The sequence below is a fragment of the Oryx dammah genome, unplaced genomic scaffold (genome assembly GCF_014754425.2).
Source record: "Oryx dammah isolate SB20612 unplaced genomic scaffold, SCBI_Odam_1.1 HiC_scaffold_13, whole genome shotgun sequence".
NCBI lineage: Eukaryota > Metazoa > Chordata > Mammalia > Artiodactyla > Bovidae > Oryx > Oryx dammah.
In genome coordinates, this window is record NW_024070197.1 from 18,606,232 (window position 1) to 18,735,797 (window position 129,566).

At 51.3% G+C, this 129,566-nt stretch overlaps 8 protein-coding genes, 2 long non-coding RNA genes, 2 other non-coding genes and 1 pseudogene across 20 annotated transcripts; 7 read left to right on the forward strand and 6 right to left on the reverse strand.

Moving 5' to 3' along the window:
• Nucleotides 1–1,097: 1,097 nt before the first annotated feature.
• LOC120873298 lies at nt 1,098–1,554 on the reverse strand (annotated as a pseudogene).
• A 2,276-nt stretch (nt 1,555–3,830) lies between these two features.
• On the reverse strand, nt 3,831–3,903 carry TRNAG-CCC. The gene has a single exon. It is a non-coding gene; the product is annotated as a tRNA-Gly (tRNA).
• Nucleotides 3,904–18,839: 14,936 nt separating this feature from the next.
• LOC120872573 (transmembrane immune signaling adaptor TYROBP) lies at nt 18,840–21,739 on the forward strand. 2 transcript variants are annotated; one of them, XM_040253075.1, is made up of 5 exons: nt 18,840–18,976; nt 19,356–19,382; nt 19,543–19,677; nt 19,832–19,878; nt 21,508–21,739. In XM_040253075.1, the coding sequence occupies exons 1-5, from the start codon at nt 18,922–18,924 to the stop codon at nt 21,571–21,573; spliced, it is 330 nt and encodes a 109-aa protein (XP_040109009.1). In that variant the 5' UTR covers nt 18,840–18,921; the 3' UTR covers nt 21,574–21,739. The 2 variants fall into 2 exon arrangements, with proteins under 2 accessions (XP_040109009.1, XP_040109010.1); XM_040253076.1 differs by having other exon boundaries at nt 19,835–19,878.
• A 113-nt stretch (nt 21,740–21,852) lies between these two features.
• Nucleotides 21,853–24,573, reverse strand: HCST (hematopoietic cell signal transducer). 4 transcript variants are annotated; one of them, XM_040253092.1, is made up of 6 exons: nt 24,490–24,573; nt 23,203–23,298; nt 22,789–22,812; nt 22,578–22,685; nt 22,242–22,373; nt 21,853–22,013 (listed from the first exon to the last, which is right to left on the reverse strand). In XM_040253092.1, exons 2-6 carry the CDS (start codon nt 23,243–23,245, stop codon nt 21,973–21,975), a joined length of 348 nt encoding a protein of 115 aa, XP_040109026.1. In that variant the 5' UTR covers nt 23,246–23,298; nt 24,490–24,573; the 3' UTR covers nt 21,853–21,972. The 4 variants fall into 4 exon arrangements, with proteins under 4 accessions (XP_040109026.1, XP_040109029.1, XP_040109027.1 ...); XM_040253095.1 differs by lacking the exon at nt 22,578–22,685 and having other exon boundaries at nt 24,273–24,572; XM_040253093.1 differs by lacking the exon at nt 24,490–24,573 and having other exon boundaries at nt 21,853–22,010; nt 23,203–23,907.
• On the forward strand, nt 23,653–33,050 carry NFKBID (NFKB inhibitor delta). Its single transcript, XM_040254110.1, has 13 exons — nt 23,653–23,669; nt 24,697–24,797; nt 26,170–26,270; nt 26,432–26,492; nt 26,862–27,079; nt 27,334–27,524; nt 27,606–27,711; nt 27,830–27,976; nt 28,091–28,142; nt 28,235–28,383; nt 31,094–31,210; nt 31,505–31,669; nt 32,389–33,050. Exons 1-13 carry the CDS (start codon nt 23,653–23,655, stop codon nt 32,440–32,442), a joined length of 1,479 nt encoding a protein of 492 aa, XP_040110044.1. The 3' UTR covers nt 32,443–33,050.
• Nucleotides 33,051–36,616: 3,566 nt separating this feature from the next.
• On the reverse strand, nt 36,617–46,378 carry APLP1 (amyloid beta precursor like protein 1). Of its 2 annotated transcripts, none has more exons than XM_040252925.1 (17): nt 46,118–46,378; nt 45,135–45,278; nt 44,188–44,320; nt 43,847–43,959; nt 43,481–43,614; nt 43,184–43,368; nt 42,598–42,728; nt 42,149–42,223; nt 41,112–41,270; nt 40,900–41,028; nt 39,297–39,396; nt 38,290–38,397; nt 38,005–38,031; nt 37,745–37,815; nt 37,451–37,513; nt 37,175–37,318; nt 36,617–37,073 (listed from the first exon to the last, which is right to left on the reverse strand). In XM_040252925.1, the coding sequence occupies exons 1-17, from the start codon at nt 46,244–46,246 to the stop codon at nt 36,975–36,977; spliced, it is 1,944 nt and encodes a 647-aa protein (XP_040108859.1). In that variant the 5' UTR covers nt 46,247–46,378; the 3' UTR covers nt 36,617–36,974. The 2 variants fall into 2 exon arrangements, with proteins under 2 accessions (XP_040108859.1, XP_040108860.1); XM_040252926.1 differs by having other exon boundaries at nt 36,619–37,073; nt 38,005–38,028.
• A 1,126-nt stretch (nt 46,379–47,504) lies between these two features.
• KIRREL2 (kirre like nephrin family adhesion molecule 2) lies at nt 47,505–57,148 on the reverse strand. The gene is made up of 19 exons (XM_040254111.1): nt 57,025–57,148; nt 56,776–56,834; nt 56,612–56,675; nt 56,166–56,267; nt 55,791–55,940; nt 55,053–55,202; nt 54,722–54,882; nt 53,954–54,104; nt 53,578–53,683; nt 53,309–53,457; nt 52,854–52,981; nt 52,628–52,760; nt 52,239–52,339; nt 51,861–52,080; nt 51,269–51,379; nt 50,855–50,955; nt 50,448–50,513; nt 48,473–48,511; nt 47,505–48,203 (listed from the first exon to the last, which is right to left on the reverse strand). Exons 1-19 carry the CDS (start codon nt 57,146–57,148, stop codon nt 48,120–48,122), a joined length of 2,199 nt encoding a protein of 732 aa, XP_040110045.1. The 3' UTR covers nt 47,505–48,119.
• Nucleotides 57,149–59,666: 2,518 nt separating this feature from the next.
• Nucleotides 59,667–79,295, forward strand: NPHS1 (NPHS1 adhesion molecule, nephrin). The gene is made up of 29 exons (XM_040253114.1): nt 59,667–60,401; nt 60,509–60,724; nt 60,801–60,923; nt 61,093–61,221; nt 61,718–61,799; nt 62,181–62,284; nt 62,459–62,586; nt 62,674–62,845; nt 63,033–63,190; nt 63,440–63,584; nt 63,685–63,809; nt 65,352–65,538; nt 65,817–65,946; nt 66,098–66,270; nt 66,720–66,860; nt 66,958–67,098; nt 67,589–67,710; nt 68,681–68,852; nt 68,948–69,104; nt 69,200–69,351; nt 70,865–70,976; nt 71,060–71,241; nt 73,009–73,065; nt 75,284–75,403; nt 75,543–75,567; nt 75,676–75,751; nt 75,913–76,006; nt 76,115–76,230; nt 78,657–79,295. Exons 1-29 carry the CDS (start codon nt 60,344–60,346, stop codon nt 78,786–78,788), a joined length of 3,729 nt encoding a protein of 1,242 aa, XP_040109048.1. The 5' UTR covers nt 59,667–60,343; the 3' UTR covers nt 78,789–79,295.
• Nucleotides 78,203–78,305, forward strand: LOC120873381. Its single transcript, XR_005723454.1, has one exon. It is a non-coding gene; the product is annotated as a U6 spliceosomal RNA (small nuclear RNA).
• A 7,920-nt stretch (nt 79,296–87,215) lies between the features above and the next one.
• On the forward strand, nt 87,216–103,940 carry PRODH2 (proline dehydrogenase 2). The gene is made up of 10 exons (XM_040252995.1): nt 87,216–87,490; nt 87,569–87,765; nt 87,857–87,995; nt 88,077–88,163; nt 96,611–96,691; nt 96,777–96,932; nt 97,035–97,201; nt 101,157–101,267; nt 101,784–101,869; nt 103,702–103,940. Exons 1-10 carry the CDS (start codon nt 87,317–87,319, stop codon nt 103,887–103,889), a joined length of 1,386 nt encoding a protein of 461 aa, XP_040108929.1. The 5' UTR covers nt 87,216–87,316; the 3' UTR covers nt 103,890–103,940.
• LOC120872622 lies at nt 89,145–94,711 on the forward strand. Its single transcript, XR_005723292.1, has 2 exons — nt 89,145–89,180; nt 94,580–94,711. It is a non-coding gene; the product is annotated as an uncharacterized LOC120872622 (long non-coding RNA).
• Nucleotides 103,941–110,446: 6,506 nt separating the features above from the next.
• LOC120872617 lies at nt 110,447–112,303 on the forward strand. Its single transcript, XR_005723287.1, has 3 exons — nt 110,447–111,864; nt 111,969–112,018; nt 112,109–112,303. It is a non-coding gene; the product is annotated as an uncharacterized LOC120872617 (long non-coding RNA).
• Nucleotides 112,304–112,360: 57 nt separating this feature from the next.
• ARHGAP33 (Rho GTPase activating protein 33) lies at nt 112,361–125,334 on the reverse strand. 4 transcript variants are annotated; one of them, XM_040252903.1, is made up of 22 exons: nt 125,279–125,334; nt 123,266–123,363; nt 123,103–123,187; nt 122,669–122,749; nt 122,423–122,560; nt 121,913–122,005; nt 121,206–121,328; nt 121,041–121,118; nt 120,889–120,955; nt 120,747–120,806; nt 120,501–120,653; nt 120,314–120,416; nt 119,244–119,388; nt 119,084–119,166; nt 118,891–118,998; nt 116,968–117,113; nt 116,180–116,333; nt 115,951–116,123; nt 115,799–115,873; nt 114,099–114,773; nt 113,609–114,000; nt 112,361–113,524 (listed from the first exon to the last, which is right to left on the reverse strand). In XM_040252903.1, the coding sequence occupies exons 1-22, from the start codon at nt 125,282–125,284 to the stop codon at nt 112,748–112,750; spliced, it is 3,813 nt and encodes a 1,270-aa protein (XP_040108837.1). In that variant the 5' UTR covers nt 125,285–125,334; the 3' UTR covers nt 112,361–112,747. The 4 variants fall into 4 exon arrangements, with proteins under 4 accessions (XP_040108837.1, XP_040108836.1, XP_040108835.1 ...); XM_040252904.1 differs by having other exon boundaries at nt 112,362–113,524; nt 115,951–116,096; XM_040252902.1 differs by having other exon boundaries at nt 112,361–114,000; nt 115,951–116,096.
• Nucleotides 125,335–129,566: the final 4,232 nt, after the last annotated feature.

A 129,566-nucleotide genomic window follows, 5' to 3' on the forward strand; every position in this document is an offset into this window, starting at 1 on the left:
AACTTCCCTAATGGTCCAGTGGTTAAGAATCAAGGGATGCAGTTTTGATCCCTGGTCAGGGAACTAAGATCCCACATGTCACAGGGCAAATAAGACCTGATGCAGCCAAATAAATAATAAATAAATATTTACAAAGATGAATGTTAGATTTCTTACAGTGATACCCAGGGCCTCCATCATCTCCCGTTACATAGGTTCTGATTTGGCCCCAGCCTCATCTTTCTGCCTTTAGACTTTAAGGATTCACCAAGACAGTCTTTAAGTGGTTTATCACCTATGTACCCTAAGTGACCTCCTCACTTTTAAGGCACATCCCTGGGGTTATGGCCAATGGAGCCCACTCCCTCTCTCCGACTGGGAGGGGTACCTGCCTCAGGGCCCAGTAATGGCCTGGGCCCCCACATTCACTGCATTTCAGGAGCCTGTGTCTGTGAGGCCTGCCAATAGCACCTGCTTCCAGCCTGGCCCTTGTGAATGGTCAAGGGAGCCATTTACTGAATAGTGGAAGGCAGTTTTATACTAAGATTCCCAAAGAGCTATACCTCCCTATTCATACTCGTGTAATCCTCTCTCCTTGAATCTGCCTTGGATGTGTAACTCGCTTTAACTAATAGAGTATGAAAGAAGTCACTGCCCCCTGCAGCCAGTTCTGGCCTAAACGTTAAGATTGGGAGCTTTTGCTTTTGTGTACTCAGGAGCTCTGAGTTCCACACTGGGGAGACCACATGGAAAGGCCATGTGGAGACCTAAGGAAGCCAGGTGACAGTGAGAATAGATGCCCCTGATGTATGACCCCAGTGCAGCTGTTCAAGTTATCCCTTAGCCATTTGAGCTTTTCCCAAAGCACCAGGCTCACAAGTGAAGAAGCCCCTTGGATGTTCTTTTCCTCTTGGGTGTCCTAGCCAGAGCTGACATCATGTGGAACAGAGACAAACTATCTCTGCTGCGTCCTTTTCAAATTCTTGAAATGCAGGACAGTGAGCAAATAAAGTTGCTGTTCTTCTTTTTTTTTTTAATTGGGAAAATCAGGGTGTTTTATTGATAATGGTAACATACATGACTTCATGGTTAGGTAGGTGGGCCTATAAGGCCTAAGCCTAGGCTTTGTGCTTCTCCTTGGGCTTCCTGGGGACAAACTTCTGCAGTTTCTTCCACATGCCTTTATTCATCTCCTTAAACTCATCCAACATATCTATGGACAGGATCAGTTTGTACTCTTCCAAGGACAGGCCACCGAAGCTTGTGTCTCTGGGATGAGGGTACTTGTGTTTGCAGTAGTTTGAATGGAGCCAGGCTAAGCTCTTGTACACCTGACTATAGGCCTCAGGCTCTGCAATCTGGGTGTTCTCTCCCTCCTGAAAGGCCTGTGCTACCCACTGCCACAAATAAGTGCCCAAGTTCCTGTCTGTTTGGTCTCGTCCCCGGCCATTCCTCACAGAGCTTAAGAAAAAGCCCTTAGCGGCTGGCTGCCGATTTAGGCCCCGCTTGACTCTGCTCCTGAGGGAAGAGGTGGCCCTTGTGTGGTTTTAAGCCATTAGTTGTGAGGAATTTCATTATGCAGCAATGGCTACCTGATATAGGCTGAGTTAACTGTTTCCTGTTTCTCCTTGGGCCTCACAGAGGAACGAGCAGAATGTTGTAACCAACATAAATACACTCACTGCCCAGATCAGGGCTAGTGTATTGTATATGTGCATTTATTTGCTCACTCATTCATTCATTCACTCATTTATTCTTTCACTAGATATGGAGATCCTGCCATATGCCAAGCTCTGCTCTGGGCACTGCGGATACACTGGTGACAAGATAGACAAAATCATGGAACTCATATAATATGAAGTGTGATATCAGTGTAAGAGCAATCATCCTGTGTAATATACCAGAATGACTGGCTAAAGACAGAGTAAAGAAAGCAAGACTATTATTGAACAGAAGCATAATGTCACACCAGTTGGGTTTATGTCTCAGCCATTTGGGGGAAAATATCAATTTGGAGCCTCATCTTGCATGATAAATGAAAATAAATTCCAGATGGACTAGAGTAAAATGTGGGAAGAAAATTACACAATAAAAATCTTGAAGATGAAATAAATATTTAATAACCTCTGGGTTGAGAAAGACTTCCTGAACTTTAAGAGAGCAAATCACAGGGACTTCCCTGGTGGTCCTCTGGTTAAGACTCCATGCTCCTACTGCAGGAGGCGTGTGAGTTCGATCCCTGGAGATCCTGCATGCCTACCCCTGGGTGTGGCTGAGAAGAAATCCTGTTTAAAAAAGAGAGAGAGAATAAATCATAAAGGAAAAGATTGACAGATTTGACTGTATAAAAAGTTGAGTATCCCATATGTTTGAAAAGGGCATGACTAGGGACTTCCCTGGTATTCCAAAGGTAAAGGCTCCTTGCTCCCTAATGCAGTGGGTGCTGGTTCAATCCCTGGTTGGGGAACTAAGACCCCACATACCGGCTAAAACAAACAAAAATAATTATTTTAAAAAAGACATGACTAAAATTGAAGTGAACTAGTAGAGAAAAATATTTGCAACAGGTAAAATAGAAAAGTGAAAAACATAATAAACATATTAATAAATTAACGTGGAATTAACAGGAAAAGCCAGTACCCAAAAGAAAGATGGGCAATTAATATGAAAGGGCAATTCAAAGAAGAAACACAAAGAGTCAAAAAAGATAAAAGCCAAGTTTATCCCTGGTAATATTCAAATAATTTACCCTTTGAAATACTGAGAGGGAGCCCTTTGCCTGTCAAATCAGCAGTGATGTTTGAAATGTGGTTCCCTTTGGTGAGGAGAGTTCAGGGAAATGGGAGACCCTGTTCACATTCATCACAATCAGAATGTGAAGGGGAGTGAATTTTTATAGAGAAGGATTGGGCCCCAAGTCTAAAACTTGAAAATGCTCGTATCTGTTAATTCATCATTTACACTACTGGAAAGAATCTGGCAAGTGGAAAGGATTTCACCCCAAGGATTTTTATGGCATCATTAAATTTTTTTAAAAAATTTATTTATATATTTATTTTTGGCTGTGCTGGATCTTTGACTTCTCCTGGCGGTGGCTTCTCTTGTTGTGGAACATGGGTTCTAGGGTGCATGGGCTTGAGTCATTGTGGTGCAGGGGGCTCAGTTCCCCTGTGGCATGTGGGATCTTAGTTCCCAGACCAGAAATTGAACCCACATTTGCTGCATTACAAGGTGGATTCTTAACCACTGGACCATCAGGAAAGTCTCTATGGCACCATTTTTTAATAAAGCAAAACAAACGAAACCAAATTGGAAATAATTTGACTATGACCTACTAACATTTGACAAAGGTCCATGGGATATTAATTGGTATTTGAGAATAAAAGCCTCCTTAATAAAATGAATGTGGGAAATGCTGACTCGAATGAAGCTAAGTGAGATGCAGGAGCTTTAATTAACGTGCTAGTGTCCATGATAACTGTAATAAGAAGGGCCCTCCTAAGTATTTTCTTCTAAACAAATTTATGTATCACTTTATTTTCAGTTTTTCAGCAATTGTTGTCAACTATCAAGTCATTTCTTCCACCTCATTCTATTGGCCACCTCATGGCCCAAGACCTACTCAGATCAAGGGGTGGGGAAATAGATTCCTCCCTTTGATGGAAGTTGCTGTGAAATCAGATGGCAAAGGGCAAGGAGACAGGAAGGGGTGAAAAACTGGAGCCATTTTTGCAGTCTGCCAGAGCCCTTTCTTCATGTGTATGAGGAAAGGTAAATTACTAGCAGTTTAAAATTTTATTTATTTATTTATTTGAGTGTACCAGGTCTTAGTTTCGGCGTGTGGAATATAGTTCCCTGACCAGGAATCAAACCTGGGCCCCCTGCATTGGGAGCACAGAGTCTTAGCCACTGGACCACCAGGGAAATCCCAAATTAATAGCAGTTGTTACTTGAAGAAGTAAGTCTCCTTCCCCAAGTCTCAGTGGCTTGATACAACCTTTTTTATTTTATTTTTTCCACAGGATAGCATGATGCAGTCAGTGGGGTAGAGCGACCCCATCTGGCAGCTCTGGGCTCCTTTAGCTCCCCTGCTCCCGCCCCTCATCCTCTCCATCAGTGAATGTTGAAAGAGAGGAGGGGCATACTTGAGAGGTTTTGGGGATCACACCTGAATCTGCTCACTAGCTCTTTGGTTCACATATCCAATTGCAAGGGAGGATGGGAAATGTAGTCTAGTCCCGAAGGGGCAAAGGAGAGTAGTGTTAGTGAGCCATTAGTCTCTACAACATGTTTGGGAACGTGCTGTATCTGAAAGTAAAGAAAGGTTGTTGTGTTTATTTATTTGTTTTCTTGTATATCACTTGTCTTCCTTCTGTAGGTTGTAAGCTCCAGGAAGGCAGTTTTGTTCACCATTTCACCAACTAGGGGCCCGGTAAGCACTCAACAAATATATGTGGAATAAATGAATGAATGCATGAGTGAATGAAAAATTCAGCAGTTTCACAGGATACAATACTATGAACCAATTAAGACTGATATGTCTAAGATTCTGGGAACACGAAAAATTGTTTACATGTGAACATTTAGATAGGGTCTTTGTTAAGTACGATAGATCCCCTGGAGGAGGAAACGGCAACCCATTCCAGTAGGTTTGCTTGGAGAACTCCATGGACAGAGGAGCCTGGAGGGCTACAGTCCAGGGGGTCACAAAGAGTCTGACATGACTGAGGGACTCACACTTTCACTTTCAGGCTAGGTACGATAGGAATCCATAACAGAACACAATATAACAGTAGCTTAAACAAAGGAAAACTTTATTTCTCTCTAACCAACAGAAGTATCAATAACCTCAGATATGCAGATGACACCACCCTTATGGCAGAAAGTGAAGAACTAAAGAGCCTCTTGATGAAAGTGAAAGAGGAGAGTGAAAAAGTTGGCTTAAAGCTCAACATTCAGAAAACAAAGATCATGGCATCCAGTCCCATCAGTTCAGTTCAGTTCAGTTCAGTTGCTCAGTCGTGTCTGACTCTTTGCGACCCCATGAATCGCAGCACGCCAGGCCTCCCTGTCCATCACCAACTCCCAGAGTTCACTCAGACTCACGTCAGTCAAGTCAGTTATGCCATCCAGCCATCTCATCCTCGGTCGTCCCCTTCTCCTCCTGCCCCCAATCCCTCCCAGCATCAGAGTCTTTTCCAATGAGTCAACTCTTCACATGAGGTGGCCAAAGTACTGGAGTTTCAGCTTTAGCATCATTCCTTCCAAAGAAATCCCAGGGCTGATCTCCTTCAGAATGGACTGGTTGGATCTCCTTGCAGTCCAAGGGACCCTCAAGAGTCTTTTCCAACACCACAGTTCAAAAGTATCAATTCTTTGGCACTCAGCCTTCTTCACAATCCGACTATAACATCCATACATGACCACAGGAAAAACCATATCCTTGACTAGACGGACCCATCACTTCATGGCAAATAGATGGGGAAACAGTGGCTGACATTATTTTGGGGGGCTCCAAAATCACTGAAGATGGTGACTGCAGCCATGAAATCAAAAGATGCATACTCCTTGGAACAAAAGTTATGACCAACCTAGACAGCATATTAAAAAGCAGAGACATTACTTTGCCAAAAAGGGTCCATCTAGTCAAAGCTATGTTTTTTCCAGCAGTCAAGTATGGATGTGAGAGTTGGACTATAAAGAAAGCTGAGCGCTGAAGAATTGATGCTTTTGAACTGTGGTGTTGGAGAAGAGTCTTGAGAGTCCCTTGGACTACAAGGAGGTCCAACCAGTCCATCCTAAAGGAGATCAGTCTTGAGTGTTCATTGGAAGGACTGATGTTGAAGCTGAAACTCTAGTACTTTGGCCACCTGATGCGAAGAGCTGACTCACTTAAAAAGACCCTGTTGCTGGGAAAGATTGAGGGCAGGAGGAGAAGGGGATGACAGAGGATCAGATGGTTGAATGGCATCACCGACTCGATGGACATGAGTTTGGGTAAACTTCAGGAGTTGGTGATGGACAGGGAGGCCTGGTGTGCTGCAGTCCACGGGGTCGCAAAGAGTCAGACATGACTGAGCAACTGAACTGAACTGAACCAATAGACCAAGCATAAACAGTCCAAGGCATCATGGTGTCAGTATGGAGGCTTCATGGCATCAGAGAGGTAAGCTGCTTTGACCTCTGGCTCTCCCATTCCTAGGGGAGTGCCCTGGCCTGAGTGGTCCAAGGGCATTCCATTCTGTTTTTCATGTGGGAAGGGGAAAAGGAAAATGGTGACTCATCCTACAGTTCTTCTTAAGCATAGGTGAATTGAGAAATAAAATCTTATGTCTAATTTATTCTGAAGGTCAACTCTTTGCTCTTTTCCCAGGGCAAAGAGCAGATGTGTAACAGTGAGGTCAGGTCCCGAATGAGCAGTCAAAGAGAATATAGCTCCTTGTTTCAGGTAAATACAAGCGGTTTGCAAAGATGGGCAGGATGCAGATTTGCATATATGATATGGTCAGAAATATATAAAAATATATTCAGTAAAATGACAGGAAGGAAATACAACAAAATACTGTAATGAGATTGTCTCTCAGATGTAGGTGAAGTGTTTTTTTTTTTATTTTTCCTTTTGTATCTTGCTGTATTTTTCAAAAGTTTCATAATGAGCAAGCATTAAGATCTTTTAAATTGTATTTATTGTGACATATCAAACACTTATCCAAAAAAAGCCCACAAAACCCCCAAACAAAAAGCAAAAACACAGGATAATGAATCATTGAGTGAACACTCAGGCACACACATTCACAGGAAAAAAAAAAGATGTCATTGATGCATTATAGAAAATGTTTTGTCCTATTTTATTCATAAAACTTCCTCCTTTCTGACAGGTTACCACCATTTAGACTTGATGGAATCCTTTCTTTGGTTTTCTTAGTAGTCTTGCCACCTACGTATCCTTCTTAAACACTATAGTCTTATCTGGACTACTTTAAAACTCTATGTAAATGGGAACCATATTGCATATACTCTTTCATATATGTTTTTCTCCTTTCACTCAACATTCTGTTTGTGAGATAAACCCATGTTGTGACAAGTATTAGTACCTACTGTGTTTATTCTATGCAGTCAAGATATTTATTCTCATTATCACATAATGTCCCATGGTGTGAATCTACTACAAAGTATGTATCCATCTTCCTCTGATGAACATTTGTGTAGATTCCCTTGAAGGCTTTGCAAATAGGGCAGCTATGAAGAGATTTACACAGGCTTCCTGGTGTCCATCCACCAGTCTCTTTAGGATATAGATAGAGAGGCAGAAGTTCTGAGTCACTGGGAATACCAATGCCAAATTGTTCCCAAAGTGGTTAAACCACTGCCGCTCACTCCTTCTGCAGCGTGTGGGAGTCTTGGTTGCTCCCTATCTTTTAGCAGCCACACCTGGTATTGTCAGATTTTGCCATTTTTGTCATTTCTAGGTATAGAGGGCAAGGTGTCCTTTTTTGGCCTCACCACATGGTATGTGGGATCTTAGTTCCCCCACCAGGGATCAAACCTTTGTCCCCTGCTTTGAAAGTGTGGAATCTTAACCTCCGGACCGCTCAGAAAGTCCTGAGGAGTAGGTGTTTTAATTCACATTTCCCACTGAACTTCAGAACCTATTGATACCTTTACTGCCATATGGATTTCCTCCTATGTAAAGGGTCTGCTTAAGAGTTTTGCTCATTTTTCTTTTGGGGTTGGCTGTTTGTTTTTGAAGGAGTTACTTCTATATGCCCTACTCAAATCCTTAGTCTACATTATATGTTGGAAATATCTTCTCCCACTCTGACCATTTGGTAATGGTATCTTTTTAATGGAAAATCTCAAAACATACACAAAAGTGGAGAGAACAGTGTAATGAATTCCCATAGGCTTATCACCAGCTTCAACAATTGTCAGTGTATTTGTTGTTGTTTAGTCGCTGAGTCATGTCTGACTTTTTTGTGACCCCATGAACTGTAGCCTGCCAAGCTCCTCTGTCCATGGGATTTCCCAGACAAGAATGCTGGACTGAGTTGCCATTTCCTTCTTCCAAGGATCTTTCCCATCCAGGGATCGAACTTACATCTCTGTATTGGCAAGCAGATTCTTTCCAACTGAGCCACCAGAGAAGCCTGTGAGTATATGCTGCTAAGTCGTTTCAGTCGTATCCGACTCTGAGCGACCCCAGAGATGGCAGCCCACCAGGCTCCCCCGTCCCTGGGATTCTCCAGGCAAGAATACTGGAGTGGGTTGCCATTTCTTTCTCTAATGCATGAAAGTGAAAAGTCAAAGTGAAGTCGCTCAGTCGTGTCCGACTCTTAGCGACCTCATGGACTGCAGCCTACCAGGCTCCTCCGTCCATGGGATTTTTTCCAGGCAAGAGTACTGGAGTGGGGTGCCATTGCCTTCTCCGCTGTCAGTATATAGCCAATCTCATTTCTTCTCTACTTGCACTTCTTCCCCCTTTGGTTATTTTACGCAAATTCTAAAAGTCTTTTTATTTTATAAAAAAAAATTTAGTAAGTATCTCTAAGCAATAAAGACCTTTTAAAATATAAATATATAACCATATCACTCTAAGACATCTTTTGATGAATACAAATTATTAACATTGATTAGCCAAATGTAACAATCTTGTCTTTTGTAGTTAGTGCTTTTTGAGTCTTGATTAAGAAATCTTAGCAGATGTTAGCTATTATATATAGAATGGATAAACAACAAGCTCCTACTGTATAGCATGGGGAACTGTATTCAATATCTTGTGATAAACCATAATGGAAAAGAATATTTTAAAAGTATATATATAATATGTCTATGTATAACTGAATCACTTAGCTGTGCAGCAGAAATTAACACATTTCAAAACAACTATACTTCAGTTTTTAAAAATTAAAAAAGGAGAAATCTTTTCTCTTCCTTGCAGTTATGCTACATTATCTTTTAAAATTTTTTGTTTAATTTTTCAATCTGGGTCTGTGATCTACCTAAAGTTGATTATTGTGCTTAGTATGAGGTGGGAGTCTAATGTAATTTTCATCCAATTAGATAGCAAACTCAGTATATTTATTGAAAAGATCATCTTTTTCTTTTTTTTGCAGTAAAAACCGCTATCACAAGTCAGGGGGCCATATGTACATAGGTATACTTCTAGAATCTCTGCTCTAGTTCACCAATCGTTGAATTAATTTCCATTGCTTTACAAGTCTTTTAAAAAATATTTATTTTTATTTATTCATTTGATTGCACTGAGTCTCAGTTGCAGCAGTGGGATCTTTAGTTGTAGCATTTGGGATCTTGTTCCCTGGCCAAGGATCAAACCCTGGCCCCTGCATTGGGAGCATGGAGTCTTAGCCACTGGACCACCAGAGAAGTCTGGCTTTATAAAAAGTCTTGATATCAGCTAGGGTGGAAACTATCACCTTGTTTTTCACTAAGAGAATCTTTGTTATAATTGGCTGTATTTTAGTATAAAATTTAGAATCCACCTGCAAGTTCCACAGAAAAAAGCTTTTAAAATCTAGATTATGAATGGATGGACATACAGGTAAACCCAGGGATCGAACCCCGGTCTCCCACATCGGAAGCAGACGCCTTAACCTCTGAGCCACCAGGGAAGCCCAATTCAAGGGAAACTGCTATCCAAATCCAATAACATGGTATATCAAAGCATTATCTTCCCTGGTAGCTTGGATGGTAAAGCATCTGCCTGCAATGCGGGAGACCCAGGTTCGATCCCTGGGTCGGGAAGATCCCCTGGAGAAGGAAATGGCAACCCACTCCAGTATTCATGCCTGGAAAATCCCATGGACCGAGGAGCCAGGTGGGCTACAGTCCATGGGGTCGCAAAGAGTCGGACACGACTGAGCGACTTCTCTTCTCCTTACAAAGTTCCCTTATACAGGCTTTCCATACAGTTTGTTAGATTTATTACCAGTCACTTGATCATTTACGCTAATATAGATGGTTACTTTTCTCCACCTTTGTTTGGTATATGACTGGTATGTGGCAATAAAATTGATTTTTATACATTGATTTTATATCCAGTTACCTAGCTAAGTTCTGTTTTGAATTCTAATAAATTAGTCTGTAGAGTCTTTAGCCAGAATCATATAATGATTAATAATGATGCCAATAACTTTTTACTTATTTTCCTGCTTTACTTCAGAGTTAAGGTTTCCAGGACAACATTGAACAGAAGCAATAACAGCAGGCATCTTTCTTTGTCTTATTCCACACTTAGAAGGAAAACTTTTAATATTTAACCATTAAATATTTAAATGCATGTGTGCTGAGTCGCTTCAGTCATGTCTGACTCTTTGGGACCCTATGGACTATAGCCCGCCAGGCTCCTCAGTCCATGGGATTCTCCAGGCAAAAATATTGGAGTGGGTTACCGTGCCCTCAGCCAGAGGATCTTCCCGACCCAGGAATCAAACCCGCATCTCTTAAGTCTCGAACCCGTGTCTCTTAAGTCTCTTGCATTGGCAGGCAGGTTCTTACCACTGTGCCACCTGGGAAGCCCAAATATTTTAATACTTAACCATAAATAATGTTAGCTGTAGGTTTTTGGTAATGCTCTTCATCAAAAGACTTTTTGAAATATTTATTTGGCTGCACCAGGTCTTGGTTTTGACACCTGGGCTCATCAGTCTTAGTTTTGTCACGTAGGATCTTTAGCTGCAGAATACGAACTCTTAGTTGTGGCACGTAGGATCTAGTTTCCTGACCAGGAATTGAATCTGGGCCCTGGGCATTAGGAGTGCAGAGTCTTAGCCACTGGACCACCAGGGAAGTCCCTCCTGGTGCATTCTTACCTTGATGACCTCCAGGTCTCAGCTTAAAATGAAGAGCTGAGGTTCAGACTCTCCAGTCTGGGTGGATCTGGGCCTTTACTTTTGCTCAAACCATCTTTTGCATGGAAGAAGGCATTTGTCCCAAAGGCATTTGAGTTTTGAACTCTTTTGTTTTATTCAGAGTTTTCAATACTATTTCCTTACCCTTTTATTAGTGTGTGTGCTCAGTCATGTCTGACTCTTTGTGACCCCATGGACTGTAACCCGCCAGGCTCCTCTGTCCGTGGGATTTCCCAGAAGAATACTGGAGTGAGTTGCCATCTCCTTCTCCAGGGGGTCTTCCCAACACAGGTGTCAAACCCGCATCTCTGCGTCTCCTGTATCGGCAGATGGATTCTTTACCCCTGCACCACCTGGGAAGCCCTCCCTCTAATTAGTGCTTTGCTGCTTTTAATAATTTTTTACCCCATAGATTTCATCCTGCATTTTTATCTGTTCTCCAGTGGAGATGGTTTTTGGTTTCTTTAGAACACCATTCCTGGCAGAAAAAGTCATATTATTTTTTCTTCTGCAAAATTGAATTTATTTGTATGCTTTCTGAAATTAAAATATCTTTCCCCCCAATTATATATACTTTAAAAATCCCCTGTAAAAAAAAAGACAACCAGGTTTTAAAAAATAAGAAAATAAAAATGATCTAAATCCCATTGCCCAGAGATATCACTGTTGACATTCATTTGACTACACATTCATACTTCTTTCGATTCAGATATACACAGTTTTATATATATCACTTTATATAAACAGCATCATGTTATACACACTGTTGTTTTCATATAGTTCCTTTACATTCAACCTTATTTTGTTGTTTACCTTTCCCCATCTCCTATCCTGACCGAGGTCACCAGTGTTGCCAACGTTAACAGCCTGAGTGTATCCTTAGGTAGTTTTCTCCACCGTCACTCAAATATGCAAATATATATATACACATACATATTTATAAGGGATTCATTTTAATCATTGTTTGCACTCATACCACCAATAGAATCACTTCTCTGCATCTTGCTTTTCTCAGTTAAAATCCCTTCAAATCAGCTTGTAGAGTTTTAATTCATTTGTAATGACTGCATTGATGATATGGGTGAACAACAATTGATAAATCCATCAAGCATTACCTTAATTATATTTAAAAGACCTACATTTTATGAATGAAAACTCAACCACTGTGTTCTAAGATGCATGCCTACTGCCAGCGTCAGGGCCACATTCCAGCCAAGAGGAAGGGCAGAGACAGGGAGATTCTCACTTTTGCCTTTAGAAACACAACCTGAAGTTGCCTGCTTTGTTTCTTCCCTTATTCCATTATCCAGAAGACAGTTAGGAGGCTTCACCTGGCTCCAAAGAGACTGAGAAACATAGTCTTGGCCAGGGGACCAGATGTCTGATTCCAAATGCTATTCCAGTAGAAGGGGAAAGAACAACGTCTGCTGATGAGGGGCATTCAACCTTGCTTCCCTGGTGGCTCAGTAGTAAACAATCCGCCTGCCAATGCAGGAGACTCAGATTCGATCCCTTGGTCGGGAAGATCCCCTGGAGGAGGGAATGGTAACTCACTCCAGTATTCTTGCCTGGGAAATCCCATGGACAGCGGAGCCAGGTGGGGCTACAGTCCAAGAGGTCTCAAAGAGTCAGACACGACTGAGCAATCAAGCAGGAATGCACATAGAACCTATATAGAGTAAAATTCATCCTTTTTAGTGTATTGCTCTATGGGTTTGACAAATAAACTGTTATTGTTCAGTTGCTAAGTTGTGTCCAACTCACAAAGAGTCAGACATGACTGAAGCAATTTAGCACGCATCCCAAATAGTATTCCATTGTATGGATGTACCACAGGTTGTCCATTCATCTGCTGAAGAACACTTGGGTTGTTTCTAGTTTGGACGTTATGACTAAAGCCACTATTCATATGGCAAACTGCTTTTTATGTGAATTTAAGTTTTCATTTCTCTTGGGTAAATACCTAGGAATGGTATTGTTGGATCATACAGTAAGAATATGTTTAACTTTATAAGAAACAAATAAACTGTTATCTAAAGTATCTGTACTATTTTGCACTCCTATCAACAATGCATGAGAGTTCCAACTGTTTACATCCTTGGCAGCTCTAGATATTGTCAATTTTTTGTTGTTGTTTGCCATTCTAATAGATGTGTGGTGGTATCTCACTGTGGTTTTTCTTTTTGTTTTAACCAAAGAATCAAACTATTATCCTACCTAGGAAGGGTGAGGCAGGCTGGATGGATTGGTTCCCCTGGTATTTTGGACAATTCTCATGCTTTCTATTCCAGACGTCCAGAGCCCTCTGAACATCATCTCTATTTTTGGGGGGCGGGGGGCTGTCTTCTACTTTTTAGGAATTTCTTACCTTATGAATTCAATCTCCTCAGAAATCCATTTTCCCACTTTTCCTTGCAGGTGTGGTACGGGTGTGTGTCCATGCAGATTCATCCAAAATTCCATCACTTCCTTCCCTCTGATATTTGGGTGCTCATCTTTCCTCTTCGATCATGTGTGCACTAATCTCCAAATCTTCACAAACTCCACCCTGTAAACTCAGCTAGTTCAAGCAGGGCATTTGAAACTACAGAGTTGGTTGCAGTTGCAAGGTCCCCTGCCCCCTAGGGCTTCCTAGGTGGCTCTAGTGGTAAAGAACTCGCCTGCCAATGCCAGAGACATAAGAGACGCGGGTTCGATCCCTGGGTAGGGAAGATTCCCTGGAGGAAGGCATGGCAACCCACTCCCGTATTCTTGCCTGGAGAATCCCATGGACCGAGGAGCCTGGCAGGCTACACAGTCTGTGGGGTCACAGAGTCGGACGCAACTGAAGGGACTTAATGCACACACATGCATAAGGTCCCCCAAAGTACCAGGGCTGTTTCCATTGTCTGCTTTGTAACAGACCATCCCAACATGTAGTGGCTTAAAACAACATTGTTTCTCGTGATTCTATACTGTGAGCTGACGGGATGATTCTTCTGCTTCATGTGGTATTGCCTGGGGGTCATTCAAGGGGCTCTGCATTTAGCTGGTGGCTGGAAGGGCACAGAAGATCCAAGATGACTGGATCTTTTGGGGCCCTGGGCACTTCCTGTCTGCCAGGGTGCCTTGGATCTTATCCTTGTGGCCTCTCTCTCCTCACGGTATCTCATCCTCTAGGGCCTCTTTGTATGACTTCAATCTCCAGGAAGGGAGCTTGGACTTCCTTACAGCATGGCAGCTGGATTCCAGGAGAGTAAGAGCAAAAGCTGTAAGGTTTCTTACAGCCCAGGCTCAGAACTGGCACAGCATCACTTTCACTGTGTTCTAAGTCAAAGCAAGTCATGAATTTGGGTCAGATTCAAGGGGAGGGAAAGTGGACTCTGTAACTTACATATATATAGATTTGGCTGTGATTGGTCTTAGTTGTGGCCCAAAGGATCTTTCAGTTGTGTCATGTGGGATGTAGTTCCCTGGCCAGGGATCAAACCTGGTCCCCCTATGTTGGAAGCATGGAAACTTAGTCACTAGACCACCATGGCAGGTTTTTTAAAAAAATTTATTTATTTTTAATTGAATAATAATTGCCTTACAATATTATGTTGATTTCTGCCATACATCAACATGAATCAGCCATAGGTGTACATATGTCCCTTCTCTCTTGAACCTTCCTGCTGCCTCCCTCCCCATCCCACCCCTCTAGATTGTCACAGAACCCTGGTTTGAGTTCCCCACCAGGGAAGTTTTTAAAAGTGTATTTGTTTTTGGCCATGCCACATGAGATCTTAGTTCCCTGACCAGGGATCAAACCTGTGCCCCTCACTATCCCTGCCGTGGAAGTGTGTGGAATCCCAACCACTGGACCATCAGAGAAGTTCCCCCTCTGTAATTCTTGATGAGAGGGACAGTATGTGCATATTGAGATGAAGAAAATCTTGGTGACTGTGTTTGGAGACTACCTACCATGGGTGGCTTAAATGAGGTAGAAGTCTCTCTCTCTCATGAGTCCAGGGCTCCTCCAATGTGACGGGTACAGAGGTTCCTTCTATCCTGTTGCTCTTTTGTCCTTATCATGTTGTCCTCATCCACTTGTTTTAATGTGATCACTCCCTTATTGAAATTCCAGCAAATGAGAAAGTTGAAGAAGGATAGAGTATACCCTTCCATGAAAGCCATGGCCTATACATTGCTCATTCACTTCCAACATGGCCCACCAGCCAGAGTGAAGTCATATGGCCTTTTAAATGCAAGTGAAGCCAGGAGACACAGTCTTTAGTCTAGTGGCCAGAGGCCCAGAGGAAAATTCTGCATGAGGGACAGCAGGTATAAAGGCCCTGAGGTGAGAATGAGCTTGACTTACTGGAGAAACAGCAAGAAGGCCCGTATAGCTCCAATAGGGGAAGTAAGGGGAAGAGAGGAAAGAGGACAGAGAGATGGACAGGTCTTTATATAAACGTATGTTTTCTTTTTTTAATTTAAAAATTTTTATTATTTATTTTGGCTGCACTAGGTGCCCTCCGAGGCATGTGGGCCCTTAGTTGGTGCATGCAGGGTTCTTTAGTTGACGCTTGTAGGCTTAGTTGCGGTATCTGGGAGTTCAATCCCTGGGTTCCCCGACCAGGGGTTGAACCCGGATGCCCGATCCCTACCAGCCTGGTTGCGTTGAGAGTGCCGAGTGCTATCTGCTGGACCACCAGGCAAGTCCCTGAATATGTGTCTGCAGTTCTCTGCAGTAAATGCCTTCCTTTGTGGAACTGCTGGACCTATGTGTGGGTGACTATTTAAAATGTAAAAACATATGTATTTATTTGGGGGGCAGTGTCAGGTCTTAGTTGCAACACTCAGGATATGCCATTGCAGGGTTGCAGCAGCTTAGTTGCTCCAAGGCGTGTGGACTCCTAGTTCCCCAATCAGGGGTTGAACACGTGCCCCTTGCAACTGCAAGGCAGATTCTTAACCACTGGACCACCACAGACGTCCCTGTGACTATTTAAATTTATCAGAAACTACCAAGCTCTTTTCCAAGGTGATGGTTCTATTCCACATCTCCAATTGCTCCTCATCTCTGCTGACACTTGGCAGGGGCTGTCTTTTTAATTTTCGTCACTCTAGTGGGCGTGTAGTGGTGTTTCACTGTGGTTTTAGCTTGTGTTTCCCTCATGACTAATGATGTTGAACGCTTTCTCACATGTTATTCGGCTAGTCACATCTCTTCTTTGGTGACGTGTCTGTTCAAATCCTTCGGCCATTTAAAAAAGTGAGCGATTTGCCTCACTTTTCAGAAAGCTTCCCCTGGCTGCTGGGGGGAGGGTGGACGCTGGTGGGGGTGGGAGGAATGGAGGCAGGGAGTGGGGGAAGGGACTGGAGCTTCCACAGAGGCACGCTTGTCACAGACTCAACCCATGGCTTGTTTTTTGGGAAAGTCAACTTTGACCTTCCCCAACGCTTGGGCTGCTGCCAAGAGAGTCTGAGACACTTTACAGATCTCATGGGGTTCGGGGCAGCCCTTCTTCCTGGGGTTGGGCACTGCAGGGAGGGGTCTGCCCTCCATCTCTGTCTCTTCCTTCCCCCAGTGGGATGGAGACCCTGGACAGGAGACCAGCTAGCATATTAGGGTCTGTACCAGTATAGCTATGCTTGTGCTCAGTCACTCAGTTGTGTCCAACTCTTTGCGACCCTATGGGCTGTATGGACTGCAGCCCGCCAGGCTCTTCTGTCCATGGAATTCTCCAGGCAAGAACACTGCAGTGGGCTGCCATTTCCATTTCCGGGGAGTACAGCTGTACCTGTGGTTAAAATATTGGAATGCTTCACATTGCCACCACCTCAGCCCATTCCCTTGGAACACCTCGGACTTCCCCACATCTCAGCAACCAAAGGGGGACCCCAAGACTCCGACCCAGCCCTGCAGCCACATCTGATTGGATGGTGCCTGGGTTGTGGGGCTGTTAGACTGGGGACAGCCCGGGCCTGGCTGGAATTGGAAGAATCAGATCAGGAGGCTGAGACTGAGAGTTAGAAGGAGGATGTTTTTCTGAAGGGGAGCCCAGAGCTGGAGACATGAATTGTTTAGTCACTATGGCTGTCCAGCTCTTTTGTTATTCCATGGACTATAGCCTGCCAGTCTCCTCTGTCCTTGGGTTTCTCTAGGCAAGAATATTGGAGTGGGTTGCCATTTGCTTCTCCAGGAGATCTTCCTGACCCAAAGATTGAACCCATGTCTGCGGATTCTTTACCACTGAGTCACCTGGGAAGCCTTGAATTGCTAGTAACAATAACAACAATGATATTGATAATGATTAACATTCACTGAGCATTTACTGTGTGCCAGGCAGGCCTGATTCTCATGGACCTCACAAAATCCTCACAAGAAACTGGACCACTGCTGCCACATCCTGGCCCCCTGCTCCCAGCCCTGCCCCCAACAGTCACGTCCCCACGTCCAGCCAGAGGGAGCCTGTTGACTCCTGAGTCAGATCAGGGCCCTCCTGGCTCAGAGCTTCCTCTGGTCGCTGACTGCCCCCGGCTCACTCGGCTGCAGCCACCTTGAGATGCCTGAGCAGGCAGGCCCTGCTCACTCCAGACCTGGGGGTGGTAACGGCGTGTTGATTGTTCTGTGACAGGACTCGGCCAGGCCTGGGCAGTGGCAGTGTTTAATAACCAGTGCCGCCTGGGGCTCGGCTGTGACCCTCTTCCGGACTCCAAATACCCACCCCCAACTCCAACAAGTCACTCAGGGTCTGTCTCATGACCGGCATCCAGTTTCCCCTTTTTCTTTCCTGAGCCCAGGCCCGGGGAACTGTGAGTGTGTCGCCTGGACGGGGCTTCCTGCCGCTGGCCCATCCCCTGTAGCCCCTAACCTCAGGTTCCTCTTCCCCAGTTGTGCTCCTCTCCTGTTGCAGCTAGAAGTCCTTGTCATCTCCTGGGTGGCCTCTCTCAGTACGGGCTTCCAGCCACTTCCCCATTTGGTAGGGGCAGCCTGGCCTGGCCAAGTGTCACCCATTGCCCCCACCTGCCTCACCCCAAAGCCCTAGGCCTGGGTCTGTCCTGTGTGCATCTGTGTGACTGCCTAGTCTTCGCCCTCCTTCTCTGCCTGGTCACCACTTTCTCCTTCCCTCGCCTCCGTCTTGGTTCTTTTTTTCTTTAAGGGTCAGATATCTGTCCTTGGGTCCTGGGTTCCATGTCCACCTTTATTTGCTGTGTCACTTTGGACGAGTGTCTTTATCCTTCTCTAAAATGGAATAAAAGCATCTACCCCTCAGAAGAGTGTGCTGTGCTTTGTTCAGTCATGTCGGACTCTTCACGACCCCATGGACTGTGGCCCACCAGGCACCTCTGTCCATGGGGATTCTCCAGGCAAGAATACTGGAGTGGGTAGCCTATCCCTTCTCCAGGGGATCTTCCCAACCCAGGAATCAAACCAGGGTCTCCTGAATTACAGGTGGATTCTTTACCAACTGAGCTACCAGGGAAGCTGCCTCAGAGTGGTGTGCTTGGGTTTAAATGCATTAACACTTGGACAGGGTGCCTGTGCGTTACTAAAACCCATATCCTGGTGGTCTCTTTTAATATCCTATGAACATTACAAGGTTCTGATTGTCAAATAAACATAACTGGTGCTTATAAAAAGCTGACAAGGGTCAGACCCTGTTCTAGAGATACAAATTTATTCAACCCTCACAACACCCTTCAAAGTAGGTATTATTTTACTCCTTGTTTTACAGGTGAGGAAACTGAGGCCCAGAGAGGTTGAGTGACTTGCTCAAGGTTGTCCAGCCAGGAAGAGGCAGAGATTAGCTCCAATCACAGTCAGCCAGAGACCCTCCTGTGACAATGATGGTGGACCTCTGTCTGGGGGTGAAGGTTGAATGGACACATGCGCCCATCGCCCTTCATTCTAACCACTGGAGGCTGCAGCCTGGGGTGTCTGGGCCTGACTCTCTTTGGTGATGTCTGTCTGTCTCTGTTCCTCCTCCTCATTGTCCCCTCCTCCCTCCTGCCACCACCCACCTCAGACTTCCTCCTTTACTTTGTTGGACACTGCACCACATCCCACCCGCCTTGGACTGTGGTGTCCAGCAGCGTTGCCTGCATCATGGGAGGCCTTAGACCCTCCGATAGGCTCTTATCTCTCCTTCTGACTGTGGGTGGTGAGTTGGGGGCTTCTGCGGCTTCTGGGCTCAGCACAGGGCAGGGCAGGGAGCTGGGTGGAAAGAGAGAATTGAAGTGGGGCGGGGGAGTGTTGGGACTGCAGCAGATTCCCAGCCCCCCAAACCCTATGAGGCTCTCCCAGAGCCTGCGCTCCCACCCGCCCCAAGATTTAGCCTCGGGGAGAAGCAGAGGGAGCGGACTCTAAGAGTGTTGCGACAGGACAGGTCGATGTAGAAGGAACACAGTCCAGAGGCCTTGATGACGGCCCCCAGCTCCCTCTCGTGCCCGCCGGGCATCAGGAGACACCCTCCCCAGCTTCTATGCCTACCCCGCAGTCACAGCCCCGTGTCTCAGTTTACCTTCTTTTCCTCTCCTCAGGTCTCAGCCTCGTCCAGGCCCAGAGGGGTAGGTCTAGACCTTGCAATCCCCCCACTACCTCCCAAAGATCACCCCACCTCTGGACCCTTCCCCAGTCTCTCCACACCTCCCCCCTGATGACTGACACCTCCTCCCAATTCCTACTCCCAGTGATCTCCCCTGACTCCTATACCACATCCATTCCCAGAATGCAACTGCTCCTCGTTGAGCCCGGGCGTGCTGGCAGGGATCGTGCTGGGGGACCTGATGCTGACCCTCCTCATCGCTCTGGCTGTGTACTCCCTGGGTCGGCTGGTCCCTCGGGGGCGAGGGGCTGCGGAGGGTGAGTGGGGCTGGCTGGGGATGGCCTGGGACCCTCTGAGGACTTGCCTGGCAAGGGAAGGGTAAGCTCCCAAGTCACAACCACCCAAAAGGAGGTGATGGAGGGGCTGACTTTATAACAAGAAAATAGTCCCAATTCTCACCCCACCCCTGAGCAGTGACCCGGAAACAGCACATCACGGAGACAGAGTCGCCTTATCAGGTAAGGAAACCAAGTTCTTGCCTCATTTCTCACTCTGGCCCCGTGGTTTTGTCTGTCCGAAATGGCCCTCTCCCAGTCCCGGCAGAACCCAGACCCTGAAGCTACTTTCTCAGGAGCTCCTCAAACACTGAACATGAAGCGTCCAAAACTGCTTTCAGTGATCAGTCATGACCTTACGCTCAGCTTAAAATGTACGGAGGGGAAATTCAGGGATGATTTGCCTCAGCCAGAAGGCAGGAAAAGCCCAGCCCAGGACATGCGGATTTTTCAGAGAAGTCCTCCGAAGAGCAGAGGATATAATTCAACCCAATTTGGCAACTTTAAAATGAGGAGTTTTAGAATTAATAGTGGGGGGCAGGGAGCAGATCTTGTCTCCTTTTGAGAAACTGACAAAAGCCAGAGACTCCTCAGAAAAATCCATACAAAAAACGTAAAACTGTTCATATAATCTACGGGCAGTGCAAGTATCCTTGAAACCCTCCTTAAGAACGATGATACAGGGACTTCCCTGGTGGTCCAATGGCCAAGACTCCGCGCTCCCAATGCAGGGAGCTCAGGTTCAATCCCTGGTTAGGGAACTAGATCCCACAGGCCACAACTAAGAACCACGATGCAAATGTCATCTTTCCATCTTCCACCCCCTGTCAGTGTTATTCTTAACCCTTTAGGGGTCATGAGTTCCTCTGAGAATCTAATGGAAGACAAACAGACCCTCTCCAGAAAGATGAACTCCCAGACCAGGCATTTGTATGTGATTTTAGGGATTCTATCTGAGGCGGGCACCTTGGGGCCACAGACCCTTACCCCACCCCCACTGTGAACCCTGCTCTGTGAAGTCTGTTTTATTTGTCTGCAACCAGCTCTGGTTTGCCCCACTCGTTGCTTGAAAGCCTCTCTGTAAAGTATAAGAATCTCAAGTTTGGCTCCATGAGGACCAGAAGACTCAAGGGAATTTCTAGGTACTGGGAGGCAGTAACATTTTAGGGCAAAGCCCCAATTTATTCATTCCTTTGGTGCAATTTGTTGAGGGCTTGTTTAGGCTAGATGCTGGCGAGCTTACATCCTAGCTGGAGAGACAGTCTTGAAGCAAATTAACAAGATCACTTGGGGAGGCAGTGTGAAGAAAATAAAGCATATTGATGTGACAATGACTGGGGTGAGAGGAGGAGAAACTAGAGATGAGGAAACCAAGAAATGCCTCTCAGGGAATTCCCTGGTGGTCCAGTGGTTAAGACTCTGTGCTTCCAATGCAGGGGGGCCCAGGTTTGATCTCTGTTCCACATGCCATGTGGTCAAAGGAAAAAAGAAAGGCCTCTCTGAGAAAATGCCATGAGCTGAGACTAGAAGGGGGAGAAGGAACCGCCCATGGGAATATCTGGGGGACTGGTGTTCCAGGCAGAGAGAAAAGCACACTCAAAGGCCCCTTGCCTGGGGCGTAATGGTGAGGCAGAGGGAAGAGGGGAACACTGAATGCCCTTGAATAAAATCCCAGATCTCTTTCATGGCTACAAAGTTGAAGAAGCTGCCAGAGGCCGTGCCAGCCCCTGGAAGAAAGCTAGATTTTCAGTTTATTTGGTCCATACCCTGGTGGTCCTTTCACTGATGGTCCATACCCTATCCATCCCTTAGGAGCTGCAAGGCCAGAGGACAGATGTCTACAGCGACCTCAATACACAGAGGCCGTATTACAAATGAGTCCAAAGCAGGGCAGTCAACAACCTGATGCCTGGATCCAGTCATTCCTGATGCCTGCTCAGCATTCTACTCCTGATCTCATCAAGACACAGATGCACAGAGTGGCCTCCATGAGATGTCAGACCTCTCCCCATTACTGCCCCCAAATAAACATTGGAGCACACAAGCAATGCTGAGTTATTCCAGATCCCTGGGCTGATGGGGTGGGGATATATGGAGTCCTGGGGGGGTTCAAGGACCCAGAAAACAGATAAATGAGAAGGAGCCTTTGAGAGAGAATTAAAACAAGAAGTATTTCAATGGCTTTATTCCAGCCCCAAATCAGGGTGGATTTTCTTGTGCTGCCACCCACATGCAGGATGAGAAGGTCAGAAGTCAAAACTCGCAGTTACAGGGAAGTCAACCCCTGCCAGGCATGTTGATGTAGATTTTGTCATCTTCTGGGGGTGGGGGAGAGAAAACATGAGGCCTGACCACCCACCTCCCACCCACACCTCCACCCCCTTGGGGACCCCTAGCCTCAGGGGTTTTCTCAGGAGTTCCCCCAAGCACCGCCCCCAGGGTTTCCCCGGAACCTCGAGGGCTTGCCCAAGGGGGGTCCCCACCCTGGGGACCCCCTCCCTAGGGACATCTTGTCCCTTTAGGCCCAGCCCTGTCCCTATTCTCACCTTGGGTGGGCCTGCTGCGTAGGCGAGCACACACAAACACCACCACCACAATTAGCAGTGACACAACAGCATCCGCAGCCACAAGGCCTGCCAGGAGTGGCAGAGAGAGGGGCCCACATCCGGAACAGGAACCTGAAGGGTGGGGACCAGGACAAGAAGGCAGCTGAGGGGGGTTCCAGACACTCAAGGCTGGGCTGCAGGCATATGATGCAAAGGAAATCCCTTTGAGGGTGGGTGTCCCAGAATTCCTGGGGAAGGAAAGGGGCGATGGAGATTCAGAGAGAAGCTGGGGATGTCCTATAGCTTCCAGGACTGTGCTTTGGGCACAGTGAGTACCCCTGAAGACAGGTCGGGGGGGTTGGCACATTGTTGGGCCTTCAGTTTGGTGATGAGGATGGTGACGTGGGGACCCAGAGAGGGCTGCAGATCCCCTGGCGGCTCCAACTTGAGGATGAGAAGTGAGAATCAGGACTCACAGGCCACACTTTAGGAGTGGAAGCAGGACCTGAAGCGATGCTGCAAAGGGGAGGGAGGGTTGATTTCTCACCTGGGGTCATCTGAGCTGCAGCCACTGTGGAAGGAGAGGGAAGGCAGATCAGTGGGCAGAGGTGGTTCTCAAAACAGGGCGCAGGGAAAGGAGATGCCCTGGGAAATAACCTCCACTCCGGAGAGATCAAATGAGAAGAGGGGCCAAGTGGGAGGGGAGTGCCCAGAGACCCAGAGAGAGACAGGAAATCAGAAGTAGAGGCAGAGACGCAGCAGTAGAAAGGATGGATAGGCAGCCATCCAAATTCAGCTTCCCTTCCCAAAGAATCGGCCCAGAAGTTTATTTCTGGAAAGGAAAGGGCACTGAGAGAAGGACCCGCCCTCAGCACCCCTCCCTTCAGATGCCACCCCAAACTGTCCTGTTCACAAAACTCTAACACCCCCCCCCCACAGCCCCCGTAACCACTGGCTTCACCTGGGAGCAAAAGCAGGAACAGGATGTTGCCTGGCAGGACCATGGTGGGCTGGGGGCTGGAAGGGACCTCTCAAAGGGCTTTGGTCCAGAGAAGTCCTGAGGAACAATGGGGGAGTGGAGAGGCAGCAATAGCGGATGTCACCCTGCTGGTGACAAGGCCACCTGCTTCCTGTGTGTCTGTGTGGGAGGGGGAGAGGTGATGGATCCCTCTGACTGCATTCAGGGACAAACCAGGGGGAGGGTCAGAGAGACCAGGGAGGCTATGATTGTCCAGGTGAGACATAACAGGTAGACCAGGGTGTGGGCACTGGGGAGATTCTGGCAAGATTTTTAAAGTAGAGACAATAAAACTTGCTGATGGAGTGGATATGAGTGTGTATGAGAGAGAGGGATCCAGGATGACCAAAGATTCTGGTCTGAGCAACTAAGGACAGAGAATCCTTTGACAGGATGGAGAAGGAGGGGAAGTAGGTTTAGATGAAAAAGTGCCCAGGTTTGGCAAACCGAGTTGGAAATGCCTGATAGAACTCCCTGTGGAGAAGCTGAATGACCACAGCGGCCTCTTTTGAATTCATGGGATGTCTGGTCTGGAGATGTAAATTTGGGGACTGATGGCTCATGGATGGTATTTAAAGCCATAAGACTGGATGAGATCATCAAGGAAGTGAGTAGAGACAGAGGAGCAACACTACCTCCCCCAGCACCGAGAAAGGGGGAAGAGGAGTAAACGAGAAAGGGGGAAGAGGAGTAAACAGGCAGGGAAACGGAAGGAGCAGCAAGTGAGGGAGGAGAACTAGGAGAGCCCAGTCTTGAACGCAGGGCAGAAATGTGATTTACAGGGTAACCAAGATGGGAACTGAGAAACGAGCCTCCCACTGGAATGACAGTCTGCTCGAGGGCTGGGAATTCCTGCCTGCTTAGTTCACAGCTACACCACAGCACCCAGCAAAGTGCCTCCCTTGCAGTAATAAATTCTTTTTAACGACGAATGAACAAATGAGAACTGGCCTCTGAAAAAGACGGTGATGTGGGGAAGAGGGGAAATTTGAGTTCACCTATATTACTCTTACCTACAGACCTTTCCTGCCTTGAGACCAAGGAGTCCAGAACGCCGGCCCCCTTCTCCCTGGACCTGGTATTACTGGCAGGGTCCTCCCACCCTCCACCAGCCCTGGGCCTTTAAGTCAAGGCCTCCAACATCCACCTGGACAAAGATTCAGAAATTCGGGTCCCCAGTTCCCTCCTCTTTCAGGAGTCCGCCACTCTCTCAGGGTGCCTCTGAGTCACCTTCTCCCTCAGACCAAAGATAGGGTTCCCAATTCCTCTTTCCCGGGAGACTTCGGAGTCGGGCCTTCAAAATGAGCTCCGCCCATTCAGACGCCAGATTCGCTCGAGCGCACCGCGGGGACTCCCGGGCTTGTGGGCGGGGCCCTGCCCAGCACTGGGCGGGGCCAGACTCTCCGTTTAAAATCTCGCGGGGTGACCCGGTCCAAGATCGGGGACCCGGCGGCGGCTCCGAGGGGAAGCAGCGAGGCTGGCGCAGCGCCGAGGCCGGGGCCCTGGGGGCCCGCAATCAGCACCACGGAATCCCCGAGGTAACTGGGGGGCGGGGAGGTGAAGTACGCTCGGCCCCTAAGAGAGGGGCTGGGGACTCCTGAAGTTCGGAGGGACGGAGGTGGACATCAGGAGTGAGGGCTCCAGCATCAAGCTGAGAGTGAGAACCCAATGTGTGCAAGGGGCAGAGGATGCAGAGTCTTGGGTCGTGATGCAGGAGCGGCTGGTATTCTCGGCTCCGTGTCCGGAGAGCTAAAGGACTGGGGATCCGGAATCTTAGGTCCTGGGGATGAAAGTGCTGGGAAGCCCCGAGCCCTGCCTAGGTCCTAGGAGGAGGGGCTGGCGACCCAGCCGCCATACTCTAGAAAGAGGCTGGATTGAGTCCTTGGGGGCGTTTGAAATTGGCCAAGGTCTGGATAGGCAGTGTCCAAGGCTTGGCTGCAAGGATGCTCTCTGCCCGTTATCCTGCCCCCCACCCTGGGATTTCCCGAGTCGCCACCCGGCCCGGGTCCCCGGGCTTAGCAGGAATTCCCCATGTGCGGGGATTCCACGAACGCCACGCTTGGCCACGCATCGTGTTTCGGAGCCGGACACCTGGTGTATGGGGTAGAGAGGAAGAGGGAGATGGAAGATTCCCTTGCGTGAGCGCCGTGACGTCAGCGCGTCGCGTCTGGGCTGTTTCCGAGTCCGCCCTCCCGCGCTTAACCCTTTTTCCGCCCGAACCGGGTGAGGGCCGAGGGCCCAGGCCTCTGGGGTCGCGTGAACAAGGAGTCTGGAAACTGGGAGCTGAGGCCCGGACTCCTGGGTCCTGGGGTAGCAGTTGAGAGTCTCCCAGGCTCCTGTGGGGTGGGGCTTGGACTCCTGGGTGTGAAGAAGGGGGCAAGGTCCGAACTTTTGGATCCCTGAAGAGCCAGGGGACTGTTGAATTCGTGGTTCCTCAGGGAGAGGGGCTGGGGACTCGGATATCTGGTTTCCTGAGGAAAAGTATCAGGGCAGCTTCTAGGGCAGAGAGATTTGGGAACCTGGATGTGCGTCTCTGTGAAGGGAAGCCCGGCATCCCCCCGAATTCCTCAGGACTGGGAGATCTGGGGGTGGGGTGCGGTGGGATTTTTCACGGAAGTGGCGGTCAGAGGGAGGAGGGCTGCAGAGGGCGCCCTCCACCCCCTTCCTTAGTTTCCACGACGCTGGTGGAAAGTTGGGTCAGAGGGGAAAGTGCGGAGCAAAAGGAAGGAAACGGCGGAGGCGGCTGCGGCGCCGCACCCGAAATCGTAGATTGGCTTTGGAGTTCTCAGGCGACAGCAGTGTGCCAGTTTTTTCCGCGCGGGAGGGCGAGGAGGATGTTCAGATCCACTCCCCCGCGCCTTTGGGTGACTTAAAGACCCCTGATAACTTCACTCCCTCCTCACCCCGCAGTGAGCCGAAATGAGCGCAGCCATTGCCCGTCACAGACGGTGAAGAAGCTGCTAGAAGAACAGAGGCGCCGCCAGCAGCAGCCAGACGCCGGTGGGCTACCGGTGAGCCCCAGGACGCCCTATAAACTACAACTCCCGAGAGGCCGTGTCCTGATGGGCAAGGGCCCTCAGGGCTGACTTAGATGCCCTGTAGGTGGGGAATGGGTGCCGAGGAGTCTGCTGAATAAATTCCCCCTTGTTTCTTTTTGTTTTGGCCTCTACAGGGACAGTTCCCACCTCCCCTGGCCCAGCCCCTGACTTCATCTGTGAATGAAGGTGAAGCTGGTAAGTCTAGAAACTCACTGGGTTCCCTCAGGGACTCAAACATCCCTGCTCTTAGAACTTTCTAGAACTTAGATGTTAGGCCCTCATTCTTGCTGAGACCTGGTAGAAGTTTTATCTCCCAGATTCTCTGGAGCTCAGTAGTTTATGCACGTAGTCCTGGGGCCCAGGCTCCCAGCCTGGAGTCTAGGCCCTCACTCACTCAGTGTTCAGGCATTTAGGCCCCCATAGTCCAAACCTCCAGCCCTTTGGTGCCCCAGAAGTACTAGCTTTCTGTATCCTGGGGATACTGGGCCCTCATACAGCTCCTGTCTGGGCTTCTGCTTCCCTGACTCTGGTAACCGGGCCTGCCCCTGCTCCTCTCACACACAGGCCATACTCACTTCCCAGCACACCAGGAGACTGTGGGTTCTGGACTTGGCAGCTTGGCGCCCCCCACTGGCTTTGTAGACTGGGACCCCAACACGCATGCTGCCTACACGGAGAGCCTCTACTCTTATCCTGCTTCTGCTGCTGAAAGTTTTCTGACTCCTGACTTCTACTCACCCTCGGACCCAGGGCGGCCGTGTTCATTTCCCCTGGGGATGGAGGTGAGACTGACAATGGGAACTGGATGCTGAAGGGTCCTTGAGATGCCCAGTTGCCCTTATGCAGCACAGCATTCTGAGATGTCTGGGTTAGGAACCCATTCCTCAGATGGGCAAAACTGAGGCCCAAAGGTCCAGGGTTACTGGCCGCAGATGGAACATCCAGCCACTCTGCCTAGCACTCTGTATGTATATGTGTGTGGTGGAAAGAGGGAATTCTCAGCTGACTGGCTCTCCCCACCCTCTATACCCTTCAGGACCCCCTGGACACTCGGCTCTATGCAGACCCTTCCCTGCCACAGGCAGGATCCTGGAGGGCTTCTGGGCTTCCCTCAGGACCTCCACAGTTGCCTCCAGTGGTCACTGGACCATCCCTGGACACTGCCCGTGCTCACATGCTGGCTCTAGGGCCCCAAAAGCTGCTGGCACAGGATGAGGAGGGAGACACGTGAGTACAGGGGAGTGGAGTCTGTGGGCTCCCTGCTCAGCTGGGGTGCTGTGCTCATTGTTACCCCCAACCTGTCCCCAGGCTCCTGCACCTGTTTGCGGCGCGGGGGTTGCGCTGGGCAGCATACGCCGCAGCTGAGATGCTCCAAGCATACAGACATCTGGACATTCGTGAGCATAAGGGCAAGGTGAGGGCTGGAGGCTTGGTCTCCTGGATCTGAGGACAAAAGGGCTGAGGGCCTGCGTCCCTGGTTTTCAGAGGGTAGAGGATGGGAGCCCCAGACTGACCTTTCCTGACACCTACAGACCCCTCTTCTGGTGGCTGCTGCTGCCAACCAACCCCTGATTGTGGAGGATCTGTTGAACCTGGGAGCGGAACCCAATGCCACTGACCACCGAGGACGTTCTGTCTTACACGTGGCTGCTACGTATGGGCTCCCAAGAGTCCTCTCGGTATGTCCGTTTGGCAGATGGGATGAGTGGGATGGGCTAGATTGCCTAGATCCTGACTTTCAGGGCTACATGGCCTGGAGAGACTCTAAGCCAGCTCTCTGCCTTCTCCTCCAGGCTGTAATTAACTCAGGGGTTCGAGTTGACATAGAAGCCAGAGACTTTGAGGGTAAGTTGAATGGTGGGCAGGGTGTTGTGGCAGGTGGGGCTGGGTCGGGGGAGTGCTCCAGATATAGAGTCCTCATTGTCTCTGCTCTGCAGGCCTCACCCCACTCCACACAGCCATCCTGGCCCTCAACGTGGCTATGCACCCACCTGACCTATATCCCCCAGTACTGAGTACCCAGGCCCAGGACAGGCTGGCTTGCGTCAAGATGTTGCTGCACATGGGTGCTGATCACACCAGCCAGGTGAGCTGGGCAGTGGACAGCTAGCCCCCAGGAGGGCATGTGGGATGGGAGCTCTTGAATGTCCAAGAAGGCTAAATAAATGCTGACTTGCCCCTTGTCAGTGGCGTGAAATTAAACATGCTACTTCACTTCTCTGTGTCCCAGTTGTCAGCTGGGAATAATATTAATGATTTTAGCTTATATTTATCAATCACTTAACTATTATTAAACACTAAGTTTCACCGATTAGCTAATTGAATCCTCACAAACATTCTTTGATGTGTGTGCTATAAGTGCCTTCTCCATTTTAACGATAATGAGGCTCAAGGACTCAAAAATCTTGTACCTTGTAAGTGTCAGAGAGGGAATTCAAGCCCAGGTGGCCTGACCCTAGAATCCAGCTCTTAATACATATATTCTCCTCCTTCCTGACAGTAGCTCCTTCAAAGGCTGGCTGAAAGAATTACACATCCACTCATTGTTTTGGATTTTTTTGGTTTAGTTAAAGAACTTTGAACACAGATAAAGTACAGAAAATGATATTGATATAATAAACTCCACCTGCTGCTGTTGTTAAGTCGCTTCAGTCATGTCCAACTCTGTGCGACCCCATAGACAGCAGCCCACCAGGCTCCCCCGTCCCTGGGATTCTCCAGGCAAGAACACTGGAGTGGGTTGCCATTTCCTTCTCCAATGCATGAAAGTGAAAAGTAAAAGGGAAGTTGCTCAGTCGTGTCTGACTCTGCGACCCCATGGACTGCAGCCCACCAGGCTCCTCCTTCCGTGGGATTTGCCAGGCAGTACTGGAGTGGGGTGCCATCGCCTTCTCTGAAACTCCACCTACCCAACATAAATAACCAGCAACTCAAAGCTAGTCCTATTCCATTCGCTTCTCCACTTCCCTGTATTATTTTTAAGTAAATCCAAGCTTATAATTTTATGGGTAAAATCATACCCATAAATATTTGTCTTAAAAGACAAGAATTCTTTTTAACCTCAGTACCATTATTCCACCTTAAAAAAATTAACAATCTCATAATATCAAATATCTTGTGTTCAAATTTTTGTTTGGTTCTAAAGTAACATAAGGGCTTCCCAGGTGGCACAGCAGTAAAGAATCCGCCTGCCAAGCAGGAGATGAGGGTTCGATCCCTGGGTTGGAAAGGTCCCCTCCAGAAGGAAATAGCAACCCACTCCAGTATTCTTGCCTGGAAAATCCCATGGATGAAGGAGCCTTGCAGGCTGTACATTGTGGGGTCACAAAGATTCTGACACAACTTAGTGACTGAGCATGCAAGCACAGTAACATACATTTATTTTTTTCATTAAAAAGATAAACCAAAAAAACTACGATCCAAATAAAGCCCACACATTGCATTGATATGTCCTTTTTTTTCCTTTTTAAAAAATTTTTTATTGAACTATAGTTGATTGACAACGTTGTGTTAGTTTCAGGTATACAGCAAAGTGATTTATTTGTACATATATATACATATTCTATTTCATATTCTTTTCCATTATGGTCTATTACAGGATGCTAAGTCTAGTTCCCTGTGCTACACAGTAGGACCCTGATTGTCTATTTTATATGTAGTAGTTTGTTTCTGCTAATCCCAAACTCCTAATTTATCCTCCCCGATCCTGTCTCCCTTTTAGTATGTTTTCTATGTCTAAACACACAATTTTCCATGTTTATTATCATTAGGGATTCTTTGAAGGCACATAATAAAGTTTCATTGTCGAAAATGTCTTTATTTGCTTCAAAATATGAAGAGAGCTACTCAGTATGGAAATAGATATAAGCTTAGGTAGTCCACTGATAAATGCTTCTCAGCTCCCATCCTTGTAGATAAAATAGTCCATGTGAGATGTGGGTGCATTTTATTGTGTTCAGTAGAATGTGGGCTGGCCAGGGCAGCTACTAGTCCAGAAATCCAGAGAGCTCCTTTGGAGGACTAGAAAAGGAGTCTTTTTCTCAATGATACCTGGGCTGGAAAACTGTCTTAATGAATATACAGTTCAGTGGTGCTTATGATCTGAATGTGTGCTTGTGTTCACTCAATTGCTCAGTTGTATCCAACTCTTTTACAAGCCCTTGACTGCAGCCCGCAAGGCTCCTCTGTCCGTGGGATTTTCCTGGCAAAAATACTGGAGTGGGTTGTGATTTCCTCCTCCAGGGGAAGTGGGTTTCGATTTCCTCCTCCAGGGGATCTTCCCAACCCAGGGATCAAAACCATGTCGCTTGTGTCTCCTGCATTGGCAGGCAAAGTCTTTACCACTGCTCCATGATCTGAATGGCACCCCCTTAAATCTGGTATTCTTGTAGGGTGCACAGTGCGTACAGCTGTATAATGCACATACGCTGCTGCTGCTAAGTCGCTCCAGTCGTGTCTGACTCTGTGCAACCCTATAGACGGCAGCCCACCAGGCTCCGCTGTCCCTGGGATTCTCTAGGCAAGAACACTGGAGTGGGTTGCCATTTCCTTCTCCAATGCGTGAAAGTGAAGTCGCTCAGTCGTGTTCGACTCTTAGTGACCCCGTGGACTGCAGCCTTCCAGGCTCCTCTGTCCATGGGATTTTCTAGAGTACTGGAGTGGGGTGCCATTGCCTTCTCCGAGGCACATATGGGTGCTTGCAAAAGAGGGACAGAGTCTCTAAAGGCTCTTGAGTTCCATGGCTGGAGGCCTGGGTATGAGGACTGGCCTGACCTCTGCCGTTTCCCTCTCCACAGGAGATCAAAAGCAACAAGACTGTTCTGCACTTGGCTGTGCAGGCTGCCAACCCGACCCTGGTTCAGCTGCTACTGGCACTGCCACAGGGAGACCTGCGGGCCTTTGTCAACATGAAGGTAGGGGCCTGGGCTGGAATGTGCAGATCGGGTGAGATGGGGCAGAGTCGGGCAGCTGGATGCTGGGGGTCCTGTAGGCTGTGGCTGTGGAGGGGACGACGCATAGGACGTGGACCTAGACCCGAGGCACGTGTTGGGCGTAGACAGGGCTGTGTGGAACGGGGTGTGGAGCAGGGCTCTGGGGCATGAGAGGGGACGTGTGGGGCGTGAGCGTGGCAATATAGAGGGCGTGAGGTCGAGAGCCCGGGCCAGCTGAGTCTGCATCCTTAGCAGTCCCCCGCTCACTGTCTCCAGGCCCATGGGAACACCGCCCTCCACATGGCAGCCGCCCTGCCCCCGGGGCCGGCCCAGGAGGCCATTGTGCGGTGCCTGCTGGCAGCTGGAGCGGATCCAACACTGCGCAACCTGGAGAACGAGCAGCCTGTCCACCTGCTACGGCCTGGGCCGGGCCCCGAGGGGGTGAGTGCTGAGCCAGCCCTTACTGCAGGGTGAACCTCTGACCCCATCCATTCCTGACTTCAGAGGGTGACTTGTGGTCTCAGAAGGTGACCTTGACCCTTCTCCAACCCCGACTTCAAAATGTGACCTTGAGAGACTTCCCTGGCAGTCCAGTGGTTAAGACTTCCCACTTCCACTGCAAGGGGCTTGGGTTTGATTCCTGGTCTGGGAACTAAGATCCCCCATGCCATGCAGCACAGCCAAAAAACAAAAGTGACCGTGGACCTCAGTGTCTCCTCTGCTCCCTTGCCTGATAAGGTGACTCTGCCTGATCTCTATTTAAACCCTGACCTCAGAGTATGGCCTCTACTTTTAACCCTGAATCTTGACCTTAAGGTGTGACCTTTGATCCCCAGGATAACCTCCAGCCCCCTGACTTTTAGTCCTGACCTCAGAGTGGGACTTCTGACCCTCAAATGTGACTCTGACTCCTAGCTTCTCCCCTTGGACTCCCAGTCCTCAATGCTAATCACAAGGTGGGAACTCCCAGCCAGCAACACCTTTGCTCAGGACCCTTGATTCATTGTGTGCACGAGGCTTCACCCCCATTCCCACGCATTTGACCTTCAAATCCATCTGACTCGACTCATTTCTTTCTAACCCCCAACTTCACAGGGTGCGCCCGCCCCATCTCTCCCTGCAGCCTCTCAAACTTCTTCCCTGTCTTGTTTTGTCCACAGCTCCGGCAGCTATTGAAGAGGAGCCGAGTGGCACCCCCAGGCCTGTCCTCTTAGGACGCAAACCCAGAACCTGGACTGATTTTCCAGTCCCCACTGTCCTGTGGGACAACCAGCGTATGCTAATGTTGCAAATCCGTGATTATGTGGACAATGTCCAGCCTTTGGGGTCTTACATTAAAACCCCAAAATGGCTGCTAGGGGGTAAACAGTCCCCAATATTTGGGGCGGTATGATACCCTCTCCCACCCACAAGGAGCCCCCTTGATGATTTCTGTGAAATCGAGGCCCCTTGATTGTTTCTGTGAAACATCCTAGATAGCCCCACCTTTTCCCCAGCAGGATCTTTCGGGGTCCCCTCTGCTAACTCAGCTCTTTACATCTGGAACCCCAGATATAACTCCCTTACATGTTACTTGGAGTACCCCCTGAAACAGCTTCTCGTACCATCCCAGTAGAGCTCCAAGATGACCCAGTGACCTCCCCGGGACCCAACCCCTTCAGGTCCATAACCCTGAGATATAGGAAGGACTCTCCAAAGTTAGGGTCCCCTAGGTCTTTCTAAGTCAGAACTCAACCAGGCCCCTGTCCCAGACATCGGTATTTCCAGTGAATCCCCTCCCCTCTCTGAAACTCCCGATTAAACTCAACCTGAACTGGAACCATTCCTCTCTAATCACTCATCATTGGTGCAGGGAAGCGACTGAGAAGCTGTGTTTGGGTGAGCGTGTCTGGGTGGGCTGTTGTAGCAGACACCGTGGGGGGGCCAAGTCCACGTCCTGTCGCCCTCCCCGCTCAACGCCTGGTCTGACAGCCAGGGCCAGCACGCGAGTCTTTGCCTGTGGGCCTTCTCAGACCACTGGTGCCCGCTTTGCGTCTTCCCACTCCAGTAGCCCTCAACCAGTGACTGAAGGGAGATGATATGTAAATGCTCCAGGCCCACCGCATCAGTGGGGATGACTGTGTGTTCTACACGGGCTCTCAAAGTTCCCTGATGGGATGAACCTCCAGTTCTCTACCCAGTGGTTCTGGCTTGCTAACATGCCCTTTTGTGGCAGCTTTTTCCCTTTTCTGTGTCACTTCCTGCTTCCCCCACCAGTATTTTCCACCCCTTTCAGGTAATCATGTCCTCAAATCCTTGCCTCAGCCTCTGCTTCTGGAGAAAACTAAAGACAGAAGGCCTGGTCCACAATGCCTCTTCTCATATCTGCTCCACAGGCTCTGCTCTGGCCTCCATTCCAATCTCATCCCTCCAGAAAGCCCTCTGACCCACATTAGCCCCCACTGCTTGGAGCCTCTCACGGACAGCAAACCAAGCACATTTGAGGGTGCGGGCCAGTGTCTCTACCCCAAGACCTAAGGCTTAAAACACCCACCGCTTTTTATGGCCATGATTTTGCAGGCTGGGCTGAGCTGGGCAGTTCTGCTGTCTTGCTTTGATCACTCGTGTGGCTGCAGTCAGCCGGAGGCCTGCTTGTGCTGGGCAATGGCACTCACGTGTCTCAGAGTTCGGTCAAGACGGCTGAAACCCCTGAGTGAACTGAGCATCTCTCTGGTCCCTCCAGGAGGGTAGGAGGATCCCTTCGCATGGTAGCTCCAAGAGAACAAGCCCCTGCTCACACCATGCTTGCAGACACCACACTGCTCAAAGTCTGTCATGTGGCCAAGCCCAGAATCTGTGGGGAGGAGGGTACTACCCAAGGACAAGAAGACGGAGGTGGGGTCATTGGCGGTGCCAGCACAAGCCTCCCATATCAGCTGCTTGGGACCAGCACGTGAGCGCCTCTGTGTGTACTCACATACTGGCAGCTGACCCATGAGAAATTCATAGAAATATGTCCTATTTAATCAATTCTAAGGAGAACTTAATAGGAATTCATCTTACAGTCAACTATGTGACCTAGTTTAATGTCAGCATATTTTTCCTTTGTGGTACACAAAATAATGATATTTATTTTTGATAGTATCTTAGATTCTGTTGACATATATGTATCCCAACATGTTTCAAAACACACACATTCACACACACAGACACCACTAACGATAACATGTCTGTGTGTTTGTGTGCACTCTGTTGTGTCCGACTGTGACCCTATGGACTCTGGCCCACCAGGTTCCTCCATGCATGGAATTTTCCAGGCAAGGATGCTGGAGTGGGTTGCCATTTTCTTCTCTAGGGAATCTTTCTGACCCAAGGATTGAACCCACCTCTCTTGAGTCTTCTGCATTGGCAGGCAGATTCTTTACCACTGAGCCACCTAGGAAGCCCAACATATCTCTAAGAAAACTGCTTTAGTAAAAGAAGAATTAAATTGCTTTCAATGGGAAAATAAGAGTGGCTTAGGGACACAAGAGCATCAAATAAACAATAGTAAAGTTATTTTTCCTGCTGGAATTTCAATAAAACTGTTTTTAAACTAATTACTCTTAAGTATACCCATTAAAATGCAAATATTCTTAAGGAATTATGCACTGAGCATATTGAGCAAAATGGCCTTTCATTTTTTATCCCACCTGCTCAGAGCTCCTTTCCCATTGTTAGCCTGTTAATCACCCTTGGCTGTGAAAATAGAAAGGCAGGTTTTCCCGATTGTAGTGCTAGTTATAGATTTCTGACCTGATGTTAAAACCAGATCAGAATGATGTTTCTAACATCATGGGTTCTTTTTTGGACCACACTGCAAGGAATGTGGGATCTTAGTTCTTCAACCGGGGATCAAACCCGTGCCCCCTGAAGTGGAAGCACGGTGTCTTTTAACTACTGGGCCGCCAGGGAAGTCCCAGAAACTGCTTCTTAATAAACTGTAACATTGTATCCAACTTGCATCATGTAGACATCTTTCTCCCAATACTTTTCACATCTATATTTAATATACACGACCTATATTTATATGTATGTATTATGTAGAGCTCACCACTGTGAGCTCATTGGTCCTTTGGGAAAAATAGAAATACTGCTCCCTCCCTTAGGTCTGTCAGAAAATTGTGCTATCCTGATACTAGGACACAACATATTACTGCCATCTGCTGGGAAGCTGTGGTAAAAACGCGATCTGCAATGTCTAGGTGGAGAAGGTGATGGCATCCCACTCCAGTACTCTTGCCTGGCAAATCCCATGGACAGAGGAGCCTGGTAGGAGATGAATGGTACCACTTGAAATTTTGCAGTGAGCAACCTGAACACCATATGGGACATACATGGATTATTAGCAAAATGGCCAAGAGTGTGGGCACTGGAGCCGGGTTTTCTGGGTTGAATTTCTAGCTCCAACATTTCCTAAATGGTGACCTTGAGAGTGTGATGAAACGTCTCTTTGCCTCCATTTCCTAATCTATTAATGAGGATAGTTGCAGTACCTACTTCATGGGGTGATTAAGTGTGCCAATGCATGTAAAGCCCTTGGATCAGTGCCTGCCACAGGGTACTATATGAGTTTGCGCCCATGTCATTTTAGAATTTATTCAACAAATACGAAGTGCTAGGCACAATTCCAATGTCTCAACAAACATTACTCCTTTTAATCCTCATAACAACCCTCTTGAAACAAGTAATGTATAGAGGGATAGCTCTGGCATGTCACAAAATGGGATGCACTCGCAGACAACACATAAGCCTTACTGGGACACGTGGTTGAATTTCCACACTCCAGGGGGATTCCTATCGCCTCCCCAAGAAGGGATGAAGACTCAGGAATGGGAAGTACGGTTCAAGATTCCCTGTCCCTCACTGAGCTCACAGGTCAGGGATGGATGTTGTATGTGACTGTGTATGAGTAGAAGGCAGGGGAAATTTGCAAAGTCTCCTTGGAGTCCAGCCTGAAACCTAGCTGATACTGGCCTAGAAGGGGCAGTCCGTTCAGTACCACGGAAAGCTCCTGGGTGGGCGGGAGAGTCTATCCTAGATTCTGGACCCCGCCCCCTTCCAAGGTCCCGCCCAAATTTAAAGATCTACCTGGGTGGTAATGAATCCTCCTGCCACAGGAGAGGCAGGTTCCATCCCTGGGTTGGGAAGATCCTCTGGAGGAGGAAAGAGCTACCCACTCCACTATTCTTGCCTAAAAAAATCCCAGGGACAGAGGAGCCTGGCAGGCTACAGTCCATGGGGTTGTAAAGAGTCCAACACGACCGACTGACTGAGCACACAGTTTAAAAATGTGAAGGAGGTCTGGGTGGGGCTGCACACCAATGTCCAGAACTGACTACACCCTCATTCCCCCAGACAGACAAAGGATGGCCTGGTGGGGAAGAGGACTTTATTGGGATATTAGTGGAGGACACAGGGGAGGATGAATTCCAGGGAACAACAGACACTGGGACCAAGCTGCTGGTCACCTTAAGGACAATAAATTAACGTACAAAATAAATTAAAGTGAGGAGGTCTCAAGGAGGTGGGGAGGGCAGCTGGGAATACCCAGGGATTTCTTAGGGATGGAATTTGGAATTGGAAAGGGGAAATAAGGATTTCCAGCCCCGTCACAAAAGGTCGGAAATGAACTTTTTCACCCTCTCCCCCAGGCTGGGAGTTAGGGTTCAGGGGTTCCAGAAAGAGGGAAGGTCTGGGCTCAGCTGAAGGGGAGAAGGGGGTTGGTTCAGGGTCGTTCCTCCAGGAAGCGGTAGGTGGGGTTCTCATAGCCATGACGCTGCAGTTCACGGAGCTGCTGCTCCTCCAGGGTCAGCATGGGGTCCACCTGCAACGGGGGCAGGGGTGGGAAAGTGGGCTGTAGGGACCCAACCACAGATCTCCCGGGCTCTGGGGCTCCTCCCCACTCCAGGTCTTTGTGCCCCTTACCTCTACCACTCCATGGCTGATGGCCCCATAGGGCTTCTTCCGGCGCAAGAGCAGAAGGGAGAGGACGATGAGGGAGCCCCCACCGGCTCCCATGATCAGCAGACCAGACACGGCCTCTCGGGACACGCCTGTGCCAGCTGGGGCCTGCAGTGGGAGGAGAGGGCACCGGGGTCATCTTTGAGGCTGACCAGGGCCCTGTGTGGCTTTGAGAGTCACAGTCTAGCCACTGACCTCTTGACCTCTCCCCCTAAGTACCCTGAATATTCCTCCTCTTACCAGCTCGTCCCTCTGAATCTCCGATGAGTGGAAAGGAAAGCCCCTTGGAATGGACACATTCACCTGGGGGAGTAGGAGGTGTCAGGAGTCTGGGTTCCAGCCACCTCCTCCCCTGGGCCCAGGAGGGCATCCCCTAGCCCTCTTCTCCCCTAGGACCCTGAAGTCCATATCCTCAGTCCCTTCTTCCCTCCAAGGCCAAGGAATTCAAGCCCCCCGCACACTCCTCCTGAAGACCTAAGAATCCAGGTCCCCCTCCCGCCCTGCCTCAGGTGCCCACAGGTCTGACTGGCTTACCTTCCGTTCGTACTGCTCCAGGGGAGTCATCTTGTCTTTCCCAGAGGATGCGGCATCTTGTTCTGTGGACCCTAACCCCCAAATCCTATCTCATTTCTGAGAGTCCAGAATGGTGATACCCCTGCCTGAGGAAGGGGTCAGAGGGGCACCAGACCCCATGCCAGGAGGCCTGGGGTTCCCAGTATGTGGGCCCTTTTCCACTCTGGGCTCAAGGACTCAGAGGGATGTGGTGACCAGGGGCTACCCTGTGAGCTACTCACCTTTGGGAAGGGCCATGGGGGTATCTGCTGGCAGCCAGAGGAGACAAGACAGGTGGAACCGTGGAGAGAGGAGAGCAACACTGAAGAACATGTGCAGACACCCCCTCCCGGGGGCCGAGGAAGGAGGATCTAGGACCCTCCAGAGGCCTCCAAACCCCAGACATTCCTCCCCACCCTCTACTGCTCACCCGGTGGCTAAGACACCTCCAGACTTTAGGGGATTAGAATTGAGATTGAGGGCCTGGCTACCAAGGTCTGCAGTTATGAGCCTTTGGGTTAACTTACCACCCTTGGGATCCAGGGGCTGTAGCCCACTCTTGTCTTCACTGCTGCTCCCTGGGGCAGGGGCTTCCAGCTCACTGGGGCCCAGGTGTTCAGAGTGGAGGAGTTCCTCTGAGTGGAACATGCAGAGAGGGGGTGATTTCATGAACACAGGGATCCTCAAAACAGGATGGTGCCTGTTAGGGTGAATGAATGGCACCCTAACAACAGCATGATTGGGGGGTGCCATATGTGAGATGTGGGAAAGCAGGGAGCTGAATGTTGGAGAGGCGAGGTTGAAGTTCAAGAGAACAGCCTCCTCAGGACTTCCCTGGTGGTTCAGTGGCTAATGTAGGGGTCCAGTTTCAATCCCTGGTCAGAGAACTAGAATCCACATGCTGCAACTAAGAGCCCATGTGCCGTAACTAAAGATCCTGCATGCCACAGCAAAGACAGGGTGTAGCCAAATAAATAGAGAATGGCCTCCTTCCAGAGCAGGAGAACTGGGGAGATCCAGGAGGAAGTTACACTAGATCTAGGGGCTCTGGGGGGGTTGCACTTCCTGGTATTCATGCTTTTGAATAGATCCCACGGTGTAAATCTGGGTTGGGTCTGTGACTTGCTTTAACCAAGTGGGCCCAGGTCTTAAGAAGACCTGGCAGTTTCTACTTCGGTGCTTTGGGGAGCTTGAACCACCACGGAAGTTCACGTGCCTTGCTGGAGAGACCGCATGAAGGGGTTCCATGGAGAAGAAAGGCCTCTCTGGAGGGAGGGAGGCTCATTCGTGCCAGAGTCCTAGCTCCTAGCTGACCTGCTAGCCCAAGGTAGCTACATGCTTCCCTACTGACAAGACCTGCAGAAGAAGCACCCAGCACAACCCAGATGGCAGAATCATGAGCAGTGAAAATGACTGATTTAAGCCACTAAGTTTGTGTGTGTGTGTTGGGGTGGGGGGGATGGTTGTTACATAGGAATAGATAACTGAAATGGCAGGGGAGTCAAAGGTTAGGGGGTCAAGGTCAGGCACTCACGGATCTGGGGCCGCAACTCCTGAGCCAGGCGGGGGTTCTGGTCAAGCAGCCCCAGGCTCTGATTCATCCTTTCCTCAATTACTTGAAGGTGGGTCTGCACCTGTTGGGGAGTGAGTGTGAGGGATGAACTGAGCTGTGTGGGCTACAGAAGGGGAAACTGAGGCAGGGTGAGGAAGGTCAGGAGGGTCCCAGGAATAGTAGCACCTACAATGGACAGGAAGGAGTGTACAGGGGCCAGGAACTGGGCCACGGGGGGCAGGAAACTGGATGAAGAGAAGCAAAATACAATGAAAAGGAAAAGATGTCTGGGAGACAGGAGGTGAGAGTCTTGGGAAGGAAAGCAAGGAAGAAGGAAAAGGAGTAGCTGCTAGGAAGAGCTGGGCACAGGAGGCACGGTAAGTCTAGGGTATGACTATGGTATTGAAGACAGGAAGAGGAGATGAGTTGGGGGAGAGGTAGAAAGTAGGGTCTGAGGAGTAGGAAGCAAGGTTTGAGGGGGTCTGGAGAAGGAAGTAGAATTGGAGTCATGTGGGGACTTCCCTGGTGGTCCAATGGTTAACTGTGCCTTCCAATGCAGGAGATGTGGGTTTGAGCCTTGGTTAGGAAACTAAGACCCCATGTGCTACAGGGTATGGCCAAAAATTAAAAATAAATAAACATAATTTGTTTATATTTAAACAAATTATAACTTGCTATAATTAAAAATAAATGAATAAATAAATTTTTAAATAAATAAATTATAATTTGTTATAATGAAAAATAAATAAATATAATTCATTATAAAAAGTTAGAAATGATGTGGTTCAAGGGCAAGGCTTGGAGCTCAAGAGTATGGAATCAGTATTCTTGGACAGGAAGAGAGTATCCAAAAAATAAGAATTAGGATCTAAAGGCACTAAACAGGGGTTTTAGGGAGAAACAAGCAGAGTTAGGAAAGAAGGAGAGTTGAGGGACAGGAACAGGCTTCCAGGCACAGGAGGGGGATTCTAGGACAGGAAATAAGAATCCAAAGGACAGGAAGTGGGAATTCAAGAACAAGAAAGGGGTCAGAGGCACAGGGGGTGGTGGAGGCAGTGTTCCAGGGTCAGGAAGTAGGGATCTGAGGGATTAGAATGGGTCCCAGGCACAGAAGGGGGGATCCAGGGAGAGGAAGGAGGTCCAAGGGGCAGATAGAGGGTCTGAGGGACTTCCTGGTAGTCCAGTGGTTAAGAATCCACCTGCCCATGCAGGGGACACAGGTTCGATCCCTGGTCTGGGAAGATCCCACATGCCATGAGGCAACTGGGCTGGTGTACCACAACCACTGAACCCCCGGGCTGTAATTACTGAAGCCCCCACGCCTCGAGCCTGTGCTCCACAGCAGGAGAGACTGCTGCCGTGAGACAGGCTGTAACTAAAGGAAGAGCAGTCCCTGCTTGCCACAACTAGAGAAGGCCCTTGCACAGCAACAAAGACCCAGCTCAGCCCCACAGAAATAGATGAGTAAATGAATTGTTAAAAAAGAAAGAGGATCTGAGGGGCAAGAGAAGCATCTGAGGGACGGGGTCCAAGAGACCAAGGTCCGAGGGATGGCAGAGCGTTTGGAGCTGGAAGAGCTGAGCACCTGGAAGCGCATCTGCTGGGCCTTCTCTGGGTCCACGGCAGCCACGTGCTGGTAGTGCCTCAGTGTGTGCCTCTGCTCCTTCTGCTCAGCTCGCAGGTAGCGCCGCAGGGCCAGCAGGACCCGCTCCGGCTGTGGAAGGGATGGAGGCTGCCCAGGCCCGTCCCAGCCCTCTCCACCCTCTACCCTCCGCCCACCCCCCACGGCTCCCGTACCTGAGGCGGATCCCCCTGCAGCGCCGCTAGGAAACCTTCCAAGGCGGCCCGGCGCTGGTCATTGATCAGGGCAATAACTCGGGTGGCATGGGTCTCCACCAGGCGCTGTCGCTCGCCGGACACCTGCTCCTCCAGGGTCTGCAGGATGGACTGGAAGTGCTGGTGACGGGGTGGGCACAGGGTCAGGTGAGAGGCCCAGCTGGATGAAACCCAGGTCAAAGGGAGTCTGGAAAGGGAGGGCTATTGGACCATAAGTGGGGTGGGATGCCGTGGATCCAGGCCTAGGCAGAGTCGACCTGGGGTGGGACTGGAAGACAGGAGACTGGCTGGAGGGGCCATGTAGAGTAGGGGCAGAACCAGCTCTACTGGGAGCCCGGGTGAAGCCCACTGTATGGGTAGGGAGAGTGTAGGAACAGAGCCTGTGAAGCTGAAAGAGACCAAGTGTTGCAGGAAAGGTGGGGCTTAGGCCTGGGCAGGGCCCTCTGGAGACAGGCTGTAACTAAATAAGCCTGAGTGGAGTGGGAGCAGGAGTCAGGGAATGGGGCTAAGCTGAGCTGGGTCTACACAGGGTAGGGCCGTGCCAAGGTGAGGCTGAGAGAGGTGGCTGGGAGAGTGATGAGGCTGGATCTACTGAGGAGGGATTGGGTAAAAGTGAAATGAGAGGGGCAGGACCAGAGTCGGGGGTGGGGGGGGGGCAGGGCTGAGCATCAAAGAGAGGCTGAAAAGGACTTGGCTGTGTCTGCAGGCCCCAGCTTGGGAGAGGTCTCCAGAACCAGCCCTCAGAGGTTAGGACCAGGTTAAAACAGGGTAAAATATGGCCAGTGGGAGGAGGAAGAAGAGGAAAGCAAAGTCAGATTGGATGTAGGCCAAGAGAGGTGGAGCCAAGTGTAGGGGTGGGGCCAGGAGAACCCCATATCAGTAGGAAGGGGTGAAACTGAATGAGGCCAGAAAAAGCCTGAGCCAGGCGGAAGCTCATTATGCCCCAAGTAGTGGATAGGCCCAAGTACCCAAGTAGGACACTCTGGAGGCTGTCCTACCTCATTCAGGGCCTGTCTGTCAGCTTTAGGCAGGTTCTTGGACTGGTTGTCAGCCATGGCCCACTCACGCATCACCTGGGGGAAGGAGAGCTTCAGGATCCTAGAAGCCACTCTGCTTTACCCAGTTAAGTCCCCACATCCCATCCTTCTTCAGCGTCTCCAGATCCCTTAAGTCCCGCAGCCTCTTGGATCACCAAGAGAGAGAGGATTCAGGAGGCATTTAAAGTGGAAGAGTACCATGCATCAGAGTGTCCATGGAATCTGGTGGTGTCTCAGTGGGACTCTAGGCAGCTTGGGGATCCTTGGCCATCTTAGGGGTGGGTAGAGGGCTGGGGGATGATGGAGGCTGGGGGAACCTTGAGAGGTAGTCTCAATGTGTCCCTGGGCAATTTCCTGGTAATTAGGGAGCTCTGTGTAATGGGGGATCCTGGGGCCCCCAGTACCATCACCTCATTAATCTGGCGCATCCTGCGCTCCTCCAGGTCCATCTTGGCCCTCAGGAACCCTTCATGCTCACTGATTTCTCCAGGCATGCCAAAGTACACGTCCACACCATCTGTGGGTCTCAGGGTGGGAGTCACTGCAAGGCCGGGAATCCAGGAGTCAGCCTGAAGCCCAGCTCCAGGTCAGCTTCCCTTCCCAGAGAATTGCACTTCCTAGAGCGCAGTGGAGACCGCCGTGTGTTCACTTCAACCATAGCTGCTGCCTGGCATCACAGATGTGGTTCTGAATTGGACCTGTTCTTGCAAAGTTTAGGAATCTATCACACTATCCTTCAAGCTTTCCACCAAATAATCCTTCAGACATACCAAATGGCTCCTCCACGCCTGGGTACTCCCAAACCACCTTTACCCTTTGCCTTCCTCACAGGGTGGCCCTTCCACCTCTACTTTATCCAAAGCCATTCCCATCCCTCCCATTTCCCCCCACAGGGCTTCTCCCCAGCAGGCCCTTTCTCAAATGCCCCTACACCAAAGCTCTCTTAAATCATCCTCCTTCTAGGGTGGAGAGGGTGGGGTTTAGAGATGGCTTCACCTTTGCTGACCCCTGCAGGGGTCTGGGAGCTTGAGGGTGGGACTCTGTCCTCCTCCTCCTCCTCATCAGCTCGTGGGGGCTCCACAAAGTAATCATCTTCTGGCTGCAGGAAGGATTCCTCCTCTTCCTCGTCATCACCCCTCTCAACTCTGCCTCCCGGGGGCCAGGACCGGGTGGAGGGGTCACTGAGGGAGCAGAAGACCCAAGGAAATAAGAACCTGGGCCCAGGTCCCCAGGCTTCCATCTCCTGCCTCAGGAGCCTGGAGGGTTGGGCCTGGAAGGTTCCTTCTCACTCACCCGACTGCTGTCCCAGATGGGTTGGGGGTCACTGGAGGTGGGCAGCACACATATTCCACACCTCGGAACAGATCCGCGCCACAGGGCAAAAGCATGCCTGAGCCATGCAGGATGAGGCCCTGGGAGCTGCAGGCCTGTGGGAAGAGTGGGCATAGATACCAGGACTGAGGGGTAAGGAAGGGTGGAGGGGGAGCCTGGATGCCTGAGTCTTAGGACCTGATGGGGCTTGGAGCCTGGATTCCCGGTTCTGTCCCACTGGGAAGAGGGGGCTGAGGCTCAGACTCCGGCTGTGGAGGAGGAGGGTGTTAGGAGATTGGAATCCTGGGTTCTCGGGAGGGGTGGGAGGATGAGGGGCTGGGTCCTTACTTCCTGTGCTTCCTGCTGCCTCTGGGCTGAACTCTCGCACTGGTCCATGCGCTCCTGGTGCAAGAACCGGCAGCCTTCAGGCACCAGCAGGGCCTCGCTCACAAATTCACCAGCTGGAAAATGGGCGGCATCGGTGTGAGACACTCCCATAGCCACCAGCCCTACCCACTCCCCCCACCCCAGAATCCAGATCTTTTATCCTCAGAGGCTTCTGTCCCACTGTGGACTCAGGCACCTAGCTCCCTAATGTGAGCCTGAGAGCAGGGCCAGACTCTCACCCCCTGGGGACTACCACCCAGCCCCCCACCTTCCGTTCCCCAACCCGCCAGCCTGTGACTCACGCAGGCAGTGGAAAGGCACAACTTGGTGGTGGGGGTGGGCACAGTGGCCACCCCGGGCACCCCCGCACCATTGTTCCATGGGGATGGCCTGCGTCGCCTGCTCCACACGGGCAATCTGCAGCTCCGGGTACATCTGGGGGCACCGAGTCGGGGCGATTAGCCCTCTGTCCCTCCCCTACCAGGTGCGCTCCTGTGCCGGCGTGTCCCTTTTCAAGGCTCTAGTATTCGAAAGAACCACTCTTCGCTAGGCCCTGCTTCTCAGTAGAACAGGACTTAGATATCTAAGCCCCACCAGCCACTGGGCACGCCCCTTAGTACCTCTCCCTTCCATCCTTAGGCTGCACACCTTTGCCTGTCGGGTTTCTTTATGAAGGTCCCTCCATTACCCCAAAGCTGTCCTTCTAAGCCCACCTCTTTTCTAGTCGCTTCTGCTCCTTCCCCCAATCCAGTTCATCTCCCCATAGATTCCACCCTTCTTTAAGCCTCGCCTCTGGCCTCTCAGGATCCTTTCTCTTTGTGTTAGACCTGCTTTTTCATAGCCACACCTCCTAGCTTTCCACTCTCCCATTGGGTTCCATCCGTTTCCAAGTCACTCGAGTCCACGAGGTCTTTTTGTCTTAGCCCCGCCTCTTAATTGCCACGCCCACCTACACCTGCTCTTTAAAGTGTCCACCACATTGTTAAATTCCATCTCATCACTGGTCACTGTCCTCAGCTGGCCGTGTTTGCAGGGTTCTTCTCTTTTCTTGACCTAGTTTCTCAAAAACAGGTAAGTCCTATCCTAACTTTGCCTCTTTGTTGGCCATGTCCCCTAGTTTCCCATGCCTTCTTGAACCCCTCATTTCCCCGGACCTTGCCTTTGCACGGCTAGCTTCTTAAGGGCAACCGGGTCCCAACTTGGACCCGCTTTTTTGCTGGCCACGCCCCTCGCAGTCGGTCCCGCCTACCTGTCTGCAGTACTCCAGCACGCGCTGCGGGTCCCGAAGACAGCGTCGTGAGAGCTGTGGGTCTGGTTCCCAGCGGCCGGTGCGCAGGTCCCGGTGAAGGGTTGGGCGCCCGCATAGTCCAGCCACCTGCGCAGACCCTGGGGCCTGGGGGTGGGGGCGGAGGGATCAGCGAGGGCATGGGGGCCGCTGACATGTGAGTCCCCCGGTCCTTTGCTCCCTAGGACCCAGATGGTCACACCCCCAGCACCAGCCCCCTCCATCAAGCGTCGCGCACCCGCCTCTGTGGAGGTTTGGTTCCCTGGGAAACAGCTCCCACTGGGCCGGGGGCCGCCCCAGCTCTGCCGTTGCTATGGCGACTCGGGGTCTCCCGGGATTCTCACGGCCTTGTTGCCGCGGAGACAAGCCCCGCCCTCACCCCAGCGTAGCCGCACCGGAGCTCGAAGGGGTTAAACTTGAATGGCGGGGGAGAAGGCCAGAACCCAGGCGTTCTGGCCCCTCCTCCCTCCGCCCCTAGCTCACGCTCGCATCATTCTAGAGTGGAAAGACCACAAGGCCTGGCTTCAGGGCCCTGCAGGCCTGGACACTAAGTCCTTGAGGGATGGAGAGCTACATCCTGGGGTGGGAGGGCGGTGACTGGAGGTCTAGCCTCCTGGGTTCTGGGAGCCTTGCGGGAGCCTTCTTATGGGTCCCGAGGATAAAAAGGGCCCAGATTCTTGGCTCTAGGTACCTTGCTGCCCGTCGGGTCCTATTCAGATGGGCTGGGGCTGAGTCACCTAGGTCCAGAGTGTCTCAAGGGGCTAGACTTCGGGACGAGCTGGGGCCTGGACTTAGGGGTTTCTGAATGCCTAGTGCTATTAGGGGCGCCTGAGGGCTGGCCACCTGGCTGAAAAGACTGCGCCTTCTGCTCCGGACCTATCCGCCCCGGGGTCCAGAGGCCCGGTCCCGCCCCATCCCCCACCCCCTAGGGCCCGGCCGGGCCTCACCTCGGCCGCGCTGGGGCTCCCACCGGCCAGGTTCCCTTCGGCGAGCTGCACGCGCAGAAGCAGCAGCAACAGTGGCAGCAACCGCAGCAGCGGGCCCAGACCTCGAGCGGCGGGGCTGGCGGGCCCCATGTCCGGGCCCTCGAGCCCTCACGTCTCCAGCACTCCCGCCCGGCCGGGCCCCAGCGGTGACAGGAGCTCCCAGCGCCACAGCCGCCGCCTCCTCCGCCGACGCCCCCGAGCTGCGCCGGCGCCGCCAGCCCCGCCCCGCGCCGGCCCCGCCTTCCCGGCCAGGACAATAGCGTGGCAGCTTTGCGCACAGCTGAGCAGCCTGGAACCCCCGGGTGGGAGCCTGCGCCAGGCCCCCGCCCCCTTGAGACTCCAGGCGTCCCGCCTATGGAAGGGCCTAACTGAACCCAGGAGTCTGGGTCCCAGGCTTCGTAGTTGTGGATTTTGAGTTCTCCAAGACTGTCACCTCCAGTCTTCTCCTCCCTCGGACCCAGACCCTCACTAAACGTCTTTCTTCTCTTCCAGGGACGCCAGCACAGGAACCCCGACCCCACCCCCAAATCCTCTTGAGGTCCCCTCTTGAGGTCCTAGGCCTCCAAAATTTCCTCAATCAAGAACACAGCAGTTGAGCTTTAAACGATTGTGAAGCTGGGGAGATTCTGGCCAGGAAAAGGAGGTCTGATCTCATTGTTCTCCCAGCCTTTCGACCCTCCTCTGAAACCCTTCAATAAAATGGCTTGATTTAAAAAAACAAACAAACAAAACCCCACAGCAGTTGACACTCAGTCCTCTTCTCCCTCAGATCCAAGAGTCTGGGTCCCAGGCACCTTCTCTCTCTGGACCAGAGACCAAGCCCTCAGCCCTTTCTCTCTAAGATCAACGAGTCCAGGCCTTCTCCTCTGCTTTCCAGGAGCCCTAGTCACATAGACCTTTAATTCCTAGATCAAGGATGCATGAACCAAAGCCCCCAGACCCTTTCTTTAAGGATGAGCTGAGTCAGGAACCCATCACCTCAAGATAAGGGTCAACGCCCATTCTTGCTCTGAGGATCAGGACAGTTCTCTTTTCCCACCCCTAGCCTCTCCTTTGCTGCCTCCCCTTCAGGGTTCACTTCCTTCTCTTCCCCAAATACAGTGTAGAATTGTCTTCCCCAAGCAGACTGGGGCAAGCCTGTCATGTGTGTGCATCTGCATATGTTTGTTTGTCCAGATGTATCTTAAAAGAGCTTAGAGTGCTCACTTCAGTTCAGTCACTCGGTCATGTCTGACTCTTTACGACCCCACGACTGCAGCACGAGTGTTCAGTGGATAGTGAAGGGCTGCGGGGGTGGCTCATGTTTTTTTTTCTACAGCCACTTCGTAGTCTAGGGTAAGAGGAAGGGCCTTGGGGCAGGTTCAATGGACCCCTTCCTTGATAGACAGTAATAATGCCAGGGGATTTCTAAGATATTCATTTGCAACTTTTTTTTAATTGAACATAAATATTCTCATTCCCAGATTCCAACACCACTCCTTCCCAGCTTCCCACCACAACAGCTCTCACCCTGTCCTTACTCCTTGGGTCCGGTTCTTCCAGGGCCTTTAAGGAAGGTAGAAAGAATCAAGATGGTGGCCATCTTGGATTCCCAGGGAATGAATAGCCAGTTTGGCAGCAATTCCATGGGTGAAGCAAAGTACCCCTTGGGGATAGCAAGGACAGATCCTGTATCTTGATCTGCTTTATGTCGCCTTTCTTCTTAATGTGGGTGGCCATCTTGAAATCTCTTCTTTCAATGTTTGGAAGCAATTTCCTTCTCTGTCCCTAACTCCCATAACCCCTGTCCCCACCCCTCTGCAAAAGGCCCATCTGCCCTCTTGAATCTCTTTTATACAGAGGAAGAGGCAAGCCCTCTTGTGGCTTTCTCGTAATGACCCAGGCAACTGCAATGATCTTTCCCTCCCCTCAAGGTTCAATTTTGGAAGGGTAGGGTTGCCAGTTTGTTCTGGTTACTCAGAAATCAGGACAATCCATTATGCAAGTTGAAGATCCCAGGACCCTTCAGCTGGAGAGATGTCACACATGAGTCTGGAGACGTGGGTGGCTGGGCGTGGGGAAGGCAGCATATGGGAAGGGGGGAGTGCTGGGGGCCAGATCTGGGGGTCCAAAGGATGTGGGTTTGATGTAGCTGGTAAAAGCTCGAGGATGGGGTGTGGTGAGATAGCCTGCTCGGGCTCTATATAGTCTGCAGGGGGGGACCATGCCCAGATGTGGATTGAAGTCATAGAAGGTAGGGGTTCCTGGAGGTCCAAGAGGGGAGGAGGGTGGTAGGAAGAGACCTCCTCCAGGGGCTTCTCCAAGGCTCAGGCTCACACTGACTCCTCGGACCTTGTAGTAACCATTGGTTGGGTCCTGAGGGGACAAAATGGGACTTGGTAAGGTATGTGAGGGTATACAGGGGTGATGGTAAGTGAATAGAGAGAGACATTGAGAAAGAACCATACCTAGGGAGAGACAAAAAGATGGAGGAGCAGGCAGAGAATCCAGAGACATATAGACTGGTAGAAGGGCAAAGTGAGACACAAAAACAGTAACAAGAGATGAAAAGACAGAAAGAGATGGACAGAGAAAGGCAGAGACAGAGGTCTGCCAAGGGATGGTGGTATGGAAGGAGATGCAGAGGGAACAAGAGAGAGACATGGAGATCAAGACATCCATTCATGCGTTTGCCCAACAGCCCGGAGGCTTTGATTCTATGTCAGGCCCTGTGCTGCTGCTGGAGACATCTCTCTCTAGAATAGACCTAGTCCCATCTTCATGGAGATCGCAGGTCAAAGGAGAAATGATGAGTCACCAGACAGAACCAGGAAGGGTCAGGGATGTGATGGAGGAAATTCGGGCAGAGTGACTGGAACAGTGACGGGAGAACCTTCAGGCTGTGGTGGGGAAGCCTAGATCACAGCAGCCGTGGCTGTGACAGGTGAAACAGAATGACTGGGGCTAAGAGGAGAGAAGCAAAAGCTTTCCAGCACAAAAAGTGTCTGAGGGCTTTCCTGGTGGTCCAGTGGTTAAGAATCCACCAAGTCAGTACAAGGGACCCTGGTTTGATCCCTGGTCCAGGAAGATCCCACGTGTCATGAAGCATCCAAGCCTGTGCTTCACAACTACTGGACCCATGGGTTGCAATGTGCCCTAGAGCCTGAACTTTGCTATATAAGAAGCCACCAAGATGGGAAGCCCACACACCGCAACTAGAGAGTAGCCTCTGCTCTCTGCAACTAGAGAAAAGCCTGCAGGAAGCAACAAAAGGCCCACCACAGCCAATAAATAAATAAATCTTAAAAGCAAAAGAAGAAGAAATGTTTGAACTGACACCAGAGGAATAATGGAGAGAATTAGGTAGGTATGTGAAGAAAGGCTAGAGGCAAGTGGCGCTAGAGGTAAAGAACCTGCCTGCTAATGCAGGAGACATAAGAGATGTGGGTTCTATCCGCGGGTCAGGAAGATCCCCTGGAGGAGGGCATGGCAACCCATTTCAGTATTTTTGCCTGGAGAATCCCAGGGACAGAGCAGCCTGGCAGGCTGCAGTCCATAGGGTCGCAAGGAGTCAGACAGGACTGAAACGACTTAGCATACAGGCACATGTGAAGATAGGAGTGTTTCAGGCCAAGAGACTAGCATCTGCTAGGTAGAGAGAGAGAGAAGGGCTCTGGACTGGGAACTGGGGTCACTGGAGCCCCCCAAAAATGGGGCCCCAAAGGAAGGACAAGTTTGGGGAAATATGAAGCTAGTGTGGAACCTGGTAGGCAGAAGGGGCCTGGGTGAAGCAACCAGGGAGAGGCATCTAGAAGGCCTGATGTGGGATGTGGGCCTCTGATGGGGAAAGCACAGGCAGGGTATAACCTTGACCTGGGGCTCAAGATGCAAGCCAAGGCTGGGGCAGATATGTGGGCATAGTCAGCAGACAAACCAACTGAGACTGTGGAGGTGGGTGAGACAGCCCAGGAGGCAGCAAGAACTGGGTAGAGGGGGACTTCCCTGCTGGTCCAGGGGCTAAGACTCCCTGTTCCCGATGCAGAAGGCCAAGGCAGGGTTTCAATGCAGTTAGATCCCTGATCAGGGAACTAGATCTCACATGTCGCAACTAAAAAAAATCCTGCACATGGCAGCAAAGATCGAAGATCCTGCATGCCACAACTAAGACCCAACACAACCAAATAAATAGATACTATTTAAAAAATAAGAAGTGGGTAGAGGGACCTAGAGGCCAGAAGGAAAAAGGAGGGAACAGAAGTGGAGAGGGAGCTGCAGACACAGTGAAGGGAGCACCTCTTTTCCCAGCACTCACCTTGGTCTCCAGAGCCCCCTCCTCATCTAGAACCAGGTCACTGTGGTCTGTGTGCACGATGGGGCCCTAGGGTATAGTGCTTAGTGAGAGGGAGTGTAGATTACACTGCAGGGGATGCCAGACCCCAGAGACCCTCTGTTGAACATCTGAGGCCAGGGAGGAAGGGCGAAGGGCACCTGGGAGCTGGGGTCTGAACATAGGACAACAAGGAGCCCCAGGGACAGGGCTAGGGAATAACTGGGATGGGGCATAGTTGGATTTGGGGGACATTTGGATCTAGGGGTCACTGTTGGGACTAGGGCTCTGTTTGAGTTTTGGGGGCCCAATTGAGATGGGGATCACAACTGGGACTGGGTTATTATTCGGGTTTTGAGGTACCATCCGGTCTGGGGACTCTCACATCCTACCTGGTCTTTGCTGCTGCCTGTCTCCTCCTCAGGGCCCCTGGAACTGGAGCCATCGCTGCTCCCTGGGATTCGCACCAGGTTCTTTTGCTTGGAGAAAGAGGCTGAGGCCAGGGACATTGGAGGTGGGGGCAAAGGTAAGTGATGGGGCTGGGTCACGGTTTGTGGAGACCAGTGAGCAGGAGGAGAGAGGACTGGGGCAAATCAGGCTGGAAGGCTGGGAATCAAAGAGACCACTGACCGAGGAGGGAAAGGGGTGTGACCCTGAGGAGATGGAGTTAGACCTTGAGCTGGGAACCAGGCTTTGAATGGGAGCCAAGCCCAAAGTGGGTCTGGAGAGGCAGGACTGGTACAAGCCCCAAGGCCAGAGCAGCCAGTGTACAGGGCCTGTGTGGGGGTCTGGGGTGGGGCTCAGACACTGACCCCTGCCGTGGCGCCAGCAGCAGAGGGCCACCCCAGTGATGATCATAAGGAGAGTCGTGGCCATGGCGGCCAGTCCGGCCACGATCCGCACAGTGGGCAGCAAGTCTGTGGGAAGAAGGGGAGGGGGTTCCTGAGGAGGCTGAGCAGATGACTGAGCAGCAACTGGGGGACAGGGCCTGAGTAAGGGAACCTCTGCTCAAAGGTCATCAAGTTTGGGGATTCCCAAGTTTAGTAGTCCCCTAGGTTGGGGTCTCTGGGTTTAACAGCACATGAACTTGGGGTTTCATAAGTTTAGATTCCCTGACTTTAAGAAGCCATCAAGTTTGAAGCCATTTTACTTTGCAATTCTCTATATTTGGAGGTTGTCTTCTTTAGAGTCCCTAAGTGTGAGAGGTCTTTTAGTTTAGGATTCTGTATTTAAATTATTGTTGGTGGGGGGGGGTGGAATCTCAGGATTCAAGGGACTCCTAGTTTTGAGGCTCCCAAGGTTTGAAGGCTCTGCCTTTGAGGGTCTTCCATTTGGAAACTGTGGCATTTTGAGGGTTTGAAAACCTCAGATTTGGGGTCTTCAGGCCCAGAATCTCACCTCTACGGCCCAGGCTGACCTGGGTGCCTCCCTCACCCAATCGGTTCCGGGCAGTGCAGTTGAAGCCCCGGTGAAAGTCAGACTCCTGGGTCCCCGAAATGTGTAGCACAGAGATCAGGCCTGGACCCTGTCCCGCGAGGCCCTCCGGGGCTGGGAAGGTCTCCACCAGGAACCGACCCCGTGACCCCGCCGTCAGGAAGCCCTCATCCCAAGACCAGACCTGGGGGCACAAAAGAGGAAGGTCACTGAGGAGACTCGGGAGGGCGAGAAGGTGTGGGCAGGGTCTGGGAAAAGTCAGAGGTGACCACAGCAGTTTGGGGAGTCTGTCTAGGAAGTCCGTGTGGCCGGATGGGTCATGAGAACGGGGACTTTCCTTACCACGGCTTCTGGGGCGGGGGAAGCGAAGACTAGACACTGGAGGCGGGCGGGGCCCCTCAGGAAGGCGGGCGCAGAGTGCAGAGCGGTCACTAGTGGTGGAGCTGGCGTGGAGATTGTGGGCCAGTCAGAGGAGAGGCCCCGCCCGCCCCAAAGCCCATTCTCAAGCTGGCGGGGTCAGGCCTCCGCTCTCCACTAACCTCAACCTACCATCCCACTCCTCTCAACAAACGTGAGCCCTACTGAGGCTAGCCTTTTGTAGGTCCAGCTGCAATCCCCAGGCACCCCCAACCCCTTCTCATGGCCACTCTCACTCCCATTAGACCTCATCCCCTCTGCCCACTTCTTATCCCAGAATCCGCTGGGTCCACTAGGGAGCCCCTCTTTCTCACCGTTCACAGTCAGCCTAGCTTCCGCAGCGCCACCGCCCCGGCCCGAGAGCCCCGGCTCGGCCCTGCACACGTAGTCGCCTGCATCCTCGGGCCCCACCGCGGGAAGACGCAGCGTGGGCCCGGAGGCCAGCACCTGAGAAAGGGAAGGGGCGTCAAGGGCACGACCTTGAGAGGAAGTCCCTCCCCTACTGCCAGCCGTGGCCACAAGCCCCAGATCTGGCCTCACCTGTGCGTCCCTGCGGCGGGTCCAGGTTACCCGTGGGAGCGGATTCCCGCGCCAGACACAGCTGAAGGAGGCGTCTTCTCCTACGTCCACCGACAAGGGTTTCGGCTTTGCCTGTAGAATCGGCCCAACTGGAGGAGACCGAAGAGGGGCCACATGACCAGGGAGGGATGCAACTTCTGACTCCGGAGCAGACGCTCAGAAACGACACCCACAAGGGCCCATTGGGTTGAAGCCCCCAGTTAACTCGGCGCGCACGTCCGGCCCACAAGCCTCAGCCCCACTCTCGCCCCGCCCCTGCTCCACTTTGGCACTGATCCAGCACAGCCAAATCCCGCCTAAAATCCTACATCGGGCCCACCATCCCCAGCAGCCCTTCGTAGCCACGCCTCATGGTAGCCCCTGTCCCATTCTGCTCGCCCCACTTTGGCCACACCCACGGCCCCGCCCCGGCTCACACTGCACGTCCAGCGCTGTGCTGCGGTTGGCGCTACCCACTGCATTGCTGACCTCGCAGGACACCGGCGCAGTCAGGAATGAAGCGTCAGCCACTATCTCCAGCATTGGCCCGCGGGCCCCGAGCACCGGGGAGCCCCCCTTTGCCCATCTGTGAAGATGGTGGGGTATTATTGTTGTCCTTGCTCCTCAGGTACACCTACTAAGGTTCTAGCCCCTGTCCTCCCCAAGCTGGTCCTCCAGGCTGGGGAGAAATGACCTGGGTCCTCACCTATAGCCGGTGACAGGAGGCTGGGCTGTGGCCTGGCATAGGAAAGTGACCTTCTCTCCCTCCTGCACTGTCTGTGGTTCTGCAGACAGAGTAACCACTGGGGGGTCTGTAGAGGTAAGTCAATGGTCAGTAGTGGGCGAGGACATGGAACACCTCCACTGATGACCTAGGAGTCCAATTCTCAGCTCCTCCACCCCAGGAGTCTGATCCTCAGTCCCCTTCTCCCTCTTAGCTAGCAGTCTAGGCTCCAGTTCCCAATTCCCCCAGGGAACCAAGGTACACAGCCCCCGCCTTTCTCATGCCCTGAAATCCAGACCCCAGGTTCTTCTTTCTCCAAGGACCTCAGGCTCAAAGCCCAGTGTCTGATTGCACTCACACTGCAGGCTTAGTGTGACAGCTGTGTCCTTCCCTGCCGGCAGGGCCTGGCTCCGGGCCCGGCAAACCAAGGTGGCTCCATCATCATGACTGGAAGGGGTCAAAGACAAGATGCTCTCCACTGACCCGATGGGTCCTTCCTTCAAAGGGGTCTGTAGGTTGTGAATAATAATGATGATTTCATCTACCTTTAGGTAGTACTTACTGTCAGTCACTCTTCCAGGGATTTATAAATATTCCTTTATTTAATCTTCCAGTAATCCTAGATGGGCATACTACTATTAACTCCACTGTACAGATAAGTAAACTGAGGGGCAGAGAGGTTAAGATCAATCAACTAACAAGTGACTGAGCCAGGATTTAACCCAGGTAGTCTAGCCAATATGGGGGCTTCCCAGGTGGCACTAGGGGTAAAGAACCTGCCTGCCAATGCAAGAGACATAAGAGATGTGGATTCGACTTCTGGGTCAGAAAGATCTGCTGGAGGAGGGCATAGCAACCCACTCCAGTATTCTTGCCTGGAGAATCTCATGGACAGAGGAGCCGGGCAGCCCACGGGGTCACAAAGAGTCGGAAACGACTGAAGTGACTTAGCTTGCACACACAGTCTAGACTTAGAGTCCCTATGCTTAAGTACATGGCAAGGATCCCAAGCCTTGAATCTCTGCCTTCTCATGCCCTTCTCCTCTGCATGAGCCTGTGGTCTGAGTGGACCCCCGAATTTCCCTGAATGAGCAAGGAAGGGCTGGCACAGAGACTTGGACCTAACCTGGCGGAAGATGGCCCCGTCCAGCCGGACCCCATCTCGAAACCACAGCAGCTCAGGGGTAGGGTGGGCATCACCATGGCTCCGACAGGTCAGATTCGCAGGAACCCCAGCAACCAGAGACACAGAGGGTCCGCCCAGCACCTGGGGGGGTTCTGGAGGCACTGTAGGGTGGATCTGGGGTCGGAGCTGGATCCGGGTCCTAGAGACCCTGATCTTCCCAGCTCTAACTGCCCTCTCCTTTGTTCTCCCCAGACTCTGATATTCCCGGCTCCCCAGGGTGGTGAATCCCCCTCCCCCGGGCTCCACAGGGATAAGTGGGCTGAGTCCTCACCCAGCACATGCAGTTGGGCTGGTCGAGAGCGGAGGCCGGCTTGTGTCGCTTGACATTCATATGATGCTTGATCCTCTAGCTCCACGGGTCTAATGTGGAGGTCGTGCTGGCCACTCGCTGCATTCCCTGATATCCAGTACCGGGACCAGCCTGGGGTCAGGGACAGAGGCACTCACACTGTGGTTCTGAGTTCCTGGTCCCAGGCCTCCATCCCCAGGCATCTCACACTGGAAAGACACTACCAAAAGTGGGGGCTGGGCCAGAGAGACTCTAATCCTTTCCCAGTCCAGTGTGGCTACAAACTTAAGGGGATGATAAATTCAGGGGGAGAAAAAGCAAGAAAACAATTGCCATAAAAATCAGAGTAGATACTACCTGTAGGTAGTAGGGAGGGAGGGAGCTACGAGAGAAGGGAATAATAAGGGCTTCTGGGGAGCTGGCAACAGGGCTGGGTAGTCGTTACACAGATATCTATTTTAGAATTATTTGACAAATCTTCCATTTATGTTTTATGTGCTATTTGGCACTGATGCACTATTTTACAATCAAAATAACAATTTCCAAACCCTATGGATCAGCTCCAAAGAAGATCCTGAAAATTCATGATACCCAAATGTTTCCCTGAGCCCATTAATTTCCTAAACTTGAAAATGTCAAACTAGAAATTTCAGTTGTAGCTGAAGCCCAGCATCCTCACCCTGGAGCCAGCCCCTCCCTGAAGAGATAGTAAAGCCTCACCTGGAAGGTCCCTTTCGCCCCCTAGAGCCAGCCCGTCCTTAGTCCACTGAACCAGTCCCCGGTAGGCGCCCAGGGCACAGGGCAGCCGGGCCTCGGCTCCCAACAGAACTACCTGGTCCTCTGGCTGTTGCAGAAAGTGGGGTGCCAGGCCTAAGAGAGTGGGGCGAGGGAGCAGAGCCAAGCTTAGCATATTCAGGAGCTCCCGATGAAGTCCAGTCCCCAATCCGCTCTGCCCTCAGACCCAGAAGCCCAGGCTCCCAGAGTTCTCTTCCGTCAGACCCAGGAGTCTGGACCCTCAGCCCCATCTATCCCAGCAAAGCGACAGCTGGCAAACGACCCTCTCCTGTATGTATCTGCGCCGGCCCCTCGTGGTACCTGCACGCCCCCTGAGGCAGAAGGCGAGGACGAGGAGTACTGGCACGAGCATCCTAAGTGTGTCCCCCAAGATCCAGCCGACTTGCTGTTGCACTGGCTCCCCTGCCAGTTCCTTTCTCGGAGCACACTTCCCAGCACTCTGGCCTGGAGTCCCCTCCGCTCCTGACTCTTCGCCCCAGGCTAGAAGCTCCCCTCTCTCTGACCTGGAGGTCCCCCCCGTCTGCTCCGCCGCTCTGAAACGCCTGCCAGTTCGGCGCGCCAGGTCTCGGAGAGACCCTGGAGGGCTGGTTCCCACTCGCCCCGCCCCGGCCCGCCCCCTGGGATACCCGCCCTCTTCCCATTGAGAAACTCCCGCGGCCCGACGCGGATGAATGGGGGCACTCAGGGCGGCGTCCCTGCCAGCGGGTGGACACTCCAGCCCCCTTAAGGTCTGGGAGCGGGAACACCTGGGTCGAAGCCGGGGGTACCGTCTGGGTTGGACACCTGCACCCTGCCGGGGTTGGGGGATGGCTGGGGGTGAGGAGGAGGGAGGGGAGGGAGTGGAAGAAACTTGCTCAACCCAGGTCCTGGAGGGACCGCGCTGAGTGGAAACGCAGCTATAAATGGGAACCCTTGGGGACTCGATAGTTTCCGCGCCCTGGGGAGGCGGGGCCCGGGGCTCCTCTGGGCCTGTGGGTCAAGAAGAGGGCACCATGTTTGCCTGGGGGGCTGCTGGGACCCCCGAGAAAAGAGGCTTCAGTTCTCCCCACCTCAAAACGCCTTCAATGCCTGCCTTTTTACCGCTGCAAATCACAGCTCGTCCTAAGATCCAGGAATCCAGCAACCCCCCCCCCCCGCCCCTCCTTTCCCAGGACCCTACAGTTCTGGACCACCCCCTCGCCCCACTCAGCAGTGGTTGCCGGGCGACGGCTGGGAGGCGGCGGTGCCCGGGCTGAGTCAGGCAGGGAGGCTGGGAACCGCGCAGCTTGGACTGACGGCTGCATGTCGCCCAGCTGGGGCGTTCCCACGCTGCAGGCCGGCGGTGCGCTGCGCAGCTGGCGGGGCAGGTGGGTGGAAACCGAAGCCGACAGAGGGGGAACTGGGGGCCTGGGGCCCTGGGTATGACATTCTTAAACCTGTAGGGATTGGGGATCTACACTCCGTTGTTCTGAGCTCAGATTCTTGTGTCCCTAAATAGCAGGGATATGGACACCGCCCCTCCCACCCCAAGATGCTAAGACCAGGACGTTCAGACCTCTGATGACCGAGAAGTTAATGGCCTGAACCCCGAGTTTCTGAGACGTTGGGGACTCAACTAGGGCCCCTGCCTGAAGCAGAGTGCAGTTGGGAAAGGATGACCTGAGGTCAGAAAATCTGCTCTTAAGTCTTAGAGTCAGTGGATTTAACCACCAATCTCTCTCCCACCCCCTCACAGGCCCAGAAGGATTTGAAAATCAGCCGACAGTGAACATCTGCCCTAAGTCCTGTGTGTGTGTGTGTGTGTGTGTGTGTGTGTATGGGGCTAAGGGGGAAGGACTGCAGGCCTAAACCCCCAGGTCCTTGGGAAGGAGGGACCTGGACTCTGGAGTCTGAGTGGCTTCTGTTTCGGGGATTCAGCCCTTGGATTTTGAAATAGGCTGGGCTTATGGCCAGGACTCCTGAGTCTTGGGGGTGGAAGGCAGGTAGAAAGGCTGTTTTTCCAGGCACCTGACATCACTTCCCCTTCCTGGCTCTCTGGGGGTCACAGGCATGGAAAGATGGAGAGTTTGAGGTCCCAGGAGCATCTAGAGAAGGAAAACATCCAAGGTGGAGGGTGGAAGGTTCGTGCTAATTAAAGGTCCCAGCAACGGACAGCCCCATGCCTGGGCCCTGAGGGACACCATCTGGTGATAGCCCAAGACAGAACCTCCAGCTGTGCACCCAGCCCATTCCCCAGGAGGCGTGAGGCCAGCTGGGAGAGGAAACGTGGGAGGAGGGCAAGGAGTTAATAACGAGAGGGAAGAAGACAGACTAGATTAGAGCCAAGGATGGAGCTGTGGGGGCTCAGCCCAGATGCCTCGTAGATGCCTCGTCTTGTGTAGGGAGAAGGACCAGATGGGGGTCATGGAGGGGAGAGAGAGAAAGCGAGCAGTTCCAATTCCTGCAGGAGATCAGCAGGCAGAAGAAGCTTATCCCGTGTGGGTGTATAGGCGCACACTGGGGTGGGGAGGGCAGGCCAACCAGCATATGGTTATAAAATTCAAATATGTGGCAGTCAGGAAGACTCAAAGACAGAGAAAGGAATAAAAGAAAGAGGCGGAGTCTAAGGCTGACTGAGAGCAAATATTTATTGAGCTCCTGGTGTGTGTGAGAGACAGAGCATGGGTAGGAGAGAGGGAGAGATGAGAACAGAAAGAGAAAAACAATGGGACTTCCCTGGTGGTCCAGTGACTAAGACTCTTTGCTCCCAATGCAGGGGCCTGGGTTTGAGTCCTGGTCAGGGAACTAGAGCTTATATGCCACAACTAAAGATCCTGCACACCACAGCTAAGACCCAGTACAGCCAAGTAAATTAATATTTAAGAGAAAAATGGAGACATGTACAGGCACAGACATTGACAGAGTTAAGGGCTGACTGAGACGTAACCACCTAACGGAGAGAGATGGGGAGAAAGACACTGAGTCAGAGAAGGACAGTCTCAAAGTGGTAGAGAAAAGAAAATAAATCAAGATGAACTGAGGGAGGGAGAGAGACAGAGACATCCAGAAGGAAAGAAGAGATAGAAAGAGACTGAGGGAAGCTATGTGAACTAGAACTCACAAGACCCGTGCCAAAGCGTTCGCACATTGGGCTCAGTGCTGGTGGCCTTGGACCCTACCTTTCATTCCCACCCACTCTGATGGCCCAGCACGTTTACACCTGAGACATTTACACACACACACACACTGCACAAGTTTTCACAGATCACAGTTCACTATCAACTTCCTCAGGCATGTTCACTTACGTGCATTTCACACATGTGTGTGCACAGATATATGCGCTCTCCCAGTCTCTCACACACACTTGCACACTCCTCAGCAGAGATTCATGATCTCATTGAGAGGGAGATGTCTACTCAAGGAAGGGAGAGGGGCTTCCCTGGTGACTCAGTGGTAAAGAATCCACCTGCTGATGCAGGAGACACAGGTTTGATCCTTGATCCAGGAATATTCCACATATTTCAGAGCACCTAAGCCCCTGTGCCACAACTACTGAGCCTGTGCTCTAGAGCCTGGGAGAGGCAACTCCCGAGCCCATATGCCACAGCTACTGAAGCTCGAATGCCCGTGCCTGAGCCCCACAACAAGAGAAGCCAGCAGAAGGAGAAGCCTGTGCACTGTAACTACAGAGTAGTTATGTCTGCAACTAGAGTAAATCTGTCCAGTTACGAAGACCCAGCACAGCCAAAAAATATACAAATAAAATTATTTTTTTAAGTTTTTTAATTTAAAAAAAAAGTAAGGAAGGGACTTGAAGGTCAGGTACCAGGGTAGAAAAAGTAGGGGAATCTTACCCCCAGGCCAGGCCCAGCTCCCTGCTCCCCATGCTGTGTTGGGACCTCCTGGGTCTGACCTGCTCCCATTTGCCCCTGGCCAAGATGGGCCCCTGGGGTCATGGGGGCTGGGGAGGGACCGAGGGATGTGCCTGGCATGTGCTGACAGGGGATTTCTTGCTCCAGCTGTGCTGGGAGGAGCCCTCCGGCAGAGGCCTGAAGCTGGAGACTCAAGAGTGTGCCTGGGGGAGGTGAGGATGAGCAGTGTGAGGACGAGATCGACTGAGAACAGGCCCGGTTCTGCCACTGACTGCATCATCGCTCCCCTGGGCTCACGGGCCTGCCGGGTTCAGCGGTGGGTCCTCCCTGAGGGGCTGTGAGTGAAGACCAGGGATGGCAGTGGCATGAAAGAAAAAAGAGCAACAGAGACTGACTTTGGGGAAGGAGATAGAGACTGAGAGAGAGAAAGAGAACCTTAGAGCAGGAAGGGGCATGAGATAGAATACAGGAGGGAGAGCAGAAGGGGACCTAGGGCAGGAAGAGAGAAATAGAGAAAGAAGGAGACAAATAGAAAAAGAGAAACAAAGAGAAAAGTAAAGGACAGACATAAAGAGGGACCCAGAAAAAGGCAGGCAGACGCAGGAGGTGGGCGTGGATACCGCGGACACCAAAGACAGAGGACCTGGGATGGCCCTGAGCACCTGCATCAAGGCTGAACTACTGCTCCTGGGGCTTCTGACGACAGGTGAGTGGGAGCCTGGGCTGTGACCGGAGCCAGGTGGCCCTCATTCCCGTGGCCCCTTCTCTAGACAGACTCTCTGCCCTCTCCTACTGAGACCTCTGTGTCCCCAGGCCTGACCCAGGTGCCGATCCTGGCCTCAGTCCCCCGAGGCTTCTGGGCTTTGCCCGAAAACTTGACAGTGGTGGAGGGGGCTGTTGCTGAACTGCGGTGCGGGGTCCGCGCCCCTGGCAGCGCGGTGCAATGGGCCAAAGACGGGCTGCTCCTCGGCCCCGATCCTAGGATCCCCAGTTTCCCGCGGTATCGCCTGGAGGGAGACCCTGCTAAAGGTAAGGGGCCAGACCCTGAGATCCTGAGCCACCAGCCGAGGCTGACCTTGGCCCTGACCTTGGGTCCTACCTGCAGGTGAATTCCACCTGCATATTGAAGCGTGTGACCTCAGCGATGATGCAGAGTATGAGTGCCAGGTTGGCCGCTCAGAGACAGGCCCTGAGCTCGTGTCTCCCAGAGTGATCCTCTCCATCCTGGGTACGAATGAGAGACCCCCCAGGACTGATGAGTCTGGACTTCCGCCCTCGCTATCTCCAGAGCTGGGAGTCCAAGCCTCCGGCCCCGCCCCACCCTTCCTTAGACTCAAAGCCCAAATCCTTATATCCCTCTGGGTGGTTCCAGCTCACCCCAGACCCTTTCTTACCAGTGCCCCCCAAGGTGCTTCAGCTGACCCCTGAAGCAGGGAGCACAGTCACATGGGTAGCTGGGCAGGAGTACACGGTCAGCTGTGTGTCTGGGGACGCCAAGCCAGCACCGGACATCACCTTTCTCTTGAGTGAGTGTGGGTGAACTGGTGGGGGCAGTGTGAAGCCCCTGGAGTGGGGAGCGGGTGTATCCGTGATCAGGGCCCTCCTGAGATGGGATGCAGGAGCAGGCGTGGGGAGATGCTGAGGCTGGTATGGGACCCAGTGAGTGGAGGGGACATCAAGGGAAAGGACTGAGAATTTTCGTAATTGCTGGACCAGGACTCAGGGAAGAGGCTGAGGCTCCGGACAGAGATATGTATGTCTTTTTGGTGCAGATACGAGAAGCTATGGGTGGGTGATACAACCTGGCAAGGAGGGGAGGGGATAGGAGAGGCCAAGGACCCAGTCCTGGGGCCTCCAGGATTCAAGGAAGCCAGAATGTGCAGAGGGAACGAAGCTGGTGTTTTACCTCCAGAACCAGGAGGGAGGGGGCTGTATGTTCATCCTGAAGGCTTTCAAGCCAGGCCTCCAGGATCTACCCTGGGGGAAACCTGCCACTCCTCTAGCCTTCTTGTTAACCCCAAGGTGGACAAACAATTTCCGGTATCTCTGCTAATGTGAATGAGGGGTCCCAGCAGAAACTCTTCACCACGGAGGCCACAGCCAGGTATGGAAACTGGGATGCCCCCCGCTCAGCCTGATCCTCCAAGTTTCTCCATGAAAACCCCATATCCTAGGGATTCATGCATGGGAACTTGGGTCAGGTAGGTACATCTGGGACCCAAATCCCCACTTGGGTGCTCTAAAACTTCTTTGTAGGAACCCTAGTTCCAGAGTATCAAGTACAAAGGTTTTGGCCAGGTGTGGGCCTCTGGGACCTCCATTCTCACTGCTGACCCTCAGCTCTCTTCCACGGAGCTCTAGATCCTAAAGGAAACCACCATAGAGACTTAAACTAGGTGTGGGGACCTGGGATCCCCACCTCTCTACCTTGACTACCCAAATTTCAGATGATAACTGACTTAAGAGTCCCAATTTCCCACCCTAGGGTGACACCCCAGAGCTCGGATAATGGGCAGTTACTGGTCTGTGAGGGATCCAGCCCAGCTTTGGATACTCCTATCAAGGCTTCAGTCACCTTGAATATTCTGTGTAAGTGGAGAACTGAGTCGGCCGTTGGGGAACAGGAAATGGGGGTCCCGGGGAGCACAGGGATTATGGAAGGCTCAAGTTCTCAAGGGGGAAACGTGGGGGTTCAGAGGCAGGTTGTGGGGCTTGGAAAGAATGGATGGACTCCCCAGGCCCACTGAGTGAGTTGCTCCCCAGTCCCCCCAGGGCCCCCTGTCATCGAATGGCCAGGCCTGGACGAGGGGCAGGTGCGAGCAGGGCAGAGCTTGGAGCTGTCGTGCACGGCCCGAGGGGGGAATCCACTAGCCACACTGCAGTGGCTGAAGGTGAGGGCAGAGGCGGCATGGAGGTGGGGGGAAGGGTGGGGGCCAGGCGCTGGCCCCGAGCTGGCCCAGGCCTGTCCGTGTCTCCAGAATGGCCAGCCCGTGTCCACAGCGTGGGGCACAGAACATGCTCAGGCGGTAGCCCGCAGCCTCTTAGTGATGATCGTGAGGCCGGAAGACCATGGGGCGAGGCTCAGCTGTGAGGCCTACAACAGCGTATCTACAGGGATCCAGGAACGTGGGGTCACGCTGCAGGTCACCTGTGAGTCCTGGTGCCAGCTGCCCATCTGTTGTCAGTCTGTGCCCCAGGGAACCATCTGTTTGTGCCCCAAAACCATGCCAGTCAGATGCCAAAGACCTCATCATCTGTCCCCAGTCTCCTGTCTGTCTGGGCTGATCTGCGAGGCATCCAGCCCAGCTTAATGTCTCTCCTCCGTTCATCCCTGCAGTTCCCCCCAGCGCCATTACTATCTTGGGATCTGCGTCCCAGTCTGAGAACAAGAATGTGACAGTCTCCTGCATCACCAAGTCCAGTCGCCCACGGGTCCTCCTGCGATGGTGGCTGGGCTGGCGGCAGCTGCAGCCCAGCGAGGAGACGGTCATGGATGTGAGGCGGGGGTCAGGCTCCTGGGTCCAAGGGTGGAGGGAGCTAAAGACACATCTCCTGGATCCGGGAGAGGAGGGGTCTGGCATCTGGGATGGCTTGATCCCTGGGGAGCCTGGACTGGGGTCCGGGGCCCCCTGGGTTTAACAGATGAGTTGGTGGAGATGATTCATGGGTCCCTGTTGTGACCTGGGCTGGTATCATGGATGGGGGTGCCCTAGTCCCCCAAATCTGAAGCCCGATCCCTGCCAGGGCCTACATGGTGGCCACATCTCCATGTCTAACCTGACATTCCTGGCGCGACGGGAGGACAACGGTCTGACCCTCACGTGTGAGGCCTTTAGTGAGGCTTTCACCAAAGAGACCTTCAAGAAGTCGCTCACCCTCAATGTGAAATGTGAGCCTCCACCCTTGCCCGGGGGTACCCCAAGCCTTCGAGACCCGCAACCTCAGGCCGCAGCCCAGAGAGAAGTCACTCTACCTGGCTTTCCCCACAGATCCTGCCCAGAAGCTGTGGATTGAGGGCCCCCCAGAGGGGCAGCGCCTCCGGGCTGGGAATCGGGTGAGGCTGGTGTGTTTGGCCATTGGAGGCAACCCAGACCCTTCCCTCACCTGGTACAAGGTTGGTGCCCAGCAAGAAGGGTTGTGGGGTGGCCAGGAACATGGGGGAAAAAATGAAGCTCCTTCTCTCCTCCAGAGTCTAGGGCAACCTGAGTTTCTTGAAAAATACTGGAGATTTTGAGTTTCAGCAGGGAACTGAAAAGACAAACGCTGTGAGAATTAAATGCAATCTTAGGCAAACTGAGGAAATTCTGGAAAAACAGTGAGAATTATAGAATTAAAGAATTCTGGATCAGCAATGGGAATTCTAGAGAAAAGGCAATAAATTTCATTACAACTAAAGGAGATTCTGTTGAAAGCTTGGAATTCAGGTAAAATGGCTAGAATTTTAGGGAAAGACTAAGAATTCCAGAAACAAAGACAAAGGTGGATAAAGGCTAGAAATTAGGGGAGGAAAGACTAGTAATTCTACAGAACATTTGAAAAATCACTAATATTAATATTAAGTTGAATTCTTGGGATTGGGAGTAAGAAAATGAAATTTCATTAAAATTTAAGAACTCTGACTGAATTCTTGGAAAATCTTGGGAAACTAGGAATCTAGTGGAAATTCTGGGGGAAAGACTAGGAATTCTAGGAATGAAATTCAATTTCATTTTGTTGTTGTTCAGTTGCTCAGCTGTGTCTGACTCTTTGCAACTCCGCAGACAGCAGCACACCAGGCTTCCCTGTCCTTCATTATCTCCTAGAGTTTGGGAAAACTCATGTCCACTGAGTTGGTGATGCCATCCAACGACCTCATCCTTTGTCACCCCCTTCTCCTGCCCTAATCTTTCCCATTATCAGGGTCTTTTCCAATGAGCTGGCTCTTTGCATCAGGTGGCCAAAGTATTGGAGCTTCAGCTTCAGGATCAGTCCTTCCACTGAGCATTCAAGGTTGATTTCCTTTAGGATTGACTGGTTTGATCTCTGTCCAAGGGACTCTCATTTAATTGGATGGGGAAATGCCAAGAACTGGGGCAACACAAAGGTTTCTAGTAAAGGACTAGGATAATAAGAGGCCATTAGTGGATTCAGAAATCTGTGACCAGGGAGTGGAATTAAGGGAAAGATCAAAGGAAATCTTTGAGGAAGGTTGGCATTTTAAGAAAAAGAGTTAAGGAGAGGCAAAAATGAACAAATTCTGGGAAAGGTTTGGGAATTCCAAGGGAGTTTCCCGGTGTGGGCGGTTTGGTAAATATAGCTGGAATGAATTTCGAGGAGTGGGGCTGAGAGTCGGCCGAGGGCACCGACAGTTGCAGGCTTCCAGAAAGCAGAGGAGCGGGGCGGGAGTTGGGGGGGAAGCGTGGGACTGGAGGCGGGTTCAGACTGCAAAATCTCGGGGCTCCAGCGGCCCAGTAGACGGGAGAGATGCCGGGTGGGGTCTGCTCAATTCTAGTCCCCATTCCTCTGCCTTAGCCGATGCTCGCCGAAGGGGGCGCCTTTTCCACACCACACAACGGCTTTATTTATTTGGGCTGGAGGCAGCCCATCTAATGGGGACGTCTCGCGGGGCGGGGATGGCAGGGCTCCCCGTGGTCCCCCAGTCAGTCTCGGCCCTTAGGACTCGCGCACCGTGACCGAACCGCGGCCGCCCCAGGAACCACGGCGGGTGCAGCTGGGAAGTGTGGAGAAGTCGGGGAGCATCTTCTCCCGAGAGCTGGTGCTGATCACGGGTCCGTCCGACAACCAGGCCAAGTTCACATGCAAAGCCGGCCAGCTCAGCGCGTCCACGCAGCTCGTGGTGCAGTGTGAGGGGGCGCACTGCGGGGCTGGGAGGGCTGCTGCGGCGGGGAACTGAGAGGGAGCCTTGGCTGGTGGGGTAGGGGAGTGGAGGCGGCTGGGGGAGGGGTGGGGGAGTGGAGGCGGCTGGGGGAGGGGTGGGGGAGTGGAGGCGGCTGGGGGAGGGGTGGATGCCGAAGAGCCCGGGACGCGCTCGCGGCTGGGCGGGGCCCGGGTCCCCGCCCGCGGAAGCCGGCCGGGTCTACTCTTCACCTCTGAGCCTCGCTCCTCCCACCCGTTCCCGAAGTCCCCCCGACTAATGTGACGATCCTGGCCAACGCGTCGACGCTACGCCCCGGGGATGCCTTAAACTTGACGTGCGTCAGCGTTAGCAGCAACCCTCCAGTCAACTTGTCGTGGGACAAGGAAGGGGAGAGGTGAGAGTGCGACAACCCCCGTCCCTCCCCGGTTCTGATCGCATTCCTTTACAATCAGAAACCTGCCCCCGCCCGACTTGCCGTCCTGCCCGGTACCCGGCACCCAGTACCCAGACTCTAGCTCTGGTCCCGCTCCCCGCCCGGTCCGCAGGCTGGAAGGTGTGGCCGCCCAGCCCCGCCGGGCTCCATTCAAAGGTTCCGCCGCCGCTAGGAGCGTCCTTCTGAGACTCTCATCCCGTGACCACGGCCACCGCGTGACCTGTAGCGCCCACAGCACCGAGCTGCGGGAAACCGTGAGCGCCTTCTACCGCCTCAACGTGCTGTGTACGTGCGCAGGCCTGGCATCCCTCTTGATTCCTATCTGACCCTATACTACAATACTTGGGTTACAATATACAATCCAATATAGTACAATACCTGAATACTGTCTTTGACTTTCATTCTTAACTTCAGAAACTTTCCCGCTCTTTATCCTGATACTCGACCTGCACCGATTCCTATCCTGCCCATCCCTCATCTTCCTTTTTTGTCCTGTATCCTAACCCCTGACCTTGACCCGTATCCCGAACCCTGTTTCCATGTTTCAGTCTGACTCTGGTCTCTCTGAACCTAACCCCCCATCTCAGCTCTGAACTTAATTGCTTCCTTGTCCACAAGCTTAAAATCTCGGCGAGACCTCGACTTTAACCCTTTATACCTGCACCTGATCTCAAATCCATCCCCGGCCCGAACCTTAACAATCTTGACTCCCCGCCGGGCCTCCTTGTCCGCAGACCCTCCAGAGTTCCTGGGGGAGCAGGTGCTTGTGGTGACCGCGGTGGAGCAGGGCGCGGCACTGCTGCCCGTCTCCGTGTCTGCCAACCCCGCCCCGGAGGCCTTCAACTGGACCTTCCGCGGCTACCGACTTAGCCCAGGTGCACGGAGGGGGCATGGAGAGGGGCGCAGGGCTCCAGGACTCCCGGACGGGGTTGAGGGCGGATTAGGCAAGCTCCTCACCTTTACTTCCCCCAGCTGGCGGCCCTCGGCATCGTATCCTGTCTGGTGGAGCGCTGCAGCTATGGAATGTGACCCGCGCTGACGATGGTCTCTACCAGTTGCACTGTCAGAACTCGGAGGGCACAGCGGAAGCTCTCGTGAGACTGGATGTCCAATGTGAGACCCCTCATCCCCGTAGGAAACTAAGGAGCTCGGCGGCCCCGCCCATCACGGAAGCCCCGCCCACCCAGGGAATCTTGCCCGCTGTGGAGTTTCCTCACTGTGGAAGCTCCGCACCCAAGGGATATACCCATCCTGGAAACCTCCCCATTCTGGGAGACCCTACCGTGACGGAGCCACGCCCACTTTTGGAAACGTGCCCATTAGAGAGACCCTTTGTAGAATCTCTGCCCACCTACTCCGATCAGGAAGCCAAGCCCACTCCACTCAATTCTGGAAGAGTCCATCGGACCTACTCTTGTCACTACAGTGGCAGAGTAGACGGTGGGGACAACCTCAATAGCACCGAGAACTTTATTCTAATGGCCGACTTGATCACACTCGTAACTTTCCTGGGCACCTCTAAGACACCCCTCCCACCTGGGGCCCTCTTCCACCATGACCTGTCTGGGCCCAAATGCCTTCCCCAAGCTCCTGCCTTCCCTAGATGCTCCCACCATCCGAGCTCTCCAAGACCCCACTGAGGTGAATGTTGGGGATTCTGTGGACATAGTCTGCACTGTGGATGCCAATCCCATCCTTCCTGAGATGTTCACCTGGGAGAGGCTGGTGAGGATCTAACCTTTGGTAAATAGAGGTGTGGGCTGGGAGATGGATTTCTTGACTGTAAGCTCCTCGGGAGGAGGGGCACATCTTTATGACCCTATATAACTGTAGTTGTCAGGACATGCTCCAAGAACTAACTGTTGAATGGTAGATGGATAGGTGCATAAGTGAATAGATAATCAGGTGGGTGGGGGTTACATGGTTGGATATATGGATGGATACGTGGTGGGTGGATGAGTTAGTAGACAGATGAATGAGTGGATGGAAGAACAGATAGACAAATGAGCAAGTGAATGAGTGGATAAATGGATCAACAAATTAGGCAATTAGACGATTGAGTGAGAGACATGAGTAGATTGATTAGATTAGAGAGTAGATGGATGGGTAGATACACCATCGGTGGAAAAGATGTCTATGGAAGGAAAATGGATAAATGGATGGATGGACGGGTGGGTGCACAGGCCAATGGAGAGATGGATAAATAGGCAGCTAGATAAATTGATGAACAGATGCATTGGATGTACTGATGTGCATGTGTTTGAGTGAATAGACGGAGTGGATAAGTAGAGAGATAGAAGGTCGAATGGATGGGTAGAAGGAAGCAAATGGTTTGATGAATGATGGGTGAATGGATGGACGAATGGAAGGGAAGATTGATGGATATATGGATAAATGAATGAACTGACAGATAGGTGGATGGTTAAATACATTGATGGATGGGTGGATAGAAGGTTACAAGCAAGAATGGTTGAGTAAATGGATGGATGAGTAGTTGACTGGATTGGTGGCTGAATGGATGGATCCATGCATGAATGGTTGGATAAATAAATGAATGATTGGGTGGAATGACAGGGAAATTTTTTTCTTTGCTAGGAAGAGTGATTGTGGCTGGGAGATAGAGGCTACAGATGAGGACCCAGTTTGAGGGCTAATGGAGCTGGGGCTGGACCTGGGGACAATCTTGGACCTCTAGGGAGAAGAAGGGGAGGACCAGAGCCTGGATGACATGGAGAAGATGTCAAAGGGATCCACAGGGCGTCTTCGTATTCACCATGCCAAGCTGACCCAGGCTGGTGCTTACCAATGCATTGTGGACAATGGGGTGGCACCTCCAGCCCGAGGGCTGGTCCGTCTTGTTGTCAGATGTGAGTAACAACCAAAGCCCTAACTTCAAGGCCTGCCACTAAATCCACATACCATGTCCTTCCATACACCTCATGTTGACCTCCAACCCCTCTAGTTGCCCCCCATGTGGAACATCCCGCTCCCCTAACGAAAGTGGCTGCAGCTGGAGACAGCACTAGTTCTGCCACCCTTCACTGTCGTGCCCGAGGTGTCCCCAACATAGTCTTCACTTGGACCAAAAACGGGGTCCCTCTGGATCTCCAGGATCCAAGGTGAGTCCAAGCCGAACCAGGTAACCCTCCAGCCCTAACTTTGATCCCCCAGCCCCAGTCACCCTCCCTGAGTCCCTGCTGCATCTCCGCTCCAGGTACACAGAGCACACATACCACCAGGGTGGCATCCACAGCAGCCTTCTGACCATTGCCAACGTGTCTGCAGCCCAGGACTATGCCCTCTTCACATGCATAGCCACCAACCCCCTCGGCTCGGACCACACCAACATTCAACTCGTCAGCATCAGTATGGTGGGAGAGGGTTGGGAGGCTGCTGGGAGGGTAATCCCCTAAGTCAATCCCCCAGTCTCTGGTTGGTCCCAGAATGACAGTGTTCCTGAAATCTGAGAAGTGTTTATGAATGAGGATGGAGTTTTTGCCTGCTCCAAAAGTCCCAATGGAGACTGGATTTTTTTAGGGAAACTGACAACAAAGGGAAAAATGGAAGGGGTTTCTTATTGCCCCAAGCCTGGTGGCTCAGTGGTAAAGAACCCACCTGCCAGTGCAGGAGACACAGGTTCGATCCCTGGTCTGGGAAGATCCCCTGGAGAAGGAAATGACAACCCACTCCAGTTTTCTTGCCTGGAGAACTCCATGGACAGAAGAGCCTGGCATGCTACAGTCCACGGGGTCACAAAGAGTCATGACTGAGTGACTGAAAGCAATGCACCTGAAAAGTAGATTTTCAGGAGTCACTGAATCTAGGTTCAGTTGTCATCAAGAACTCTCCATCTCTCTGGACTACTTTTCTCTGTGTTGGCTATCTTGTAAGGCTTCCTAAGAGTGGTATGAACGTACTAGGCTTAAGATCCCCTGGCTCCCCTTGACTCCTAGCCCATTCCTGAACCAATCAGGTGGTGAAAGTAAGACAACCTGATTGTTGCTCTTGTTGGCGGGACCCAGTCATGTGTCCATCCTACAAGGAGTGGAGTCACTTCCATCAGATACACGTGGCCTGAGAATGTGGGCGAGTGACTCTCCAATGGGTAGTCAATGTTCTGTAACCAGAAGAAATGAGGGGGATGGATATGAGATAGACACAAAAGTCCACTACAAGAAATGTGTGTCATACAGTCAATCCTCATCATTGGCAGAGTCTGTATTTACAGTTTTGCCTACTTGTTAGAATTTATTCGTAACTCCCAAATCAGCACTCATTCTGCTTTCTCAAACATTCAGGGGACTGTAAAGAGAGGATGAAAAATTTGAGTCACCCAATGAGTACACTCTCAGCAGAGGTGGAACAAGATGACACTCTGCCTTCTTACAGCTCTCACTTTTTGCACCTTTGTGCTTTTTGTTAATCATTTTGCTATATAAAATGGCCCTCAAGCACAGCACTAAAGTGCTGTCTGGTGTTCCTAAGCTCAGGAAGGCTGAGATGTGCCATTTTGAGAAAATACTTGTGTTTGGTAAGCTTTGAACAGGTGTTGAGTTCCAGCAATTCATTCAATGTTAATGAATCAACAGGTATATTAAATAAGATATCTTTAAGCAGAAACATGCATAATACAATATCATGCATTAATTGGTTGATGAAAATGTTGTGACTGGAGGCTTGTGGGAGTCTAAGCCTGCATTTCCCTTGGAAGCAATGGCTTGGTATTTGCTAATTGAATGTTCCCAGTGACTTTAGAGAACATAACCACCATGAATAATGAGACTCAACTGTATATTTGAAATCATTCTTAGCAAGAATCTGGAAGGAATCTTCCAGAATCCTTCTGAATCTTCTATGTCCCCCATCTCTTACCTCAAAGGCCGCCCTGATCCGCCATCGGGACTGAAGGCTGTGAGCATGACCCCATATTCAGTGGGCCTGGAGTGGAAGCCCGGCTTTGATGGGGGCTTGCCACAGAAGTTCCAAATCAGGTAGGTCTCTATCATGAAAGGAAAGGGTTGTAGCCAATAGGGCTGGGGCACCTTCCTGATTGACTGCCCTCCCTTTTATGCAGGTATGAGGCTCTGGAGACTCCAGGGTTCCTCTACATGGATGTCCTACCACCCCAGGCCACCACCTTCACACTGACCGGGCTGCAGCCTTCTACACGATACAGGGTCTGGTTGCTGGCCAGCAATGCCCTGGGTGGCAGCGGACTAGTTGACAAAGGGTCCCAGATCTCAATCACCACCCCAGGTGGGAAGGGACATTCTTGCGCAGTTTGCAGAATTACTCAGAGGACTTACGGGGTGGAGTCGATACTATTATTCCCTTTTTGCTGATGGAGAAACTGAGGTCCAGAGAGGTTTAATCAACTTGTCAAAACTCACACATGTAGAAGGAGCTACAGATGAAATTTAAACTCAGGCAGATGAACTCCAGAGACTAGATTTTGCCACTAGACTATACTGGCTGAACGTGATTAGTGACACAAGGGAAATTCAAAGAGAATTTGAATAGAATGAAAATGAAAACAAATGAAAATTGTGAGGTGCAGCTGAAGCAGTGCTTAGCAAGAAATTTATAGCATTAAGTTTTCATATTAGATTTTTTTAAGTCTTCAAATTGACTACATTTCCATCCTAAAAAGACTGGAAAAAGAAGGGAAAATTAAACCCAAAGTAGACAAAAGGAAGGAAATAATAAAGAACAGAAATTAATGAACTAGAAAATTGAAAAACAATAAAAGAAAATAATGAAACCAAAAGCTGACTCTTTGAAAAGATCAATGTTTATAGAGCTAATCAAGACAAAAAAAGAAAGAAGACACCACTCTTAACCAATATAAGGAATGAAAAAGGGAACATTACTACTGATCCTAGAGACATTAAGGGAAAATTAGGAAGTATTACAAACAACTTTATGTCAATAAATTCAGCAACTTTGATGACATAGATTAATTCCTTGAATATGAACGAGAACATCTGGACTCTGGTAGACTACTACGGTGCAGTGGCCAGTCACACAGAGCTGGGTTCCAACAAACCTGGGTTCAAGTCCCAGCTCTGCAACTTCCTAGGTGTGAGACCTTAGGCAAGTTACTGAAGACTCAGTATAACCTTTGAGCCTCAGTCTGTAAAGATAAAGTGTGTCTCCAGTCTCTATACCTCAGTTTCTGAAAGTAAGGTCTTTCTTAGACAATTGTAAGAAATAGATAAATTAATATATCTAAAGCTCTTAGAACAGGGCCGTGTACAAAGCTAGTGCTATGTGGATGCTAATTTAAAGAAATACCCCACTCACTTTTTGTTTACTTTGCCCCATGAAAGTTCCCTTTTTCTATCTTTTCCTTTCTGATCAGTTCAGTTCAGTCGTTCAGTTGTGTCCAACTCTTTGCAGCCCCATGGACTGCAGCATGCCAGGCTTCCCTGTCCATTACCAATCCCGGAGCTTGCTCAAACTCATGTCCATCGAGTTGGTGATGCCATCCAACCATCTCAACCTCTGTCGTCCCCTTCTCCTCCTGCTTCCTCCCCTCCTTTTCCTTTCTGATAGGGCAGACTTTTTCCTCATGGTAGTAAGGACTCTTTCCCATCCCTACAATGTTGCCTCCTCTTTCCGTGTTCCAGTTTCCCCTTTAAGCTCTAAAGCAAAAGTAGTACTATATTCACCTCCCTTGCTCTAAAACTTATACCTATATTAAGGCATCCAGAGAACCCTGCATTTTTAAAAATTAATCCCCCCAATTGACAATTCAGGTTAAAGGAGCCTTCCACACCATAAAGCACTCATCAATGATATATTATTATTATTTTATTATTAGCATTAGCTTTAGAATGACTATTAATAGTATCATCATTCTCATCAGCAATTTCCAGTTCTCTTTGAAATATTCCTAAAGTCAGAAATTATTTCCTGTAAGTCTCAAAACTGGGTTGCAAAGCTTAATAGGAGATGTAGAAATATTTAGGGTTTATCTCAGTTTGTTGATGTTAATTTTCATTCTCTATCTCCACCTCCCAGGTCTAGACCAACCTTCTCGAGAACCTGACTACCAGCTACCCACAGAGCAGCCTGCAGGTAAGTCCTCAATCCCCAAATAGCCCTCTCCCTCTTGAAAACAACTTTCTGGTCTCTAACCCCACCCACCCTGCATTATGACTATCGTCCCTTAAGACTTAAGTCAGCCCCATAGGCCCTCACTCATATCCTTAGCTCTTCCTCTTACTTGAGTGTGATAAATTTTCTTTTTTCCTAATTTACCTGCATGTGATAAAATTTCTCTCTTCCCTGTGCAGAGCCTATGTCAGTTGGCTTTTGCTGCATAACAAACTATCCCAAACATGGGCACTTATAGCAACAAACATGATTTCTCATGATTCTGTGAGTGGCTGAACAGTTCTGCTCTGGGCTATGGTCAGCTGGCAGCTCTGCTGGGACCTGCTGATCTAGGATAGCCTCTCCTCACTCGTCTAGCAATCTGACTCGTAGTTGGGACATTGGAGATCACTGGGTCACATGTGTCTCCTTGGCTTGTTTGCATGGAGGTGGTCACTGGAGTCCTAAAAGCAACAAGAGAGTGCAAGTTCCAATTTATAGGCACTTTTCAAGCTCCAGATTATTTTTTTATTTTAATTTTTAAATATTAATTATTTTAAAATTTTTGGGCCAGGCCATGAGGCATGTGGGATCTCAGCTCCTTGGTCAGGGATTGAACCCACACCCTCAGCATTTCAAGTGTGGAGTCTTAACCACTGGACCATGAGGGATTTCTCTTTGAGCTTCTCATTGTGTCTTATTGGCTGAAGCAAGTGGCGTGGCTCAACTCAGAGTTAGTGCAGGGGGAAGTCTTAAGACTATGCATGTTAGTTGCTCAGTTATGTCCAACTATTTGTGACCCCCATGGACAGTATATCGTCAGGCTCCTTTGTCTGTGGGATTCTCCAGGCAAGAATATTGGAGTAGGTAACCATTCCCTTCTCCAGGGGATCTTCCTGACCCAAGGATTGAACCTAGGTCTCTTGTATTGCAGGAGGATTTTTTTTATCATCTGACCCACCAGGAAAGCTCTCAGACTATGCATATAGTGAGACAATCATGGCCATTTTGCAAATAATCAATCCCCTTTAGAGTCTGAGAAGGTTGTAAATGACAGAAATTCAGTTGTTGTTGACAATAAAAAGAACGGCTTGGCTCATGAAATTGAAACTCCAATTGTGGCTGGATTCAGGTACTCAAAATGTTCACCAAGGATCAGTTTCTCATTCTCTCAACTTTGCCTTCAACTCTGATGACTTCTTTCTCAGATTTTTCTCTTAAGAAGGCAGAGAAGTCCTCCCACACCTTCAACTTTTATTTCACTTCTTAGCAACTAGCCAAAGCGTGTGCTAGGTGTTCTACCAAAAATCTACCTTGGGTCAAATGCCAGTCTCTGAACTGATCACTGTGGGAATGGGGATGGGAACTCTTAACGGCCAAGTCAGGCCATGTGACCTCCATGGAGTCCTGTGGAGCCAACCAGACTGAGAGCAGGGAGTAATGACTGGCAAAGGAAAATGAGTCCTGTTAGCAGGAGGTGGGGAAATGGGTGCTGAGCAGTTGGCTGCTGAGAGGGACTTAGTCTTATCCTCAGGGATATAGCAGAGGATTCTGATGTTGTCTGAGATGGAAGTTTGTGCAAAAAGGAAGTCATTTGGAAGAAGAATAGAAGCTTGCTTGAGATGAAAGGACATTGAAAGACAGACACTCTACTATTTAAAGGCTTAGATGTGGGGGTTTGCCTCAATGATTCTAGAAACAGCCAGTGGTTAGTTTTGTGTGGCTGGAGGGTCAATAGTTGGTGGGCAAGAGTGAAGATGTGGGAAGAGGCCAGATCATAGAAGATCTTGAATGCCCAGCTAAGGACCTGAAGTTCCTACTTGAGTCCATACATGGGGCTTGGACAAAGGTAGCATTAGCAGTAGCACTGCTAATGGCTTGATTTGAGAAAGGAGCCACCTGCTCTGGGGTGGCAAAAGCAGTGAACATGGGGTCTTCACGGTGGTCCAGTGGTTAAGACTGTGCTTCCAATGCAAGGGGTGTGGGTTCAATCCCTGGTTAGGGAACTATGATCCCACATGCCCTGTGGTGCAGCCAAGAAAATTTTTAAAAAAGGAGTGGACATAGAAACCCCTGCCCATCTGCTTCCCTGACCTAGGAGGAGGGCTTTGCTTGGTCAGCGATAGGCTTTTTCAGAGAACCTCAATTGAAGTCTGAAACCAATTGTTTGGGCTCATTAAGGGGGAATTTCCACACACAGGACCCTCGGAGATGCCCTTGCTGCCTGTGCTGCTTGCTGTCGGAGGTCTTTTGCTGCTTTCTAATGCCTCCTGCGTCGGGGGATTCCTCTGGCAGCGGAGACTGAAGCGTCTTGCTGAGGGTGAGAAGAGACCCTTCTCCTGCTGGGACAGAGGTCCAAGGGTGATGGGAACTCTGGGTTTGCTGCATACTGAAGGTCTCCCAGGGCCAAGTGGGCTCAAGGGGTGTATCTCTGACCCCTTTCCCCCTACTTCCCTCAGGCATTTCAGAGAAGACAGAGATAGGGTAAGTGGGGATATCTGTCTGTAAGGAAGACTCTGGGGAGGAGGTTTGAGGATGACAGCTGTCAAAGGGTCAATGCCCAACTGCCTCCCCACGCCTCCATCCTGGAAGGTCGGAGGAAGACCGAGTCAGGAACGACTATGAGGAGAGCCAGTGGACTGGAGATCGGGACACTCGAAGCTCCACGGTAAGTGGGGGTGGTCCTGACACCCCACTGACAGGGAATTGACTGTGACTAAAACCTCACCATTAGCTTTAGGTTAATCATTGTCCTTTCCAGGAATGATGGAGTCAGAGGATGGAAAACACTTAATGTGTTTTTATTGGTGGGGGGGGGGTTGTGGACAGGTTAGCACAACAGATGTAGAGCCATATTACCACTCCATGAGGGACTTCAGCCCCCAGCTGCCCCCCACGATGGAGGAGGTGTCTTATCCCCGAGGTGAGTGGTGTGCACAGTGGACCATCCCATCCCCATCTCTGATACTCCTGACATCTGGACCTAGCTGTCTGATCATCACTCTCCCCCCACCCCCGACTCCAATTCCAGGTCTCAGGGCTCTTGAGGAGGAGAATATGGCCTTTCCTGGGCACCTGTATGATGAGGTGGAAAGAGTGTACGCTCCATCTCGGGCCTGGCAACCCCTCTACGATGAAGTACAGATGGTGAGGAGATTTATATCCACAGAAATATTTCCTAGTTAGTGCCAGAGATCCCCCTCCTACTGCCTCTATTAGTTCAGGTAAGCTAGCTGCTGTAGCAGAGAGGCCTGGCCATAATCCAGTGGCCTAAATGAGACAGTCTATTTGTTTCTCACATAGCAGTCAGAGGGGAGCGGCCGTGGTGTACATGGTTATTCTGCAACCCATGTTCTTTCCATTGTGTTCCTCTGCTATCCTCTAGTGAGTTGAACAAGTTTACATGGATGGCCCAGTTCACTGGGGGTTTCAGCTTGTGGAAAAGGGAAAAAGAAAGCATGGTAGAGGCACGACCCTGACTTATGGTCCAGGGCCCGAAATGTATACACTGCTCTTACTCCACTGGTGAGATTATGGACATGGCCACACCTTAACTGCAAAGGAGGCTGAGAAATGCAGTCTACTTGGCAGCTCTGTGCCCTAGGATTCTGTTACTGTGGAAGAAGGAAGGTGTGTATTTGGTTGGATAACTAGCCATTTCCACTATACTGGTTACAGCAGACAGATAGAGAGAAATACTTTTTTGACTCACTCAATGGAAAAATCAAGGGATAGAACTGTCTTCAGGCCCACCCAGAATTGCCTCTCTAAAGACAATCCCTAGCAAATCCATGTTTCTATCCTATTAGATTATAAACCTTCAGAAAAAGAGAACGCCTCTTATCCAATCGCTCCAAAGCCCCAACTTGGACACTTAGTGGTTTAGCTTGGTTCACATAGTTGTTGCTGAATGTTGCTGGTTCACTGAGGCAGGAGATAGAATATATACTAATTGGACAAATCTGGGGCAGTGTCCACGCATGGCATCTGGGATTAGAGGCCAGCCCCACTCAATCCATTGAACTGAGAGTGGGAGAGAGATGCAGAAGTCAGAGGGAAGTGAAGATGGTGGCTGGGCAGGCACAAACCACAAACAAGCACCTTGACCACCAACTAAGCCCCACCTACTGGCTCACAGAAAGAGGCGGGGCAGAACCCCTGCCTTTCCGTGTGGCCTTGACTAATGCTCTGGCACCTGTGGGCCAAAGACGTCCCTCTGTAACTTTGTTCCCAATGGGGCACCGTCCTCCCCAGCACTGTGGAAATAACGCGATGCTGTCCATGGTGCTGAACACACATGCCCTCTAAAAGCACAGATAGAGCCTGCACACTTTTCCTGTAAAGGACTAGATAGTAAATATTTGGGGCTTTGCAGGATATAGTGTCTTCCTAAAAACTACTCAACTCTGCCATAAAAATAGCCATAGAGAATACATAAATAATTATGACTAACTTCCAATTTTATTTTTGGACACTGAAATTTGAACTTCATATAGTTCTCACATGTCACGAATATCACTTTTTTTAAACAAATATTTCTCAGCAATTAAAAAATATAAAAAAATATTCTTGGGCAATACAAAAACATGCCACGAGTCATATTTGGCTGCTTGCTTTAAAGTTTGCTGATCAAAAACAACCATTTTCTCCCAAAATCTAAGGCAAAGCACATCCTCAGTAAGGACCACCCTACACAGCCTTTTATCTCTTCTATTTTGATGAGGTCGTGTTTTGGACATTCATAAGACCAACAATGAAGACTCACATGCCACAGTTCCCATAAGTGATGTTGTTGTTCTGTCGCTAAGTTGTGTCTGATTCTTTGAGACCCTATGGACTGCAGCATACCAGGCTTCCCTGTCCTTCGCCATCTCCCGGAGTTTGCTCAAACTCATGTCCATTGAGTTGATGATGCCATTCAACCATCTCATCCTCTGTCTCTGTCTTCTCCTCTTGCTTTCAATATTTCCCAGCATCAGGGTCTTTTCCAGTGAGTTGTCTCTTCACAGCAGGTGGCCAATGTATTGGAGCTTCAGCCCCAGCATCAGTCCTTCCAGTGAATATTTCATGTTGATTTCCTTTAGGATGGTATCGTGGGCTAATTAAAAGTTTCACATACTTGCTTCAGCAGCACATATACTAAAACTGGAATGATATAGAGAAGATTAGCATAGCCCCTGTGTGAGGATGATATGCAAATTTGTGATGGGTTCCATATTCAAAAAGAAAAGTTTCACATGTATGACATTTAAATTGCTTTTTGACATGAAATCATGAGTTATCTTGGATTTGCTTTAAAAGAATTCCAGTTAGTGGGGGCAAGGGATGAGAAGATAGAGATAAAGATAAATCAAAATTGACCAAAGGTTGATACTGTTGAAATTAGGTGATGGGTTCATGGGGGTTTATTATAACCATATCCTCTTTGCATATGTTGGAATTGCCCTTATAATTAGAAGCTAAAACATTTTTCTTTCCTGTGAAGTAGAGCAGGAAGGTGTATCCCCCAGAGCTGCAAACATGACTCACCCATAGCATCTCTCTATGGTTCTAACTCCACCTTTGCTTGTCAGGACTCCTGTGATTTCCGCTGGCCTGGGGACAGGTATGAGGATGCAAGAGGAATTTATGATCAGGTGGCTGGAGATCTGGACTCTGTGGAACCCAATGCTATACCCTTTGAGCTGAGGGGACATCTGGTGTGAGAACCTCCTCAACACCTCTTTCCTATACCTGCAAGACACAATATGCCCATTGTCCTTTTTATTCCGGGCTAGGCTGAGCTTGTGAAGTAAGTTCCATTGGACACAAAGGGACTGGGCTTTTTCAGGAGGAGAAGTGGAGGGGTGTGTGTAAGTGACAGATGGTTCAAGCTGGTCCAAGTATCAACAAGGCTCCTCCTAGGCTTGGTTTTAGAGTTCTCTGTAGGGACACAGGGATTGTAAAAGACATCTCAATAATGAAAAGTGTCTTTATGCTTTTTAAGTAAAAATTTTAGAAGTGGGAAAAGACATACTAAAAACTCAGTTCATTTTGAGTTCAACTAAATCTGAAATAGCTAATAAGTGGAATTTATGAGCCATTATTATGTCCTACTTGTTTTACGCTTTTCCACAGTTATCTACAACACAATGTATAAACTATGACACATATGTATACATAAATAGACTCTAGAAAATAAACAGACTTTATTGAAAAAGCTGTACTCAAAAGAATGCATACTGTATGGTTTTGCTCATAGAAATTCTAGAACAAGCAAAGCTAATCTACAGTGACAGAGCAATTAGTGGTTGCCCGAGGCCATGAGAAGGAACTGACTGCAAAACAGTATGAGAAAACTTTTGAGGGGGTGATAGAAATATTCTATATGATGACTGTGGTGGTCAGAACTCACTGAACTCTATGCTTAAGATGGGTGCATTTTATGGTACATAAATTTACCTCAACAAAAGTGACCTTAAAAACAGGCACCATAGGGTGTTTCCTGGTGGTTCGGTGGCTAAGACTCTGTGCTCCCAATGCAGGGGGCCTGGGTTCAATCCCTGGTCATGGAACAAGACTCCACAAGACCACAATTAAAGATCCCATATGCTTCAGTGAAGACTGAAAATCCTATGTCCCAGACCTGGTGCAGTCAAATAAATACTTTTTAAAAGGCACTATAATAAAGCCTGTTCATACTGTTCATGGGGTTCTCAAGGCAGGAATACTGAAGTGGTTTACCATTCCCTTCTCCAGTGAACAAATTTTGTCAGAAGTCTCCACTATGACCCGTCCATCTTGGGTGGCCCTACACGGCATGGCTCATAGTTTCATTGAGTTAGACAAGGCTGTGGTCCGTGTGATTAGACTGGTTAGTTTTCTGTGATAGTAGTTTTCAGTCTGCCCTCTGATGGAGAAGGATAAGAGGCTTATGGGAGCTTCCTGATGGGAGAGACTGAGAGGGAAACTGGGCCTTGTTCTGATGGGCGGGGCCATGCTCAGTAAATCTTTAATCCGATTTTCTGTTGATGGGTGGAGCTGTGTTCCCTCCCTGTTATTTACCTGGGGCCAAACTATGGTGGGCTTCCCTTGTGGCTCAGTTGGTAGAGAATCCGCCTGCAATGTGGGAGACCTGGGTTCAATCCCTGGGTTGGGAAGATCCCCTGGAGAAGGGAAGAGCTACCCACTCCAGTGTTCTGGCCTGGAGAATCCCATGGACCGTATAGTCCATGGGGTCGCAAAAGTCGGACACAGCTGAGCGACTTTCACTCACTCACTCAAACCATGATGAAGGTAATGAAGATAAAAGATAATGGCAACCTCCTTCACAAGGTCCCATGCAGGCACTGCTACCCTCAGTGCCCCCAACCCTGCAGCAGGCCACCGCCGACCCACGCCTCCATAGGAGACTCCTGGACACTCATGGGCAAGTCTGGGTCAGTCTCTCGTGGGGTCACTGCTCCTTTCTCCTGGGCCCTGGTGCACACAAGGTTCTGTTTGTGCCCTCCAAGAGTCTGTTTCCCCAGTCCTGTGTAAGATCTGGCAGCTCTATGGTGGGGTTAATGGCGACCTCCTCCAAGAGGGCTTATGCCATACCCAGATCTGCTGCACCCAGAGCCCCTGCCTCTGTGGCAGTCCACTGCTGACCCGTACCTCCACAGAGAGACACTCAAACCGTTCTGTCTCAGTCTCTGTGGTTTTTCTGGGTCCTAGTGTGCACAAGTTATGTTTGAGCCCTCTGAGCAGGGTATGGGGTTTGATGTTGACATTTGGGGAATGAGGGTGAAATGTATTGAAATTCTTTGTATCCATCTTAGAACTTTTCTGTAGACCTAATATTACATCAGAATGAAAGTTAGGATTTTATTTTATTTTTTTTAAGTTAGGATTAAAAAGTACATTGCCGGGATTTCCCTGGTGGTTCAATGGTTAAGACTTCACCTTCCAATTCAGGTATTGCGGATTCTATCCCTAGTCAGGGAACTAAGACCCCACATGCAGTGTGGCCAAAAAACCAAAAGAGAAAACAGAAATAATATTGCAATGAATTCAATAAGGACTTTTAAAATAAAAGTACACATAAGAAAATCTTTTAAAAAGGATTTTTAAAAGTACATTGTAAAGGTTTATGACAAAGTCATAGAGGCAAAGAATAGGAAGTACCACTGTGTCTCATGGGTTGTGCAGATCTGACTGGTTCTTTTGATCTTCCCTCAATCTCATCATCTCTTGTCTGCAGCCCTCAGCAAATTCCTCTCACTCTCTCCTTATAGATACCTAGCTTCCCTCTTTGTCCATAATTACTGCTTGTCCAGAGACTGGCTGCCCCAGTTCTAGAGCACCACACACTTGCTTGACTGAAATGTGGTGCCTTTATTCCACATTCCAGACAGACCAAGTTGGATGGGCTCAAGTTAGGTTAAGAAAAGGAAATCATGGGGAAATGAAGACTATCTAGTACGGGAAGAAAATGGAAATACTACCTATCAGAACTTGTGAGAGGCATCAAAAGCAGAATTTTGGGAAAAAATTTAACCCTTAAATACTTATACTAGAAAAGAAGAAAGCTCCAAAGTCATGAGGTGACTATCTTAAGAAACTAATAAATGAACCACAGAATAAACCCAAAGGAAGAAGAAGGAATAAGAAAATTAAATAAAATAACTTAAAGGAAAAATGCAGATTCTTGTTTAAAAATCCAGAAGTATGGTCTTTGAAACTAACAAAATATACAAATCTGACTACATAGTAAAGAAAGTCATTAGGATTATGAATAAAAAAGGCGATTAAACTATGAAAAGGAAGGATTAAAGATAAAGTAAAAGAAGGATTTCCCTGGTGGTCCAGTGGTTAAGACTCTGTGCTCCCAAGGCAGGGGCCCTGGGTTGAATCCCTGGTCAGGGAACTAGATCCCACATGCCTTTAAAAAAAAAAAAGAAAAGAAATCTCGTGTGCTGTACGGAAAACTGGGGATCCCAGGTGCCGCAACTAACAGCCAGGGCAGCCAAATAAATAAATATGTATTAAAAAAAATAAACTAAGAGAAAAAAATAAGAGCTTTCACTCCTAATGGTATTCTGTAGGCTAAAGCAATCTCAAAGACCGCATAAGTGTGTGTGTGTGTGTTCATGCACATGTGTGTGCTGGGTGGAGAGCCATGACACCTCCCGAGGTAAGGTGTCAGAACCCAGGCACAGTGAGAGGGCTGCCTAGTGCAGGCTCTTAGAGCCCCGGGGTAATGCAAGGGTCTAGGGAGAAGGGAGGCAGTAATAGTGGGAAATCACTTAAATACAGAGGGATTCATAAAAGAAAATCAATATATTAATGACAGCTGATTTCTCATTATCAGAGAAGAGAATTTGCATGGATCAGATTGCATCATGAACCAAGGATAGTGGTAAATTCATTCCGTGTGCCTGAGGACAGGAAGAAAAAAGAAAAACAAAACTAAACAAAAATGGTCAGGAAAAAGCATGTGCTTATGGGAGTGTAAATCAGTACAACCATTTTGCCAAACTGGCTGTATCTACTAATTCTGAACACACAGATACGCATGCGTGCATGCTCAGTCGCTGTCATGTCTGACTGTGACCCCATGGACTGTAGCTCATCACGCTCCTCTGTCCATGGGATTCTCCAGGCAAAAATACTGGAGTGGGTTGCCATCTCCTTTTCCAGGCGATCTTCCTGACCCAGGGATCAAATCCACGTCTCCTTCTTTGGCAGGCAGATTCTTTACTGTTGAGCCACCAGGGAAGCCCATTTAAATTGTATATTCATCCAACAGATACTATGACAATGAAGATAAATGAACTACTGACTGACAACATGGCTGAATCTCACAAACACAATACTGAATCCAAAAGACTCAGAAGATACTGTATGATTTCAACTCTTTAAAGTTAAAAAGTGAAAACTGATTTATGGCAAAGGTGGTTTCCTTTGGGGGAGAGGGAAACAGTGACTTGAAAGGGACCCAAGGAGGGTTTCTAGGGGACTGATAATGTTGTTCCTTGACCTGGGTGCTAGTTACACAGGTGTTGTCACTTTCTGAAATTTATCACACTGAATACTTGTGATTATATGCATATTTCTTTCTATTATACAACATTAAATTTTTTACAGTATCTCTCATAAATGGTATGACTTTTCTGATATGGTGAACAACCCTTGGTACCATTCTGAACAAATACTAAATTATATTTGTCATTCTATTTATGATACAGTTTCATTTCAGAAAAAAGTATACTTTAAACCATCCCCAAAATATGCATGCAAATGTATTTGTGTTATATTAATTTTAGATAATTATAAACTTTTCTTTGTACCCATATGAATACTTTTAAAGATATTTTCAAGTTATTGAGGATGCAGACCCAGTGTTCAGCCTGCCTTGACCCTGGCTTCTCAACGTCTGTTGTTGTTCAGTGGATAAGTCGCAACTGACTCCTTGCAACCCCATGAACTGCAGCATGCCAGGCTTCCCTGTCCTTCATCATCTCCTGGAACTTGCTCGAACTCATGTCCACTGAGTCAATGATGCCATCCAACTATCTCATCCTCTGTAGCTCCCTTCTCCTCCTGCCCTCAATCTTTCTTAGCATTAGGGTCTTTTCCAATGAGTTAGTTCTTCACATCAGGTGGCCAAATTATTGCAGCTTCAGCATCAGTCCTTCCAATGAATATTCAGGGTTGATTTCCTTTAGGACGGACTGATCTCCTTGCTGTCCAAGGTACTCTCAAGAGTCTTCTCCAACACCACAATTTGAAAGCATTAATTTTGAAAGCATTAATTCCGCGCTCAGCCTACCGTAGCACCCTCCATAATGCGGCAACCGAGAACGTTCAGGCAATTTCCCGAAACTGCCAGCAGGGGGCAGTACCGGCCCGTTTGAGAAGAATCAATATACCAGAAGATTGGTTGTGTATTGGGATCTGGAGCTCAGAGTGTCTGTGTCGTGGAAGAGAATGTCCTCTGCATGTTGTGGTCACGGAGGCCCAATATTAAAGGCGAAATAGCTGTGTTGGGCATCGAGATGTCGAGGACCGCAGGAACACAGTATGGGAAGGGATTTTCCTAAAATTGAGGCTGGAGAATAACAGGGAGTGGTAGGGGTTGAGGTTGGTGAGACGGACAAAGATATATTATGAAGGATTGTAGTTTATCCCCTGGGTGATAAGAAGCCACTGAACAGTTGAAACAACAACAGATGAACAGCATTTATGAGTTGTTTCCACATGCCAATCTCTTCTAAGTTTATGTATTCTCTCCCAGAACCATCAGAATCACTCATGAGCTCAGTTGTTCTGTCATCCAGGGTTTATTCACCCTTTTCCTGGTGATATGCAGTCTTCTCTTGGGAAGCATCAGTCAGTGCCCAGGTCCCCTATTTCGGATATATTTTGTACCAAGCCCCCCGACTCTACCTGGAGCTCCACCAATAGGCATAGCTCTCAGAACTGGCCAACCAGTGTCTAATTTTCCAAGCCCAGTGATTGGCTTAGGGTTCACCAGGTGGCCCAGTCAGAGCCAATGAGAGGACTCTGAGGACAGGCCTCCCACTTAGAACTCTTGCCCCGCCTCTGAGCTCATTTTAAAGCTTCTTTCACTCTCACCCACAGAAGGACAATCTGGGAGCTTCACTTAAGCTCTTCCAAGGCTACTGGAAGCTTCTGTCTCAGGACAGACCTCAAGGTTAACTACAGATGAGACTTCCCATTTCTCATCCCTCTTGCTCAATAACCCTAAAGAATTCACCCCTGGTTCTGGATTGCCCCATCTTGGGACAGTCTGTACTTTTAACATATGTAAGTATCAACATCAGACGGATAATCTCATCACCATATCCCAGTGCACCCCCCACATCTCTACCCTGGGAGAAGAACTAAATTCTCCTGATTGGTTAGCACAATGTCAGAAGTCAGAAAGTGGGTTGTATTTCTCCTGCCAACAGGAAATTCCTATTTCCAAAATAGGAAATGGAAGACAACCACACACATCCCTAGTTAAACTTAAGTGTGGGTCACCTACGCCTAATTTGAGAAAGGAGCAAATTATTTCTCTGTTCAATAATCTCCTTCTATCACCATTAACCTTTGTGATCCACAAATGATAGCAACTCATCTGCTGTTTGGTCCTATCCCCTTAAGAGTAAGCAAGGGGTGGGGCGGGGGGGTGGGGGGAGTAAGACCAGCCAGCTGAGAAATAAAAAAATATCTTCTCTAGGGACTTCCCTGTGATCCAGTGGTTAAGAATCCCCCTGCCTATGCAGGGGACACGAGTTCGGTCCCTGGTCCGGTAAGATCCCACTTGCTGTGGAGCAGCTAAACCCGTGCACCACAGCTACTGAGCCTGTGCTCCGGGACTTGTGAGCCACAACGACTGAAGCCCACACACCCTAGAGCCCGTGCTCTGCAACGAGAGAAGCCCATGCACGGCAATGAAGAGCAGCCCCTGCTCGCTGACTAGAGAAAAGCCTGTGCAGCACCAAAGACCCGGCACAGCCAAAGATAAATAAAATGATACTAAAAAATTCTGTTACCCTTAAAAGGGTATAAAGAGAATATTATGACAACTCTGTGCCAAGGGCTTTGACAAGTTAGATGAAATGCCAATTCCTTGAAAAATACATATACATATACATATAAGAGCTAACCCAAGATGCAACAGAAAATATGAAGAGCCCTATGTTTATTAAAGAAATTGAACTTATTATTAAAATCCTTCCCACAAAGAAAGCTCCAGGACCAGATGGCTTCACTGGTGAAATCTACAAAATACTAAAGGAAGAAAGAACATAAAAGCTTTCAAATTTGAGATATAGTTTTATGTGCTGAGATGAGCATAATCCTTCAAAATACATTAAGTAAAAAAAAAGTCAATGTGCAAAGGGACAAATAATATTTTCTCATTTATATATAAAAAGGAGTTATATAGGTGCATTTTTACGCACAAACTATCCTCTCCAAGGATGCCTCATTGCCTTGGAGGCATGAAATTGAGGGACTGAAATTGAGAAGTTGGATAAAGCCTGTTTCACTTCATTTCTTTTTGTGCTATTTTAATTTTAAAATAATTTTTTAATCTGTACATGTAACTAAAAAATGTTTAAGGACATCGCTGGTGGTCCAGTGGCTAAGACTTCGCCCTCCCAATGCAGGAGGCCCGGGTTCTATCCTCGGTCAGGGAACTGGATCCCACATGCCACAGCTAAAGGTCCCAAGTGCTGCAACTAAGACCCGACACAGCCAAATAAATACTAAGCAAACTTCCCCACTTCAATCTTGATAGTGGGAGGGAGGGAAAATAAGAATATATTTTAAAACCCTTATAATACGAACAACTGTGAATCATTATCAGGTTATGAAAAGAGGGCACAGAAGCCCCCATGAGACCCCACCCGGTTACAACTCCTCTGATCCCTTTCTGATCTTTGTGATAATGATTCCCTCGCTTATCTTTTCTTTATAGTTTTACCATGTATGCACCCATCCCCCCACACACTATATTGCCATTTCATTATGCCTGCTTTCAAGTTTATTGACTAGAATAAGACAGCATGTCCTGTTTGGAGTCTGGTTTCTCTCACACAACATGTGTGTGAGATTCACCCGTGTGGTTGTATGCATCAGTAGTTTATCCTTTCTTCATTGCTGTATAGTATTCTGTCATATGAATCTACCACAGTGTGTTTCTCCATTCTCGAGCTGATGGACATTTGGGTAGCTTCCATTTCGGGCTATTGAAAAAAATACTGTTGTGAACATTTCTTCCTGTACATGTTTCCTGAGGTCCATTTTCAAGTTCTCTAGGATATATACTTAATATAGAACAGATAGATTAAAGATTATGTGTATTTGCAAACTACACTCTCCCCCACTTTAAGCTGAAGCAATTGCAACAAGAGATGTTTAATAACTTTCCCAAGATCACAAAGCCACACTGCCTGGCTCCCAGAGCTGACTTAATATCCATTGGCATATGATGGGTGCCTAATAATTGTGAGCTGTTATGCTGAGGGTTATTGAGGTTTTGAGGGGGGCTTTCCTTTCCTGTCCCCATTATTCTGAACTATGTCCCTATAAGTTAATAATTAACTGCCCCTCAAGGAGTCTGTGATCCTAAAGATTTGCCTTTCTCTGGCTACTGTCTGGTTAATCAGTCACTGTCCCTGGCCGGGCAAGGGGCACTGGGTAGACCAGCTGCCTCCAAAGCCCCCTGATCCAGTGTGGAAGCAGTAAAGGGTTCCTGATGCTCCAGACCTGTCGTGTGCTCTGCTCCCGAGCTGGCCCCTCCCCGGGGGGCTGGCAGCCCCTCAGCTTTGACGGTGGGGCCTTCCACCTCAAGGGCACAGGAGAACTGACCCGGGCTTTGCTGGTGCTACGGCTGTGTGCCTGGCCGCCTCTGGTCACCCACGGCCTGGCGGTGAGCAGCGATCCTGGGGGCACTAGCCTAGGAAGCTCCTGGGGCCTGGTTCTGAGCCCCTGCTCCCTGTCACCTCAGCTCCAAGCCTGGTCTCAGCGACTCCTGGGCTCCCGGCTCTCGGGTGCGCTTCTCCGAGCATCCATCTACGGGCAGTTTGTGGCTGGTGAGACTGCCGAGGAGGTGAGGGGCTGTGTCCTACAGCTCCAGAACCTAGGACTGCGGCCTCTGCTGGCAGTGCCCACTGAGGAGGAGCCAGACTCGGCTGTCAAGACGGGGTGAGTAGGGGGGCCCGGGCCCAGGGAGGCCGGGAGGCTGGTGGAAAGGGGGCTAGTGGGCTACCAGCCCTGATGCCTGCCGGCTGGGCAGTGAGGCCTGGTATGAAGGGAACCTCAGCGCGATGCTGCGATGCGTGGACCTGTCACGAGGCCTCCTGGAGACCCCTGACCCGATGGGAAACGCCCTGATGCAGCTGAAGATGACGGCGCTGCTGAGCACTCGGCTCTGTGTAAGGCTCGGGCCGGGCGGGAGGGGAGGGGCGGCTGCCCACCAGGTCCCCCTCACCACCCCACCCATCATCCCATTCCAGAAGGAGCTCACCTCGTGGGTCCGAAGGCCAGGGGAGTCTTTGGAGCTGAGCCCTGAGAGGCTGGCGGAAGCCATGGACTCTGGACAGGTAAGGACCGCAGGTTGGGGGAGAGGACTGGTTGGTGGGGAGTGCAGAGGCAGCAGACATCTGCCAGCGGAATGTTCTAAATATTTAACTATCTCTACTTCCCAGGCTTAGAACTATCAGAATAAATGGGGTTACTGCCCTGGGGCATGGCTGGAGAGTAACCGTGGAATATGGGTCACCTGGGGATTCTAGGCTAGGGGCCTGGGAGCTGGGAGCTCTTGTAGGATCAATTAAGACAGTAGCTCTTTACCAATAAAAAAGTAACCAATGTTTTTTCAATCAACTCAGCTACGCTAGTGTGTGCTAACTAGCTAGGAGCTATGATTAGACCAGTGGGGTTTTGGTTCATTCATTCACTCATTCGTGCTTTCATTTACTCTTTATTTCCGTATCTGATTTCTACCTTCCCCGCCATCAGTAATCACTTCACCTTGTGTAATATACATCTCTTTGTTACCATGATGTGGTTTTGCCAAATATATGGTATTTGGGGGCATATTTTTCCAACATTTTATTATGAAAATTTTCAAACATACAGAAAAATCAGAAGTATTTTATGGTGAACACCTGCCATTGTTAACATTTAACGATTGTTGCTTTAAAATCATATCCATTCCTCTGTCCATCCACCCTCCCATCTTATTTTCTGATGCATTTCAAAGTAATTTGCAGATATCAGCACGCTTCTCCCCCAAATGCTTCAGAACGCATATCACCAACTAGAGCTCAGCAGTCATTTCTTTTCAGGTAAAATTTATATACAGTGAGATGCATACATTGTAAATGTACCTTTTGATGAGCTTTGACTTTGTATTTACACATTGGAGCTACTATAATCCCTATCAATGTACAGAACATTTCCATCCCTGCAGAAAGTCCCTTTGAGCCCTTCTCCATCAATCTGGGGGTTGGGTATAGTTTTAAATATCTACAAGTAACATTCATCATTATGTTGAAAAAGACTCTGATACTGGGAAAGACTGAGAGCAGGAGGAGGAGGAGGTGGCAGAGGATGAGGTGTTAGACAGCATCACCAACTCAATGAACATGAGTTTGAGGAAACTCCTGGAGACAGTGAAGGACAGAGACGCCTGGCACACCACAGTCTACGGGGTCATAAAGGGTCAGACACGACTTTGCGACTAAACAACATTATGTTATCTATTGCATTCTGTTTCTTACGTTTTTCCACTGAGCACTCTGATTTTTAGATCCCTCCAAGCATCTCTGTATACACCTAATCCACTGTGTTTTTTAAATTACTTATTTATTTCTTTTTGGCTGTCCTGGGTCTCCATTGCTGTGCTCAGACATTCTCTAGTTGGGGAGAGTGGGGGATACTCTGATTGTGGTGCTTGGGATTCCTCACTGCGGTAGCTTCGGAGCACAGGTTCTAGGGTGCCTGGGCTTCAGTAGTTGTGGTGCACGGGCTTAGTTGCTCCAAATCATGTGCAGTTTTCCCAGACTAGGAATCAAACCCACATCCGCTGCATTAGCAGGCAGATTCTTAACCCCTGAACCACAAGGGAAGTCCTAATCCATTGTTTCTAATTTGGGCTTCTGGCCGCCTGGTTTACCTCTCCTGGGATGGGCACCCAGGTAGCCTCTGAGTCTCCATCACTGCCAAATAACACTCCCTGGGACCTGCTGATGTTTATTTTTTAATTTGTAATTTTTTTTAATGCATCACAGAACACATAGAGGCAGTGCTTAAAGGATCAGCTTTGGAGCGTAACAAGCTTCACCCCTTCATGAGCTTTTCACTCTCATGCGGCAATGGTAGTAATTTCTTCCCAGGGCAGTTTTCAGGACTAAAACCCTTGCCAGGCTGGCATCTTCACCATGACAAAGGGGCCCTCCTCCTTCTGTGTCCCTCACTTCCCTTGTCTTCCCCAACACCATCAGACCTGGTGTTCCTCATTTTCCATCTCTCCCGGCTCATCCTCAGTCTTTGTTAAGTTTACTCTGCCTGATATTCAAATATGGAGGTTCCCCAGGGTGAGGCCCAGGCTTGCTCCTCACTCCTCTCGATAGGGCCTTCTCACCCACCCCTTCAGCCTCAGTTTCCCTGCTTTGCACTAATGATGCCCACTTTTCTGTCTCCAGGCCCAGCCTTTCCCCTGACCCTCCCTCTGCACCAAACTTCCCCTTGAGGGTCCCCCAGACCTCACACCCACTGGGTGCCACACTGGCCTGTGTCCCTAAAGCTGTCCCTTCTTCCTGTCCCCATGTCAGAGCCCCCCTGCCATCCCCACCCCAGATCCCAGCCCCCACCCATCCTTGGTCTTCACAGTCACCAGTTCCACAGCAAGATTTCTGACTGTCTTGTTCATGGCCACGTCCCAGGCCCTAGCACCTAGACAGGATGTGATAAACGTGTCAAATGAATGAATAAATAAATGAAGCAAGTGAGTTTGGAACAACATATTAATGGTGGAGAACTCACCGACCACTCACAACGTGCCGTGCACTATCCTAATGGCTTTACATATATTTGAGGGAAGCATTTCCTCTCTGCCTGTGGGTGGGTGTACATGGTGACGGTTAAGTACTCAGGCTCTGGAGAAGCTGAGGTTTAAATCCTAGGTCAAGCTGTGTGACTTTAGATGAGTAACGTCACCTCTCTGTGCCTTGACCTCTGCTTCCCCTCTGTCACCCGGGGTGACAGTAGTCGCCACCTCAGACAGCGGTGAAGGGTGAATGAGGGCTGGGCGGGCCCCCTGTGAGGGTGGCAGCTCCACCAGCTGCTCCCACCCCAGAACTCCCCTCGATGATGCCCCACGGCGGGGACGATTCCCCGACTCGGGAGAAGCACTGGGCAGGTAGGTGCCCCTTGCTCCTCCCTCCTCCTGGAAAGAGTCTTCTTCCCCAGGAAGTGGTCCATATCCTTCCTGTTGGCCATGAGTGTGTGTGTGTGTGTGTGTGTGTGTGTGTGTGTGCTAAGTCACTTCAGTCGTGTCCAACTCTTTGTGACCCTATGGACTGTAGCCCCCCAGGCTCCTCTATCCATGGGATTCTCCAGGCAAGAATATTGGAGTGGGTTGTCATGACCTCCTCCAGGGGATCTTCCCAACCCAGGGGCTGAACCCATATCTCTTGTATCTCCTGCACTGGCAGGCAGGTTCTTTACCACTAGCGCCGCCTGGGAAGGAGTCCTGTTGGCCATAACAGAGCCCTGAATTCCACCTGTTCCTCTCTTTTAACTTCCCCATTTCTCTGAACCCAACTGGACTCCCTGAGCAGCTCCCAGCAGCTCACATTCACTGTGGAATCCCCATAAGAAGACCGAGAACTGTGTGAGTTAGTCACTCATGTCCAACTCTTTGCGACCCCATGGACTGTAGCCCGCCAGGCTCCTCTGTCCATGGAATTCTCCAGGCAAAAATTACTGGAGTGGGTTGCCATTCCCTCCTCCAGGGGAATCTTCCCCACCCAGGGATTGAACCCAGGTCTCCAGCATTGCAGGCACATTCTTTACCGTCCGAGCCACCAGAGAAGACGCCTGTTACAAATGTGTAACAGTTCCTTAAATGTCTGTTGAATATGGACCATGTTCCAGGTGCTGTGCTAGGGGTGGAGACTGTTGTTGATCAGTCACTCAATCATGTCTGACTCTTTGCAACCCCATGAACTGTGGCACGCCAGGCTTCCCTGTCCTTCACCATCTCCCAGAGCTTGCTCATGTCCACTGAGGGGTGGGGATGCTGACCAAGATAAACAAAATATATGTCCTTGAGGCACTTACTTGCAAGACACAATCATTCAAATCAAAGCCAAAGAGAAAAACAAATATCGTATATTAACGCATACATGTGGAATCTAGAAAAACGGTACAGATGAACCTACTGCAAAGCAGAAATAGAGACAAAGATATAGAGAACAAGTGTATGGATGCCAAGGGTGGAGGGTAGGATGAACTGGGAGATTGGGATTGACATATATCAGTTCAGTTCAGTTGCTCAGTTGTGTCTGACTCTTTGCGACCCCATGGACTGCAGCACGCCAGGCTTCCCTGTCCATCACCAACTCCCAGAGCTTACTCAGACACATGTCCATAGAGTCGGTGATGCCATCCAACCATCTCATCCTCTGTCATCCCTTTCTCCTCCTGCCTTCAATCTTTCCCAGCATCAGGGTCTTTTCAAATGAGTCAGTTCTTTGTATCAGGTGGCCAGAATATTGAAGTTTCAGCTTCAACATCAGTCCTTCCAATGAATATTCAGCACTGATTTCCTTTAGGGTTGACTGTTTGTATCTCCTTGCAGTCCAAGGGACTCTTAAGGGTCTTCTTCACCACCACAGTTCAGAGGCATCAATTCTTCGGCACTCAACTTTCTTTATAGTCCAACTTTCACATCTATACGTGACTACTGGAAAAACCACAGCTTTGACTAGACGGACCCTTGTTGGCAAAGTAATGTCTCTGCTTTTTAATATGCTATCTAGGTTGGTCGTAACTTTTCTTCCAAGGAGCAAGTGTCTTTTAATTTCATGGCTGCAGTCACCATCTGCAGTGATTTTGGAGCCCAAGAAAATAAAGTATCTCATTGTTTCCATTGTTTCTCCATCTATTTGCTATGAAGTGATGGGACCGGATGCCATGATCTTAGTTTTCTGAATGTTAAGTTGTAAGCCAACTTTTTCACTCTCCTCTTTCACTTTCATCAAGAGGCTCTTTAGTTCTTCTTTGCTTTCTGCCATAAGGGTGGTATCATCTGCATATCTGAGGTTATTGATATTTCTTCTGGCAGTCATATACAGTATTATATGTAATGTAGATAACATATTCAAAAGCAGAGACATTACTTTGCCGACTAAGGTCCATCTAGTCAAGGCTATGGTTTTTCCAGTGGTCATGTATGGATGTGAGAGTTGGGCTGTGAAGAAGGCTGAGCGCCGAAGAATTGATGCTTTTGAACTGTGGTGTTGGAGAAGACTCTTGAGAGTCCCTTGGACTGCAAGGAGATCCAACTAGTCCATTCTAAAGGAGATCAACCCTGGGATTTCTTTGGAAGGAATGATGCTAAAGTTGAAGCTCCAGTACTTTGGCCACCTCATGCGAAGAGTTGACTCTGAAAAAGACTCTGATGCTGGGAGGGATCGGGGGCGGAGGAGAAGGGGACGACAGAGGATGAGATGGCTGGATGGCATCACTGACTCGATGGACATGAATCTGAGTGAACTCCGGGCGTTGGTGATGAACAGGGAGGCCTGGCGTGCTGCGATTCATGGGGTCGCAGAGTTGGACACGGCTGAGCAACTGAACTGAACTGAATGAGGACCTACTGTCTAGCACAGAGAACTCTACTCTATGCTTTATGGTGACTTACATGGGAAGGAAATCCAAAAAAGGAGAATATGTATATGTATGGCTGATTCACTTAGATGCACAGCAGAAATTAACACATCATTGTAAAGCGACTATGTGCGCTGTGCTGTGCTCAGTCTTGCCTGACTCTTTTGAGACCCCATGGACTGTAGCTCAGCAGGTTTCTCTGTCCATTAGATTCTCCAGGCAAGAATACTGGAGTGAGTTGCCATTTCCTCCTCCAGAGGAGCCTCCCAACCCAGGGACTGAACCTGTGTCTCCAAGTCTCTTGCATTGGCAGGTGGATTCTTTACCACTGAGCCACTGGGGAAGCCCAAAAAAGCAACAATAAAAGCCAAAAAAAATCCAATAAAAGGTTAAGACAAAAAACCAAAGCTGAGTGCAGACTTGCTCGGCTGCCCGTCATGTGGTGGGGAGGGGGCGCAAGTGCACCCAGCCAGGAAATTCGTTCTTTTTAAAGGTTAGGTTGCCCTCTGGGTCTCAGTTTCCTTATTTGTAAGCTGGAAATTATGTTTACTTAATTGTTTTAGGGAGTCACAGAAATTAATGCAGATAAAGTAGGTATATTCAAAATTGGGTTCTGAGAGTTTTCCTGTATTAGTAAACTGCCTTTTCACCTGAGCTCTTCTGAAAGGTTCCTGTTTATTAGAAGTGATCTTGGATTCAGATGTGGAGGGTGGTGCAGAGACAGACACAGAAAAATACTGCCCTCTCTTCACTCTATTCATAAGTGTGTGAAAAATGTTTAATTATTTTTTTAAAAAAAGTCAAAGCAGATATGTAACAAGTATAAATTGGAGAAGGCAATGGCACCCCACTCCAGTACTCTTGCCTGGAAAATCCTGGACGGAGGAGCCTGGTGGGCTGCAGTCCATGGGGTCGCTAAGAGTCGGACACGACTGAGCGACTTCACTTTCACTTTTCACTTTCATGCGTTGAAGGAAATGGCAATCCACTCCAGTGTTCTTGCCTGGAGAATCCCAGGGACCGGGGAGCCTGGTGGGCTGGCGTCTATGGGGTCACACAGAGTCAGACACGACTGAAGTGACTTAGCAGCAACAAGTATAAATAAGCACTGTAGAATGAGATGGTTGGATGGCATCACCAACTCAATGGACGTGAGTTTGGGCACACTCTGAGAGACAGTGTAGGACAAGTAACCCTAGTGTGCTGCAGTCCATGGGGTTGCAAAGAGTCAGACATGACTTAGCGACTGAACAACAACAACAAGGACTTCTCTGGTGGTCCAGTGGCTAAGACTCCATGTTCCTAATGCAGGGGGCTCATGTCAGATCCCTGTCAGGAAACTAGATCCCAAATCTCACAACTAAGAGTTCAAGTGCTGCAACTAAGACCCTGCGCAGCCAGATAAATAAACTAATTTTAAAAAACGAGCATTGTAGGGAAAAATAAGGCTGAGGAAGGGGAAGGGATAGCCCCAGCTAGGGAGTTACAAATTCAAACCAGAGAAAATAAAGACCCTGCTGAGAGGCTGGAGTGGGGTGGATGGACATCTAGGGGAACAGTGTTCCAGGTGAAAGGAGCAGCCAGAGCAAAGGCTCTGATGTGGGAAGGTACCTGGCATGATCAAAGAGTAGCCGGGAGGCCAGTGAGGCCGGAGAGCAGTGAGCAAGGCGAAGGGTGGGAGGAGGTAGAATAAAGGGGTCAGACCAGGGGAGCCTTGTGAGTTGCAATGAGGCATCCTGAGAAACTAATGCAAGGTAACACTCACAGCTCTTATTAGGAGCTGGCTACTACTTCTGAGAGTCCCTGGGACTGCAAGGAGATCCAGTCAGTCCATTCTGAAGGAGATCAGCCCTGGGTGTTCTTTGGAGGGAATGATGCTAAAGCTGAAGCTCCAGTACTTTGGCCACTTCATGTGAAGAGTTGACTCATTGGAGAAGACTCTGATGCTGGGAGGGATTAGGGGCAGGAGGAGAAGGGGATGACAGAGGATGAGATGGCTGGATGGCATCACTGACTCGATGGACTTGAGTCTGAGTGAACTCCGGGAGTTGGTGATGGACAGGGAAGCCTGGTGTGCTGCGATTCATGGGGTCGCAGAGTCGGACATGACTGAGCAACTGAACTGAACTGAACTGTTCCTAGATGCTAATTCCAAGTCACTTCACTTTCCCAGCTTTGGTTTTCTCACTGGAAAACAGAGCTTGGAATAACATCTGCCTCCTAGGATCATTGTGAAGATTAAATACATAAGATGGCATTTGAGGTCACCTATTATTATAACAATAGCAACATGTATTGAGTGCTTAGGGCTTCCCAGGTGGCACAGTGGTAAAGAACCCGCCTGCCAAAGCAGGAGGTGCTAGAGACATGGGTTTGATCCCTGGATCAGGAAGATCCCCTGGAGTAGGAAATGGCAACCCGCCCCAGTATTCTTGCCTGGGAAATCCCATGGACAGAGGAGCCTGGTGGGCTATGGTCCATGGGGTCTCAAACAGTCAGACACGACTGAGCACACACAAAACAACAAAAACATTGAGTGCTTCTCATATCCTGGCCCTGTCCTGTCCTGTTTATGGCCAGGCACTTCTCACATATTAACCCATTTTTATCCACACAGCAACTGAATGAGGTAGATACTATAATCATCCCCATTTTACAGAGGAGAACACTGAGGCCCAGAGAGGTTACATTTGTTCAAGGCCACACAGTGAATGGTGGAGCCAAAACTCAAACTCAAATTCTGGGCTCTCAATCCGTGTGTGTGTGTGAGCACGTGCTAAGTCTCTTTAGTTATGTCCGACTCTGTGTGACCCCACGGGACTGTAACTGGCCAGGCTCCTCTGTTCATGGGATTTCCCAGGCAAGAATGCTGGAGTGGGTTGCTGTCCCCTCCTCCAGGGGATCTTCCCGGCCCAGGGATAGAACCGGCGTCTCTTTACCTGCATTGGCAGGAGAGTTCTTTTACCACTAGCACCCCCTGGGAAGCCCGTCCATCCGTATATTACACCTCAATAAACAGTATCTATATGACACAAGCCAGAGTTCTAGTAATTTCTAAGCTCTTTCCCTGCCTGCTGGCTGGGGAGAGGCGGCTTGGGCTCTGGAAGGGTCCAGAAGGCCTGAGCCGCCTTGCCTCCCCACCGCCCCCCAGGACCTCCAGGTCTCCTGCCTCAATACCGAGCAAACACGACATCTCCAGGCCTCCCTGAGCCGCTTGCACCGGGTGGTACAGGTAACAGCTTCGGCCGAGGCCTGCCTCCACTGCACCTGCTTGCTGGTCACCCCTGGGCCCCGACCGCAGTCCCTCTCTCCCTCAGCACGCCCGGGCCCAGCGCGTGAGGCTCCTGGTGGATGCTGAGTACACCTCCCTGAACCCGGCACTCTCTCTGCTGGTGGCTGCCCTGGCTACGCGCTGGAACAGCCCCGGGGAAGGCGGGCCCTGGGTGTGGAACACTTACCAGGCCTATCTGAAGGTGTGTGGTGCACTCCGGGGATGGGGTGGTGTGGTTGGGAACAAGGGGCTGCAGGCTGGGGTCCCAGCACCTTGATCTGAAGCCGCCCATGTGCTCCACCAGGACACCTATCAGCGGCTGAGGCGGGATGCTGAGGCCGCAGACAGGGCTGGCCTGACCTTTGGGGTGAAGTTGGTACGAGGGGCGTATCTGGACAAGGAGAGAGAGATGGCCCGGCTCCAGGAAACCGAAGATCCCACTCAGCCTGACTATGAGGCTACCAGTCAGAGGTGGGACAGAGGCAGGCTGGCCTCTGAGATGAATAATTGTTGCTGTGGTTGTTCAGTAGCTAAGTCGTGTCTGACTCTGTGACCCCATGGCCTGGCAGCACACCAGGCTTCCCTGTCCTTCACTATCTCCTGGAGTTTGCACAAATTCATGTCCATTGAGTCAGTGATGCTATCTAGCCATCTCATCCTCTGCTGGCCTCGAGAAGAACAGCATTAGCATCTAACCTTTCACTAGAGCTCATTCCACAGTGTCCAGCAACCTACGTGCATCTACGGGTCACTCTCTCTCCCCGACCAGAAGACTGTCACTTCCCACCTGAACAGCAGCCTGCTCCCTTCTCTGTCACCCCTCCCCAACCTGTCACCAGTGGGGAGCCTGCTAATACCTGTGTCAAATCTCCCTCCTCAGTTCAAATCCTCCCATAGCTCCCAGTATACCCTCGATAAACCCTAGATCCTTGCAGTGGCCTGCAGTCCTGTCCCCTCACTCACTTCACTCCAGCCACACTGGCCTCCTTGATGACCCCAGGGACTTTGCTCTTCTTGTTCCCACTGCCCAGAACCTTCTCCCTCCAGATGGCCGTGTGGCAGGGCTCAGTCACTCATGTTCTTAGGTCTTCACTTGTTGGGACCTTCTCAGGGGACCTTCTTGCCCTCCCTACCAAAAACTGACACACACCACACCCTCTCTTCTTGGATTGATTTTTCTCCCAGCACTTATTGGCAGCAGAGCTTTGGCATTCAGTTGCTCATTGTCTTTCTCTCCCATGAGAGCGTGGGCCCAGGAGGGCAGGGTTTTCTAACTTGTTCACTGCTGAGTCCTCAGTGCCTAACACTGCTCCTGCTCCATGGGAGGTGCTTGGTACAGGTCTGGTGAATGAAGGAGTAAATGAGCCCAAGCAGTAGATACTATTGCTCTCTCTCTATTTCACAGAGGATGAAACGGAGGCTCAGAGAAGTGACATCTCTTACCCAAGGTTGCAGAGCTAGTGAGTGGCAGTGCCAAGATTTGAGCCTTGGCAGACTGGCTTCCCTGCTGGTGGTAGCAGTAAAGAATCCTCCCCCCAATGCAAGAGATGCAGGTTCGATCCCTGGGTCATGAAGATCCCCTGGAGGAGGGCATGGCAACCCACTCCAGTGTTCTTGCCTGGAGAATCCCATGGACAAAGAAGCCTGGTGGGCTGCAGTCCATCTGGTCACAGAGTTGGACACGACTGAAGTGACTTAGCACATGCAGACTGACTCTAGAACCCTCATTCTGATATACCTCAAATCACAGGCAAAACATGGCTGAGCTCCTGGGGCCATCATCTCATGGCCCCGAGAAAAAAAGATTTATTCTTTCAATACACACTTGCTGATCACTTGTTTTAGATCAGGACCTGTGTTGGATTCTGGTTGCAGTAGCAATCCAGCTGGACCCCAGGCCCTGTCCTCACGGAGCTTTCAAAGCCTGATTCCATTTCCCAGTGGACAAGGAGGGGTCTGTAGAGCCACAGGGACTTACCAAGCTCCCACAGAAAGTGGCCAAGCCACGAAGGCTAAGCTTGCATCCAAAGCCCACGAAGCCTCCTAGGTACATTTGTGTTCTATGGGCTTAATCATTTGGAATCATTTTTTTTTTTACTGAGATATAATTCACATACCATACAATTTGCTATTTTAAACAACAATTCAGTGGCTTTTAGTATATTCATTAAATTGTGCAGCCATCACCATCAATTCCAGAACATTTTCATCATCTCAAAAAGAAACTCTGGGACTTCCCAGGTGGTCCAGTGGTTAAGACTGTGAGGGTCCACTGCAGGGGACATGGGCTTGATCCCTGGTCTGGGAACTAAGGTCCCACATCCCTCAGCAAAACAAACAAACAGACAGACAAACAAACAATCATGGCACAGCCAAAATAAACCCAACCATATCCATCAGCTGTTTTTGTTCAGTAGCCAAGTTGCGTCTGACTCTTCAGGACACCATGGACTTCAGCACGTCAGGCTTCCCTGTCCCTCACCATCTCCAAGAGTTTGCCCAAGTTCATGACCATTGAATCAGTGATGCCATCCAACCATCTCATCCTCTGTCGCTCTCTTCTCCTTCTGCCTTCAATCTTTCCCGGTGTCAGGGTCTTTTCCAGTGAGTCAGCTGTTTGCAAAGTACTGGAGTTTCAGCTTCAGCATCAGTCCTTCCAAAGAGTATTCAGGGTTGATTTCCTTTAGGATTGACTGGTTTGATTTCCTTGCTTTCCAAGGGACTCTCAAGAGTCATCTCCAGCACTGCACCGCAGTTTGAAAGCATCATTTCTTTGGCACTCAGCCTTCTTTATAGTCCAGCTCTCACATCTGTACACAACTACTGGAAAGACGATGGCACTGCTACTGCTAAGTCGCTTCTGTCGTGTCCGACTCTGTGCGACCCCATAGACGGCAGCCCACCAGGCTCCCCTGTCCCTGGGATTCTCCAGGCAAGAACACTGGAGTGGGTTGCCATTTCCTTCTCCAGAAGGAAAGACCATATCTTTGACTATATAGACCTTTGTCAGCAAAGAGATGTCTTTGCTTTTTTAACACACTGTCTAGGGTTGTCATAGCTTTCCTGCCAAGAATCAATCATCTTCTTATTTCATGGCTGCAATCACCACGCCGTGATTTTGGAGCCCAAGAAGAGAAAATCTGTCACTGCTTCCACCTTTCCCCCTTCTATTTGCTAATTTGCTAATGCAAATATCCACTAGCAGTCACTCATAATTCCCATCCCCTTAGGCCCTGGAAGCCACAAATCTACCTTTTGTCACTAGGAATTGTCTGTTCTGGACATCTCTTATTAGTGGAGTCACATAACACGTGGCCTTCCGTACCTGGCCTCTTTCACTCAGCATAATGTTTTCAAGGTTCAACCACGTTGTAGTGTGTGTCAACGCTTCATTCCTTGTTACGGTTGAATAATATTCCATTGTATGGAGAGACTGCATTTGATTTATCCGTTTATCAGTTGATGGATATTTGGATTGTTTACACTTTTTGTCAATTGTGGATAGTGCTGCTATGAACATTCATGCACATATTTTTTTTGGTAAATGTACATTTTTAATTCTCTTAAAAGTCCAACTCTCTAGGACTGGAATTGCTGGGTCCTATGGTCACTCCACGTTTAACTTTTTGAGGAACTGCCAGATGGTTTCCCAAAGTGTCTGCAGCCTTTTAGACTCACACTAGCACAGTGGGAGAATTCCAATTTCTCCACATCTTCTCCAGCATAGTAACATTAATGTTTTAATAGAGATTTTAAATAAATAATACATTCACATGATTCAAAAATCAAAATGGGGACTTACCTGATGGTCCAGAGGTTAGGACTCCATGCTTCTACTTTGAGGGGCATGGGTTTGATCCCTGGTTAAAGAACTAAGATCCCACATGCCACTCTCTGCACAGCCAACAACAAAAAAATCAAAATGACACAAAAATAAACAGGCTGATACAGCTCACTTCCACCCACATCCCCATCCAATCATGGGGTGGGGAGAGGTCCCTGCTCCTACAGGGGCCCTCCACTATCCTCTGGGTGTTCATTTAGCCAGTCTCCCACTTACAGACATTTGGGGTGTTGCTAATCCTGCTCTGCAGATGTTGCTGAAGTGAATGTCAGTAGGTAAATGTCATCTCCTGTGACATGGCCCTTTGCTGTGAGACTGCCATTGTGCCAAAGACTTTAGGTCTACCCTCATCTCACTCCATCCTCACAACAAGGCTAACAGGTGAACGTGTGTTGTTAAAGAGAAGAAAAAGGCTCAGAAAGAAGATGCCCCTTACAGCTGAGGCAGGTGGGATGTAGGTACTTCCTGACTTCAGGGTCCTTGCCCTTAGGCACCCTGCCCCTCAAGGACATAAATCCCCAGTCTCTGGGGCCTGACCCTGACTCACCAGGTGTCATAAGCTGATCCTTCATCTCCCTTCAGTTACAGCCGCTGTCTGGAGCTGATGCTGACCCAGGTGTCCCATCGTGGCCCCATGTGCCACCTCATGGTGGCTTCCCATAATGAGGACTCTGTTCGCCAGGCAACCAAGCGGTATGAAGTAGGGGAATGGAGATAAGCACCCAAAGGGTGGTTGACAAAGGGAGGGACTATAGGGGCCAGTAGGTTCAAAGGGGGTCTGGGGAGAATATTCAAAATATTTAACCCCTGCTACACCTGTAGGCTCCAGCTGAACAAGGAACTGCCCCTTATTTGCTGGGGAATAGGGAAGTCCAACGGAGAAGGCAATGGCAACCCACTCCAGTGTTCTTGCCTGGAGAATCCCAGGGATGGGGAAGCCTGGTGGGCTGCCACCTATGGGATAGCACAGAGTTGGACATGACTGTAGTGACTTGGCAGCAGCAGCAGCAGGGAAGTCCAAATATTTCAGGAAAGGAGCTGAGACTTACCGGGGAGCTTTCAGAGGTCCCAGGGCCATGGTTATTTATCAGTGAGTTTGGAAATACTTCAATATTTGAATAACTAGAAGAGCCATATGAGTGTGTCATGGCTGACTGTCAGCTCTGGATCCAGCCACTGTCTGGATTGATGATGTGACCTTTTCTGTAGCATGTGGGAGCTGGGCATTCCTCCAGATGGGCCAGTCTGCTTTGGACAACTTCTGGGGATGTGTGACCATGTCTCCTTGGCACTGGGTATGTGAGTGATCCGTCCTTTCCGGCCCCTACTCCCACCTCCCACCTAACCTGCCCCAGCCTCACTCCCTCCCAAACAGATCTCTTCTCCCATTACCAGATGATGCCTGGCCAGGCTCCCATCAACAGCCTGCAGCCAGCCCAGTGGCAGGCCCTCATCTGAAGACCTCGTGGGCCTATGTTTCTGCGTCTGTGCTCTGCTGTTTTTGTCTTGATCTTGGTATCTTGGTTCTTGATCTTGGTATCTTGTTTCCTGTCTGCTTTGTTATCTTTACTGTGTTGTTCCCCAGGGCCTGAGACCAGAAGATTTATGTTTTATTCTGCCAGGCACTAAGGGGTGCAAAATCACTGCACGCTAAATTCACAGCTTGAGGTTTCTTGAGATATCCCAAGGATCCACACTGGGGCTGCAAATATTTTAGGAGACTAACCTACGGTAATGGGCTTCCCTAGTGGCTCAGTAGTAAAGAATCTGCCTGCAATGCAGGAGCTTCAGGTTCAATCCCTGGGTCAGGAAGATCCACTGGAGAAGGGAATGGCTACCCACTCCAGTATTCTTGCCTGGAGAATCTCAGGAACAGAGGAGCCTTGTGGACTAACAGTCCACAGCCTTGTGGGCAAAGTCTGACAACCACTGAAGTGATTGAGCACACACATACGCAACCCATGGCCACAGCTTCTCAGAGATGGATTTCTGTTTTCTTCCTTGCTCTGTTTATGGCCAAGGCCAACCTTTCCTATGGGAGAGCTGACTTCTTGTTAACTCTTACTCTGAGAGTCTAGATTTTGGGGTTCACAGTCTGGGGAAACTCTCCTTTATAACTTTTAATCCTGGTCAGGCTTTAGGCCTCCATTTCTGTACCCCCTTAACTTTGAAGTCATTAGACAGAAACTCAGTTTTGTCCTCAGGAAAGAAACACTTCTTGTGTAATCCTTCTGCTCTGGGTTCTCTTTCTTTAAAAAAAAAAAAAATTTTTTTTAAAGTTTATTTTTGGCTGTGCTAAGTCTTCACTGCTGTGTGGTCTCCTCTCTAGCTGTGGTGAGCAGGGGGTTACTTTCTAGTTGCAGTGCACAGGCTCCTCATTGCAGTTTCTCTTGCTGCAGAGCACGGGCTCTAGGCATGGGGGCTTCAGTAGTCGCAGCATGTGGGGTCAGTACTTGTGGCATGTGGGCTTAGTTGTCCAGTGGCATGTGGGATCTTCCCGGACTAGGGATTGAACCCGTCTCTCCTGCATTGGCACGCAGATTCTCTACCACTGCTCCACCAGAGAAGCCCCTCATTTTCTCTTAATTCTTGAATTAGTAAATTCCTTATTCTCTTTGCTTCCCTAATAGCTCAGTTGGGAAAGAATTCGCCCACAGCACAGGAGACAGCAGTTCGATTCCTGGGTAGGGAAGATTCCCCTGGAGAAGGGACATGCTACCCACTCCAGTATTCTTGGACTTCCCTTGTGGCTCAGCTGGTAGAGAATCCACCTGCAATCGGGAAACCTGGGTTCGATCCCTGAGTTGGGAAGATCCCCTGGAGAAGGGAAAGGCTACCTACTCCAGTATTCTGGCCTGGAGAATTCCATGGACTGTATAGTCCATGGGGTTGCAAAGAGTTGGACACGACTGAGCGACTTTCACTTTATTCTCTTTGCAGCATTTTTGTAACTTTGAATTTTTTACTTTAATGTTTACTCCAGGAGTTTTAGTTTTTTCAGTGGGAGATTTTGTCCAACTCACCTAATCTGTCATGCTCTCAGAAATGGAAGTCTCTGTTCTAGATGGAGCCTCGGGAAGCCTCTCGCCAAACTTGAGCCCACACCCTGCCAATACTCTCCCTCCAGGGCAGGCTGGCTATGCTGTGTACAAGTCCATCCCCTATGGCTCCCTGGAGGAGGTGATCCCTTACCTGATCCGGAGGGCCCAGGAGAACCGAAGTGTACTACGGGGTGCCCGCAGGGAACAGGAGCTGCTCAGCCAAGAACTTCGGCGGAGGCTGCTGGGGCGGGGCCTGAGGGTATCCCCCCATTAGCACCCCCAGGAGTCACGTGGTGAATAAAGTTCTTGAGCTATTGCCCAGGCAGCTGCCTTGCACCAAAGCCACCTCTTTGGGGATGGGCTCATCTTGACCTCAGCCAGCCCAAGTTTGGGGGCTCTGTGGCTCAAGAAGGATCTTTAGATGACCCTAGAGCACAGCGAGGGCATTGATCAAAGACTAAGGAGGTCCCCCCCAAACCCTGAGGCAGTCTATCCTGCAAAGGGCCTGGGGTCAGCTCTACTCAACCAGTCAGTGGCTGACATGGGAATTTTCTTCACTCCTGTGGACACCCAGGTAAACAGCACAGATGAAGAGCAAACACTGAAACACTGAAATCTAGAGGCTGGGCTAAAGCCACACGTCCAGGGAGGGACAGAGAGAAGAGCAAACCACTCTCTCACTTAATAAGCATTTACTGAGTCTCCTTCTGAGCTAGGCTCTGAGGTAAATAACGCTGGGGACACAACAGAGACCAACACAACCCAAGGCCTGGCCTCATGGGGTTTTTAGTCCAGTAGGGGTAGACAGACCCACCTTCAGGCAGTGACAGCCCAGGGTAATCAGGGCTGTGATGGGTGAGCTCGGGGGAGAATCTGGGCAACCTTGGGGAAAGCCCAGAGGCTGAAGGAGGCCAGAGGAGACACCTGGTGATCAAGAGGGCTTCCCAGAGAATTCCCAAGAATAACCAAGTAATATTGAGAAGAGCACTCAAAGCCAAGGGCATGTGCACAAACAGACTGGGGAATGGGAAGACAAGGACGGGCAGGGGCAGATGATGCAGTCTTAGGTGCCACACTGCAGGGCTTCAACTCTGTCCAAGGTCACTAGGGAGTCAGGAAGGTTTGAAATAGGGAAGGGACAGTCAGGTAAGACTTAAGAGTCCCCTGGTTGTCACATGGTGGGTGGACTAGTGGAAAGAACCACCAGAAGACTGAGTGGAAGGGCCATGGAGCTGATAGCCTGAATATGAGGGAGACATTCACGGTGAGACCCAGGGCTCTGGGTGAGAGGGGACATGGGACCAACTCTTAAGATGGGGATCTGGCAGGAAATGCAGTTTGGAGGAGATACTGAAGCCAGTGTGGGACCGGGTGGGTGTGAAGGTCCCAGGGGACATCCAGGGAGAGGTGTCCAGCACACTGAGGAGCCTGCGTGTGGGGCAAAGAAGAGAGACTGGGGCAGAGACGAACTGGAAACTGCCCGTGGGGCTGAGATGAGAAGGATGGGAAGACAGCCAAAGACAGGGATGGTGAAAGGCTGGGCATTCCAAATAACAAGGCAGCAACATTAGGGAACAGCCACAGCTCTGGGGTGGAAATTGCAGCCTTTTCTATGGCGTTGCCTCAGGGTCGTAAGAGTAGCTCTCAGGGGCGAGACGCTACTGGGCGCAAGTGCAAAGATAGCAGGCGATCACTGACGCGCATGCGCCTCGAATTGCCGCCTAGACCTCCGGAACTTCAGCGTGGGGTCACGTGGCAGTCACGTGGGGATCACTGTCCGAGCCCAACGGTAGGTGCAAAGCTGCGGTGACTGGGCCCCCAGCTGGCCACCAGGCCCCTCCCCCAGCCCACAGAACCCCGCCCCCATTCTCCCTTTCCACCCCTCCTGTGCCCACAGACCCCACCCACCCCTTTCTCAGCCTCGGTCTCAGTTCTGCACACCTTTTTCCCAGCCCACAGATACCGTCTTCAGACTCCTTTCTTCCGTCCCTTCTAATCCATAGACCCCATCCTAGTACACAGACACTTCCCTAAAGCTCAGTCCATGCCCCCAGCCCTCAGACCCTTTCCCAGCCCGCGAACCCCAGCCACCGCCTCCTACCCCTCCTCAAGGCCCTTTCCCAGCCCTCAGGCTGTCCGCCTTCCTTGGACACTCCTGTCTCACAGCCTGTAGACTGCACCTCCCTCTCAGGTCCTAACCTTCAGAGCGCTCTTCCTCCAGCCCCTACGTAGTCTTCAGACTCTCTTCCCAAGCCCCTGACTCCTATCCTCATAGCCCTTACTACTCTTCTACCACAGAGAGCAGATTTCCTTAGCTTCTTTTCACTTCCAGACTCCCTTGGATTCCTGACCTTCTGGTCTGAAGCTCTCCTAGGTCCCACCCTATTTCTCATTCAGACGCCTCTCTCCAAATCGCACCCCTCCCAAATCACCTTTCTTTCTCAGACTGCCCCCCAAGACTCACAGCCAGCTCTGTCTTTATTGCTCCCAGAGAGCTCATCCTTCATGTCCTCCTGCCCTCATGAGACCTGCTCACTGATCCCTGGCCAGGAGCTGACGGAGTCCACAGATGCCCTCACTGCGTTCTCGACTCCCTGTGGAGCTGGGCTCTGTTCCGGATCCAGAAAGCCAGGTGGGCCGTCTGCATCGCCTGGCTGTGGCTGGGGGCCCAAGCTGGGGCCTCACTCGCCTCCTGCGGAGAGGTGAGTTTGGCTGCTGAAACTGCCTGGGGGCACTAGATCAAGGAGCAGAAAGGAGGACGCAACTTCAGTTGACCTGTTAACGATTGTGTATCAGGCACCAGTGTCTGTGATGGAGACTTAGGGGGTGAGAATGACCCTCCAGATCACTGTGAATTAAATCTATAATGAGAATTTAAGAGAGTGATGAGAATGAGGGAGACACCCTGGAAGAATGGCTTTTCGAATGGGTTGCTATTTGAGTCCCACAGCATAAGAGCCAGTCAGGGAAACAGCTGGGGAACAAGCACTTCAGAAGGAATAGCCAGTGCAAAGGCCCTAAAATCAAAACAAACTGGGTACACAGTATCGTAAAGCGATTATTCTCCAATTAAAAATAAATTTTAAAAGCAAAAAAACCCCACAAACCCCAAAACTGGGGATATGTAAGTAGCAGCAGGGAGCAAAAGGACTCAGGGAGGCAGCAACTACAGACAGGAACAGGCCTTAAGAATAGTGTGAATTTTGTTGGATTTTGTTCTGTAATTGGAAACCCCTGGAGTTGTAGGCAGGAAATTAACATGGTCAAACTTAACAGTTTCTGTTGTTCACTGATTTTTGTAAGTTGATTGTGTATCCAGCCGCTTTCTGAGCTTGCTTAATAGTTGTAAGTGTGTGTTGATTCTTTTATTGTTATCTGCACACAGTAACAGTTTGGTCTCAGCTATTCAGTCTTTAAACCACAGTCTCTTTTTTCTGTCATAAGGTGTTGGCCAGAACTCCTAAACCTTATTATCATTTTATTAACATCTTTTTTCTTAAAGAGGAGAGTCTTATGTTTCTGCATTAGGTACTTTGCTTTCTCTTGGGTTTTGGTTTGTAATTTTTATCAAGTAAGAAACTTTCCATCTATTCTTAGTTTTCTGAGGTAGATTTCTTTTTCTAATCATAAGTAGGCATTGAATTTTTTTTGTTTTTTGGCATTGAATTTTACCAAGTGCTTTTTCTGCATCTACTGATACAGTTAAATGTGATTTTTATTTTTTAATTTGTGAATGTGTTTTTTTACATTGATAGATTTTCTTTTGTTGATTCATCCTTGCTTTCTGGGAATAAATCTATTGGGTTACCCCTTTTACTTTATTTAGGGGCTTTGCATATATGATCATAAATTGAATTGATTTATGACTTCATTTCTGGTTCTGGAACTCTCATCTCGTTTGAGTTAAGGTCCAATTTTGCCTCATAAAAATGAGCCTTGCCCTCTTGCCCTGGGTACCTTTGTGTGATTTTAAAATTTATTTGTGGCTGCACTGGGTCTTCACTGATGTGCAGGCTTTTTCTCTAGTTGTGCTCCACAGGCTTCTCATTGCGGTGGCTTCTCTTATTGTGGAGCACGGACTCTGGGCAGTGGAGCTCAGTAGTTGAGGCTCCCAGGTTCTAGAGCACAGGCTCAGTACTTGTGGTGCACGGGCTTAGTTGCTCCACGGCATGTGGGATCTTCCCAGACCAGGAATTGAACCTGTGTCTCCTGCATTGGCAGGCGGATTCTTTACTGAGCTACCAAGGAAACCCCCCTTTGTGATTTTGACACCTCTGGGATGGGGGTGGGGTGGATGTTGGCAGGGCAAGTAGACATCACCTTGTTCCAGTTCTGTGGATTTAGTGGTGAGAAGTGTGCTGAGATGGATTCTGAGGCAGACTCCCCAGCGGCTGGAAGGTGGCGGTTCCAGGACATAGAGGTGGAATCTGGAGCCGAGGGTCACCCAGTCAGGGAGGGATTGTGGGGGCTGGGAATTGGGAAAGGTGTTGCCAGGACCTCTGTCCCTGGAGTAAGGGGCCGGGATAGTCCTAAGCCTCGCTGCCCCTCAGTTGTCCAGGTAGATGGCGAGAACTCGGCCGGGCAGACGGCGCTCTTCCTCTCGGCGCTGCTGGGCCACAGCTCAGCTGTGCAGCTCCTGCTGGCCTCTGGTGCCAACCCCAACCAGTACGTGGACACGTGGTGATGCCCCACACTCCCAGCACCCTGAGTCTGAGCCCCAGAGAGCCTGAGAGCCAGGGCTGTCTTCCCCAGAGACCTCTCTCCCTCAGACCCCCTCCCATCCCCGGTGACCCATCTTGCTCTCTCAGTTAATCCCTTCTTGTCCTCCAGAAACTATTCCCATCTTCTTGGTGCCTCTATACTCACTGCCATCCTCTCACTCTTTCAAGGACTCTGCTGTGTCCCCAAGTGAGCCCCCCATCCTGATGCCCTTTTCCCATGAGCATAGTGACCCCCGACTCTCTCCATGCTCCCCTCCTGCTACCTCCTGTCTCTGTTCCGTGCCTTTCCTAACCCATTCCTGTCCTCGCTGTTCTGCTGCAGCCGCTGCCTGGACGGCAGCACGCCTGTGCATGCGGGCGCCTTCTCGGGCCGTAGCCTGGTGCTCCTACACCTGCTGCAGGCAGGCGGCGATCTGCGTCTGCGTGACCAGCAGGGGCACAGCCCTTGGGACTGGGCAGAACAAGGTGGTGCCAAGCAGAGCTGGGAGGTGAGCTGTGGCCAGGGTGAGCTGAGGGCCTCAGGGCCGGGCCCCCCACCCTGCCTCACCCTACATGCTCCCCGCCCCGTCTAGATGCTGGAACTGTTACAGCTGTGCCGGGCCCACATGTCAGCCCTGGTGCACGGCAGTGAGTTGGCGCCCGCTGTCTCCCTGGGCCAGTGGCAGGCTAGCTCTGGACACAGCCTGTGTGGTGGTCTGCGGCTGGTGCAGGCGAACAGGTAACGGTGCACGTCCTGAGGCCTGCCTACCCACCATGCCTGGCTACCCTGGACTTGCTCTCAGATGGCCCTTTACCTCAGGGCATGGAGACCGGAGCAGACCAGGAGACCCCCCCATGTCCCTGCCTTAGGGTTCGGCCAGGTAAGCGGGAAATGTCGGAGGGAGTGGGGACCACGGCGTCCATCCTCTTCCTGCCTCATGGTCCCGCTCCCCACCCCCAGCTGAGCAGCCTGTGGCCACTGGGGCTGGTAACAGGCGTACCCCTCGTGGACCCCAAGGAGCTGCTGCCAGCGCAGGGTGAGCCCGACCGCACCTACAGGAGCAGCTCCCACACCCTCATGGCCAAGTGAGAGAGCCCCTCCGACACTCTGCCTGGTGTCTAGCAGAGCTGGGGAGAGTCTGGCCCTCCTGCCCCCCGTCACTGGGAAACCCCTTGTCTCAGACCCACGCTCTCTTCCCTCCGCCTTCCTCCAGCCTCCTGTGGAGGGGCCACCCTGTGACCGTGCGGCAGCTGAAGGTGCCAGGAGCCCAGGCTGATGTGCTGTTGGCTGACCTTCAACACTGCAGGTGGGTCCCTCCAGCCAGCCCCCCAGGCCCGCCATCTTCTACCCGCACTGCCCGACTTGAGTGTTTTGGAAATAGATGCCCAGGGAATGTGGTGGTGGCCGTGGTTACAGCCTTCACCCCTGGGCCAGCATTTGGCATGGAGCCCTCCTACTGGAGTGACCCAACTTACCATGGGAAAGTGGGCGCCCAGTTCTGTAGGCCTCGGAGAGGAGTGGGTGTTGGGAGGGTACCACGGACAGTGGTGCTGGCCCCACCACTGTCCGGCTGTGTGACCCGGGGTCACAGTTTCTCCTCTGTCCGGTGGCTGAGGCAGATGGTCAGCTCTGGGCTGGGTGGGCTAGGGCCTCCTCACAAGTGGCCTGCTCTCCTCCTGCCCAGCGCCCTGCACCACCCCAGCCTGCTGCTGCTGATGGCACTGAGCCCCTCGGAGGACCTATTGGGGTTGTGCCTTCTCTTCGAACCCGTGTGGCTGGGCTCCCTTCATGTGGTGCTGCACCCCCGGGGCCCACGAGAAGGGAGACCCCCCCACCTCGTGCCAGGCCTGCTGCCGGGCCACCTGCTGCTGCAGGTACTGGAGGCCCTGCTGTTCCTGCAAGCCCGCTGGCGTGCTCACGGCGGCCTCAGCTCCCATGCTGTGCAGCTGGTGCGGCCAGGTCTGGCAAAGGTGGGCAGCCTGGAGCACGGGCGCCCGCTGCACCAACGCTGGCTGCAGCCCAAGTGAGTGCCTGCCTCCCTGTCCTGCCCCTGTGGCCCCGTCCGGCAGTCGCTGACTCACCAGGTCCCTTGGCCTCCACAGGCCGCGGCAGGGTTACCCCTGGGGAGGCCCAGGCCCAGGGCTGCCCCCGCCTCCTGAACTGTACCCATGGCTGCCGCTGGAGCTCATCCATGGTGACACACCTGCGGCCACCTCAGACCTCTACAGCTTCTGTATCCTGGCCCAGGAGGTCTTCACGGGTCAGTGAGTAACCCTGCTCCCAGCCCCACTGAGGCCCCTCACCTCGGTTGGGTCCCCCAATCATGCTTCCTCACAGGAGAGCTGCCCTGGGCTGGAAGAAAGGGACCTGAGGTGAAGGCTAAACTAGAGGCGGGTGAGAGCCCGGCCCTGGACCCCCTGGTGCCAGCCCCCTACCAGGCCCTGGTTCGGGCTGGGCTGGGCCTAGGACCTGCTGATCGCTGTGGCAGCCTGCAGAGTACACGATACCTGCTGCGGGAGGCCATGGCTCAGGTACAGGACAGGCGGGCAGGGGAGGGTGGTGGCCAGGGAACCTCAGGCAGGGCCTGTGTCCCACACCCACTTTACTCCTGCAGTTTTTACTCCTCTCCACAGGACTCGGCCTCTGAGGTGAGCTCCCCGAGGGACTGGGCCACACAGTGCCCTCCACTGCAGGGTTCTCCCAGGTTAGAGGGCCCAGAAGGGATGGGAGCCGGCGCTGAGCAGAGCTCGGCTGTGCCTCCACCCCATTTCCAACTGGCTGGTCTGCAAGCCCAGACACTGTACTGTGAGCTGGCTCCCAGAGCCAAGACTGCACCCGGGCCTGTGGCCTGCTGTGATGTCCCTAGGCCCCTCCCCATCCTAGGCAGGAGCCAGGACAGGCACGTGGAGGACCGAGGGAGCTGTGGGCCACCCACGCCAGCCCTCTGCCATCGCTCTCTGCAGGTCATGGGCCACAGCAGAGTCCAGAGGGGTGCCACCTGGGACTCGGGCAGCAGCTTGACTCTAGGCAGCAGCCCAAGTCCCCGCCCTGGCCTCTGCCCAGGGCACAGCCCCACAGCCAGGGTCAGCCTGGACCAGAGCCTGGAGCCCAGATCAACAGTATGGATACCCCAAGTCCTGCGCCATTGTCCATTTGCTTACCCATGACCCTTCCCCCCAGTTGTCACCAACCCCAATTACCCTGGCTGCCTCTCCTCTGACCAGGGACCGCCTGGGACCCCCACTGTTCCCCTCGCTGACCGGTTACCCCCTCCCCACCCCCATTCCCGACCAACCCTGCTTCCCCCAGGGCCCTGCCCTGCACGCCAGCCTTCAGGACTCAGCCTCCCTGCTGGGGACTCAGAGCTCTGAGGAGCGGTTTGAGAGGAAGTTCTCAGCCAAGATCCAAGCCTTGCGGGGGCTGCGGCGGCACACACACAGGGCTGCCCTGCTGGATCCCCAGCCCTCTGAGCCCAGCCCCTGCCTGCTGACCCACAGGGAGGCTTCCCATGCCCTGGCGGCTGCTGGCAGGGAAGGCCACAAGGGCAGGTGAAGCAGAGGGCCCTGAGCCCAGGCCCTGCCCCAGCCCGCCCACGCAGGACCCTCCTGAGCTCCGCGGCCACTGGTGGCAGCTCTAGTCTTTACTCCTGCAGGTACCCAGCCCTGAGCTGATCAGAGGAAGTCGCTTCTCCAGCCTGCAAAAGTGAGAAGTGGGGTGCTGGTGGGAGGTCCCTGGGCCCCTCCCTCCTCCCCGAGGTCAACTTCAGCCCACCCCTACCCCACCCTCTCCCAGGATGGATCTGCTGGAGGAGATCATAGCAGAGCTGCAAGGTGGATGCCAACTTGAAGACGGGCCCAGGCTCAATCCCACTCCTGACACACACTGTTAGGGCACCCGTGGCCCCTTCTGTGCAGATGTCGCCCCTCAGAGCCTCCCAGGAGTGAATCCCCACTTAGCACCTGCTGAAATGATAAAATGAGAAAGCAACCCACCTGTCACTGCCTCTTTATTCATTGAGCCTGGCCCCAGCATGACAGCAGCAGCCACATTTTCACCATTTTTATTCATTAATTTTGTCAGATGGTTTAGTGGGGTGTGTGGGGAGATAGCAAGAGCAGCCCCCCACCCCCGTGCACAGGACAGGACATGCTGGGGACCCCTGGAGGAAAAGGGAGGGTAAGGAGTCAGCCTAACCCTCTCAGATTTGTGCGAGAGGCCCCAGGATGGAGGATGGTGTGGGGCAAGCATGCCCATCAGCCCAGGGTAGGTAGGCTATGATAACGGGTTAGGGACCCACATCAAAGGCAAGTTACAAAGTTAGAAACCTGGGGTAGGGGTCAGAAGCTCAGGAAAATACAAAACAAGGGATCAGGTTGGACCAAGATCAGTGAAAGGGGAAGAGAAAGAAGGAAGGTCCCTCCCAGCTCTGGCTCAGCAGTAGCTTTGGGTCTGGCTCTCAGGGTGGAAGGACCAGCTGGGAGTAGGGTAGGGGGGTGGGGGACCAGCCCCCTCCCTCCCTTGCCCCCCATTCCTATACAGGGACCCTCGGTGGTGCTCGTCCCCCCTCCCATAGGCTGGTGGGGCTGCCCTGTAGGGGAGAGGGTCTGGAGGGCCCCAGGGCCCAGGTACCCTGTGAGGGGTGTGGTGGCCCCAGGGGGCCCGCTGCTTTTGGGGGAGGCGGGGGGTTGGGGGGCCAGGATCAGAGCGACTTCGAGGGTGGGCAGGAGGGGAAGAGGAGCTGGAAGAAGCGGGTGAGGGGCCCCTGGGCCCCAGGGCTAGGTTGACATAGAGGGGTTCAGGTCGGGTGGGGCGCCGGGCCGAGTGCTGGGGGGCTGAGTAGCCAAGGTGGTCGTGGGGAAAACAGGAGGGTGGTGGGTAACTGAGCGGGAAGTCAGGGGACCTGTGGAGTGGTGGGGATTGGCCAAGCATGCCATACGAGGCACTGAGCCTGTCTGGGGGCATGGGGCGCAAGGGACTCCAGGACCGAGTGGGGCCAGAGTAGGGGGACCCCTCACCCGCCTCGATCTCATAGTACAGGTTCTCTCCTCTGTCCAGTGGTGTAGGGGGAACCAGGGGGCTCCTCCAGACTCGGGCTGGGGAGCTGGGCTGGAAGGATGGGGAGCCGAGGGGGTACCAGCCTGGTTTGGGGACCCCGAGGAAGGGTGGCAGGCACTCCCGGGGGGCTGAGAAGCAGCCAGGTGTGGGAACCTGCGGGGGGACAGGACACAGGGACTGGGCTGCCGTCTCTGGCTCAGCCCTGCGCTCCCCACCCCCCCTGAGCTGGGCACTGACCTGGGTGGGGCCTCTGGGTGCCCTCCTCGAGGTCCCTGTGGGCCGCTGGCTCCTCACCATGCTCCCATCACTTTGTTGCCTTGGTAAGGAGGGTGGAGGTCCCGGAGCCCAGCCACCTGGGTGGGCTAGGGGGTGGGGGGGTGGCCCACTCCCTGAGGTCCCTGGGGGCTCACCGCCCACCTCCAGGGACAGTGAGCGGCGGAAAGGGGACTGAGGAGCAGACGGGGTGCTCCGCTGCTCCTGCTGGCTCTGTCTCTGGGCCACCTGCTGAGCCCGCTCAGCCAGGGCCAGGGCCATGAGGCGTGCTGGGTTTTTGGGAGGCGGGGGTGGGGCCCCCCCCGGGCGCAGGAGGGACAGGGGAGGGGGCAGCAGCGGTGAATCCATACCAGCACCTAGGAGAGGAACGGGAAGAGGAATCAGCCAGGTCTTGGGCACAGCCTCAGGGTTGTGAGGGAGTGGGCTGGGCTGGGCTGGGCTGGACAGGACACACCATGCTGGCCTTGGGCTCCCCGGGGACCAGGCAGTGCCAACTTGCTGCAGATCTCTTGTTGGCAGGTGTCACTCAGCTGGGCCTCAGCTCCACGCAGCAGCAAGGGGATGAGGTGGGGGCGCAGGCCGGGGCTGGGGCTGAGGGCTGGTGTTGGGGTGGCCGAGGCAGGTGTTCCTCCAGCCCCCAGCAGCTCCAGGACAGCAGGCGGCACCGACACAGACAGGGGCTCCGAGATGTCCAGGGCAGCGGGTGAGGCAGGGCTGGTGGGGCCCCGGGGCGAGAGGGCCTGGGGGGCTGCCCTGGGTGGAAAGGCAGAGGCGGGGGCTGGGGGGGCCGGGCTGGCGGGAGGTGCCGGGTCCCCAGGGGTGGGGCTGCTGCAGCGAAAGGTAAGGGGATCAAAGTCAAGCCCCCGGAGCCCCTCCAGGCAGCGGGGTGGGCTAAAGTCCAGCTCGTCACCGTCGTCTAGCCAGGCTGAGGTTCGGTGTGAAGGGGAGCCAGAGAGTGCTCCCAGCCCAGCTGTGGAGGACTCGGAGGAAGAGGAAGAGGACGACTCGGAGGAGGACTCGGTGGACTCGGATGACGACAGGCTCTCGCAGGAGCCAGCAGGTGCAGGGCCCACGGGAAAAGCATCACTGCTGGAGTGGGGTCGCCGTAGCCTGTGCAGCCGCTGGAGGCCTGGAAGGGCAGTGCGGGGGAGGGGGAGTTAGGGGTCAGGGGTCAGAACTACCTACCCAGATACATCAGTGAGAACAGGACACACAACCCCAGTAAGTTGGGGAAATAACACAGAGACACGTCCCTGCCTAGGGTCACAATGGCTGGGGATCCAGGGAGAGCTGTGCAGACTCACGGGTGATAAGAGGACATCAGTGGCAAGTCCATGAAGAGAATTGTTCCAGAGGCAAGAACAAAGTCTGACAACCCCACTGGCTATAAGCTCCACACCGACAGGATCTCATACCCGGTGGCTGGGAGGACAGCCTGAGGCGGCCACTTCTGGGACATACTCAGGCCTCGTTATGTACAGCTGGATGTGGGCGTATCATACAGTGTGCACCTCCCCTCCTGGGTGCGCCTGTCAGAGCCCCCACATCAGGAGGGGCATGGACAAGTATCCCCTCCCCTGAGGGGATACCCACACTCGACAGTGGACAGTGATGGAGAGGAAGGAGCCTGAGCTACGCCAGCTGTGCGGACGGCAGCCTGTGATGGAGTGGTAAGTGAGTACACACACAGCATGACACCCCTTTTTAATGACACCCTTTAATCAAAGATTCAAAACAACTAGCAGTATGCTGTTGATCCCTACACCTGTAGGTGACAAAACTATAAAAGCAAAGGGATGAAGACTATCAGAGGATGCCTGAGGTGGGGAGGCAGCAGGTGGGAGGGGAAGGAGTTCGTAAGTACTGTGGTGGAAGGCCTTTATTTCTGGCCAGTGGATTCATGGGTGTTCATGATACTATTTAATTTTTTTCAAAAGGGATGAACAAAAGACTAGAAGGACCCTGCGTGGGCCAATGACCAGAGTGCATCGTGAACCAAGAGTGAAGCTTTATCAAACTTATTGTATGTAAGCTCTAGATTAAAACAAAAAACCCCAAGACCCCCAAACCTAAGAACACCACGTGGAGGCCAGCTCAGAGCACCAGTCCCTCCCAGCTCCACCTGGGCGCAGGCAAGGGTCACCCCGTGCTCACCAGCCCCACTGGCCTGCGATGACAGAGACTCCTCACTCTTGGCAGACCTCAGTGTGACAGTGTCAGGCCGGCAGCCTGCAGGGAGGGGAGGGGTCATGGGGGGCACTCCAGGGTGCCTCTCCAGCCACCACGCCCACTGCCCGGCCTCTGACCTGAAGGCTGCGGTCGGGCCCGAGTGCCCCCTAGCCAGGGCAGAGGCTTCTTTCGGGGGATGCTGGGGCCCCGGCCCAGTGCAAAGAAGGTCTTCCAGCTGCTACCCCCAGGCTTCCGCTGTTTCTCGCCTCTCTCCCCTTTCCTCCTGGAGTTTGGGTCAAGACATAGGAGGCTGGCTGAGGAGCTGGGTCCCCCAGCCAGTCCCTCCCTTCTGGACATCCTACTCACCTTTCCACAGGTGAAGTTGGGGCCTTGGATGTTGTGGGCTCGGTGGGTGTCCCCAGCCGACCCTGGGTCCGAGCCTGGGCTTCCTCTAGTGTTAGCAGGCGAGTGGAGGGGCCGCTGCCCGCAAGGGACTTGGGCCTGGGGAGGAGGCAGCGGCCTGAGGAGTCGGGAGAGGGGGCAGCCATCAGCCCTGGGGCTGTTGAAGGCCACAGGCAAAGCCAAGCGCTACAGCCCAAGCCCCGGCCCCGCAGCGTGCCCACCCGGGCTGGCAAGGCAGGGGGCCAGGACGGATCAGGCGGGAATGGGTGGGCAGCAGGCAGGTGAGGAGGAGGAGTGAGGCAGAACGAGCTGATGAGGAGGCAGCTCCCAGCAGCCAGCGAGGACAGCGGCTCTGGCTTCAGTTACCTCGGGCCAGAGGGCCCTCCGACGTGCTGAGTCCTGACTGGGCTGGGGTCCGGGGCAGGGCAGGGAGTCTGGGTGGGGCCGGGGCAGGGTCAAGTTTGGGGACCTCCCACCTCCTCCCAGGTGGACCCATGGCCCCAAGTGCCCCCAGGAGCTACAAGGGGTGAAGGAAGAACGATGTCCGGGCCAAGAAGTGGGGATCCTGAGCGTAGGAGCTGAAATGAGAAGGCGGGGGAAGGGGAGGGAGAGGCCGGGGCGGGGTCCTCAAGGAACCAGAAGGGAGGTCCAGCTTCAGTGGGATAGGGATGGGGCTGGGAGCCCACCTACCCTCCCACTGCAGCCCTGACGATGGGGGGCAGTAGTTAGGACATGGGATAGGATGGGCATACCTGCAGGGTCGAGGCCAGCAGATGTGAAGGTGTCGCTGAACAGGACGTCCACATGGGTAAGCAGGAATTCCACCACCACCGACTGTACCCGTACCTCCCGGAACGCTGCTGCCCCCCCTAGCCCCACTGACTCCAGCTCCATGGACCTGGATGGGAGGAGGGTGAGGGTGGCCAGGTGCCTGCAGCCCCAGCTGGTAGGTTATGGCCGGGGGCAGGGGTGGGGTGCCGTGGAAGCAGTGACTGTCATTCAACGTCTCTGACCTTATCAAACTGATCACATCTAGAACTAGATTCTCAGCCTTTCCCCAGAACCTGCTCCCTCCCTGCCTATCCCATCTCAGTCAATACCTTGGTATTGCCCTTGACCCCTCTTTCCCTAACACCCACATCCAATTGCAGGAGACCCTGTGGGCTCCACCCACAAACTCTATGCAGAATCTGAACTCAGCTCCCCATGCCCCTACTCTGGCCCTACCTCCATCCTCTCCCTCCTGGACCAACACATAGCCTTCTCCCTGTTCTCCCTGCTCCCTGCCAAATCCCTACAGTCTGCTCCCCACACTTAGCCAGAGGGAGCCTGTGAACCCCTAAGTCACAGATCAGGGCCCTCCTGGCTCAGAGCCCTCCTCTGGCTGCATGTCATTCCTGGTAAAAGCCAGACCCTCACCATGACCCACAACTTGTAAGTCACTCCCCTGTCTGTTCCTGCATCACCTCTCTGACCTTACCATCTCCTCCCCTTCAACCCTGCGCTCTCTCACTCAGCTCCAGTGATACTGGCCTCCAAAACACTGGGCCCTACCCAGCCCCAGGACCTTTGCACTCGCTATTCCCTCTACTTGGTCTGCTCCTTCTCAGCTACACAGGTCCTTCTCTTACCTTCTGCAGCTGTTAATTCAAATGTTACCTTCTCAACAGAGTCTTCCCCACCTATTTTATTTAAAATTGTAAATCTAGATATCCCAGGTCTATCTGTATTTTTGCTCATAGTTCTTATACCTACCATGTACTAGCTATTTTATTTATTTGTTTATTTATTTATCTGATTCCCAAGAAGAACTGAACTCCTCCAGGACAGAGAACTTGCCTGTCTTGGTCACCATCAAATCCTTTCGGGCTTACCCTGCTGCTGGCCAACAAGGACTTCTTCCTGAAGCCTTCCCTGCCACTCTGTCTAAAAATTTCAAGTGCCATGACTGACCAGATCTCCCTTCCCTACTTTGTAATCTTTCTCCTCAGCCCTCATCACTGTCATACTGTGCTCATTTTTTGGTAATGTCCACTGTCATCTCCCACATAGGACTGTGAGCTCAGAGCGTAGGTTCCTGCTCACCACTGCGTCCCCAGTGCTGAGAACAAGGGCGGGCATATGGGCACCCAACGCTTAAGAAATATGTGTTGAGGGACTTCCCTGGTGGTAGTGGCAGGAGTCTGCCTGCCAGTGCAGGGGATGTGGGTTCAATCCCTGGTCCGGGAGGATCGATCCTACATGACTTGGGGCAACTAAAGCCTGTGTGCCACAACTACTGGGCCCGTGAGCTCTAGGGCTGGTGAGCCGCAGCTATGAGACCCTGCGCCGCAACTACTGAGCCCTGGGTGCCCTGGAGCTCCCATGCTGCAGCTACTGAAGCCCACGCGCCTAGAGCCTGTGTTCTGCAGCAAGAGACACCACCACCGTGAGAAGCCTGGGCACCGCGAGGGACAGCTCCTGCTCACTGCAGCTAGAGAGAGCCCCGAATGCAGCAACGAAGACCCCCACGACCATAAGTAAATTACAAGAAAAGAATGTGTTGGGTGAAATGATCAAAAGAGCAAAAGTTGGATGGGTTTCTGGGGTGAGGTTGCAGGGGGCGGGGAGACTCCAGGCCCAGCCTGGGGGTTGGTAGGGAGCTGGGGGAGCAGGCTGATGAGCTGCCAGCTTACCGTAGCAGATTAGGTGCCCAAACGATGGCCAGGTTGCGGGCATGCATGCTGGTGTTGGCACTGTGTCTCGCCATGCGGGCCAAGTGCCTCAGCAGATACTCCAGGGTCCTGGGGGTGGGAGTGGAGAGAGAACGCCTGAGCCTCACCTCCCTTGGGAGTCCACCACCACCCTGCCCTGCCCCTCCTGGTTTACCGGTAGTGCGGCGGGGGCAACTGCTGGATGACATCGTGAACCCTCACCAGGCGCTCCTCCTCCCCTGGCACCGACATGGCCTCCTGAGACAGTGCACAGTGTGAGCGGGGCTGGGCTGCTGCCTCCCAGCCCCTCCTACCTCACAGTCACCCTCACTCACACTGAACTTCCCGTAGAGCTGGTAAGTGAGTAAGGGGTTGGGCAGCTCTCGGAAGTAGAGCTTGCAGAGGGAGGACACGCTGTGGATGTCCTGCAGGAAGGCGGGGCCAGACAGTTCAGGGATCCTCTCACTGTCGAACTCATGCCTGAGGCCACCACGTCGAGAAGATGCAGGTCAGAGCTGGCCCACCGGGCTGGGTCCTGCCCCCACGCCCAAAGTGTCCACAGGTAGATGCAACCCTCTTCCTGTGCTGGCTTTTCAGAGGCAGTACCTTACTGAGCCCTCCCCTCAAACAACCCTGCGTGCCAAAGACAAGGGTGCCCCATTTACACAGGAGCACACTGAGGCTTTGGTGGGAGACACCCTGCTTGTAGCTACCCAAGCCCATCTGCCTCCAGAGTGTGACTGGGCTCCATCCACAAAGTTGTGCCATTTTCCTGGCTCCAAGAGGCACTGGAAACTGCAGCTGGAATCCTAGCGGCCTCTGCTCACAACCTGGCAGTGTCTTGCCCTCTCAGGTGAGAAAGCTCTATACACGGGACCCCGGCCTCAGGCCCTCTGCTCTCGCCTGGAAGCCCGGGCCTCAGCGCTTCCCACTTCTTCGACTGTTATGCCTATTGCCCCTCTTCGGCCCACAATCCTTCCTGTGGTTCCTCCCTTACTCCCAGTAAAAGCCAAGAGCCTAACAGTCATCAAAAAGGGCCCGTGAGCCTACTCGCCCCTTATCACTTCTCAAACATCATCTCCTGCCACTTTCCCCTCTCGCTGGCTGTTCTCTCCATGGTGGGCAACCACAATGCTCGCTCCCCCACCTCCTCCGCAGCAAGCACTCTCCCAGGAGGCCTTCTCCACCCACCTTGATTTTTTATTATGATCTCCCTCACCCCGTCTTTTTTTTCTCCAGGCCACCTGTCACTATTGTCAACTCTCTCCTTTCCTGTCTGCCTCTCCTTCCAACACGTGAACCCCATGAGGCAGGAGTCTCCGGCTGTCTCGTTCACCATGGTGTCCCTAGAGCTTAATGCTTGACGTGTGGGAGGTGCTCACGAAGGTTGGTGGAGGGTCCTCACCGTAGCCTCTGGATGTTGGATGACACACCTGAGAGTCGATAGATTCCATCCACCACCCCGTGGGCCTCAATAAACTCAGAACAGCAGCGCAGCACCTGGGGCACTGGGAGAAAGCAGGAGTTGGGTCTGCTGCTGTGGGTCACAGTCTGGCGGGGAGGAAGGGCAGGGGAGGCAGACTGGGCCTCACCGTCCTGGCCTGAGTTGCTGAGGTGTTCTCCCAGGTCACAGCCAAATACCCTCTGCCGCAGAATGCCCCGCTGCCGCAGACGCTGCCGGGAAGGGCGGGAGCGCATAAAGGTACGGAGGAGGCCAGCCAGCTTCCCCCGCGGCCGGGGCACCGCTGTGGAGATAAAGGCTGGTCACACAGGGTCGCATGGGGAGATGGGGCAGGGTCTGGCCCCTGGTAATTACTAACGGGTAATGTTCACATTACCTGAGGTCAGGGAGGAAACACCCTGGGAAGCCAGGACACCACATGGGGGACCATCGGCATCTGCAGGGTGAACAATGGTGGAAAGGATGGAGGGCAGGGGAGGGATGCAGGAGGGCCTCCCCACTCTGCCCAGGACACTCACCCCCCTTTAGTCCTGGACCCGGCCGCTCCGTGAATAGTTCCACACACTCGCTGGGGAAGAAACCGACCTGAGGAGGATTTGGGGTCAGTGACGGGGCCACCTGAGCTGGTGCAGTGCCCCAGCCCCACCTGTCCAGCTCTAGCCAGGCTCACCTGGAAGCCCCGCTTGCCCCGCCACCAGCTCCGATCCTCCGTGGGCGGCATGTCGATCACGGAGACAATGTCCCCCACCTGGGAGTGGGTGGGCATGAGGAGGCAGGGTCAGAAGGTGCAAATGAAGTGGGAGCCCAGCCGGAATCTGCTCCCCTACAGCCTTACCTCGAAGGACAGCTCATCAGGTGCCTGGGCCGTGTACCGCTTTACCACATGGGCAGCGGCCACTGCGGGGATATTGAGTGAGGCCTCCTCACTGAGGAGCAGTCGCCGGCCATGGTTGTCCAGCTGAGATGGAGGGGGATGTGGCAGGGAGAGGCCAGAAGAAGGTAACAGTAAAGACCGAGGAGGTTCCCCCACTAAAGGCCACTCTGTCCCCCACCTGCACCCAGGTGCCCCTGTCACTCAGAGCTGTCGGTAAAACACCTACACTCTTGCCCCTTCCAAAGCAAATTCCCTTCCATGTCCCAGGATGCCCCTGCCCGAAACCACGCTGATTCACTCCTGCACCCACACGCTCCACAGCAAACACTGCATACCTCCTATCTGAAAACCGGCACTCTCAGCCCGGTGTTCTGCTAGCTACCGCCAAAACTATTTCTAGCCAGTATATCAGTATACCTTGAAATTCTCACATCCCCACAGCCCAACACCTGCACACACACACACACACACACACACACACACGCACGCACGCATGCACCCACTTGCATTCTCTCTCACAGGCAAGCGCCCACACAGACACTGAAATACCAGTGCCTCCTCCACTCCAGCTCTTTTCTTTCCTGTGCCCACACACCCTCCCATGCTGCTTCTTGCTCCTCAGACATCCCTCCCTCACTCCCAGCTCCAAGCCCCCTGCCCGGGCCCACCTCCATCCAGGTAAGCACCGGCCCACAGTTGAGGTTACTGTCCACCAGCCCTGACAGGGTTTCTAGGTACTGCAGCAGCAGCGGCACCAGCATCTGGGGCAGGTTGTAAGAGTGGGGTTTGTGAGAAGACCCCACCCAAGAGAGCCCACCGCCCTCCTGTACTGCCCTGGGTCGCCTCTGGCAGGGCTGAAATTCAACGTGAACACATGGGTGCCACTCCGCTGTGAAGTACTGAAATACTGTCACATCAGTTGATAAATAGGCTGAGCCAAGGCCCTGTGTGCCCCCAGCGGTCTGGCCATTCTGACCCTCCCCTGGAGCCCCCTGAAACTCCCCATGATCCTAAAAACTAAAGGGAGTCACCCTGCTGCAGTTCTGAGGCCCCCAACTGGTTGGAACTCGGGACATACCAGTGTTTAATATTTATCTATTTCCCCTGCCTTGGTGGTTTCACCCATCACTGGTGGGGACACACCTTGGCTGTAGCAGGGGCTAGGACAGGTAGTTTACCTGGGCAGCCCTGGCGCCCTCTGGGGGTGGAGGAAGCTCTGGGAGGCAGGAAAACCTCCGGTCAAATATGCATCGGTGGAGGTGGGCATCCAAGGAACGGAAGTCATCATAACTGCGGAGAACTGGCCAGGAACGGCCCTGTGGGAGAGGGAAGGACAGGGGGATACAGCAGCTTTACTATACTAAGCTGAGGACCACGGCAGTCAGTTCACCAGGCCAGAGGAGTGGCAGGGGCGGCTGCCGCACCTGACAGGTCACCTGCACCCCGAACACCAGTTCATTCTCTCCAGAGACGTTTGGACTGTCACGCTCTGGAGACAGCAGGAGCTGCAGAGGGAAGCAAAAGGCCCAGGTGAGGGTCTCGCTTTTGTCCCTGTCCTGACCTCTCCAGATGGGCACTTTCAAGGGATGGGGCTGTGTCCGCCTCCTGGGTCTCCCCACAGTCAAGGCCTGGTGATGGCTCAGTCAGAGTCCAAGGTCCTGGCACAAAGTTCGCACCTAACAAAGTCATTGCTGAATGAATGAAGGAACAAACGAATGAAGGAACAAGTCTCCCCTCTGCCCTGCAGCTCCTGCCACAGAGCAGTCACTCCTGGGGGGAGGTTTCAGGGGTAAAGTGGCTGATGCTGCTTCAGGGTTGGGTGGGATCCCACCTACCCACCTGGGTGCAACCCCCATACCTGAATGTGGCCGAAGTCAACGTTCTCGTAGTGAAAATGGGCACAGTCTGCCAGCCGGGGAAAGGGACCTCGAGGAGCCGAGAGCCTGGGGGACAGACGACAGGTCACTGGCAGCCCTATGCTTGGCTCCTCTCCTAGGTTGAGGCTCTCCCTCACCTCTCACCTCTTCCCAGGCTTCCCCTTCACACTGGGTCCCCCAGCGGGGGGCAGGGGCTGCACCGAGCCCTCCCCTGGGCCATCCAGGCTGTCAGTGCTGCGAGCCTGTAGAGCAGAAAGAAGAATCAGAGGCCCCCAGAGATGGGAGCAGAGAGACAACGGGAGCATTGTTATCTGGCAGCCTGGGCCTGCAGGCCCGAATTGCTCCACACACTGTCCTGAGCATGGAGTAGAGGGGTAGGTCAGGGGGAGGTGAAGGCCGGGCTCAGGGTAGGTCTGCTTCTTCATGTGTAGTCTGGAGTAGGGGACTGGAAGAGCAGGGGCCATGGGTGCGTCAGGGCAAGAGAGTCTGGTACTATTTCCCCCTGTTTAAAAGCCTCCTCTAGCCCCAGGAGAGAAGGGGTTGTGCCTTTCCGCGCCTTTCATCAACGTCTGGACAAGCACAGCTCCCGTCTTATCAGTCTCCCTGCTTCCACCTCTCCCTTCCTGCCAGCTTCTTCACAGCAAGAGTCAGTATGTATCACTTTCACAAAACACAAATCTGCCTCTGTCTCTCCCCAGGTCAGGGATCTTCAATGGCTCCCTGCTGTCTTTAAGATAAAGTCTAAATACTGTGGTCTCGGCTTACCTCTCCAGCCTCATTTCTTCCCACTGCCTCTACTCTCAGAGCTCTCAGACTTCTAAGAGTCCAACAAAAGAATCATCTTCTCATTTCCTTCTAGGCCTTTGCAAAGGCTGTTCCCGCTGCATGGAACACTCATCACTCATCCCCATCTTTTCCCCATGCTTTCACTTAGCCCTCAGATCTGACTCTCATGGTAGCCTCCCCCATCCCAGGCTTGATGATATTGCCTTAACTTCCCTCATTACAGCCCTGTGCACTCTGAGATGTCCCCATCTGGTGACAAGTCCATCTCCCCCACTGGACTGAGGCTCAGTCCCTACTCCCCAAGCATTGCCCTGCACAGAGCTGGGCAGAGAATCGAAGCTCCTCACAAGTAGGGTTGTGCCTGATTCCTCTCTGGGTCCCGATGCCCAGTGCCAGCTCAGTCACCCAGCAGGGGCTGGGTAAAATCTGATGAATAAATTAACCATCTGCCAGATGAGGATTTCCCAGAATGGGCCCTAGCCTCTCCCTCCTTCATTCTCCTACAACCCCGACTTCATCTTTTGGGTCTCACCCTTGGGTCGGTCCCCCTCCAGCCCATGAAGCTCCCCAAGGCAGGATGGGTTCTGACTTTCTCCGTGCCTGGAGCAAAGGGGCTACACAGAGGTCTCAGTGAATGCTAAGTGAGGGAATGAGGGGATGAATGAGCAGGAGCAGCATGGTGGGAGAGGGAGATGGTGGGGGAGGGGATGAGGACAAGAAGATGGAGAGGACCCAATGACCACACCGGGGGGTACAATGCACGCTGGGGATGGAGGTGGAGGAAGGAGGAGGGGAGCAGTTGGAGAGGCTGAAGTAAAGGTTCAGGCTGATGCAGGGATGGGGTGAGGGAGGGTTGGTTGAGAAGGACTGGGATGGGATGAGAAAGGAGAAGAAAAGGGTCAGGCTGAGGATGGAGCCGGGTGGGGGTGGGGCGCAAGAATGAGAAAGGGGCTGATGGTAGGAGGAGGAGGGGTCTAAGCCAGGGAGAGGAGGAGGATGGGATGACGATGCTGAGGATGGATCTGGGACAGGGGCTGGTGGAGGACTCGGAGGCCCTCAGAGGGCCCCCGCGGAGGCCACTTAGAGGATGCGAGGTCCTTCCCTGAACCAGCCCTTTTTCCTCCCAAGTCTGGGTCTTCGGCTACTGTCACCCCCATACAGGGCGTGGAACAGGGATGCGCGTTGAGGGGGCGGGGCCGGGGTAAGGGCTCGAGCCCAAGACCAGGCCGGGGTACGAGAGGGACCGCGACGAGGGTGAGGGGCGGCGCGGGCCGCGGACTCGGGCGGGGCCGGGGGCGGGGCGCGTGGGGCGTGGCCGCGCGCGGACAGACTGACTTCGCCGATGGACGGACGGCCGCGTGGGCGCCTCACCACCATAGCCGCGTAGCCTCCTCAGGCGCCAGCCGCGCTGGACCCCTCGCTCGTTGTCCTCACCGCCGATGCCGCCGCCATGGCGACACAAAGGGGAGGGCGCGAGCCGCGCGCGGGCGGCTGCAGACCCCGCCTCTAACGGCTGCCCGTGGCTCTGGCGCGCGCGCTCCACGGGGGCGGGGGCAATGAGGGACCCGGCGCAGGTTCTCATTGGCTCTACCGTTGGCCTTAAGACGACGCCCCGCCCACCTGGCGGCTAATCATTGGCTTCAGCTTGGGTCCTACTTATGGCTAGATCTCTTCGGTCCCGCCCCACGAAGTTTGACAGCACCACGCCCATGCCTGCGTTTCATTGGCCGTCATTCCCCTCCTGAGACACGCCCCCAGGTTCTTTATGCTTTGCTTCTAACATTTCTAACACTGAGCAGTGGACCCTTCCCTTAGTCCACTATCAGTGATGGCTCTTCTGACACTTAGCTGGCTTCTCTCATGAACGCAAGCTTTTCTCCACTCCCTAAGCAGCTCTTCAAAGTCCCGATCCCCACTTTGTCAGTCCCGACTCAGCCCCTACCCCTGCTCTTGGAATACTAAGAACATTGGCCCATGGATGTTTTTCACTGGCTTAGATGCCTCGCACAAACTCAATTCTAATTTTTCCTGTTGTTGACTGAAGCTCAGAAAACGCTCTGTAACAATACCCTTTCCAAGAGAACTTGCCATTGGTTATGCCCTCAACAAGGTCCTCGAAGGTACATCCTTGATCAATCTATTCATTCATTCAAAAACTCTGATCGCTTAATTTGTGGATCTATCAGTAACCAAAACGGGGGAAATATACCCTGCCCACATGGAACTCAAAAGCTAGTGGGAAAAGAATTTGCAAAATAAATATTTTAAAATATGGATAAAAATTAAGCAGAGATTGGGGAAAGGGAGTGTGATGGAGGAGTCAACTTACAGCTACTTACTTCAGTTTATTGAACTTGTTGACCTCACTTCCACAACAGGTATTTCCCACATGAAGTACCCTCTGCCTGGAATATTCTTTGCGCCCCCTTTCCCTCATTGAAACACAACTGCAAATTCTTTCACGCTCCTCTCGTGAGAAAGTAAAGTCTGCCTTTCCTCCCTCCTGAATCTGGGCAAGACTGTGACAACTTCAACCAACAGAGAATAGGAATGAATAGGAACTGACACTATGTGATTTCCAAGGCGAGGTAGTAAAAGGTGATGCAGTTTCCTCTTTGTCTGCTGGAATGGCTAGCTCTGGAGCCTTGGTGCACAATGAAGTGCAATTCTGCTGCTGCAGTTCATGCTTTGAGGAAGCCCAGATCACAATAAACTGTGGAAAATTCTTAAAAAGATGGGCATACCAGACCACCTGACCTGCTTATTGAGAAACTTGTATGCAGGTCAGGAAGCAACAGTTAGAACTGGACATGGAACAACAGACTGGTTCCAAATAGGAAAAGGAGTACGTCAAGGCTGTATATTGTCACCCTGCTTATTTAACTTATATGCAGAGTACATCATGAGAAACGCTGGGATGGGGGAAGTACAAGCTGGAATCAAGATTGCCGGGAGAAATATCAATAACCTCAGATATGCAGATGACACCATCCTTATGGCAGAAAGTAAAGAGGAACTCAAAAGCCTCTTGATGAAAGTGAAAGAGGAGAGTGAAAAAGTTGGCTTAAAGCTCAACGTTCAGAAAACTAAGATCATGGCCTCCGGTCCCATCACTTCATGGCAAATAGATGGGGAAACAGTGGCTGACTTTATTTTGGGGGGCTCCAAAATCACTGCAGATGGTGATTGCAGCCATGAAATTAAAAGATGCTTACTCCTTGGAAGGAAAGTTATGACCAACCTAGACAGCATATTAAAAAGCAGAGACGTTACTTTGCCAACAAATGTCCGTCTAGTCAAGGCTATGGTTTTTCTAGTGGTCACGTATGGATGTGAGAGTTGGACTATATAGAAAGCTGAGCGCCGAAGAATTGATGCTTTTGAAATGTGATGTTGGAGAAGACTCTTGAGAGTCCCTTGGACTGCAAAGAGATCCAACCAGTCCATCCTAAAGGAGATCAGTCCTGGGTGTTCATTGGAAGGACTGATGTTGAAGCTGAAACTCTAATACTTTGGCCACCTGATGCAAAGAGCTGACTCATTTGAAAAGACCGTGATGCTGGGAAAGATTGAGGGCAGGAGGAGAAGGGGACGGCAGAGGATCAGATGGTTGGATGGCATCACTGACTCGATCGACATGGGTTTGGGTGGATTCCTGGAGCTGGTGATGGACACGGAGGCCTGGTGTGCTGCGGTTCATGGGGTCACGAAGAGTCAGACACGACTGCGTAACTAGACTGAACTGAATTGAAACCACAGACTCCACAGGTGAAGAATCTGCCTGCAGGGCTAGAGCCACAGGAGACATGGGTTTGATCCCTGAGTTGGGAAGATCCCCTGGAGTAGGAAACAGCAACTCTCTCCAATACTCTTGCCTGGGAAATCTCATGGACAGAGGAGTCTGGCGGCCTACAGTCCATGGGGTCGCAAAGAGTTGGAACACAATTGAGCACATGAACACAAACAAACCAAAAAAAGCCACATGGAGAGACCTTGTATAGACACTACAGTCCAACTTGGAGTTGTCTGAGCCCTGATGCCGAACTTAGGAGTAAAGAGGCTCCAGAGATTCCACTCCCAGCTGTCAAGCCACCTTTGTCTTCCCAGCCGAACCCCTAGACATCATGGAGCAGAAATGATCTATTCCCAACTCTGCCCTGTCCAAATTTTTGACTCACAGAATCTATGAGCATAATAGAATCATTGCTTTGTGCCACTAAGTTTTGGGGATAGCTTGTAACCCAGAAATAGTCATTAGGATGGCCCTTTGTTAATTATTAATTCCTATCTCAACTCCTCAGGAATACTTCTAAGCCCCACTCACCCCATACACACCAACTAAATCAGATTCTGCTGCTATAAACATCTTTTTCTTCTCCTTATACCTAAACAGCTATGTCCTTCTTTTTATTTTATTTAAATGTATGACTTGTTAATAAAGACTGAAAACAAATATTTACCATGTCTATAACATACAAAAGCTACTTTTTATAGAAATCTATCCTATCCTCTTTTTTGTAAATACAAATATCAACATAATCCTGATTGCATATTAACAGCTTATTATAAAAATTGTTTAACATACAGCAAAGCTGAACAATTTTACACCCATATAACCACCCCAGATCCTACCATTAACATTTTACTATATTTGTTTTATCTCACATCTAACTATTACTCTATTCATCTGTTAATTTAACTTTGGATACATTTCAAAATAAATTGGAGAAGACAATGGCAACCCACTCCAGTACTCTTGCCTGGAAAATCCCATGGACGGAGAAGCCTGGAGGGCTGCAGTCCTTGGGTCGCAAAGAGTTGGACACGACTGAGCGACTTCACTTTCACTTTTCACTTTCATGCATTGGAGAAGGCAATGGCAACCCACTCCAGTGTTCTTGCCTGAAGAATCCCAGGGACAGGGGAGCCTGGAGGGCTGCCGTCTACGGGGTCGCACAGAGTCAGACATGACTGAAGTGACTTAGCAGCAGCAGCAGCAAAATAAATTAAAGACATTGTATACTGTCCCATAAATACTTCAGCATGCATATGTCTCACTAGAGTTCAATATTTATTTTTCTTTTCAGGTAATATATACCCAATGTAATTCACAATTTCACTGAATTTTAACAGGTGCCTGTGTGCATTTGTGCTAAGTCACTTCAGTTGTGTTCAACTCTTTGCAATCCCATGGACAGTAGCCCACCAGGCTCCTCTGTCCATGAGATTCTACAGGCAAGAATACTGGAGTGGGTTCCCATGCCCTTCTCCAGGGGATCATCCCAACCCAGGGATCAAACTGGCGTTTCTTATGTCTCCTGCATTGGCAGGTGAGTTCTTTATCACTAGCACCACCTGGGAAGCCCCTAGCAAGTGCATATACCTTCATAATCCAAATCCTTACCCAGGATGGCAGCTGAACATTTTTGTACAGCATCCCAGGACTCCCAAAGAAAGTGAGGGGAAAGATTAGGAGAAAACCAGGTGAAGGGCTTCCCTGGTGCTCTGTGGTAAAGAATCCACCTGTCAATGCAGGAAACATGGGTTTCCAGGAAGATCGCACATACCACACAGCAACTAAACCTGTGTACCAAAACTATTGAGCCTGTGTTCTAGAGCTGGGGAACCACAACTACTGAGCCCCCATGCTGCAACTACA

Coding starts and splice junctions, on each gene's coding strand:
- LOC120872573 (XM_040253075.1), top strand. CDS start 18,922: ATGGGAGGCCTTAGACCCTCCGATAGGCTCTTATCTCTCCTTCTGACT. Junction 18,977..19,355: donor TCTCCTTCTGACTGTGGGTG/GTGAGTTGGGGG, acceptor TCCTCTCCTCAG/GTCTCAGCCTCGTCCAGGCC. Junction 19,879..21,507: donor AGACAGAGTCGCCTTATCAG/GTAAGGAAACCA, acceptor TCCATCCCTTAG/GAGCTGCAAGGCCAGAGGAC.
- NFKBID (XM_040254110.1), top strand. Junction 28,143..28,234: donor AGAAGCCAGAGACTTTGAGG/GTAAGTTGAATG, acceptor TCTGCTCTGCAG/GCCTCACCCCACTCCACACA. Junction 28,384..31,093: donor GTGCTGATCACACCAGCCAG/GTGAGCTGGGCA, acceptor CCCTCTCCACAG/GAGATCAAAAGCAACAAGAC.
- APLP1 (XM_040252925.1), bottom strand. CDS start 46,246: ATGGGGCCCGCCAGCCCCGCCGCTCGAGGTCTGGGCCCGCTGCTGCGG. Junction 43,615..43,846: donor GGCAGCAGGAAGCACAGGAA/GTAAGGACCCAG, acceptor CTCTTCCCACAG/GCCTGCAGCTCCCAGGGCCT. Junction 37,816..38,004: donor CCCCATGGCCCTTCCCAAAG/GTGAGTAGCTCA, acceptor TTTGGGGGTTAG/GGTCCACAGAACAAGATGCC.
- HCST (XM_040253092.1), bottom strand. CDS start 23,245: ATGGTCCTGCCAGGCAACATCCTGTTCCTGCTTTTGCTCCCAG. Junction 22,374..22,577: donor CCCCCGACCTGTCTTCAGGG/GTACTCACTGTG, acceptor CCCACCCTTCAG/GTTCCTGTTCCGGATGTGGG. Junction 22,014..22,241: donor ACGCAGCAGGCCCACCCAAG/GTGAGAATAGGG, acceptor CCCCACCCCCAG/AAGATGACAAAATCTACATC.
- PRODH2 (XM_040252995.1), top strand. CDS start 87,317: ATGCTCCAGACCTGTCGTGTGCTCTGCTCCCGAGCTGGCCCCTCCCCG. Junction 96,933..97,034: donor CTTACCAGGCCTATCTGAAG/GTGTGTGGTGCA, acceptor GTGCTCCACCAG/GACACCTATCAGCGGCTGAG. Junction 97,202..101,156: donor TATGAGGCTACCAGTCAGAG/GTGGGACAGAGG, acceptor ATCTCCCTTCAG/TTACAGCCGCTGTCTGGAGC.
- ARHGAP33 (XM_040252901.1), bottom strand. Junction 122,561..122,668: donor GGGTGCAGGTGACCTGTCAG/GTGCGGCAGCCG, acceptor CCTCTCCCACAG/GGCCGTTCCTGGCCAGTTCT. Junction 121,329..121,912: donor CGGTGCTTACCTGGATGGAG/GTGGGCCCGGGC, acceptor CCTCCATCTCAG/CTGGACAACCATGGCCGGCG.
- NPHS1 (XM_040253114.1), top strand. CDS start 60,344: ATGGCCCTGAGCACCTGCATCAAGGCTGAACTACTGCTCCTGGGGCTT. Junction 61,800..62,180: donor ACCACGGAGGCCACAGCCAG/GTATGGAAACTG, acceptor TTCCCACCCTAG/GGTGACACCCCAGAGCTCGG. Junction 62,846..63,032: donor GGTCACGCTGCAGGTCACCT/GTGAGTCCTGGT, acceptor TCATCCCTGCAG/TTCCCCCCAGCGCCATTACT.
- KIRREL2 (XM_040254111.1), bottom strand. CDS start 57,148: ATGCAGCCGTCAGTCCAAGCTGCGCGGTTCCCAGCCTCCCTGCCTGAC. Junction 56,835..57,024: donor CGAGGGGGTGGTCCAGAACT/GTAGGGTCCTGG, acceptor CTTGACCCACAG/GCCCAGAGGAGCCCCGGGCC. Junction 54,105..54,721: donor ACGGGGCCATCTTCCGCCAG/GTTAGGTCCAAG, acceptor CACAACCTACAG/ACCCCTTTGAAGGAAGGACC.